This window comes from Macrobrachium nipponense, chromosome 19 (assembly GCF_015104395.2).
Source record: "Macrobrachium nipponense isolate FS-2020 chromosome 19, ASM1510439v2, whole genome shotgun sequence".
Classification (NCBI taxonomy): domain Eukaryota; kingdom Metazoa; phylum Arthropoda; class Malacostraca; order Decapoda; family Palaemonidae; genus Macrobrachium; species Macrobrachium nipponense.
The window spans coordinates 38,103,784-38,247,962 of NC_061088.1; the positions used below are offsets into that span (position 1 = coordinate 38,103,784).

General features: G+C 39.3%; 1 protein-coding gene across 1 annotated transcript; it reads left to right on the plus strand.

The window, feature by feature from the left end:
- The first annotated feature begins 13,600 nt into the window (after positions 1-13,600).
- Positions 13,601-112,705, plus strand: LOC135216329 (acetyl-CoA acetyltransferase, cytosolic-like). The gene is made up of 7 exons (XM_064251518.1): positions 13,601-13,666; positions 16,338-16,450; positions 40,959-41,158; positions 45,912-46,141; positions 72,278-72,469; positions 98,989-99,151; positions 107,876-112,705. Exons 1-7 carry the CDS (start codon positions 13,646-13,648, stop codon positions 107,992-107,994), a joined length of 1,038 nt encoding a protein of 345 aa, XP_064107588.1. The 5' UTR covers positions 13,601-13,645; the 3' UTR covers positions 107,995-112,705.
- The last annotated feature ends 31,474 nt before the right edge of the window (positions 112,706-144,179 follow it).

The following is a 144,179-nucleotide window of genomic DNA, read 5'->3' on the forward strand; positions in this document are numbered from 1 at the left end:
CTTCGGTTGAAGTGGACGATGAGAAACCTTTGGCGGCAGTCTCTTCCGACTACCAGGTTTTGACCCGCCTTCTTCAATCAGAGTTTGGAGAGACGTTTCACCCGGAAGCTCCTCGCTCTCCTCCTTCACAACTTTCTTCGTCCAAGATCAAACAAGGTCTCGGCATTCGTCAGGATGAAGAAGTCCCTTTCAACTAAGAGGGCTCTTCGTAAGGTCCATGACTGATGGAGAAAAGGAAGTCTCAGGGAAAGACTTCTTTTTGCCCTGCCACCTTCGAGACTTAGTGGGAAGGCTGGCATTTGGTATGAGACGGAGAAGATGTAGGTATTAGACTTCCCTCGTCAGCCCAAGGAGACTTCGCCAGCATTGTGGATGCCTCGAGGAGGTCTCACCTGTCCTCTTCGAAGTTTCATGGTCTACTACGGAAATGGACTACCACCTTAAAGGAAAAGGCCTCTTTCGGACGTTAGAGGTCTTCAACTTTCTAGATTGGTGTTTGGGAGTTCTGGATGCCAAGTCTAGGAGTTCCGACTCGATTAGTCTGGGGGAGCTGTCGAGCGTAATGTCGTGCATGGACAAGGCCGTCAGAGATGGTTCGGAGGGAGCTTACAGCTCACTTTTGCACAGGGCTCTTGAAGAAGAGATCCCTGTTTTGCAATTTTACAGCGAAATCTGTTTCTCCGTCACAGAAAGCAGACTTGCTCTTCGCTCCTTTTTCGGATCATCTCTTCCCCCAGGCTATGGTAAAAGACATTGCGACCAGTCTACAGGAGAAGGCCACGCAAGATCTCCTCGCACAATCTTCAAGGAGACCTGCGGTTCCTTGTCGTCCTCGGGAGTTTCGATTCTCAAGAAATCGAAGCCCTTTCGAGGTAGTTCTTCCTCGAGACCAGCCCCTCGAGGAAGAGGCACTTCCAGAGGCAGAGCCACGGCGCTGGCCAAGAACAAGAAGTGAAGCAGAAGTCCTTCAGTCACCGGTTTGGAGCCAGGCTTCAGCTTTTTGCGCAAGCCTGGGAAGAGAGAGGTGCGGACAAATGGTCCGTGGACATCTTAAAGAAGGGTTACCGGATCCCGTTCCTGAAACCACCCCCGCTGTCTACGACACCCAGGGACATGTCTCCTTCCTATCGGGGAAAAAAGCAACAAGTGCTTTACGATCTGTTAGATCAGATGATCGTGAAACACGCCGTAGAACAGGTCTCCGACTTGAATTCCCCCGGATTTTACAACAGACTGTTCCTGGTGCCAAAGCAGTCGGGGGAATGGCGACCGGTACTCGATGTCAGCAACCTGAACCTCTTTGTCATCAAGCAGAGGTTCAAGATGGAGACACCTCAGTCAGTGATGGGAGCCTTGAGACCGATTGGATGGCTTCACTAGATCTCCAGGACGCGTATTTCCACGTCCCCATCCACCCCCAGTTCAGGAAATACCTGCGGTTTGTCCTGAAAGGAAAAGTGTTTCAATTCAGGGCTCTCTGCTTTGGACTCAGCACTGCTCCCATGGTATTCACCCTACTGATGAAGAACATTGCGAGGTGGCTTCATCTTTCCAATGTCAGGATCTCTCTCTACCTGGACGACTGGCTCGTACGAGCCTCCTCGAAAGACCGGTGTCTGGAGGACCTTCACACGACTTTGTCGTTAACGAAGTCCCTGGGGCTTCTGGTGAACCTCGAAAAGTCACATCTGACCCCTTCTCAGTCTTTAGTCTATCTGGGGATTCAGATGGACTCAGTGGCTTTTCGGGCTTTTCCGTCCCAGGGGCGACAACTAGATTGCCTAAGCAAAGTGTCAACCTTTCTGGGGGGGGAAGGAATCATGCTCGGTGAGGGAATGGATGAGTCTGCTGGGGACCATTTCCTCACTGGAGAAGTTTGTTTCCCTAGGGAGGTTGCACCTCAGACCTCTTCAATTCTTCCTTGCCGACAATTGGAAGCACCAAAACACTTTGGATTCGATTCTGGTGTTATCAGAAGAGGTAAAGGAACACCTAAGATGGTGGACCGACCCTTTGAAGCTCGCAGAGGGTCTTTCCCTCAAGCTTCAGAACCCCGACCTAGTGTTGTTTTCCGACGCGTCTTCCACGAGGTGGGGAGCAACACTGGGGGGGAAGGAAGTGTCAGGCACCTGGAGAGGGGAACAGGTGTCCTGGCACATAAACCTCAAGGGAGCTGGCAGCAGTTCATCTGGTGCTCCAGTTCTTTCAGAACGAAGTCTCCGGCAATGTGGTGCAGATCAACTCGGACAACACCACAGCCCTGGCATACCTCAAGGAAACAGGGAGGAACCCACTCTCGATCCCTGTTCTCCTTGCAAAGGAGATCCTGTTTATGGGCGAAGGCACACGACGTCTCTATACTGATGAGATTCATATCAGGGGTAGAAAACGTCCGTGCAGATCTGCTCAGTCGACAAGGTCAACTTCTGCCGACGGAGTGGACCCTTCATCAGGAAATATGCCAGAGGTAGTGGAAGTTATGGGGATGTCCTCTCGTAGACATCTTCGCAACTTCCAGGACAACGAGACTCCCGCTGTACTGCTCACCAGTTCTAGACCCAGGAGCAGTAGCAGTAGACGCCCTTCTTTGGGACTGGACGGGACTAGACGTTATATGCCTTTCCCCGTTCAAGATCCTAGGGGAAGTAATAAGAAATTCGCGGCATCAGAGGAACGAGGATGACTCTCATCGCCCCCTTCTGGCCAGCGACCGACTGGTTCACAGAGGTCATGTCCTTTCTTGTAGACTTTCCGAGGACTCTGCCTCCAAGGATAGATCTACTCAAACAGCCCCACTTCGAGAGGTATCACAAAACCTCCCCGCTCTGAGTCTGACTGCGTTCAGACTATCCAGAAGTTGGCCAGAGCGAGGGGTTTTTTCAAGACCAGTGGCGAAAGCAATCGCAACGGCAAGAAGACCTTCTTCTATTGCCGTATACCAATCCAAGTGGGCTGTTTTTCCGGAGCTGGTGCAGGAAGAAAGACATTTCCTCCACCTCTACTACCTCTGTGAGCCAGATCGCAGACTTCCTTCTCTACTTGAGAAATGAAGTTCGCTTAGCGGTGCCTACGATAAAAGGCTACAGAAGTGTGCTTTCTGTAGTCTTTAGGCATAGAGGACTGGACTTAGCCAACAACAGAGACCTTCATGATCTTCTTAAGTCTTTCGAGACTTCGAAGGTACCTCAACCAAGAGTCCCTTCTTGGAATTTAGACATTGTTCTAAAGTTTTTGATGTCCAGTAATTTTGAACCTCTCAACTTAGCTTCGCTTAGAAACCTTACAAGGAAGACACTTTTTCTAACTGCTCTGGCGACGGCGAAGAGAGTTAGTGAGATCCAGGCTATAAGCAAGCATGTTGGGTTTAAGAACTCTGATGCGGTTTGTTCTTTAAGCCCTATGTTCTTAGCAAAGAACGAAAACCCGTCCAACCCTTGGCCCAAGACATTTGAAATCAAGGGTTTGACAGAGATCGTGGGTAATGAGCCAGAGAGAGTCCTGTGCCCTGTCAGGGCTCTCAAATTCTATTTAGACAGAACGAAGGACTGTAGAGGACCTTCGGGCAACTTGTGGTGCTCGGTTAAGAAGCCCGATCTTCCCATGTCAAAGAACGCGCTTTCTTTCTTCTTGAGAGACACCATTAAGGAAGCTCATTTCCACATGTAGTGATAGTGACATGAAGCTTTTGAAAGTGAATGCCCACGAGGTGAGGGCTATTTCGACCTCGATAGCCTTTCACAGAAATATGGCACTCAGTGACATTTTTGAGTGCCACATATTGCGGAGCAACTCGGTGTTCGCTTCACACTACCTGCGGGAGGTGAAAGCGACATACGAACATTGCTCGTCGCTTGGACCATACGTCGCTGCAGACACTGTTTTGGGGGCAGGAGGTAGCACTCATCCTTTCCTTTAGTGGTTAGATGAGCTTTTAATTGTGTGTGTTTTTTGGTTGTGGGGTTGACCGCCCGAGGCGGATCTCCCTTCTTTAGTCTAGTTTAGTGGTATACCTTTGGTAGACTAGGCCAGGTGGTTTTTTACTTCGTTGCCCTCATTGTATGGTCAATGGTCTAGTCACATCGTGGTCCCACGCCCCCCCGTTGACAGATCATCTTGAGTGGCAACCAACTATATAGGTCTCTACCTCGCTGGCAACTCTAATAGCACAAGCAGACTTACGCGGCAGTAACCACGAAGTCAGCTATGCTAACAGGTAAGGAATCAAGATATCATTTATCTGCATATATATGTTTCCTAAAATCTTCTATTCTGTCTACTCCCACCACCAAAGGTGGGATTCAGCTATATATATCTGACAGGTAAGTTTTCATGAACAAAATGATATTGTAATGATACAATTAAGTTTGTTCATACTTACCTGGCAGATATATATAATTAAGTACCCACCCACCTCCCCTCAGGAGACAGTGGAAATAAAAATTATGAATAGAAAATGGGAATGATTCCTGATACCCGCCTCCCAGCGGCGGGAATGGGTACTAACCACCTGACTCCCACTACGTGTGTCGTAAGTTTTTTAATTTCTGTCGGACTTCGGAAAATATATATATATATCTGCCAGGTAAGTATGAACAAACTTAATTGTATCATTACAATATCATGTTTATCATTGCCATCTTACAGAATGCAGTTGTACTGATGAATGACTTGAACCTTCTGTCAAATTTAATTTCCTATGAAATTTTAGGGGCTCCCCTGGAATAACATAATTTTCACTTTACCATTCCATTTTGAAGGTTAATAGTTGTCACTTGTCTCCCAGTATTCATGCTTGTAGGTGCTCTTAGTACCATATTGCAATATGCAGTTCAGTTTGTATATTAATTTAAGTACATAACAGTCATATTTTGGCTTTCCTGTTTCTCAAATACTGGTTTTGGTAGGGTACTACTACTAGATTTGTCAGGTTACTTTTTTCTGAGTAGGTTGTGTCAAGTTCCATAAATTGCTGAAGTTAGTTGCACCTATGATACTGGGTTTACATTATCTTGATATTATTGTTCTTTTCCTGTAGGAGAAATACAATTGAAAGCAATGGTAGCTAGCTTTATTTACACAAAGATAATTGCATTGTGTATGGAGGATACTGTTTTGAGACATGATGATTACAAAATTGGCTAATAATAATCCAGAGGTACCTCATTGTCATTGTTTTTCTCTGATGTAATGGAAAGAAATTTGTCTGTTCCCTTTTGTATGGATATTGTTTTTGCTGTGTCAAGTAGTCTGAAGTTTTAATATGAAAAGAATAAAAATTTTATATTGGAAATAATCATTATGCAGCATGCTAAAATTCAAATATAATGTATTAGTGCATTTATTCCTGGTACAGTCACGTTACAAAAGTATTGCATCAGTTGCCCTAATGTTTCAGATAATAGGTATAGTACTAAATGGAAGTATTCAGCCAGCGGTATCTGGCAACTATTTGCCTGGCTGCTCAGGCGCATGATTTACTATGGTGACAAGTTTCTGTATTGCAGTACACCACTTGAACACCTGAATTAGCCCTGGTCACTTGACCAGCCCAAACACCACCTCACAAAATTACACACATTTAGGTAAAATTTTAACTGCCACTATTACCAACACTGTAGGTTAACATTGTTTACCAAGTCAACTGTCCACGGTTGGCAACAATGCTGCCAGCAACCAGTCGACAGTTACTACATACGTCAGTCTCATTCTGTTCGCTCTTCTGTCAAGAGTCAAGACGTTTCTTGCAGCGTGCGAACCTTCTGGTCGCAGCCTGACCCCAACTGCGTTCTTGGAATAAGATTTGTCGGCGCCTTGAGCTTGTTTAGGATTTCGCCTTTGTTTTCTCTCTGCCTCTTTGATTTGAAGATAATGGACTTGGACTGCAAAATGGACTCAGCTTCAAAGGATCCTCCCCCGGCTAAGACACCTCCAGACCATCCCAGCGAAGATGCAGCAACTCATTGTTTCTGTACCGCCTGCAAACAGAGGATGAGTATGCTCAAATATGATTGACATTCCTTGTGTATTTCATGTAGAAAGATTCAATGCGATCTAGGATGTAGATGTGACGAGTGTAGGGATTGGTCTACAGACCAGATGCAAGCTTATGTTAAACACAGGAAAGCACTTGCTTCAAAGAATAAGGGTAGGCTAGCTTCAGGGGTTAAACCCAAGATAGAGGAAGCTAGTGATCTAGAGTCAATTCTTTTTAAGAAGTTAGAAGATAGGCTGACATTGAGTATGTCTGGTTTGTTTACTTCTTTGATGACAAAGTTGCAAGACGAGATGAAAGTTAGCAATAGGGAACAGTGTACTAACCGTTCTCTTCCAGCTCCCCTGCCTGTTCCAGAACCACCCCTGACAGGTGCCGGGGGTCATGGAGATCCCAAAACCGAAAGGATAGGAATTACTGAGACACACACACACACACACACACACCCCCGGCTAGGAGCAGGCAGTGTCTGCAGCAGAATTCCCCTATTAGAATGACCCAGACAGATAAGGGTGTTAGGGATCAGTTAGGCGAGGCACAGTTCCAAGGATAGTTGCTTCAGACCCTTTATTTAGTCCTGGTAGGTTAGGATCCCTGTTGGATCAAGATAATTGTTTGTTTCTGGCCAATACTGCGCCAAAAGTAAAATCTAGCCTTCCTCCTTCAGGGAGCTTGGACTCGGTTCCTTCGGCGGGAGGTACTTTAAATGCCCTACCTCTTCAAAGGTTCCATTTCCGTCTGAAAGTACTTAAGAACATTTGCCCTTTGATGGGTCCTTGAGCGTTGCTCAGTTCAATTTGGCGGATTTTAATGGAGATCTTTTAGGCCTTTCACAAGGGTATAGGTCTTTAGTTAGGCAGTTTTCTTTTGAGTTTCTGCAACATTCAGGACCATGTTCTCAAGAATTTCCCTGAATTCTGTAGTGATATGTATTTGGATTTTCAAGGTGGAAAGGAATCAATCTATTTTCTTTCCCTTAAAAGGATGACTTCTAATCCTTCTATATCCCCAGGTTCTTCAGTTTCGCTTCCCCTAGTTTTGGTGGGTTCTGTTTCAGTTTCAGAGCATTCATCAGCCCCTCCTCAGGGGTCAGGGTTTTCCAGCCTTCTCCTTTGATTTTCCCTCATGCGAATACTTTGCTTCTAACACAGCCTTGTCACGTTCTGGTGTTTTCCCTGCCTTCTCAGGTTACTTGTCTTGGTATTCCTTCGTCTTCCGCTGGTTTCAGTGTTGCTCTGGCAGGTGCCTCGGTTACCTGTCTCACTTCTGCGATCACAGGACCTAGGTTAGTTCCCAGTGTGTCTTCCTCTGTCTTCCTTTCTTCATCTGTCCTTCCTAAGGTAGGAGATATTCTGCTGGATTTAGGTACTAGTTTAGTTTGGTGTCGGGTTTGGTATCAGGTCATCCAGGTTTCTGGACTGTCAGGTCTGATGGTTGCTCAGGAAGGACGGTTATGTCCAGATGTTTCGAGTTCGTCAGCAGTAGACGTACGCACAGTGGATGCATCCTCTTTGCAGGTTCTTGGAAAATCTCCCTTGAATAGTTTTGATTCGGTTCAAGCCAAATTGTTGAATCTAGGTCATGAAGCGCTGGGTCTATGCAGTTCAGGCGGTGTTTTGCTACCACAAGAATCCTTTGGTTGTTTGGTAGTTACCACTTCTCTTGGTAGAGGTGTTGATTTTGCGCAACCCTTTGTGGTTGGCTCGAATATGGTTTTGATCTCTCCCGATGTTCAGTCATTAGGTGTAGGTCAGGGAAGGTTAGGTTCTCCGTCTCGTCAGGGTGGTATTCTGGAAGTCAGTCTTGCCTCTGCTTCTCCTTCTGCTCAGGTGTATTCAGAAGATGTAGAGAGAGAATTATCTGTAGAGGACGTAGGTTCTCCTCCTTCGGTAGTAGACTGTCCGCTTGCGGGAGACAGCGAGTATCGAAGAATGATAACCTCATTCACCATCTGTTTCCTCAGTCGAAAGTCGATTAGGAACCTTTTAAACCAAACTAAGCGATGTTTGAGGAACTTTTCTCTGCCAAACCGCTGGTTTCACATCCATCATGCAATTTGCCTTGGTTTGGTCTTGTTGTACAAGCCATGAGGGAGGCGGACTCTCTGTTAGCTGCAGTAGTGGGGGCGGGTAAGCAGGACTCGGCTCTTATTCCCAGTCGCAAGCCCTTGTATGGCGTAGCAGGCAACCCTTCTTCGGATTTCAGAGTACTTCTTAACGAGTCGGTGGAGGCTTTCCTTCCCAAGGTCCCTGCAGCAAGAGAGACAGACCAAATTACGATAGCCTAACTTTATCCCATCGTCTAATTAAATAAGTTAAAAAACAGCACAAGAGAATTATGAAAGATTTGTTTTAATGGTTTACTCTTTTGATAAATGTGTACAGTCGTGAACACCCAAACAAGAAACAACGTTTTGCTAAGTACAACCAAATTGGATAACAACATCCATTTGGCTTGTATTTCAACCATCGTACGATAATAAACAATAACCGCAGTTATGTTATAAATGACGTTATGCATAATAGAACTGATATATTTTTAGGTAATAACTTTGTTTGCTATGGATCAAAGATCAGCAAGGAAACATACTGTTAAGTTTAGACAGAGTTGTAGCTGAAGCTGAGAACACTTTTCGAACTGTTAATGACTTAGTGTGCATTAGTAACAAATATAAAACTCCCGTAAACTTATCCGATCAAACACAACCACAGATAAAGTTGAGAGAGAATCATTTTAATCAAAACTTTAGGTCTTGAAAGAATACAGTTTACTGCTGTTTTCACGTCGATAAAAGATAAATAATGTAACGGTGAAGCTCGTACTACGAAGAAATCAAGTGAAAACACCAAATGGAATTATGTAATTTTTCATACAGAATAAACATGCCCACAAAACAATATGTTAATGAAAAAAATAATTTAGTTCCCAACGAGACGTATTAAATTCATATTTCGAATTAAAATTAACACGTCTAATAACGAAAAGATGACCTTGTCTCATGTAAGTAAAGTATCTAGATATTCTTTTATGCTAACAAGAAGTATTAAATTCATATTTCGAATTAAAATTAACACGTCTAATAACGAAAAGATGACCTTGTCTCATGTAAGTAAAGTATCTAGATATTCTTTTATGCTAACAAGAAGAAAAACAATTCACTCTGAATTGAGTTAAATACGACAAGATAAACTCGAATTTGCCATCAGCTGATTTCCAAACCAAAACATTGACCGCTTTGTTAGTATTTTATGATACAATACGTAATATGAGAATACATGCAAGATAATAGGATAGAGTAATGTATAATTTTTAAAAGATTCACAGAAAAGATGCATATTTGTTATGTTTTTTATTGCATAATTATATGTAGGTGTCAGCAGCCTGATACTGTATTGCTCAATTATGCTGATATTGGTCCGAATCTGAGTCCAATTTACCATGGTATCTATCATCTTATATGTTAGGCTAACTTGTTAATGTTATTCAATTTAGTTTAGTACTGAATTATTTTGAGCCAATATGCATTGAACCTAGAGAATTAGCTGAATTTAATAATTACTATGCTGTATATGTATAAGTATACTGTGTAGTGTTGGGTAGCTACCCTATATGTAAAGATGGTACTGATTACCCAGGTGTAGGCTAGGCTATGTTCGAGATATGATTTTTTTGACATACGATGGATTTTTCGTAACCTAACCCCATCGTAAGTAGGAAAATACCTGTATATTCCTTTGGATCCCGTTTTATTTGATAACCTTTTCACGTTGGTATCAATGGGTTTATTTAGCTCATCAAGCGAACGTCTCGGTGGGTTGTACTACTTTTGTTGGCAAGAAGAGGGAGGGATCTTTACCTGAGCCATCTCCCTCCTCGTTTCCCAGATATTCGTAAGCAAGTTTTTTTTCAGGGCTCCTCTGACGCTCTGCAACAGTCTCTTCAAGGAGGAGGATGTATCATCCATGGTCAACTTTGTTTCCTCCACGTCCGTACTTGAGTCTCAGCAAGCCATTATTTGGGTGGCTGCTCAGAGTACTAGGTCCCCTAAAGGTGCGTGTGTATCTTCTCCAGGTAAGCGCTCTGGTTCACCTTCCCCGGCCAGGTCTCCCAAGAAAGTCAGGCTCTCATCCAGACCTTCTGCTTCCTCCAAACCCTCTTCTGGCAAAAAGGGTTTTCAGAGATGGGAGACACTGCCTTCGTCAACGCCAGTAGGAGGTTGTTTGTCCCCCTTTGTAACAACCTGGGAGAAGTGGGTTGTGGAGAGTTGGTTGGTGGAAGTCTAGAGTGGGGTACAAGATCCCTTTCCATTCTGCCCCTCCTCAATCCAATGCCCCGTTAGTTCTTTCAAGCTATTCCCTGTCATCCATCAGGGGGAATGCTTTGACGATGGAGCTTCGTTCTTTGTGGGACAAGGGGGCATTAGAATTAACTCCCCCCACTCCGGACTTTTACAGTTGAATCTTTGTAACCTCCAAGGTGGACAGTTCTTGGAGGCCCATCATAGATCCTTCGGGCCTGAACCGTTTCATCGTTTCCACTAAAGTTCACACGGAAACGATTCAGTCACTGCTGAGGTCAGTCCGAAAACACGACTGGATGGTGTCAGTGGACCTCAAGGATACATATCTCCAAGTTCCAATACATCTGGAATCTTGGAGATTCCTTCGTTTCTTGGGTCCACTGGGGACCTTCCAGTTCAAAGTCCTCTGTTTCGGACGACCACCACAGGGTGATGGCTCCTGTTTCTAGTATCATGCATCGTCAGGGCTTCTGCATAAGGAGTTACCTGGATGATTGGTTAATTCAAGCATCTTCCAGGGAGGAGGCTTTAAGAGCAAGGAAGTGAATGAACATTAGCGCAAGAGGTAGTCCAATCGCTGTAAAGAGGTGGCCAGCCACAGTGGATTTGTTTGCCACCAGGATGAACTACTGTCTCCCGGTATACTTCTCTACAGTAGAGGACCCTATGTCTTGCGGTACGGACACTATGCTCCACCCATGGGACAATCTCCATGTATATGCCTTCCCTCTGTTCGGCCTCATTCATCAGGTACTGACAAAGCAAAGAGGGTGCAGGAATACGGAGATGACTCTAATTGCTCCCTTTTGGCCTCAGAGACCTTGGTTCCTGGACCTCTTGAAATTGCTGTCTGAACCTCCAATCCTCCTGCCACAAAGGAAGGATCTTCTCAAACAGCCTCATTTTCATCATTATCACAAGAACCTTCCCACGCTCAACCTAGCTGCATGGAGATTGTGCAGCAAGCAGCCCGAGATTCTGGTCTTTCGAAAGGAGTGGCTTGACAACTTTCACATGTGCCTCAGGAAGTCGACAAGGAAGTTATACCAGGTAAGGTGGGCGATGTACTGTACATAGTGCAGGAGACGAGCGCAGTATTTCTTGCCGTACAATAGCATAGGTGGCGGATTTTCTTCTTTTCCTCAGGAAATCCAAGTTGCTCTCTTACTCTACTATCGCAGGCTACAGATACTATCGCAGGCTACAGATCCATGTTAGCTAGCACTTTTAGGTTTCATTTACTGGAGATTTCTAGTAGTAGAGTTCTTCATAATCATCTCAGATCTTTTAAGATCGAATGTCCGATCGTTCCGCTTCAGGCTCCTTCGTGGGATTTAGCAGAAGTTTTGAAATTGTTAAGTTCGCAAGTTTTTGAATCTCTTGAGAACTTGTGCTTACAAGAACTTACTAAGAAAGTGTTGTTCTTGATTTCACTGGCTACGGCTAAAAGAGTGGGGGAAATTCAGGCTGTCTCCAGATCAGTTTCATTTGTGGGGAAGGATTTGTATCTTTCGTATCTTCCAGAGTTTGTGGCTAAGTCAGAGTCAGAAACTAACCCTCTTCCGAGAAAGTTTAAGGTTTCGTCTCTCGAGGATTTCGTCGGAGGTGACGTTGCTGAGATGCGATTTTGTCCAGTGCGAGCACTTAAATATTGCCTGTCGCATACTTGCAAATTATTGCTGCGGCCGCGGTCCTTATTCATTTCGCCCAGGAATCCCTCAAGACTGCTATCGAAAAATGCGATCAGATTTTCTCTCAAGGGAAGTCATTTCCAAATCCCTTCCAGGAGAGACAATTTTGGATAAAAGTATTCCGCGTCCTAGAACACATAGTATCAGGAATATAGCGACGTCATCGGCCTTCCTGAGGAACTTCCCTGTAAGAAGGATTTTAGAAGCGGCATCTTGGAAGTCTGTATCTGTATTCACTTCTTTTTACTTGAGAGAAGTACAATTCGTCTCGGAGGGAGGTTACTCGCTAGGGCTGTTCGTAGCAGCTAATTCATTGTTGTGTTAGTTGGCAATTAGGTTGGGTTTGGTAGGGGAGGTATTAGTTTTTTGGTTTTCTCCCTTTTTGTAAATTTAGTCTGCCTACTTTTCATGGGTTATGTCTGGTTTTTGCGTACTATCCCTGGTAAGTACTTATGTTCTTTTGTAGCGGCACAGCTCCCTCATCGTGATTCTCTGGATTCATCGCTCGCCTTCAGTGGACGTCAGGAGAGATCTGTTCTTGGAACTTATTCTCCATACATGAGAGGCTAGCAGCCACATGGGAGATGTTCAGTTCCCCTTCATACATGAGAGGTATATGATACCACATGAGAGGCTTCAGGAAGGATGTGTCCTTGGAACTTATCCTCTATACATGGGAAGCTGTACAGCCACATGGGAGGTATTTAGTTCCCCTTCGCACATGAGAAGTTTATGATACTTCATGGGAAGTTAGACGGGACCAAGACAAGACTTAGACTGATTAGACTAATGTTGAGGTACTCGTTCCTTCCGTTTTCTCACCTGAGCATTAGTTGAAGGAGTAGAGTTGACATTATTAATTCAAGGTAAAAGTTTAATGAGTTGGTCGGGCTGAAAAAATGATTGAGCTCACATCCATTTAAATGTTTTAAATCAGGTTAGTTCAGGCATTCAGGTGGTGTATTGCAATAGGGAGTTTCATATTACGACTAAAATTGGAATACCTACCTGAACACCTAAATGACACCTCCCTCCTCCCCTTGTCAAATGATTAATGATGATTTAGCTATAGACATGTGTAGTCACTGTCAGCCGGTTGCTGGCGGCAGCGTTGCCAACCGTGGACAGGTGACTCGGTAAACAATGTTTACCAGCAGCGTTGGTAATACTGGCTGTTAAAATTTTACCTAATGTGGATAATTTTGTGGTCAGGTTATGAGGGCTAATTCAGGTGTTCAGGTAGGTATTACAATATTAGTTTTAATATGAAAACTCCATTTTTCTTGTAAATGCCTGTCATTTTTTTGGGTCTGAAGAGGGTTTTATTTTAGCACTCAAAATTGTAGGCCTTTATTTTTTTGCATATACAGCGTTAAAAAAACTATTTATATTTTGTTTATCATAATTAAAATATAAGGAAAATTTAAAATAAATATTTGGCTAGGCCTAATGGTCCTTGCCTGGTCTGTGAAAGGCGGAGAATTCTATAATATGAATTATGATTTTGTTTATAAGTATTTGTGTGGTATTCGATTTTTATAACCAATTATGTGTTCTTTTACAGCCAATATGCCAAATATATAATTGATCTTTTCAGTGATGAACGGCCTAATTCTGAAACCAAATGGCTGAGGACTGAATTAGTCACTCCTTGAGAGAAAAATGTTTACACTCCAAATGGAGGTAAAACAGAAAAACTAAAATGTATTTCCATATACATATTATTAATATCTGTAATAGTGAGCAAGAGGCTGAAATGTAACATTAAAAAAAATCATTAAGTAGAAAAATATAAACTAATAAAAGTTCAATAAATGCTTTAAAATATAGTTAAACAACGACAACATCTATAGATAAGTCAATATATTCTTTCGAACAAAGTTAAAAAACAACAGTAAATTATGTTTATCCTATATAGTTAGTAAGAGTGCAGTTTCCTGCCAGTTTCAGTTTATGAATATTATTCACAGCCTGATATTTAGTGTAACTCCCCAAAGCACCGTTATAACTGCGTTCACACTTGTCGTTACCAGTTTCGATCATTCTAGGCTATGTGACTCGCATTAAACCATTGAATTATTAATAAAAAAACTATTTCCAATTTCCTTCTCTGGTATATCTGAATTTTCCTTCATATTTATTCAAAATATTCTGTCAATTTGACTTTTTTGTATAATAATAAAAAGAAAATTGGCATATTCTATAAGTTATTGTACAGCTATGCTTAGAACTCATGCTACATGATTACATAGGATTTTGTTCAAAATTCACTAACTGGCAACCTAACATGCTCCATTTTTATCTGTTATTTCTATGGGAAAATATGATTCCTGCATAAAATAAGGATTTAATATGTTTCATTACTAAGCGTGAAATCTGTCATCTATTTCAAAACTAAGAAAATGTCACATGTAGTTAAATTTCAGTAAAAACAATTTACAAACCATTTTCAAAACTTTCATTCACATATCGCAGAAGCATTTGCCCAAAACGAAGTCGTCGTTAAACCTTAGTTCAAATATTAAATAAAAAACAAAAAAGATTGTCATAACATTAATATTGCTTCTAGAACAAGCATGAAATTTGAAATGCATAGTCCTATTTGATTGCTTTTACACCTCAATGCTGAAAAAATGTAAATATGTATATAGAAAAATAGAATGTGTCCACCGATAAATACTTAAAAAATGATGGCTTACTAGCAAATATTCGCCTGTGCAAAGGTGTGTTAGATTTCTTTACTTTACATGTAGCAATCACATCTCTATTAACAGTTTCTGGCCAGAAAGCAAATGAGGTTATCTACTCTTTCTTGCACTTCAAGTTACCGTATGAAAGAATAAATTATACACCATAAGTGAGCAGAAGGACTTAAGAAAATTATATTTTAAGCCAGTTGAAAAACAAGTGTTCCATATGCCCTGATATTAATTATGATATTTTGATTAATAGCCATCTTCTTCATATAATCAAAATCATCATCATTTATTCCTCAAATAACAGGTAATCTCTACAAATAAATTCATTAGTAAGAGTGATTACATCTCAGAAGGCTTAGATTATTTTGCTAGGCCTATAAATCATTTTGCAACATCCAGGCAGCTTGAACACAGCCTAAAACTTAAACATTCAAAGAAAACTTGTTGTAATTCCTATTCCTATTTTGAAAATGTTATGATGAGGACTGTTGAGCTTATTAGGTCTACTGTTATAATGCTGCAGAGGTAGTTGCGTTGACCAGCCTGAGGAGCATGTTAAGTGCGCTGTCATTGACGGCACCGCTAACCTTACCATGCCGTACTTAGCACTAAGCAATGTAAAAAAAATTTTCGTTCAAATTACACGGATTACAAATTATATCAATGCATAAAAAGGATAATTTAAATTACCATAAGGAAAATAGTGCTAGTTGTGAAAACGCAAACTTTTCAACATGTATGACACTAGAAATGAAAGAAAAAGAAAAAAGTTTAACACTACTTTGCAATGTCACGTTGAGTCTGAGAATCTGGACTATACAAAAAGAATCATGTTGCATGAGATTTGAGCATCACCTTATATCAACAGTCTCCTCAAAATTTAGTGTTCCAGGAGTGCCAACTGTGAACCGCACGCCTCAGTGTATTTCAGCACCCTACAGTCAAGCGAAATGCAATTTATGTTAATTTAAGGAAGTTATAAATGATAGAAGTTTTAATATATTTCATATGCTAACTTGAAACTTTTTTCTTTTATCTGAAAAATCTTTAAATAAATGACTACTTGATAACATTAGATAAGCCATACTCCACTCATTAATGCATTATTTGAATAAATAACAATCTTTATACGAAAGATACTCTTTTGACACAGTTGGTTTGACTGGTCATATCTAAACATAATGAAATATTTCATAATGATTCGGACAAAATACATAAAAACCTGTATAAAACAAGGTTTTCCATGCAGTTTTATTTTTTACCTGTGATAATAGATTCCAATTTCCATATAAAATTTTTTTTCTCAAACTGATTATTGTATGGAAAATGAAAAAGAGAAATGATCCGAACGATATATTTCGTATTTCATAAAGTGATGCAATATTTAATAGCGTAATTGTACATTGTTGATCTGGGTTTTATCATTTATTCTATTTTTCAAGGTAGCCAGTTGAGGTGAATGCTAAATTCTACTCTTGGTGAAATTTTTTTTTTTTTTTTTAGTTTTATTTAAATATTTATGAGTGTATTTGTGTACTACTTTATTACCATCCTAGCATGTAGGTTTTTATATTTTTTTTATAATACTTAAAATCTTATATGGAAATTCAATCATCCATTTTGCTTCTTGTTAATCTTTTTTGTTTGTATTGTAGGTGCTGACAGCAGGCCAGGGTCAGAATCCAGCACGTCAAGCTGCCATGGGAGCCGGGATTCCTTATGCTGTACCAGCATCGCTCATCAATATGCTCTGTGGCTCTGGGCTAAGGTGAAGTTCAATTAAGTTGGGTGTGACTGGTGAGGTATTGGATACTAGTCAGTTATTTAGGCAAGAATTTTGGTGTTTGGTGGCTACAACTAGTGTAAACTGTTATGCAGGAGAATGTCATCATTACTTAAAAACATTATCTGGTGTAGACAGCCCTCTTAGTGTAGCATAGTGTTATCAGAAGTTCTTGAAGGAAGCACAATATAGCAAAGAGCCTATTAAAACTATCTTTACTTTTTCTAAAAATATTGTGCCAGCTTTGGGATGTTATCCATATTCTGGTCTTCATTTGACAGGTCACTGATATTTTAATTACTTCAAACATTTCACTGGATAGCTCCCTCAGAGGAGCAGGCCAGCTCAGCTGTCATTTGTCCCTGATGGAAATGCTTTTGAGTTGCTGTTGAGTATCATTATTTTCAGCTTTACTGGCACTGCATGTGTTGCAAAATTCTTATTTTTTGTGTTCTCATTGATTTTCTGATTCAGTATTGTTCAAGTTGATTTCATGATTTTGAAATGTGAGTTTATTCACTCTCTTAGTAGTTTTGATAGTTTATATGTATTTGCTTAATGAGTGGATTCCAACTTTCCACCTCTAGGGCATGGATATAATTTTGTTTTACAATTTTTTTAATAATGACAGTTGTGAATGGCAAGTTATGTAAGTGAAAAAATGTTAATGTTGTTCCAAATAGCATTACTGACAGAATTATATACACAGTGTACAGTATATATAGCTTATATTATGGTGATTTTCATACTCAGTTTAAATTTTTATTATAGTTATTGTAGTCCTCTTTTATTGTTTAAAATAAAATCTTGAATGGAAATGTCTTGTTACAGTATACTCTGGTATGCCAGGAACACTAGAGCATTGTATTGTCTTTGTCTATAACTTGAGGGATTCCTAGGCCTTCTCCTTTCATAGTAGACTCATGAAAACCTGTTAATTTAGGATGAATCTTAGACTGCTAAAGGTAGCTTACACCTTTGTGCTGGTCAGATGCAGTTGGCATTAAAAAACCAAAGACTTGGCTGATCTGGATGAACAGTCTTTGATTCACCTGTTTTCCACAAGTTGGTCTCAAATGTTTCAGCTCTCGTCAGAATTCTTGCTGCCTTATTGATTGATGCTGTCAGGCACCATTCTATAAGATTTTAGCTGTTGTGCTGTTTCACAGTGCGTACAGACAGTCCCCGATTAAAGGGGGCGTTAGTTCTGTTCCTGGCTGAGCTCTGCTGTGATAACCAAAGATTAACAATGATTATGGCATTAACCCTTAAAACGCCCAAGCGATATTTTAAAAATCGTCTCCCGTATGCTGGTGGCGTTTGCGAGTGAGCGCCGAAGCGGAAAAAATGTTTTTTTCAAAAAATCACAGCACGCTTATTTTTCAAGATTAAGAGTTCATTTTTGGCTCATTTTTTTGTCATTGCCTGAAGTTTAGTATGCAACCATCAGAAATGAAAAAAAATATCATTATCATATATAAATATTGGGATGTATGACAGCGCGAAAAAAATTTCATATATAATTGTATACAAATCGTGCTATAAGCAAAAAGGTTAAAGCTAACGAGTGAATTTTTCCCGTTGTATTGTACACTAAATTGCGATCATTTTGGTATATAACACATTGTAAAACAATCAAGGCAACACAGAGAAAATATTATCACAAAATGATGCATGAATTCGTAACACGCGGACGTAAAAAAAAGCTGTTTTCAAAAATTCTCCATAAATCGAAATATTTTGCTAGAGACTTCCCGTTTGTTGCAAAATGAAGGTAATTGATTGAATATTACTAGACTGTAAGTGTTTTAGCTTACAATTGCAGTTTTCGACCATTTCGGTCGAGTTAAAGTTGATTGAAGGACAAATATTTTTCTATTTATCGATATTTATATGAAAATATTTCAAAACTGATAAAAGCTACAACCATGGGTTGTTTTTTGTTGCATTTTCATATATAAAACTTTATGTAACGGCTAATTTAAAATGGTGCAAACATTATGACAATCGGACGAAAAAATGTATGATTTTTTCGGAAGAGTTACCGCGCGGACGTAAGGAAAAAGTTTATTTCACAAATTCACCATAAATTGAAGTATTGTGCTAGAGACTTCCAATTTGTTCCAAAATAAAGGTAAATGATTGAATATTATTAGAATGTAATAGTTTTAGCTTACAATTGCGTTTTCTTACCATTTCGGTTGAGTCAAAGTTGACCGAAGGCTGAAATTTTGGCACTTATCGTTATCTATATGAAAATATTTCAAAACTGATAAAAGCCTACATGAAATTGTGCACATTTTTATATATAAAACTTTATGTAATGGCTAATTTAAAATGGTGCAAACATTACGACAATCGGACAAAAATATTTATGATTTTTTTTGGAAGAGTTACCGCGCGGACGTAAGGAAAATGTGTTTTTTTTTCATAAATTCGCCATAAATCGAAATATTGTGCTAGAGACTTCCAATTTGTTGCAAAATAAAGGAAAATGATTGAATATTACTAGAATGTAAGAGTTTTAGCTTACAATTGCGTTTTTTGACCATTTCGGTCGAGTCAAAGTTGACCGAAGGTTGATATTTTGGTACTTATCATTATTTATATGAAAATATTTCAAAACTGATAAAAGCTACAACCATGGGTTGCTTTTTGTTGTATTCTCCATGAAGTTGAGCATATTTCCACATATAAAACTTTATGTAACGGCTAATTAAAATGGTGCAAACATTACGACAATCGGATGAAAAAATTTATGATTTTTTTGGAAGAGTTACCGCGCTGACGTAAGGAAAATGTTTTTTCCATAAATTCACTATAAATCAAAATATTGTGCTAGAGACTTCCAATTTATATCAAAATGAAGGTAAATGATTGAATATTACTAGAATATAAGAGTTTTAGCTTACAGTTGTGTTTTTCGACCATTTCAGTAGAGTCAAAGTTGACCGAAGGTTGAAATTTTGGCACTTATCATTATTTATATGAAAATATTTCAAAACTGATAAAAGCTACAATCATGAGTTGTTTTTTGTTGTATTCTACATGAAATTGTGCACATTTTCATATATAATACTCTATGTAACGGCTAATATAAAATGGTGCAAAAATTATGTCAAAGTGACAAAATAATTTCTGAGATGTGTCACTGATGCTTTTTAGTGCGAGAAGAAAGAAATTTGCGCTTGCGCGCCTGGGTAACGATTGTAAACCAAAACAACGCCTTGATTCGTGAGCTCCCAGCATCCCCTAAGGCGCGTGATTCAAAAGTTTTAGGCTGGTAGGCCTATAACTATTTTTCCGCGAATTTAAAAAAAAAACTTTTATGTCGACATACTATCGTCCAATCGGCATACGACAGACAATTTTAGTCGACGTTTAATACGTCCAGTCGGCGTTAAAGGGTTAAATGGTATTTACAATGTCAAAAACTCCAATAAACTACATATCGGTACTGGGGTTGTAAATTGTCATTTTCAACTTCTTGTAGAAGGTAGGGAAAATTTGTTCAAATTTTTTTCCTACACCTTGTGCATTTGTATATCTTCCTTTTTCCATTGATGGGTGTTTTCTTAGACTGGCTGACATCAAAGATTACCCAGCCTGGAGTGCTGCATATTGATTTTTTTAGCCTGACTCTTAAGTGTTAAACCCATATAAAGTCAGTAACCAGCAACCTGTTGAAGTAGGAATTTCTATAGTATTTCCATGAGGTGAGCCGAGTTCTCAGACAGAGTAAAAACCGTGACTTTATATGGTACATGTTCATCTGACTCAATGAAAGTCTTTACTATAGGAGTTATGTACCTAATATTGAGAAACTAGTTGTAGTTGTATCTGGTTCATGTTGCCCATAATGACTGAAAACATTTCTGTATGTGTTGTGTGCCAAATACGGTCATATTTTAGATCGTGCATGTCGCTCAGAATGATCTCAGGAATTACCATAGGTGACATGTACGAGACATGTATTGTGCTAGCTGTGCCTGAAAATGGTACACACTGCCCAGAATAACATGTGTATGATATGTGTTCAATTGAAACATGTAGATTTTTGTAGATTTTAAATGAAGTTATTTTACAGACAGTTTATATACACACTTGCACACAAAATGTACATACGTACGTACAGTGGTACCTCGACGTATGAAAGTCCCAGTTTACGAAAAATTCAAGTTACAAAAGCAAATACGAAGATTTTATTTGGCTCTACATACGAAAATAATTCAGGTTACGAAACGTTGTTGCTGTAAAGTCCCAAGATTCACCTGGACCGCCGAGAACAATTTTAAAACCCGCGCGCCGCCAATTGATTAGACTCGCCACCATCCTCCCACTCTCCCATTGGTTCCTGATGCTAGTCACTGCCATAGGATCCTGTTCTATTGGTTAGCATCTCTCCCATCGTGCTCTACGTAAAGGGGTTCTTCTTTGGCCACTGCTTCGCACCAGCGTTATCGTACACATGCGGAATTCGTTCGTTCACAAATACGATTTCGTTTGTTAACGTAAATTCGTGTTAGTGATTTCGCTTGGTACTTTATCGTGTTGTGTGAGAACTTAAATAGTATACTTCATAACTTAATTACGTACAGTATAGTCATAGGTCCCAAGAAAGTTGCTGAAGTTCACAGAAAGAAGAGGATGCTTTCTATGGAAACAAAAATGGAGATTATCAAGAAGTATGAAGCTGGCATGTGGTTGAGTGTGATCGCTAAGGAATACGGCTGAAATCCGTCAACGATAGGCACCATCCTTAAGCAGAAGGAAGCCATCAAAGCAGCTACACCTTCCAAGGGCGTGACTTATTTTGTCCAACAAGAGGAGCCACGTGCATGACGAGATGGAGAGGCTGGTTCTTGTATGGATTGAGGACAAAGAAATTGCTGGCGATACGATAACCGAGACGGCAATCTGCCAGAAGGCCAGCGCTATTTTCAGTGATTTGATTGCCCAAGCCGAAGACGACGGAGGAGAAGGGACATCGACACCAACCCCAGACTTTAAGGCTTCTCGGGGGTGGTTTGATAAATTCAGTAAACGGACTGGCACTCATTCGGTGGTGAAGAAATTGAAATTTTGTAAAAAAAACAAAGTATGAATAAAAAAAATGTAAAAAAAAAAATAGAAATTTAATTTTAAGTTTTTTGTGAAGTTAAGTGTTGAAGTTTTCTGCCATTTGTTAATGTGTTTCGTAAAGTTTAGTGTTAATGTTTCCTGACATTTTTTAATGTGTTTCGTAAAGTCAAGTGTTCAAGTTTTCTGCCATTTGTCCACTTCCTCTGTCGCCACTTTCGGAGATCGCCTCACTCGAAAGGTAAGGTTCCACATTTTACTACATATGTACGTATGTACGTACTGTATTTCTTGTATACCATGTACACTAATACAGTTTATTTACAGGTATGTAGTACATATTAGTAGTATATGTAGTTTAAGTTGAGTATTGAATGGTCCAAATTGTTGTATTTCATTGTTTATTGGTCAATTTAACTTTATTATAAAATTTACTGGGGTGTTTTTTAGGGCTTGGAACGAATTAGGCAATTTACATGTAAAATGCGGTTCAAGATACGAAAAACTCTGGTTACGAAGGCCGCCTCAGAACGGATTAATTTCGTATCCTGAGGTACCACTGTATACATACATTGATATATACAGGCAGTCCCTGGTTCTCAGGGGGGGTTCCATTCTCAGCAGGGTGCTGATAAGTGAAAACCGCCATTAACTGAAACTCGCCGATTTATTGCGCTTATGGCACCAAGTCAGTTAATGGCGTCGATAGCCGGTTAATGGCACCTCTTGTTAGGTATGTTATGATGGCATAACGCTATTATTGGCACCTTATGGCGCCAATAACTGAAACTTGTCCCGTTGAGGCGTCATAATTTGCCAATTTTATTGCATTGTCTTACCGAACAATTATACAGCTGTAGGTCCCCTACAATGGCAGACAAAAGATTCAAACTTTCGCTGTGGTGTTGCCATTGCTGATGTAGGTGACGTCACCTCCTGCCACTCGAGGGAGGAACAGGTACAGCAGACCAGGTATCAACAGTTCATTCTCAACCAGCTTCTGGTTAACTTCAGTGGTTGGTGCAGACAATTTTTCTTCATCGCTGGATGGTTTTTTTACTATCATACAGTGGTACCTCGAGATACGAAATTAATCTGTTCCGAGACGGCCTTCGTATTATGAGTTTTTCGTATCTTGGAACACATTTTACATGTAAAATGGCTAATCCGTTCCAAGCCCTCCAAAAACACCCCAGTAAATTATATTTCCAGGCCTAAAACACATGTTCTAGGGTTACGACAGAAGAAATATGTCTCCAAAAAGGCAAAATACTGTACATACTTGAGTAATATTCAACTGCATGTAATGTTCAACCCCATTTTTACTGCATATATTAGGACTTTAGCATATGTCCCTTAGCAATAAGCCTAGCCTATGTTAGCGGTTGCTACTGTAGCCTAGTCTATGATTCTGACATCTAAACCTAAGAGCTAAAAGCTTAGAATATGCCAATAAAATGTATAAATAATCAGTATGTACTCATTTCAAATAATTATTAATTAATCATTAACTATAATACACAAACAAAGAAAAAACAAACCTTCCAATCGATTGTTTACATTCTTACGAGTATCGAACGAGCGCCAAGCAATCATTTTTCCTAGCACACAGTAAGCCATAAATTGTCATTAATATCTCTCTTCAACTAATGAAACCACCAAACAGTATAATAACCACTCATTTCTATTCTTTATTCTATCTTTACCTAATGGAGATACCGAGTTACTGACAGCTGTAATGAAACATGCGTAATACGTAACGTAATAATAAAACAGAAGAAGAATTCTAAAAAATACCTATTTGTTGGCAGACTGATTTATTTTATATTTTCTGATATCTAATTCACAATTTTTTATTAAATGTATTGCATGTACTCATTTCAAATAATTATTAAGTAACCATTAACTATAATAAACAAAAAAAAAAAAAGCTTCCAAACGTCTGTTTACATCCAGCACTTACTAGTATCGAACGATCGCCAAGCAATCACTTTTACACAGTAAGCCATAAATTTTCATTATCTCTCTTCAACTACTGAAACTACCAAACAGTATGATAACCATTCATTTCTATTCTTTATTCTATCTTTACCTAATGTTTTTTTCTTATTAAATGTATTGCATGAATAAGTTTTTCAATTTACAGCAACCTTTTACCAATAGAATACTTAAAGAACAAGGGGTAGATGCTGACCAATAGGAGAGCAGGACCTTATGGGGTGACTAGCATCAGGAACCAATGGGAGAGCGGGAGGATGGTGGCGAGTTTACTCAGTTGGCCGCGCGGGAGTTTTAAAATTGTTCTCGGTGGTCCGGGCGAATCTCGGGACTTTATAGCAACAACCTTTCGTATCTTGAAAACTTTTCGTATGTAGAGCAGTAAAATTTTTCGTATTGGCTTTCGTAACTTGGATTTTTCGTAAGTTGAGCCTTTCGTATCTCGAGGTACTACTGTATTTTGGTGAAGTACTCAACTTTGTGTTTTTGTTAGTTGTTTGCTTTCATTTTAGTTAGCTTTAACTGCAATTAGTTGTGGCATTTAAGCCGTCATGTCAGATTCTAGCCCTTCAGGTGTTAGGTTTTGTGCTCCAGGGTGCAAGGTGAGGTTGAAGATTAAGCCTATTTACGAACCGCACTTGAAGTGTATTAAATGCTGAGATCTGAGTGTAGTCGTGAATCAGCTTGTGATGTTTTTCTTGCACATTCTGATAAACTAGTGAAGGATAGGATGAGGAAGGCAGCTCTAAGAACTGAAAGTAAAGTTAATATAGCTTCTTCTGCATCTTCTGCAGATCCAGTTAGTCCTGTCTCTCCTTTTCTTTGTCCTCTAGCCATTTCTCCAATCTTGAGTCCTCCTTCTCCTGCTCCTTTAACAACTTTACCAGCTTCCTGTGTAGTTTCTTCTGATGCCATTGCCAACCTCGAAACTAGGTTCGAGAAAAAAGTTTGATGTTCTTGCCAGTACAGTTATGAAGTTCGGTTTTTCAGTTAAGTCTTTATTTAGAAAAGGCCAATTCTAATAGTGAAGCGCCAAGTGTTAGTGCAGTGCTTTCTGAGGGGGTGGCTGGTTGTCCCACCAGTTCTCCCATGAAGGTCCCTGTCCCGCTCCCACGCCTCGGGGAGAAGACATACCAGAGGTCCAAATGAGACTGGTGGGGTTTGCCCACTAGCAGTCACTTCCTCCATTGATCCTTGTAGTGTGCCAACAGGTTTTGACAGAACACCATTGGAAAGGTGTTTCATTCATTGCTCCGCTATCATCAGAGTTGAGTGATTCCTCTTCTGTGAGGTGTTGTAAGTGGTGTAGTTCGTCAATTTTGTGTCCATTGAAAAGATGTGCGACTGCAAGAGATGTCTCCCCTCCTGTTAAGAAGTCCAAGGAAGGAGATCTCAGTCCATGTACTTCTTGTAGTGTCACCACTTCTAAGTCTCCTTGAGATCATTTTTTACTTCAGACTTTTCGGACCCTCAAGGTGGTTGTTGTATTTTGACACCGATAAGTTTGACGCTTGTACATTCATCAAACGTGCCTTCAACTTCTTGTGCGACGTCTGCTTCGACGAGTATGGATCCTTCGTTGTCAAAAGTTTCGACACCTGCGACTTCTGCTGTTTCAACTCAGGCCAAATCGAATCCGTTCCCTCAGAAACAGTTGGAAGAGTTGATGGCTTATTTGATGGGCAAGCAGTTGGCCCCTAAGCCAGTAGAACCTTCTCTTTCTCCGGTTTTGTCAGAGGAAGATGAGCAGGAAGCAGACTCACTCCCATGTCGGCGTACTCGAGTCTTCTGTGGTATCCCTTGGATATGTACCCTGATTACTTTAGCGCAGCAGCTCCCAGATCTCCTGCTTTGATTTTTACGATAAGGAAGCATGTGGACCCTTTACATCCCAAAAGCTTCTTTTGCTTTTCCACCATCGAAGCTCATCAACAGGAGATAACGTTTTTATGTAACTGGAGAAGCTCCTTCCATGGGAGTTTCTGCCTCCTCCCAGGGCTATTTCTCCGGTCTTGTCAACGCTAATCGCAGAGCAGTGTTGTCAGCGATGAAGGTGTTCTTTTCTTCCTCCGAATTAGATAATTTGGTCTAGAACCTCTTTTAAGGTTCTGGAAATTATGAGTTTTCTGGACTGGATAGTCAGAGGTCTCGGTTTGAAGATTGAGGATTGCCCCTCCATTCTGAAAGATGTGATGTCATATTAGCTAGGGGTTCTTATGTGTGTTGACAAATCTGTCAGGGACGCTTCTGATGAGATCGCCTCTCTCATTGCCTTTGGGACTCTTAATAAGAGACGACTTTGGTGCTCCTTTATCACGAAAGAAGTTACTTCTTCCCAGAAGTCTGCCTTGCTTTTCTTGCCATTAGAAAAGCAACACTTATTTCCGGAAGAGACGGTTAATGCTATTCTTTCTGCTTTGGAGAAAAAGTCAACAAATAAACTGTTGGCCATGTCGACTAAGCAAGTGAAAGCCACCTCTGTGGCTTCTGTAAAATCTTCCACTCCTTTGCAGCAGCCTTTTCTTGGAGGCAGATCCAGGCCCTTTGTCAAACCTCGCTCGAACCTACGCCCCCCTTCCAAATCCATGATAAAACCTACTTTTAAGCTGTCACCTAAGTAATATGACTATCCTTCATGCTCCAGTAGGTGCCAGGAGTGGAATTTCAGAGGGGCAGATCCTTGGGTGGTCCAAGTTCTTCACCTCAGTTACTCCATTCCTTTCAAAGCTCCTCCCTCTCTCTCCAATGTGCCAGTCGTATTGTCAGCTTACTCTCCAGGCTCGGGTGGGAGCTCTCCTTCAGAACGCAGCAATAGAGTTAGTAATAGACAAGATGTCTCCGGGGCCCTGGAGACCCATGTTGGATGTGAGCCTTCTGAACTTGTTGCTCTGGAAAACAAAGTTCAATATGGAAACAACCCACTCGGTCCTAGCCTTGCTTCGCCAAGGAGACTGGATGGTCTCCTTGGGCATGCAAGATGCTTATTTCCATATTCCAAATTATCTGGAATCAAGGAAATTTCTTCTATTTGTTTTCATGGGCAAAGTATCCCAGTTTTGAGCGCTGTGTTTTGGTCTTTCGACAGCTCCTCAGGTGTTTACCCGAGTATTGACCCCTCTAGGGAAGTGGCTACATCTCCTGGGTATCAATGTGGCACTTTACCTGGACGACTGGCTTCTCCGCTCCTTCTCGGAAAGCTAGTGCATGAAGGATCTAGAGAGGAATCTTAGATTCACTCATTAGGAATTCTCGCCATTGAGAAGAAATCACAGCTGATTCCTCCTCAGAATATTCTATATTTGGGAATGACCCAGTAGTACTCAAGTTTTTCGGGCTTTTCTCTCCCTTAAAAGAGTTCAGTCATGCCCTCAGGTAGTTCAGGAGTTCCTGAACCATCGATTTTGTTCTGCTCTCCAGTGGATGAGTCTTCAAGGCACCTTATCATCGGTAGAGAAGTTTGTCAGACTCTGAAGGTTACATATGCAACCCCTTCAATTCTTCCTGAAGTTATTGTGGAGCAGGAAGTCTCAGCTGGACTTAAAGGTGTTCGACATCACGAAAGAGATCAAAGAGGATCTAGCATGGTGGCTCTTGGAACTGAGACTATAGGAAGGCATTTCTCTTCCTCTCCACCCAACCCTACAGTTCTTTTCTGAAGCATCCAACGTTGGGGAGTAGTTTTGGGAGAGATGAAAGTGTCAGGAATATGGTCGATGGAACGGAGTTCCCCTCACATCAGCGTAAAGGAGTTACTAGTGGTCCATCTGGGTCTGCAAGCCTTCGTTCACCAGATCACAGGGAAAGCGGTGACAGTGCATGCAGTCAACACTGCGTTGTCTTACATTCAAAAGCAAGGGGGAACACGCTCTTTCTCTCTTTATGAGAAAGTGAGGGACCTTCTTTTATGGGTGGAAAGGAAGCAAGTGTGTGTGATTCCTTGGTTCATCCAGGGGAGGATGAAAGTTTGGGTGGACGAATTGAGTCGAGGTCAACAGGTTTTTCTGTTGGAATGGACTCTTGATTCTAAGGTTTGCCTCAACCCTTGGAAGTTATGGGAAAAATGGCGATAGATCTGTTCGCCACTTCCAGCAACAATTGACTCACTCTATTTAGTTCTAGATCCTCTAGCATGGTCCATTGATGTGATGCCCTATCACTTCTGCCATTACAATGCTAGTTTCCTTAGGAGTCATGAAGGTTATCTAGCCATCCTTAAGGATATATGGGAAGCTGTCTGGTTGCTGTCTAGAGGCATCAGGCACATACTAAAGTTTTTCCTTGTTGTTGCTGAAGCTATGCTTTTTGTTGCTGTTGTTTTCCTTGCTTCTGCTACAGATCCTTCTGAGGTGTTTCTGCTGGTGCTTCTGTTGTTCATGCTACTACAACTCCCTGGATTTCTTTTGCAGTACTTGGCCTTTGTGACAATATGTTTTGCTTAGGAGAGAAAGCTGAAGGAAATGTGTAGCAGAAGCAAGACCAAGAATTGAGAGTATTAAGCTCAGCCTTTCCCTCTCCCACCTCCTTGCCCCTTTCTTCTGCTTCATGGTCTTCAGACCCTCAGCTCCATAAGGGGTTAGTGCCATCAGCACACCTCACTTGGAGCAATTTAGGCATTACATTGTTCCCCCCGTATTCGCGGGGGATGGGTACCAGATACCCCCGTGAATAGTTAGAACCCTCGAATAGTTAGAACCACCACTAAAAATGCTTATAACTGCCTATCTTGAAAGTTCAGATACCAAATGTATACCTTTAATAGCATTCTACTTCAAATATACCTAAAATTACTAACCTATTACTGTATTAATCTTTGAGGTTATATTATTAATATAATTTCAAAGTCATCTTAAACGTTTTACCATTAAAAATATATACCTACAGCCAATACAGAGAGAGAGAGAGAGAGAGAGAGAGAGAGAGAGAGAGAGAGAGAGAGAGAGACCATTGAATGGCAACATCATATATCTGACCATCAAGAGTGAAATTATGAATTATTTCTGAGACAGAGAGAATAATAATGAGAGAGAGAGAGAGAGAGAGAGAGAGAGAGAGAGAGAGAGAGAGAGAGAGAGAGAGAGAGAATAACTCCTAAACTCCGACTCCTTCCCTTCCGCCAATACGTATATCAAACTCATTTACTCCCCCGCCCACCTTCCTCCACGTGGATAAAAAGACTGGGAATTGCTATTTTTAATTAACCTTATTAATATTTGAAAATTAGTTATAAGGTAAATCATTTATTTATACTACAAAACAAATAAACATACGTAAGTAAGAAAGAGAGAGAGAGAGAGAGAGAGAGGTTATTGTTACTGTTTAATCTCATTAAACTTAATATTATTTATTTACTAGTACTGTATATTATTATTTTACGATAAAATGTAGTAATGTCCTTAAAGATACACTTATACATACATTTCCAGCCCAAACAGAGGGTGAGAGTTACCACTAGGACATACTACGTATCTCGTGTGCAAAAGAGAGAGAGAGAGAGAGAGAGAGAGAGAGAGGGTTATCCTTATATAAAAGTCTGAAATGGATAGATTATTGTAGTTCTATAAAATACTATCACATATGAATTTTGAAATTAGTTATATTACTATTATTATTATGCAAAAATATTAATAAACATACACATGTACCATAGAAATTCTCTCAGTAAAAGAGAGAGAGAGAGAGAGAGAGAGAGAGAGAGAGAGAGAGAGAGAGAGAAAATTTACGTGATCCTTAGAGGGCAACATACAATCCCCCTCCTGACACTTGATAAATTTGACAGTTGTTGGACCCCAGCCATCTCAGCTTGCTACATGGAGTTCAAAGAGAAAGATGCGGGGTAAAATGCATTTTCTTTCATTCTTTCATAATTTTTTTATTTATAAACTAAAATCTTCCTAATTCACTTTAGTATTTTCTTTAATGAATTGTTATTTACATTAATATATTGATATTTGAAAATCAATAAATCATTTATCATCCAAAAAACATACATCTCAGTAAGAGAGAGAGAGAGAGAGAGAGAGAGAGAGAGAGAGAGAGAGAGAGAGAGAGAGAGAGAGAGAGAGAGAGAGAGAGAGAGAGAGAGAGAGAGAGAGAGAGAGAGAGAGAGAGAGAGATATTTTCATAGCACAGTGGGCCCCCCGTATTCACGGACTCACACATTCGCGGATTTCTCTCGGGAACGTTTCCCCGCATTATACGCGGAAGATTCGCGCATTCGCAGTAATTTTCTGAGAAATATCCACAAATTCCTGGTTTTTTTTTTTTTATCAATTTCATCATAAAATGCACTTTTTGTGATAAAACTATTAAAAAAAACCAAGTATGAAAATTTTTAGTGGTTTTTCTTGAGTTTTGATTAACAAAATAGGCTGTTTTTAGTGTTTTTATAGGGGTTCCAAACATTTGCGGGTTGTAACTATTCACGGGCGGGTCTGGTACACATCCCCCGCGAATACGGTAGGACCACTGTGTTTGTAAAATACTTTCACATGTGATTTTTGTAATTACAGTTGTTATTATTTTATTATTATTATTTTTTTTTTGTGCTCTATCACAGTCCTCCAATTCGACTGGGTGGTATTTATAGTGTGGGGTTCTGGGTTGCATCCTGCCTCCTTAGGAGGTCATCACTTTTCTTACTATGTGCGCCGTTTCTAGGATCACACACTTCTGCATGAGTCCTGGAGCTACTTCAGCCTCTAGTTTTTCTAGATTCCTTTTCAAGGACCTTGGGATCGTGCCTAGTGTTCCTATGATTATGGGTACAATTTCCACTGGCATATCCCATATCCTTCTTATTTCTATTTTCAGATCTTGATACTTATCCATTTTTTCCCTCTCTTTCTCTTCAACTCTGGTGTCCCATGGTATTGCGACATCAATGAGTGATACTTTCTTCTTGATTTTGTCAATCAACGTCACGTCTGGTCTATTTGCACGTATCACCCTATCTGTTCTGATACCATAGTCCCAGAGGATCTTTGCCTGATCGTTTTCTATCACTCCTTCAGGTTGGTGCTCGTACCACTTTTATTACTGCCAAGGTAGCTGATGTTTCTTGCACCAGGCTCCAGTGGAGGGCTTTTGCCACTGAATCATGCCTCTTTTTTGTACTGGTTCTGTGCAAGTGCTGGACATTCGCTTGCCTTATTGGTTTATGGTTTCAGGTTTTCATTTTTCGTATTGCACTTCCTACGTATGGGAGAGATTTCATTTCTGTCTATCGTTCTTTGAACATATCTGGTTCTTAGGGCCTGATCTTGTGCCGCTGTTATCATTCCTTCAGTTTCCTTCTTTAGCTCTCGTAGTAGTAGCCATCTTGCTTGGTGAGACGTACCCGCGTGAAGTCACAATAATCAACAGATATCACAAGTTTAACATACGACTAGAATTTGAGAAATATCTAGAAGTGTTCGTGAACTAATCGGTGATAAGATTAGTGTGAAAATAGTAGGATAAAGCGTCTTCTAACAGTTAGTTTTATCAAGTGTAATACTATAAAATCAGAACAAGATGGCAGTAAGTTTCCAACTGCGGGAAAAGGTGGCGTAATTTGGCGTGTTTAGCAGATTCGCAATACGATGAGGTAGCAGGAAGGGAACTGGCATTTCTCATCTATGAAATCAGCAACAGTCCTAACCAAAAAGATACAAAAGCATTCATAGATATATTAGAAGGATATAATCCTTCAAACTGGAACAAATCTAATGAAAACATGTTGAAAATAATTGAAGAAGTTCCAAATAAAATCCAAGTGGTCAAGAGACTCATAAAGAAAATATACATAAACCAACATATTCCGACAAAGAAAATGAATAAGGTGAATCTTGTGAATATACTAATTGATGCATTAGGAAAAAGAATGCCAAAAGCATGCAAACTGTGTAATGGTTTGGTTATTAGCATAGTCAATCCACAAAACCTAATCAGAAAATGTGCTGCATGCAACATTCCGACCCATCCACAGTGTGCTGAGGTAATACAAGATTTGAGAAAAGATACAAGAATTTTTTGTTTCAACATGTCTATCATGGATAGACAATGTTATTAAATCAAGATTGAATGTACAAATAGTTGAGGATGAAGAAGAAGAGGAAGAGGAAGAAGAAGAAGAAAAAGAAGAAGAGGAAAACGGAAGAAAAGTAAACAAAAATGAAATGACAGAAAAAAATAAGGAAAACAAAGAACAAGATAAAAGTATGGATGCAGAGATACTCATTGATACTACATATGAGGCAATAAAGCAGCATACCTACGAAGAAATAAATTACGATATGACAACAGAAAAGCAAATCCCGAAGAGGCTCTACCCAGATCTATACAATGACGGGAAGAGGAAAAAAAATAGACAAGAAAGACAAAATCTGCAACCTTTTGAAAAGAGGGAATTGCAGATTTGGAGAAAGATGTTACTACAAACATCCTAAGATATGTCAAAACTATGAAATATATGGTAAATGTGCATACTTAGATGGATATGGGATGATTGCAGAGATCTGCATCCAAAAATATGTAAAACCTAAAAGAAGGAAAAGGATGTAAGTTCGACAAAAAATGCAAATATATGCACCCTGTAGCCATGAATCATAATCAAATAAATAAACCAACCAAGTAATAAAATCCAAAATAAGAAAGAAACAAATAAAGAGAGAAATCAAGAATATCAGGTAAAAGAGAAAAGCAAACCACCAATGAGATATGCAGAGGTGTCAGCAAAAAATTTCAAAGCATCAGCTCCGAAATTCTACTCAAGAGATAATCAACTGTATTTATTATGCAAGAGGATATTGCAGAAACGGAGAAAAGAAATTGCAGATTCATACACAAAATTAATAATTATTATGATGAAGGTAAAGATCAAATATTATTGGGAAAATAAGTTGCGATTTTTCTAATGTCAGAATTCTGGAAATGAAAAAAAGAAAACAACATACCAGAACAGGCGAAAGAGACCTGGGAAATGGGAAAATCCTTTATTACTATCAGTATTAAATGAAGGAGAAAACACGCAAACCATCATAGTGATGAATGCGCAGGGTTTAGTTACGAGTAACTCAAAAAGAAAAATAGAGTACTTAGAAGAACTACCCCCAAAATCCAAAAATGAAAAGAAAATAGATATAATGAATATAAGTGAAACCTGGTATTCCCAAGAGACTGGGGAATGATGATCAAATAAAAAGGGTTCCAAACTTATAGATCAGATAGAAAAAATAGGAATCAAGGGGGAACCGCAATATATGGGAAAGACAAAAAACAAGGAAAAATATATGAGAAATATAGTAACTCAGAATGTGAACTAATAGCGGTAGAATTTGAATCTGAAAAATTGATGAGCATAGTAATATATAGACCTCCTAATACTAAAGAGTTTGACTTAATAATTGAAAAAATTGGATGATATATGTAGAAATCACAAAGACTGGACTATTCTCCTATCTGGTGACTTCAACTTTCCTTTCGTAGAATGGAAAGAACGAATAGGAGATTGTGGTTGTACTTATACATATAAAAAAGAGAGTAATAGTAGTGCAGAAGATAAGAGGCAATTTGAAAAGCTATTAGATATGCTACTAGAATACAACATTCAACAAATAAATCACCTGCCAACAAGAAAGGAAAAATACTTTGTAGGACCTAGGTATTTGTGAATCGAGATGAATTATGTTAAAGAAATAATAGTTTATAATGCGAGTATTTCAGACCATAATGTCATAGAATTAACAGTTCATTCCAAAGCAAGTGAAAATAGAGATAAGCAAGAAATGAAAAAGTGGGAAGGATATGGAAAAAAATACAACTTCTACAGTAAAATATAAATGGTCAGAAATTAATGAAGAATTAAACAAAGATTGGGATAACATTTTCGTAAGTGATGACATAAGGGTAAATACGGAGATATTATATAAAATATTGGAGATAATAGTGGAAAAATATATACCGAAGAAGAAAAGTAAACATCATTCATGCATACCAAGAGACAGAAGATCTTGTTCCAGAAAATCAGAAAGTGGAAAAAAGGTCTTGCAAAAGAAAAAATGCATGGAAAGTTATAGAACTAAAAAGTAAGATAGAAAATGCGAACAAAAGATTATACAATCAAAAGAAAATGAAAAACGGGACTTGGAAGAAAAAACCCTATTAAATATCAAGCAAAAACCCCAAACTATTATACTCATATGCGAAGATGATGAATAAAAAGAAGAATAGAAATAGGCCCTCTGAGAATTGAAGGGAGATTAACGAATGAAAAAAAGGAAATTTGCAACATACTGGCAGAACGATATAAGAGAGAATTCACCCTAGAATAGATAATGAAGATAATGATATAGAAGTAAGGATGAAAATAGTGAATATTTAGCTGACATAGATATTAATGAAGCTGATATTGTGCAGGCTATTAATGAAATTAAAAAATGGAGCTGCTGCAGGGCCTGATGGAATTCCTGCTATTTTGTTAAAGAAAGTAGTTCATTCTATCGCAAAGCCACTTGCAATATTATTAAGACAAAGTGTAGATACAGGCAAGATATATGATGAGCACAAATTAGCATATATTACCCCTACTTTCAAAAGTGGATCAAGACTAGAGGCAAGTAATATTTCTAAAGGGGGGGGGCCTGGGGTTGGAGGGGGGGTCTAACATCACATATTATGAAAGTGTATGAAAGGGTAATGAAGAAAAATATTATGAAACATTTAATAAAAAATAATTTGTTTAACCCTCTTAGCCGGAAGCCCTAAAAATCAAAACGTCTCCCGTATGCCGGGCCTGGTTTGGAGTGAGCGCGGAGGAAGGTGGAAAAAATAATTTTTTCAAAAAATTACAGCGCCGGTAGACTTTTGAGATTAAGAGTTCATTTTTGGCTCCTTTTTTTGTCATTGCCTGAAGTTTAGAATGCAAACCATCAGAAATGAAAAATAATATCATTATCATATGTAAATAATGCGATATATGGTAGCGAAAAAAAAAAAATTCATACATAATTGTATTCAAATCACGCTGTGCAGAAAACGGTCAAAGCTAACCAGTTACTTTTTTTTGCGTTGTATTGTACACTAAATTGCGATCATTTTGATATATAATACATTGTAAAACAAAAATAAAGGTAACACCGGAAAAATATTATCACAAAATGATGTACGAATTCGTAACGCGCGGACGCAAAAAAATATTTTTTCAAAATTCACCGTAATTCTAAATAATGTTCTAGAGACTTCAATTTGTTTTCAAAATTAAGACAAATGATTGAATATTACGATACTGTAAGAGTTTTAGATTAGAATTGCAGATTTCGACCATTTCGGACGAGTTAAATTTGACCGAATGTCGAAATTTTAATATATATATTTTTTCATATGCACATATTTCGAAGATGGAAAAAGCTACAACCTTCAATATTTTTTTATTGTATTCTTCATGAATTTGCGCACATTTTGATATATGAAACTCTATAAAAAGGGGGGGCTAATATTGAAAAGGAGCAAAATATTAGGATAATGCCATGTACGTATTTCGGAGACTTACGGCCGCGAATCGGCGCGCGGAGTGAAGGAAATATATTTTTCAAAAATTCACCATAAATCACAATATTGTTTTAGAGACTTCAAATTTGTTTCAAAATGAAGAAAAAACACATGACGGAATATTACTAGTCCGTAAGAGTTTTAGCTTACAATTGCGTTTTTCAACTATTTCGGTAGAGTCAAATTTTGACCTGAACCGCTGGTTTTTTTTTCTATTATCGTGATTTATATGCAAATATTTCGAAAAAAGAGAAAAGCTACAACCTTCAATCATTTTTAGTTGTATTCTACATGAAATTGCGCACATTTTCATATATAAAACTTTATGAAACAGCTAATTTTAAATGGTGCAAACATTTCGACAATCGCACAAAAAAATTCTGATTTTTTTCGAAAGAGTTACCGCGCGAACGTAATTTTTTTTTTTTCATAAATTCACCATAAATCAAAATATTGTGCTAGAGACTTCCAAGTCGTTGCAAAATGAAGGTAAATGATTGATTATATTACTAGAATATAAGAGTTTTAGCTTACAATTGCGTTTTTCGACCATTTCGGTAGAGTCAAAGCTGACCGAAAGTTGAAATTTTTGCACTTAACGTTATTTATATGAAAATATTTCAAAACTGATAAAAGCTACAACCATGCGTTGTCTTTTGTTGTATTGTGCATGAAATTGCGCACATTTCCATATATAAAACTTTATGTAACGGCAAATTTAAAAGGGTGCAAACATTAGGACAATCGCACGAAAAAATTTATCGGAAGAGTTATCGCACGAACGTAAGGCAAAAAAGTTTTTTCATAAATTCACCATAAATCGAAATATTGTGCTAGAGACGTTCCAATTTGTTGCAAAATGAAGGCAAATGATTGAATATTACTATAATATAAGAATTTTAGCTTACAATTGCGTTTCTCTCGACCATTTTTTCTGTAGAGTCAAAGTTGACCGAAGGTTGAAATTTTTGCACTTATCGTTATTTATATGAAAATATTTCAAAATTGATAAAAGCTACAATCATGAGTATTTTTTAGTTGTATTGTGCATGAAATTGCGCACATTTTCATATATAATACTTCATGTAAAGGATAATTTAAAATGGTGCAATAATTATGTCAAAGTGACGAAATAATTTCCGAGATGTGTCACTGATACTTTTTGAGTGCGATAAGAAAGAAATTCGCGCTTGCGCGCTGCGTAGCGATTGTAAACAAAACAACGCCTTGATCCGTGAACTCCCAGCATCCCCCAAGGCGCGTGATACAAAAGTTTTCGGCTGCTAGGCCTATAAGTATTTTTCCGCGAATTTTTAAAAAAACTTTTTTGAGCCGACGTATGATACGTCCAATCGGCATACGGGAGACATTTTGACTCGACGTTTAATACGTCCAATCGGCGTAAGAGGGTTAATAAAGGACAACATGGTTTCGTACCCGGAAAAAGTACACAAACCCAACTGTTAGTCCACCGTGAAAACATATTCAAAAATATGAAAAGCGGAAATGAAACAGATGTGGTTTATTTGTAGACTTTGCAAAAGCTTTTGATAAAGTAGACCATAATATATTGGCGAAGAAAATTAGAAAACACAATATCGTGGATAAAGTAGGAAGATGGTTAAAAGAATTTTTACACAAACAGAAAACAGATAGTTATTGCAAACGACGAGAAATCGGATGAAGCCAAGGTAATATCCGGTGTGCCGCAAGGTACGGTGTTAGCTGCAATACTGTTTGTTATTATGATTGAAGACATAGACAATAATGTTAAGGATTCGGTAGTGAGTAGTTTCGCAGATGACACAAGAATAAGTAGAGAAATTACTTGTGATGAAGATAGGAAACGCTCTACAAAGAGACCTTAACAAAGTATATGATTGGGCAGAGGTAAATAGGATGTATTTAACTCTGATAAATTTGAATCAATAAATTATGGAGACAGAGAAAGAAAGCTATATGCATATAAGGGACCTAATAATGAGACCATCACAAATAAGGAAGCAGTTAAAGACCTTGGTGTGATGATGAATAGGAACATGTTATGCAATGATCAAATAGCAACTCTGTTGGCAAAATGTAAAGCAAAAATGGGAATGTTGTTACGGCACTTCAAAACAAGAAAAGCTGAACACATGATTATGCTTTATAAAACATATGTTCGTAGTCCACTTGAATATTGCAATATGATATGGTACCCACACTATCAAAAGGATATTGCACAAATAGAGAGTGTACAAAGGTCCTTTACAGCTAGAATAGAAGAAGTTAAGGACCTAGACTACTGGGAAAGACTACAATTCTTAAAATTATATAGTCTAGAAAGGAGAAGAGAACGCTACATGATAATTCAGGCATGGAAACAGATAGAAGGAATAGCAGAAAATATCATGGAACTAAAAATATCAGAAAGAGCAAGCAGAGGTAGATTAATAGTGCCCAAAACTATACCAGGAAAAATAAGGAAAGCACACAGGACATTAATCCACTACGCACCAGCATCGATAATGCAGTGTCTATTCAATGCGTTGCCAGCTCATCTGAGGAATATATCAGGAATGAGCGTAGATGTGTTTAAGAATAAGCTCGACAAATATCTAAACTGCATCCCAGACCATCCAAGATTGGAAGATGCAAAATATACCGGAAGATGTACTAGCAACTCTCTGGTAGACATTAGAGGTGCCTCACACTGAGGGACCTGGGGCAACCCGAACAAGATGTAAGGTCTGTAAGGTAAGGTCCCCTCTGTAGCCATTGCCACGTGTCATCGCGGGCTAGTTCCTTAGTCTGTCTCATGTATTGTCCGTGCATTGGTTTGTTGTGCCAGTCGTCTGTTCTGTTTGTCATTCTCCTGTGTCAGTATATTTCTGGATCTTCGTCTACTTTTATTAGTCCTTCTTCCTATGCACTCTTTAGCCACTCGTCTTCACTGGTTTTCAGATATTGCCCCAGAGCTCTGTTCTCGATGTTGACGCAGTCCTCTATACTTAGTAGTCCTCTCCCTCCTTCCTTTCGTGTTATGTATAGTCTGTCCGTATTTGCTCTTGGGTGTAGTGCTTTGTGTATTGTCATATGTTTCCTGGTTTTCTGATCTATGGTGCGGAGTTCTGCCTTCGTCCATTCCACTATTCCTGCGCTGTATCTGATTACTGGCACTGCCCATGTGTTTATGGCTTTTATCATATTTCTGCCGTTGAGTTTTGACTTGAGTATCGCCTTGAGTCTCTGCATATATTCTTTCCTGATCTTGTCCTTCATCTCTTGGTGTTTTATATCCCTCCTTCCATTATTCCCAGGTATTTGTATCCAGTCTCATCTATGTGTTTGATGTTGCTCCCATCTGGTAGCTTTATCCTTTCAGTTCTTGTTACTTTGCCCTTTTGTATGTTGACTAAGGCGCATTTTTCTATTCCAAACTCCTTCCTGATGTCCCCAGATACAATCCTTACAGTCTGGATTAGGGTATCTATTTCCATGATGCTCTTACCATACAGCTTCGTGTCGTCCATGAACATCAGATGGTTAATTCTGTTGCCTCTTTTCTTGAGTTGGTACCCGGCATCCATCTTCTGTAGTACTTTTGTCATGGGAATCATGGCTACTACGAAGAGTAGTGGGGACAGTGAGTCTCCCTGGAAGATCCCTCTCCTGATATTAACCTCTGCTAGTCTTATTCCAGAGCTTGTAAGTATTGTATTCCAGTTGCGCATTGTATTTTTGAGGAAGCTGATGGTGTTTTTCTCTGCCCCATATATTTTCAGGCATTCTATTAGCCATGTGTGTGGTATCATGTCGAAGGCTTTCTTATAGTCTATCCATGCCATGCTTAGGTTGGTTTTCCTTCTCCTACTGTTCTTCATTACTATTTTATTTATCAGGAGCTGGTCTTTTGTGCCCCTACACTTCCTTCTGCAGCCTTTCTGTTGGTGGGGGATGGTGTTTGTCTCCTCTAGGTAGTTGTATAGCCTTTCACTGATGATACCTGTTAGTAACTTCCACATTATTGGTAGGCAGGTGATAGGCCTGTAGTTACTGGCTAGATTTCCCTTACTCTTGTCTTTTTGTACTAAGGGTGTCCTTCCTGTGGTCATCCATTTGGGTGCATGGTGATTTGAGATACAATGCTGGAGTTGTTCTGCTATTTGTGGGTGTAGGGCCTTGAAGTATTTGAGCCAGTATCCATGGACTTCATCGGGACCTGGGGCTTTCCAGTTTGGCATTTTCTTTAGTTGGTGTCTGACTGTGTCTGTCGTGATCTCTGTGAATCTGTTTTATTCTCCCTGTTTCTTCTTCCTTATTATTATTATTATTATTATTATTATTATTATTATTATTATTATTATTATTATTATTATTATTATTATTATTATTATCATATGAAAATATTAATAAACATATTATACATAGTGTACCATAAAAATCTCTCATCTCAGTAGAGAGAGAGAGAGAGAGAGAGAGAGAGAGAGAGAGAGAGAGAGAGAGAGAGAGAGAGAGAGAGAGACCTGGAGTGTGAAAGAAAGATGCGTGAAGACTGGGATTTCCTTCATTCTTACATAATTTTTAAAATTTATAAACTAAAATCTTACTAATTCATTGAAGTGATTGCTCTTTACATTAATATTAATATTAGAAAATTAGTAAATCATTTATCACACAAAAAGCATACATCCCTGTAAGGGAGAGAGCGAGAATTATTAGTTATTTTGTGATATCATTTAATCTTACTAAACTTACTAATACAGTATTGATCAATATTAATATTTTAAAATTAGTAAATCATTTTTGTATCATAAAAATGTATTTAGGCATGAAAATATGATCAAAATACACTAGTTAGTGATTATTTATCGTCGGAAAATCCCACGAATAGGCGAATTCACCGCAAATAATGGGTAGATATGGTCTAGATAAAAATCCGCGAATCCAGAGAATGCGAATACGGGGGGCCCACTGTACTTAAGGTTCTTTGTAGTGACCTCTGTTCATATGTTGCTTACAATAATAGCAGATTATCCACTGACCTTGGTCTGTATACATATGAGAGACACAGGGTTCCCTTGAAATTTTCATTAAGTTAAATTCCTACGGATGGATCGAACTAGCACAGACTTGATCAACTTCTCATATTGAAGGATATAGGAGTTAATTGTTACTATGCCTTTGCATATGAGAGGGAAATTGGCAATTTCAGGTGACTAGCAGAATAACCTCAAGTTCCGTGAGACAGTACCTCCCATCTTTTTTCCTCTGCAGAAGATAAAGATTTATCTTCTCTTTGAATTTATACCAAATTTTAAAGGATAAATTGTATTTTTCATAGCTATACATGCCTGAAGTATTTTATTCCCACCTGTAATCATCACCTGTAGCTGTCCATATTAACAAGCTTCGATGACCAAACCAGCTTACACCAAGAATAGTCCTTTATAAGAGACTTTGGTTCTATATGTGTATCTATGAAAATACAGTTTATATAGTAGTGAACAGTTGCTAAAATAATTTCTGTAGTATTCATGGTAAAACTTAAATGAAGAATCTGACAGAGCAACATTCCCCTTATGTATTATTGTAACATTTATCCTGTAAAAAGCATTGGACATGTTGTTATCCAAACTGATGTCTGAAACTTCAAGACAATACTCTTACTGTGAAGTTTGTTGTCAAAAACCCATATTTGTTCCTTGAATAGAGATGATAGCATACATCACCATATTGGAACATACACTAGTTCTTAACTGCCAAAATTTCAGGTAGCAAGAAGGAAATGGGGCAGTTGCTGCAATTTACAACTGTTGTTCAGAATCTTTATCATAATCTTAAGATGTGATTGCTTGGCAAGTTTTTCCTGTTAGAACTAATTTTAATTAATCAGCTGTACTCTTTGTAGGTCCATCTCCTTAGGATATCAAGCTATCATGCTTGGTGATGCTTCGTTGGTTGTGTGTGGAGGGCAGGAGAGCATGAGTCAAGCCCCTCATTGTGTGAATATAAGAACACCAACCAAAATGGGTCATGCATCCATGATGGATTCAATGCTGACTGATGGGTTGACAGATGCCTTCCATAATTACCACATGGGTATAACAGGTAAGAGGGAAAAATGCATATTAACAGAATCTATTAATGGTTTGTATTAGTTACCAGATAATCTTAATATTCTCATGGTCATGCATTGTACTGAATTTCATTGATGAGGAGTGCTGAATTTTTAAACTTTTTCATATGTTGAGTTTTCCGTATTATAAGTGGTCTGTTTAAACTACCCTACGCACTGTTAGTGTAGTTCCTTATCATCTTTCTACTTCTACTTAGGAGATGAACAGTAATAAGTGACAAAAATAACTTTAGTCAAATTTGAGTAATTTTGGTTGGACTTTGCAGTGCCAAAATTAAGTTTATTCAGGTAATTTAGAAAGCAAAAAATAAGAGTTGTTGGAATAAAGTCCAAAGAATTCATAACACAAAGACTTTTATCTCTGTGTTACAGATCAGATCCATGTTTGGTCAGTCATTTAGGTAATTTGTTATACTTAGGTATTCTTGCATCATATTTTATGAGGTGTAAAGTTGGCCCCTGTTTATTGTAAATATAATAGTGTATGTAGTGTATTTTTTGTTTGAAAAATTTTAAATATTCAAAATAAGAAAACAGATATAAGGTAATTTTGATAACCATTAAAACCATTTTATCTTTGAAATTCTCTGCTCTCATGTAATTTTATTCTATCCACCTTACCACTTAAATTTTCTGCTTAAATCACCTTTCATCCCTCAATACTAGTGCATTCTAATTCTTTACACAGCACTTTACTTATTGTTTGGAATGTGGTCAATAGATATGATTATAAGAACATAAAACTACCAAAATTTTGAATTTTCAGAGTCTAGAAGTGCTTTAGACTCTTCAAAATATTTTCGTAAAAACCCCTATGTTCAGCAAGTTACGTTTTCAATTCACAAATTGTTTGAAGCTGAAATAACTGTCATATGTTGGGTCTTTACTCATTTAGGCTTTAAATGCATGAAGATTCTAATAAAGCAGCCCAAGCTACTGATAGTATGACAGGATCAAATGAAGTAGTAGTACTTTTTCTGTTTCTGTTAATGATTTGTCTTATTTAAAAGAAACATATTCATTTATACTGGCAGGCATTGTGGAATGATGAAATCAACAATAACAAATTCAAATAGGTTAAACCAACAGTTAAATGGTGGTAATCTTCATTTAAAAAAAAATCCAGCACCGAAGTACGTATGTGAGTAATCTATCTTCGAATTTATAAACAACACCTGATAATCAAATATAAAAAAAACAAGCCTTTGAAGGAAATTTTGTCGGAATGATAATTTTTATTTGATCTCATTGTTATATTTTTAAGAGGTTGCAATGTAATAAATAAGAATAAGATTAATTCATAAAATAATTAAGAACAAATCGTTAGCCATCCGCATGAGATTCAAGAATACGTACTTAACCAATATGTAAAAATATGGCTGCATCATGGGAGTTAATTTTTTAAGTCTTTTCAGTTCCTTATAATACTTTTCTCTTCTACTGAAATAGATATTTTGAGAAGCATCTAATGAAAGTTTCAGCAAATACTACACAAAAGTCAGGAGAGATGCTTTTAGAGTCGAGGAATTCACATGCCTCTTGGAAGGATGTTTCCACTGCTATATCAGGATGACAGCTACCAGATTCTCAAATTCTCTCTCCTACAATCTTCAAGAAGGGGCCATTTTCAATCACTGAGAAGACCAGAAAGAGCTGAGCTCATAAAGAACATAGAAATTACTGACCAAACAGCGGACCGATGATGTCTATGGTTTCATGAGGCACTGCATATATTAGAAAAAAAGCCAAGTATCAACACGGTGAAGGAAACAAAATTTCACACCAACATAGGAGAAATACAAGAAACCAACTGACGCCAAACACCACCACAAGAGAGAGAGTATGAGAGACGAAGAAGAGGAGAGAGAGAGTGTGCGCTGAAGCCAACGACATGTCACCTGGACAGCTTATTAATACTTAGTATCCTGTTCGTGGAAACCCGAACCAACACCCTACCTGAGCCAACAACACCGGATGGACGTAGGAGGTCTCAGCGCCTTAGGGACAGATTTTGTCATCAACCTACAACCAATTAAAATCCTTGGCTACTGATTAACCTACCAATTGTATACGCCCCACCTGCTATAAATATCTGTACATCATGTATCTTGATAATAATGGTAGTGGTCAATAAACGGGCCAAAGTTCATAATTCGGCAAAGACATATTAACAGCGTTTACAGCAGTTTTATTTTATATACAAGAGAAGGAAGTGAAATATGAGGGCATAAATTTGAATTTCCAGAAGACAGATTCTCGATGCATAAGGTACATTCCAACCAGCCCAATGATAATTCTCAAAGTGGGTGAGACAAGGGTGTGTGGGGTGGTGGGAATGTATATATAGAGAGGGCCAGCATTTTAGGTGAGAGCAGTGCTGAATTCTCATTGGTTGCTTGGTGATTATTGTTCTCGAGGGTAGCCTTCTCCCGCAGACCAGTGGTTGCACCCTTTCCCTTGTGCAAATGGTAGAGGATGTGGGGGTGTAGGTGGTGGTACTGGGAGGTTCACTGCCGGTGGATGTAGGCTTCTAATTGGTTCGCACACCAGAAATGCTGGCAGGCTATGCCCTTCGTTCCAACCTCTGGAGGAAATATGCACTAAAAAGGCTGCTTTCTTCATCAATACTACATGCCATTTGTACACCCAAGTAGATGGAGTAGTGGTAGGTTCTCCCTTTGGTGTTCTCTTTGCAAATTTCTATTTGGGAACGGTTGCGCAGAGAATATTTACCAGCATAGAAGAGCCACAGATTTATGTACTTTACAACAACACCTTCATCAGCACTAGTAATAAAGAAGAGATTGGGCACGTTCCACACTCACAGTTTTCTTGTTTTTATTGAATACAGCTGGAATCATCACTTCCCATTCCTTGATGCCCTTGTCAAGCAACAGGAGAGTTCAGCATGAGGGTGCACTTGAAACCCACAAACCTGGTTGTGTAATGGAGAGAGTGAGTGCCCAAGATTTATAATGATCCACCATCAGCAACTTTGTCAAAAGAGCTCTCTTGTACTGCGAACTTTTGGAAGGACATGCACATTGAGCTGGAGCATGTTGCCCAGGTCCTCATCAGTAATGAGCATGCAAACCATGACATGAACAGGTGCATTAGGAGAGTCATAGATAGATAATATTATCAGTAACTTTGCCCTGCTACCCCTGATGATGTAAAGCTCTTCTATAGGGTATATTTCATAATGAATTTAAAAAAGATGAGTATGCCATCAAATCCATCAGCCCATCCAACCCAGAGAAATAGATCAAGCTCATGATATAGTACAGAAATAGAAAGACTAGCAGCCTGGTGTGAAAAATAACTGCCTCCTTCTCACAGAATTCCTTGAAGAGAATCAACATGGTCTACCGATACAAATCACATATCCAAGAGTGCCTCGGTGCCTGCATTGGTATGACTACCGTGCTTCTCAAAGAGGAGGATCTACCATGCTAAAGAAGGTTCATTAAATAATCATGCCAGGACTTGACTTAACATCAAAATAAAAAGATGTGACATCATTACTAAAAAAAATTGAGAAAATTAATCTCACGACCGACCATTGCCACCTCTGCCTCTTTGAAGCCATACACATTGGGAGTGATAAGGTCAGTCTAAATACCACTCAGGAGACACTTTTCCTCCCAACCTAGGGACAAAAAGCATGGTCTGCTAGCATCCCTGGTGAGCAAATCAATCAGGAGCCTCCATCCATTGGCAGCAATACTTCCATTACCACCACCCCAACTCCCGTATCCTCTAACACTTGCACAAAGAAAGGGTGCATTCATCGGTGTGTGGAGAAGCCTTTGCTTGGGAACACCAATCACCTGGCAACCGATGAAAATTCAGCGCTGCTGTCACCTGCATAGCTGGTCACCTGTATACCACCACCAGATGATATTAAGAGGTCCTCACAACACCGCTATGAAAGGACTTGACCTTGCCACTGCACAAGATTCCACCTTAAATATGTCAACTGGTCTGACGATAATTTCAAAGGATAATCTCCTGGGTGGCTACGTCCTGGGACAGCATCCATTTGGAGAATTAGTGCTTCATGATGATTTGGTGAACCTTACAAGACTTTGAAGACATCAATGGTAAATTCACGATGATACATAATCTTGACTTACGTATAAGGTTGACAGATGTTAATTTCACTTCAAGTTGTATGTACAATGGAATCCGTGAACAAAAAAATACAATTATCACCATCTGAAAGAATTTCAGACTAATATAAAATAAAAAATGTTCGATAATTCACTCCTTCTTCAGCCATGGCAGAGGACAGTTGCCTCATCATGAGTGATGGACTGGGACTTGCCTGAACATTTCTCCAACAGGTGTGAAAAAACTTTTCAATTAGGTTTATAACTACATGATGGGCAATTAGCATGAGGACCTTCCCCGCAATAGTGCCACTGTTACTAAAAATGTCAAGTTTTTTCAATTTTACTACCTTTTTTGTGTAGAGAATAAAACTGGTAATATATTTCCCTTTACCAAAGTATGAACATCGGCCACTTACTGACCAAAACTAACTTAGAAGAGAAGAGAATAATAAGGAAAATTATTCAAAATTAATTTGAATAATGTATTGAATTAATTTGTTAAAATTGTACTTACAGGTATTTTGTATGAGTGGATTTGAAGTATTTTGCGCAAGTTCTGATGCATTATGGTACACTGTAGTTAATAATTGTTTTGTTTCTGTTTTTGCAGCAGAGAATGTGGCTCAACGATGGCATATAAACAGAGAACAGCAGGATGCATTTGCTCTTAAGTCACAGCAAAAGACAGAGTATGCTCAGAAGGAAGGCCATTTTGATCAAGAGATTGTCCCTGTCATTGTTCCTGGCCGCAGAACTCCCATTGAAGTGAAAGATGACGAATATCCACGTCATGGCTCCTCCGCTGAAGGTCTAGCCAGGTTAAAACCTTGTTTTGTCACAGTGAGTCTAGCTTACAATGCTTCTCTTAAATTAAGTAAAAATTTTAATTTTCATCTTTCTTTAGCCTTTTAACAGAAAAAAATTTTAACAGTTAGTAAAAGATTACAGTGCTACCACTTTTTAATGCTAAACATTGTCTCAGATTTTTGTGGAACAAATTTTTTATGTTTTCGCAGGATTTCACCAATTCGTGAATTTTTCTGTGGCCATATCTCTAAAATTATCAATAATAGGCAGTTATAAGCATTATAGTTTAAGGGGTATATGGTACTTGACAATTATATGTGTTTATAGAATGGTTTTGTAATTCTGCGGATTTTGCATTTCCATGGTGGATTCTGGAATCTATCCCTGCAAAAAGTCATCCTATTCAACCGGGTGGTATTTATAGTATGGAGTTTCAGGTTGCATCCTGCCTCCTTAGGAGTCCATTGCTTTTCTCACTATGTACGCTGTTTCCAATAACACAGTCTTCTGCATGAGTCCTGGAGCTTCTTTGGCATCTAGTTTTTGCAGGTTCCTTTTCAGGGATCTTGGGATTGTGCCTATTGTTCTTATGATTATGGGTACAATTTCCAATGGAACATCCCTTATCTTTCTTATTTCTAATTTTAGGTCCTGATACTATCAATTTTTTCTCTTTCTTATCTCCTATGATGTCCCATGGTACTGTGACATTAGTGAATGATACTTTCTTCTCAATTTTTTCAATTATAGTCAAGTCAGGTCTATTGGTACAAAGCATCCTATTTGTTCTTATACCATAGTCCCAAAAGATCTTTGCCTGATTGTTTTCTATCACTCCCTCAGGTTGGTGTTCGTACCACAGGCAGCCCACGGTTACCGTCGCCATCGGTTCACGGCGTTTAGGTTTTACGACGCTTGTTAAATATATTCATAAGTGGGTTTTACATTTCGTAGGGTTTATAGCGCCGTTGTCTGGTTATCGGTCTCTTAGGCTAGGTGCTGAGACTGCCTCATAAAATGGCAAACAACAAATATGCATCTTTTCCTCTGTTCTTTTAAAGTTATCCTTTACTTTGCTTTATTTAGTAATACTGTATGTATTATTGTACTATTACTATTTGTGTTATAAAATACAAACAAACTGATCATGTTTTGGTTTGGAAAATTAGCTAAGGGCAGAGGTAAGATATTTTGCCGTATTTAACTCGATTCAGAGCGATTTTCTTGCTTCTATTTAGCGTAAATTAGTTTTTAGAAACTATTCATATGTGACAAGGTAATTTTTCTTTTATATGAAGAGTGTATATAAGTTGAAAATTGATGTAAATAAGCGAACTAGACTTGGTTATTTTTTTCGTCAATAGATGGCGCTGTTGTCTGGTTATCGGTACATATTTCGGTACTTGCCGAAGCACCAAGAGACCCTCCTGAAATACAAACATAACGAATATGCATCTATTCCTTGGCTCTTTTAAAAAGTTCTGCTTTGCTTCACTGTATCCAATAATAGTGTATGTAGTCCCATATTACTACGTATACAGGTAGTTGTTGACGTACGACCACAATTGGTTACAACCAACCAGTCATAAATAGCTTTGGACTCAAGTCGGCCCATGTTAATTTACCATAAGAATATTATACTGGCGTAGCCTACACTAGGGTAAACAGTACCATCTTTACATATAGAGTAGCCTAGGGTACACTATACAGCATACTTTATACATATAATGGCAAAGTAATTATTAATTTCAGCTAATTCTCTAGGTTCAGTGCACATTGGCTTATGATAATTCAGTACAAAGAGAAATTGAATATCTTACGTATGGGTGGCCTTGAGAACCCAAATACATAAAGGAAAACTATTAGAGGGAATAAATGGAGACTAAAGTGCTTCTAACTTACCTTAAAAAGGATTGACTTGGTTAATTTTACTCTACATAGGTCGCCATGGAAACTCAGCTGATTAATCTACATTATTTATTTACAAGAGGCTGTGAATGGCCTGGGTTAAAGTAAAAGCAACTTGTCCGCATGTGGACCAATCCTATCTCTCACAATAGGGGAAAGCTGGCTAAAATCAGATTTACTTCAATGCTGGTTTCCAAAATTACTCGGTTATCTTGCGTTAAGGCAGCATTTGCGAGTGTGGAGACATGACATGTGACTTTGCAATATCTGGAAGAGTTCCCAGATTAGACACAATAAAACAAAGACTTCTTGCACAAAGTTACAGTTATTCAGTTTTATCTAACACATTTGGGGGAGGAACTCTAGTGTTCAAATGAAATATTAAATGGAGACTTAAGCTTGACAAAGGAATTGCAATATAGAAGTGATACAAGGAGATTTTTGAAAATGAAATTAGCAAGAGTCGTCTTGGAGAAACAGGGCTGGTTGGATTTTGCACTTTCTGAACGTACCTTTAATCCTTGAGGCTTGAACATGTGTCGTAATGTATGAAGGGGGTCCAACCAGTGTGGGACAACACAAAGGCTGACTTCAGTCAGAGGAAAGGACACATCTATCCTCCTGGAGTTACTAGCTTGGACTGAGAACGAGGCTGCGTGTTTTGGGATGGCTTGAGCTGTGCCTACAACCTCCGGCATTGTCTGAAAGATGAGAAAAACACAACCAGCAAATTTGGAGGGAAAAGAGGTCTTAGGCTAGGAATCCCTAAAGCCCACATCGAGGCCCATCTAATCCTGTGATCTGCCTTTCTTACTCTAAGCTCGAGCCTAAGTTAATGGCTTATTTTCTTCCCCCGCGCCTAAACGGAAATTCCTTTTTGCCTGTGTTCTCCCTCCTAAACTCAGCTGATGTTAGGGAAAAAATGGCTGCTCTTTTAGAACTAAAATAAAATGAATGCTACTGTGAAGACGAGGCGATCAAAATCAGTAAAAAATAACATTTAACAAGTTAGCCTCGTGTATGCGATGATGATGTTATCATGGTACATATATCGTATATACTATATGAATACAGTAGCCTAGCCTACAGTATACTACATATACGATATAATTTAGTCTTGAATATCGCCTTAAGTCTCTGCATATATTCTTTCCTGATCGTATCCTTGATCTCTTGGTGCCTTATATCTACTATTATTCCCAGGTATTTGTATCCTATCTCTTCTATGTGTTTGATATTATGTATTCCTGTTGGGTAGCTTTATTCCTTCAGTCCATGTCACTTTGCCTTTTACTATTACAGGCAGCCCTCGGTTAGCGGCAGGGGTTACGTTCCTGGTCGCCGATGCTAAGTGATTTTCGACGCTAAGCGATTTTAAAGCCTACGGCCACGGCACACCTTCTTTTGAAATTCTAGACCAGTTAACAGCGCCCTAGACCAGTCAAACGGCGCTGTAATCTTGTAATGGCGCAATAAGTAAAATGATATTTATGCCGTACCTATAGTACTATAGAATTTAATGTACAGTGATACTGTACAGTACATTATAGTATTATAAATACTGTAAAGTGAAAAAAGCCTAGCTTTAATCCTTTGGGTGTCTAGAGTATGTAAAGATATAAGATTTTATGCAGTGTACAGGTAGCTGTAGTGTTCAAGTTACGATAATTCGTCTTACGATAATCCGATTTTATGAGAGACCAAATTATGCAATAGCCTAACTTTATCCCATCTTCTAGTTACATATGTTCTAAAACAGCAAAAGAGAATGATGAAAGTATGTTTTGTTCATGACACTTACCTGCCAGATATATATATAGCTGTATTCTCTGACGACCGACAGAATTTCGAAACTCCCGGCAAACGCAGTGGTCGGCTAGGTGGTTAGTACCCATTCCCGCCGCTGGGAGGCGGATACCAGGAACCATTCCCATTTTCTATTCAGATTTTCTTCTGTCGCCGGTCGGTAAACAACTGTTTACAGACCTCCGCCTAGGATTTTGAAAACCCCATTTGTCACTTGAGTATTTGGATTGTCTTTTGGTTTCGGACTTGGCTTAGTGATTTGGCATACGCTATTGTGGTTTGGATTTTGATTTTGCTTTTGATTTTTCTTAGAATTGAGATGTCTGGATCTAGCTCTACTAGTTTCAGAGTGTGTGTTGTAGAAGAATGTAAGGTGAGGCTACCAAAAGCCTCGGTAGATCCTCACACGGTGTGTGTGAATTGTAGAGGGCATGTTTGCTTGTTGGATGATAGGTGCAAAGAATGTTAAGTGTTAACTAATGTCGAATGGAAGGCGTATGAATCTTACATTCGTAGACTTGAGCGTGACAGAATTAGGAGGTCTTCCTCCAGGAGTGCTTCTGTTAAAAGTCAAAGTGATAAAGTTGCTCAATCTAACATAACTGTAGAACATGTTACGCATAACCCTATAATTTCACCTTCAGATAAGGAAGTGATTGTTACCGAAGGGAATGCCCTTTCTACCATTTTGGAATCGATTCGGAACCTTGAATCGAAAATGAGAGTGCTACAATCTAATGTGCAAAAGTGTAGTGATAATGTTAGTGCCCCTAGTAATGTGGAGGGGGCGTCAGATCGGTCCTATAATGCCTCCAGGTTGAGACCTCTGTCGGACTCCCAGAACACAGGGAATGGACATGTCGAAGGCCGAAGGAGGGTTACGGGAATTAAACACCGGTCTGGCGTCCCTTCGGCAGATCCTGAAGACGCATCCCAGGCTGCCAAAGATCGTGCGCAAGCTCGAATCTTGAAGGAATGCTTCTCTTCCTCCGAGACGTCCTCACCTCACCGTGGGTGGGAATCTCGGAAGGCCTCTCCAATTGAGAGTGGTAAGGAAGACGTAAGACGTCGCACTGGCGGCCATCGTCTTTATCGCCCTCTTAGGAAAGGTCTTACGGAAGAGGACGCAGCCTCTCCAATTGAGAGTGGTAAGGAAGACGTAAGACGTCGCACTGGCGGCCGTCGTCTTTCTTGCCCTCTTAGGAAAGGTCTTACGGAAGAGGACGCTTCATCGGGAGATCGAGAGCATCCTCCGCCTCGATTTACGCTTCGGTCTTCTCCGGAAGACTTCGAAGACAGTATCCCACACAAGAGATTCAGGACGCTTTCTGAGCGTCCTGATTCGAGTCCGGAGAGAAGGAAGAAGGCGCCCCCTCGCCCATCTTCTTCTCAAAGGTTCATTCCATCATATGGTTCTTCACTATCAAAAAAGACCCTCGTAGCAATTCGTCAACAGTTGGGTGCGTTTTTCGCCAAGAAAGAAGAAAGATCGCGTAGTCGTAAAAAAGATCTATGGCTACCCGTCAAGAAATCTAGACGTTCTCCTGCGGCTTCTCTTCGTTCTTCGTCATCTTCTGATTCGTCGCCTTCTAGACCTCATCGACTCAATCAGGAACGCGCAAGCAGTCCTGCTGATAGAGTCTCTAGAAGTATTGGCGAAAGAGAAAGAGACAATAGGTGCCGCACAGGCGGCCGTCGTCTTTTCCAAGAGTCGAAGAACGTTCAGAAGGATCGCTCAGAAATAGAATTGGAAGGAATTGATCTTGGCTTACAGGAAGAGAGTATTCAACAGAAGAAACGCCTTGCTAATCAGGACGCTCGTAAGGACGCTTCTTGGGACGCTCGGTGTCGTAAACGTCGGCTGGATAGACTTCAAACTCACGATATTAGTTCAGAAGAAGGATATGAGGACGCTTTTGAGGACGCACGCGAGGCGTATTACAACTCAAGACCGTTTTAAAGGAGCGTTTACATGACGTCCATCACGTCAGGACGCAAATGAGGACGCTTTTGAGGACGCGAGGCGTAGTGCTAATAAGGACGCTCGTCATCCTTCATATCAGGACGCTTTCCAGGACGCAAATGAGGACGCTTTCCAGGACGCAAATGAAGACGCTTTTGAGGACGCTAGGCGTCCGATGCATAAAGTCACCTTGGGAAGAAAAGAACAGGTCGCTAGTCAGAAGGATAAGCGCCATATGCTTCAAGGTAGTAGAAACTACAATATGGGTGCTCGTCAAGAGAAATCGTATGACGTTAGTTTGGAAAATTCAGAGAGAAAGTCAAGGTTAGGAGAACATAGCCGGCTCTCCTCTTCGAAATTGATTTCAAGTGCAAGACCTACGTTTCGAAAGGGAGGTGAAACTTCGGTTTCTTCTCGTTCAATTCAGGATAAGCCTACGTCTCCATTAGAAGAGAAATCATCAAGCGAGCCTGTCTCAGAAGAGGAGGAGGATCCTACAACCTCATCCTCTGTGGATTATAAGACTTTAACTCGTCTTTTAAAAGATTTGTTTCCCGAGAAGTTTTGAGCTCCAGTTCCTCTTTCTCCACCTTCGCAACTAACCTCTTCGAAGGCAAGGAAGACTCCAAATTTTGTTAAAATGGCCACCTCACTCTCAACTAAAAGGGCTTTTAAAAGAATCCACGATTGGATGGAATCCAAAAAGACAAAGGGCAAGACTTCTTTTGCACTTCCCCCCACAAAGCTTAGTGGAAGATCAGGGAAGTGGTATGAGACAGAAGAGGAAGCAGGTTTAAGAATCCCTGCTTCCGCACAAGGGGATTTCGCCAACTTAGTGGAGGCACCTAGAAGATCTTACCTGGCATCAGCAAAAGTTTCTTGGACAATGTCAGAGATAGATCACCGTCTCAAAGGCCTTTACAAAACTAGAAGTTTTTAACTTTCTAGATTGGTGTTTGGGCGTCTTGGATGTGCAGTCTAGAAGCCCAGATTCTATTTCATTAGAGGACTTAGCGAGTATTTTGTCATGTATGGACAGAGCAGTAAGAGATGGCTCCGACGAACTGGCATCACATTTTGCGTCGGGAGTCCTGAAGAAACGCACACTTTTCTGTAGCTTCACAGCTAAGTCAGTGTCGCCTGCGCAAAAAGCAGAATTGTTGTTCGCTCCCTTTTCTGCTCATCTTTTTCCTCAATCGATGGTAAAGGATTTGTCAGTAAATCTCCAAGAACGAGCGACGCAGGACTTATTGTCTCGGTCTTCGAAACGTCCTACTGATCAGATATCTTCAAGAACCACGCAAGCTTCTAGGAAGAATTATAAGCCCTTTCGTGGAAGAGCCTCTTCGAGAGCTGCTGCTCGAGGGAGGAGTTTCCCTAGGGGCAGAGCCCCCTCAAAAACCAGGGGAAAGAAATGACTTTTCGGCCCTCCAGGCACCAGTCGGGGCGAGACTCGCTCTTTTTGCGGAAGCATAGAGGATAAGAGGGGCGAACTCTTGGTCACTCGAAGTGATCGAGAAAGGTTACAAGATCCTGTTTCTATCGAAACCTCCATTAAGCATAGAGCCAATAGACCTTTCGCCCTCTTATCAGGATTTGAAGCAACAGATCTTATTAGACCTTTTGGATCAAATGTTGGAAAAGAGAGCAGTAGAAAGAGTTGTATCACGGAACTCTCCAGGCTTCTACAACAGGCTTTTCCTTGTTCCGAAGCACTCGGGAGGATGGAGACCTGTCCTAGACGTAAGCAGGCTGAATCTTTTTGTAAGGAAAATAAAATTCAAGATGGAAACTGCACAGTCTGTTTTAGCTTCCCTGAGACCAGGAGATTGGATGGTGTCCTTGGATCTCCAAGACGCCTATTTCCATGTTCCGATCCACCCTCGGTCCAGGAAGTTCCTCAGATTCGTTCTGAAAGGACAGGTCTTCCAATTCAGAGCTCTCTGTTTCGGGCTGAGTACAGCCCCTATGATATTCACGCTTCTGATGCGAAATGTAGCAAGATGGCTCCATCTCTCGAAGATAAGAGTCTCACTCTACTTAGACGATTGGCTGGTCCGGTCCACGTCAAAGGAAAAGTGCCTGGAGGACCTACACACGACATTACAGCTGACGAAGGACTTAGGCCTTCTGGTCAACTTTGAGAAGTCCCATCTGATTCCCACACAGTCCATCGTGTATCTGGGGATTCAGATGGATTCAGTGGCTTTTCAAGCATTTCCATCCATAGAACGTCAGCTAAAATGCTTAGAGAAAGTATCGGTCTTCTTAGAGAAGGAAATATGCTCGGCGAGGGAATGGATGAGTCTGCTGGGGACCATTTCCTCGCTGGAGAAATTTGTTTCTCTGGGAAGGCTGCACCTCAGACAGCTTCAGTTTTTCCTAGCAGACAACTGGAAGAACAAGAAAGACCTAGACGAGATTTTGAGAATCCCTCAATCGATCAAAGAGCATTTGAAGTGGTGGTCCGATCCCGTCAAGCTATCGGAAGGGATGTCCCTCAAAGTTCTGAGCCCAGACCTAGTGTTGACCTAGTGTTGAGCAACACTGGGGGAGGAGGAGGTGTCAGGCCTCTGGAGAGGGGAACAGAGGTCCTGGCACATAAACCTCAAGGAGCTAGAAGCGATTCGTTTGGCACTTCAATGCTTCGAGTCAAGGATTGTGGGACGAATTGTACAAGTCAACTCGGACAACACCACGGCGCTCGCGTATATAAAAAAACAGGGAGGAACTCTATCTTGGTCCCTGTTCAGGATAACGAGGGAAATCTTACTTTGGGTGAAGCTAAGAAATATAACGATTCTAACTAGATTCGTTTCAGGACAGCAGAACGTTCGTGCGGATCTCCTAAGCCGTCAACATCAAATGCTTCCAAACGAATGGACTCTCCATCCAGAGATTTGCAAAGAGTTATGGAAACTTTGGGGACGTCCACTGGTAGACCTCTTTGCGACAGCGAAAACGAAGAGGCTTCCTATTTACTGCTCTCCGGTTCTGGACCCAGGAGCAATAGCAATAGACGCCATGCTTTGGAATTGGAAGGGGATGGATCTCTACGCCTTTCCTCCATTCAAACTCCTGGGAGAGGTAATAAGGAAGTTTGCGGCGTCAGAAGGAGCAAGAATGACGTTGATCGCCCCCTTTTGGCCTGCAAGCGACTGGTTCACAGAGGCCATGTCATTTCTGGTAGATTTCCCAAGGACACTTCCAGAAAAAATCGATCTACTCAGACAGCCCCACTTCGAGAGGTATCACGGAAACCTCTCCGCTCTGAGTCTGACTGCATTCAGACTATCCAAAAGTTGGCCAGAGCGAGAGGTTTTTCAAGATCGGTGGCAAGAGCTATTGCCAACGCTAGAAGAACATCTTCTCAAGCTGTCTACCAATCGAAGTGGGCTGTCTTTAGAAGTTGGTGTAGAAGGGAAAATATTTCCTCCTCCACGACCTCTGTGAGCCAGATTGGTGATTTCCTCCTACATCTTAGAAATATAGACAAACTTTCAGTGTCAACGATTAAAGGCTACAAAAGTATGCTGTCAACGGTCTTCCGACACAGAGGCTTGGATTTATCAAATGATAAGGATCTTCACGATCTATTGAGGTCCTTTGAAACCTCAAAAGTTCCACGAGACAAGATTCCCTCATGGAACTTGGATGTTGTCTTAAAGTTTTTAATTTCAGCCCCATTTGAGCCTATGCATGCTGCCTCTTTGAAAGATGTAACTAGGAAAGCTATTTTCCTAACCGCTCTGGCAACAGCTAAGAGGGTTAGCGAAATCCAAGCTATGAGTAAACATGTGGGTTTCAAAGAACACAATGCGGTGTGTTCGCTGTGCCCCTCGTTCTTAGCTAAGAACGAAAACCCATCCAACCCCTGGCCTAAAAGCTTTGATATCAAGGGGTTATCAGAGTTCGTCGGACGAGAGCCGGAGAGAGTTTTGTGCCCTGTCAGAGCTCTCAAATTTTATCTGGAAAAGACCAAACAATGTAGAGGCCCGTCAGACAACCTGTGGTGTTCGGTCAAGAGGCCGGAATTACCAATGTCTAAGAACGCACTGGCGTTCTTCTTGAGAAACACCATCAGGGAAGCTCATTCGTCCTGCACAGATGGTGATCTTAAACTGCTAAAAGTTAATGCTCACGAAGTTAGAGCGGTAGCTACTTCGGTGGCTTTTCAGAAAAATATGGCACTCAGTGATATCCTGGGTGCCACATTTTGGCGAAGCAACTCTGTGTTCGCTTCACACTACCTCAGAGATGTGAAGGCGACATATGAGAATTGCTACTCGCTTGGACCATACATTTCCGCGGATACAGTATTGGGGACAAGAAGCAATACGAACCCCATCCTTTAGAAAATGGATGTGTGTGATTTTAATTATGGGTTTGTTTTTTGTATGGTTGTAGGGTTGGCCGCTTGAGGCGGTCTTCCCTTTAATTAGCCTGAAAGTTATGGGACTAACTTTAGTTGGGCTAGGTTAGGTGGTATTTATTATGCTTCGTTGTCTTCAGTATGGTCAATATGGTCTAGTCACATTGTGGTCACGCTCCCGTTGACAGATCATCTAGAACTATCCAGCTATACCTTGCTGGAAATTCTAGTTAAGCAGAAGCAGGCTTGGGTGACAGTAATCATGAAGTCAGCTATGCTAACAGGTAAGGAACCAAGATGTCAATCATCTGCATGTGAAATGTTTCCAAAATCCTTCTATTCTGTCCCTTCCCACCTCCAATGGTCGGATTCAGCTATATATATATATCTGGCAGGTAAGTGTCATGAACAAAATGATATTGTCATGATACAATAAAGTTTGTTCATACTTACCTGACAGATATATATAATCAAGTACCCACCCACCTCCCCTCAGGGGACAGTGGTAGAGAAAATCTGAATAGAAAATGGGAATGGTTCCTGGTATCTGCCTCCCAGCGGCGGGAATGGGTACTAACCACCTAGCCGACCACTGCATTTGCCGGGAGTTTCGAAATTCTGTCGGTCGTCAGAGAATACAGCTATATATATATCTGTCAGGTAAGTATGAACAAACTTTATTGTATCATGACAATATCATTTTTAACGTTATACTCGTTGCGTAAACATGTACAGCCATGAACAACCGAAAGAGAAAACTTTTTTTTTTTTTTTTGCTAATACAACCGAATTGGATAACATCCTTTTAGCTTGTATTTCAATCATCGTACTATAGTACACTATTACCGTAGTTGTTATAAATGACGTTATGTAGAATAGAACTGAGATATCTTAATGTAATAACTTTATTCGCTATCGATCAAAGATCAATATAGATCAAAGATCAGTCGGGAAATATACTGTTAAATTTAAACCTAGTTATAACTGAAGCTGAGAAAACTGTTCAAGCTGCTAATGACTATTATCGTGCATCTGCAACAAGGATAAATCTTCAGTAAACATATGCCATCAAACACAACCGTAGATAAAATTGAGATAGAATAGTAATTTTAATCAAAACTACTGTGCTGGAAAGAACACATTTTGCTGTTGTTTTCACGCCGATATAAGATAAATAACGTAAAGTTCGTATTACGATGATATAAAGGAAAATTGCGAACGGAATCCCGTAACTTTTTTACGCTATAAACATGCCGCCAACGTAATCTGTTAATGAAAAAAAAATTAGTTTACAATCACAACGAGACCTATTCAAATAATATTTCCACCTCAAAACACGTCGCATAAAGAAGAAATAACCTTGGCTCACAAAGTCAGGAATCTAGATATTTGTTTATACTAACTAGAAGTAAGAGAATTTGCTCAGAATTGTGTTAAATATGGCGAAACAAACTCGTATTTGCCATCAGCTGATTTCAAACCAAAACATTGGCCACTCCGCGGAATACTGGCTTAGATTTGCCATGGTATTTTATAATACAATAGTATGAGAATACATACAATATTATTGGATACAGTGAATTAATGTATAACTTTTTAAAGGATTTATGGAAAAGATGCATAATTAATAAAATAAAACCATGCATTTTTCGGAATAGTGGCGGACAAGAACGAACATGTACAAAAATAGAAATACCCTATACGTAATATATTTTCATACACATTTTAAACTAAAAAGCATGAACATTTATAAAATCAACACATCGATCGCTAAAGAACATGAAAAAACATCGTATTTGATAACGTGAAGGGCAGTTTCTAAAGCTGCCTTTGTATCATATTTCTGCGCAGAAATAAAAATACCCTATATGTAATAATTTTCATACACATTTTAAACATAAAAGCATGAACATTTATAAAATCGACACATCGATTGCTAAATTTGCACTTTTTTAAACTATATTTTCGGAAGAGCGGCAGGTGGCGGCTCACAAGAAAGAACATGAAAAAACATCGTATTTGGTAACGTTAAGGGCAGTTTCAAAGGCTGCCTTAATTTGTATCATATTTCTGTGCAGAAATAAGAATACCCTATACGTAATACATTTTCATACACATTTTAAACATAAAAGCATGAACATTTATAAATCGACACATCCATAGATAAATTTGTACTTATGTAACTTGATATTTTCGGCATAGAACAATGTCGGAGGCATATATTTTACCCTAATACCTATGTAGTAACTCTCCATAAAATTTGTTAATATCATTTGCATAATCTTTATGGTCTGAAAGGCATTTCTACAAATGTATGAACTCATTAGACATAACGGTGCTAGCAACGCTGTTGACTGAAAATTGTGCTGTAAAATACCTTAAAATGCCCTATTTTTTTAATGAATATTTTTTATGACAGCCGTAAAACCGATTCGCCGCTAGGCAATTGCGCCGTTAACCGCGGGCCGCCTGTATTATAGTTATATTATTATGTTGAAAATAATAGCAGTTTTCAACGAATTAATTTTATACAGGGTCTTTTCAAATCTTTTTTAATTTAATTTGTTTTACTGACTCAGCTAGGTTGTTGAGTAGAATTCCAATACTTACTCATAATTGTCTTAATTAGGATATTTGTTGTAGTCTACATGTTTCGACCATCTTCATCAGGACATTGGTGAGGACAAACTTGATGAATACTGGATTCAGATTGGCTTTTATAGGTGGAGTGAGCGTTGTCGGAATTCAGTGCTTATTTATCATTGGCATGCAAGCGCCATTGTAGGGCTGAGTAGGGGCAGGAAAATTCTGCTCTACAGCAGCTAAATTTTGATTGGTGCTCATGCTGCATGGGGGGCTCTTTGCGAGTCTCCTGGTAGCTGTAGGGAGCAGAAAACTCTCGAGTAAAATTGATTGATAACATCTCTATTCATTGATGGTTTTTCTTTTCCTATATGCAAGGCTTCCAAGAGGCACAGTCAGCAATGATCCATGGCTTGATCAATAATTTCAATATTCGGGGTAATGTCTTGTTGTTATTCATTGGTTGTGGGCAATTTTAGCATGATTGAAGATCGCTCCCTCTTGAGAATGGCAGGAAATTCTTTTCGAAAAATGCATTGTGGTCATCCCGATGTAACTGCCAAGGCATCCTTGGACGTGGCATAAATAATGGTAAATCATGTTGCTTTTCTTGAGAGGGTCCTCCTGAGGGGCGGCTGGATTATGCTTCTTGTAATAAATTACTACAATGATCTTTTCAGGGTTGGTGGCGCTGATGTTTTCCTCGATGATTTTTTGGAGGGTGGTCTCGTTGTCTTTGTGGAAGAAACCTCTATAGAAGAGATCTATACGCTCATGGATGTTGGGGCACGGCTCCTACTGGTACCAGTTCTTGACATTCCTGGGGATAGATTCTTCTATGTTTTTATTAGTGTCCATTATCAATGAGGACCTGGGCAACACACTCAAAATCGTTGTGGGTGTTGTTCCAGGAGGAGCAGTGCAAGAGGACCCTCTTGACGTAGGCGCTGATGGTAGAGCACTGTTACCTCTCAGGGCACTCACTTTCTCCATTGAGACACATACCTAGGTTCATAGGTTTAGTGTAGACCTTGGTGAAGAAATGGGCCTCATTCTCTTCAACCAGGACGTCGAGAAAAGGGAGGCGATGGTCTTGGCTATGCTTGATCGCAAAGGTGAGGCTGCTGTCGGTGGAAGGTGTCTCAGGTATTCTATTTTTTTCTATGAATCAGCAGCGACGAAGGTATCGTCGATGTACCTCACGTACATTCTGGGTTGGCTGCTGCTCTCGAAGACCCTTTCTTCAACGGTTCCCATATAAAAGTTAGCAAAGAGAACCCCTAGAGGGGAGCCTAATGCCACACCATCAATCTGTGTGAACATTTGTCCATGGTGGTTGGAAAAGGGGGCTTTCGTGCAGATTTCCAGTAGGGAGCAGAGGGCATGTTCGGGGATGCTCAGTGTAGAGTGATGGAGTCCATATAAACTCTGTCTAGGATCATCTCGATGGTTTCCTCGACATGAACGTTTTGATAAAATATTTTTGACATATCTTAATCAAGACAATTATGAATATTGGAATTCTACTCAACAACCTAGCCGAGTCAGAAAAATGAATTATGAGAAGGATTGAAAAGACCCTGTATAAGATTAATTTGTTGAAAATTGCCATTTTGTTCCGACTAAGTACAAACCGTCGGTTGTCTAACAAAAGGATATCCGCGGGAATGCGCCGCCACTACCGCATACAAAGAGTTCAAACTTGAATAGCTGTTGCTGGGTCTGGGATAACTGCGTTGGATGAGCCCGGGCCAGCTTGGGTAGGTCGCGGTGATACCATTCTTTTCGCAGTAGCCGTCGAGTCAACATCTACTCCTTCTGCCTTGACCCGACTTGAGATAAACAACGCATGACCGCCGACTGTAGTCATTTTATATCATGAAATATCATTGACATCCTGTGCTTGAGTGCTTCCTCAGTGCCCTTTTCCTGTCCTTTTATTCATCCTTTATTATTACCTAGCATCCTAGCTTCCCTGTAAGTATGGAAGTTGGATCTATGGTGGGTTTTTCAGGAAGGATTTGTGTGTGTGTTTCTGATGGTGTGCGTTGCGGTGCATCTTTGCCTTCGCCAACCTCGGACCCTCATTTGTGGTGTATTGCATGTAGAGGTTTTGAATGTTCACCCAATACATCGTGCTCAACGTGTGCGCAGTGGAATAGTGATCAGTGGAGGCTCTATTATGAGGCTCATAAAAGCTTATTCAGTGACGATAGTGTTGGGTCCGATAAGGCTAGGCCTGGCCGACTGCTTTGGGGCCTAAGATCGTGTGTGGGGAGGATAGTGTCCAGATGGAGAACACTAGGCCTAGTAATCCTTCCACCTTAGTAACTGAGGACCCAGTTAGTGATCCTAGTGTCCATTCCAAGAAACGTAGGCTAAAGAAACCTTCTTCTTCGAGGGCTAGGAAAGCAGGTAAGAGGAAAGAAGCTTCCTTAGGGGCTGGGAACCATGTTCCTTCCTCAAAACGTAACAAGAAGTGTGCTTAACCGAGATCTTGTTCCCTACTGACCTAAAGGCTGAACTATTTCGTTCTGCCTGAAGCAGCACCGAGACACAGCCGGGTGCCAAGCTAACCCCGTTCCTCTCGTGCACAATCAGTCCAGCCGCAGGAGGGATCCAGTGACGCACCTGACTCCTCACCCTCCCATCCTGAGGATGGTACTAGTGAGCCCAGAACGGGACCGAACTCACAGGAGCCGGAGTCCCTCTCCCCTCCTGAAGTTGCGGCAACCCGACGCAAGAAGTCAGCCAGCCACAATTCTTGGAGGAGGAACATCAACAGAGACCTTTCGATGCCGCAAGGCCAAGGTCACACTGAGAGACCAGTGCCAGCGTTGATGCCCGAGAAATCTAGGCCTAGGTCTGAGCCTAGTACCTCTGCACCACCTCCACCAGTTAGCCCAGTTACAGTGAGTGACCATGTCCTCACACCCGCTCTGGACATTGCGAACCTGGTTAAACAGGCGGTGGAGGATTACCTAAGCTCCACCTCCTTAGGAGTCCATCACTTTTCTCACTGTGCTGTTTCTAGGAGCACACGCTTCTGCATGAGTCCTGGAGCTACTTGGGCATTTAGTTTTTCCAGGTTTCTTTTCAGGGATCTTGGGATTGTGCCAAGTGTTCTTATGATTATGGGTGCAATTTCCACTGGCATATATCATATCCTTCTTATTTCTATTTTCAGACCTTGATACTTATCAGTCTTTTCTCTCTCTTTCTCTTCTGGTGTTCCATGGTGTTGTGACATCAATGAGTGATACTTTCTTATTTATTTTGTCAATCAAAGTCACGTCTGGTCTAATGACATGCATCACCCTATCTGTTCTGATACCATAGTCCCAGAGGATCTTTGCTTGATCATTTTCTAGCACTCCTTCAGGTTGTTGTTCGTACCACTTATTACTGCAAGGTAGCTGATGTTTCTTGCACAGGCTCCAGTGGAGGGTTTTTGCTACTGTATCGTGCCTCTTTTTGTACTGGTTCTGTGCAAGTGCCGGGCATTGGCTTGCTATGTGGTTTATGATTCTCTCTCTCTCTCTCTCTCTCTCTCTCTCTCTCTCCTCTCTTCCTCTCTCTCTCGCCAATCTCTCTTCTCTCTCTCTCTCTGCCACACGAGATACTAGTATGTCCTAGTAAAATAATAATATACAGTACAGTGGACCCCCCGTATTCGCGTTCTCCAGATTCGCGGACTCACACATTTGCGGATTTCTCTGGGGAACGTTTCCCTGCATTATTCGCGGAAAATTCGCGCATTTGCGGTATTTTTCTATGATAAATATCCACAAATTCCTGGTTTTTTTGATGAATTTCATCATAAAATGCACTTTTTGTGATAAAACTATTAAAAAACCAAGTATGAAAATTTTTAGTGGGTTTTTCTTGAGTTTTAACTAACAAAATAGGCTGTTTTTAGCATTTTCATAGGGGTTCCAAACATTCGCGGATTCTAACTATTCACGGGGGGGTCTGGTACGCATCCCCCGCGAATACGGGGGGACCACTGTACTAGTTTACAAATAATATTAAGTTTAATGAAATTAAACAGTAACAATAACATTCTCTCTCTCTCTCTCTCTCTCTCTCTCTCTCTCTCTCTCTCTCTCTCTCTCTCTCTCTCTCTCTCTCTCTCTCTCTCTCTTACGTATGTTTATTTGTTTTGTAGTGTAAATAAATGATTAACCTTATAACTAATTTTCAAATATTAATAAGATTAATTAAAAATTGCAATTCCCAGTCTTTTTATCCACTTGGAGGAAGGTGGGCGGGGAGTAAATGACAGTTTGATATACGAATTGGCAGAGGGGCGGAAGGAGTCGGAGTCTAGGAGTTTATTCTCTCTCTCGTCTGCCTCGTCTCGGTCGGACTCATCTCTTACTTTCGTCCACTCTCTCTCTCTCTTCCCTCTCTCGTCTCTCTCTCTCTCTCTCTCCCCCATTATTATTCTCTCTGTCTCAGAAATAATTCATATTTCACTCTTGATGGGTCGATATATGATGTTGCCATTCATTGGTCCCCTCTCTCTCTCTCTCTCTAATCTCTCTCTCTCTCTCTCTCTCTCTCTCTCTCTCTCTCTCTCTCTCTCTCTCTCTGTGTTATTTGCTGTAGGTATATATTTTTAATGGTAAAATGTTTAAGATTACTTTGAAATGATATTAATAATATAACCTCAAAGATTAATGCAGTAATAGATTTGTAATTTTAGGTATATTTGAAGTAGGATGTTATTAAAGGTATACATTTGGTATCTGAACTTTCAAGATAGGCAGTTATAAGCATTTTTAGTGGTGGTTTTAACTATTTGCGGGTTTTAACTATTCATGGGGGTGTCTGGTACACATTCCCCGCAAATACGGGGGGAACACTGTACCTTAACTATGTAGAATCACATCTGAAAACAGTAAAGCTCTTAGTAGTAGGTATAGTCTTTTTCTGAACCAAAGAAAGAGCAGTCTTTTATTCTCTGTTTTAAATCCCAGCTTTTGATATTTTGAGGAGCATAAAGGTAGTACATATATTGTATATGAGTGTATTTGTACTACTATATCATAAAACTTATTTAATTTTGGATGACTGGTTTTTTGTGCTTTTGGATCGAGGCTCAGGGGTCCTCAAGACCATAATTCCCATAATGAATAATGTAAATACAATTAATGCATTCTAGACACCCTAAAATATTTAAAAAATACATTTTATAGGGAATAAACAGTTGTTCATACACGAACAAACCTTCGGTCTTAACAATAGGATAATTTTTTAGTGCCAGCTCGATCCGGTTAAATCGCAGATAAAAAGCAAGGAATCTTGCGAGATCTGGTAACGTGTGCATATATCGGGTGAAAAGTGGTCAAGGACCACGCACCCACGCTACAGCTTTCAGTCTTTTTCTTAACCGCCTAGGTGAGAGTCGTGTTTGACCTCTCTTGGCCTTTTACCTGGTTCGTGCCCGTTTTCGCTTGTGTTTCTGTGTATGTGCGTGCTTGTTTGTATTATGGCTTCTTCTGTTCCTTCTCGGCCTAAAAAACGTGTGTGCTCGGGTACTCAAGGTTTCCCGTGTTCTCGTTTTTTGGCTTCCTCAGCGACTGATCCTCACAGAACATGCACTTTATTTCTACCCTTCCTCGTGGGAGGGATTTATTTCTCCTCTTCCCGATGCTTCATCTCCTGCCACTGTCACACCCCATGCTAGTGTTGTGCCTTTGTCTCCTTCCTTTTCTTCCATCGATTCGTCGTTGGAAGTATCGGGAGGCCCTCAGGCTGATCTATGTTATGATGTAATGTCACCCCCTCTTCCTCGGGAGTTTCAATCCCGAGAGGGAGGAGGCTTTTTCATCAGTTTCTTTCATTTCAGAGTTGGAGGCATCCAAAATGGCGGCGCTCTGGGGGTTGCTTGGGCTACAGGGTCCACCCTCCTTGGAGGGTTTGTTGATGCACTTTTTGGATGCTCGCCTCCCCCCTCCTCCTGGCCTCATCTTTTTTGGTAGTTGAGGTCAGCCATATTGTATTCCTGCACCAGTGACAATTGCCACTTCTTTGAGTCAGAGGAAGCTGTGGTGTCAGTGCTGCTGGTGATGTCACGGGGTCAGCCATTTTGTATCCCATCACCAGTGGTGTCTGCTTCCTCTTTGGATCGAGGGGAAGCTGTGACATCAGAGCCGGTAGTGACGTCACATCCATCCATGGCATCACTCCCAGTTTCCTCCACTGCGCTACCTCGCTCATCTGCGTCATCATCGTTTTCTCCCTCGACGTCATCACTGCCATCCAGTTCGCTGCATCTCCCTTCCATGTTGTTCCATGCGAGAATTAGTGTTTCATTCCTTGTACGATCTGCAGTGGCTGCTTCCTCCTCTACATCGAGTCACGAGTGTGTTGCAACCTCCCACGTTCATGCACATGTTGCAAATTCTTCCCAGGGTTTGACTCCGAGGGATTCTTATTCTATTTCGAATGTTCGAGACACTTCACCTTCGCACATACGTGCGTCCACCCCACACGTGCACGTACCTGGCCATGTACGACAGTCATCTGTTGGGAGTGTGCATAGTGACGTTCCAGTGTTGTGGTTGGCTCAGCACAGGAGTTGGCGCTTGGATCCATCCCAGACAGGTTGATTGGCGTTTTGGGTTGTTTGACTGCTGGCTCTTCTGTTGGTTTACACGAGGAAGGTGCCTTGGATAAGCCTGCACATTCTCTCATCATCGGTCTCCGTTGCCGGAACAGGAGGAGGGAGACACACAAGAGTTTTTTTCTTCCTGTAGTACTGAAGTTGTCGATCTCATTTGCGGGTTCAACAATTTGGAGAGTAGGACTCTGGCTCAGTCGTTTTTCGCTCCTTCCTGCTTGGAAGCCTTGCTGGGAGCTATGCAAGATCCCAAGTCATTGTTTCAATTTCCCTTATTGGGGCATGTCCAGTCGGTCTTGCATAAGGTAAAAGCCTCTGTTTCAGACCGGGACAGGTTGCTTTGCTCAAGGGGTTATGCCAAGTTGCTTCCTCCACCTCTCACGAGGCATAGGAAGTACTATGCCACGAACTCTGCCGACTTGATGTCATGTCATCTTAACCCCGACGTCATTCATCTGAAGCTGGGGTTGACTTTGGAGCAGGTGAGGTCGGTGGCTCCATCCTTATCTCCGCAGGATGCCTCCGTTTTGGATTCTATGGCAGCCTCCATGTTGCAGATGGTTTCTTGGTTGGACTTCTGGTGGGCGGTCATTGCCAAATAACACCTGACAGGTCTCCAGAGGGGTTGGTGAGTGCTTCCTTTCTTGCCAGTTTGTTGCAGTATGGGGGCAAGGCATTGTCGTATCTTGCACACCTCAGCATCAATTTATGGGCTAATATTCTTCTGATTAGAAGAGACTCTGCTTTGTCCAGGATAGAAAGATCAGTTGACCCTGAGTCCTTGCAGGCATTGAGGAAATGGGGCCTTTTGGAATCTCAGTTTCTGTTCCCTCGGACTGAGCTGGAGGATGCGATAGACTGATGCTGGGCTGACACAGACAGTGCACCAGGCTGCGTCAAAGTCAGAGTCTTGTCCTCGGTGACGTCCAGCTCCTCCTCCTCCCCCTGCCCAGCAGCAGTCACGAAGATCGTCACCTGGTAGGCCATCAAGGAGTTCAGTTTCAGCAGGGCCTTCCCGTTCGTCCCAGTCTAGGTCAGAGGTCCAACATCTCTTTCGATCCCACTCTTTTAAGTCGAGAAGGGTCCTAGGGACAGAGGTAAAGGGGGTCATCGGTAGGTTAGGTGCCTCTCCTTCTCCTGTGCCACAGGTGGGGGGCTGCCTGGCAGGCCAGTGGGTCAAGTGGCAGAGTTATGGGGCGGAGAAGTTGGCAGTAGATGTCCGTCAAGTGGGGTATCTACTGCCATTCAACTTCTCTCCCCTGCTCTTGGACAGGCCTCTGCTCAGGAGGGTGTATCCCCCAGATTCTCGGAAGTTCTTGGCTCTCCAGGAGGAAGTGCAGAAGATGCTGGACGAGGATGTGATAGGTGATAGAGGAAGTGGTGCGTCCGTCTCCGGGGTTTTAGTTACATCTTGGTGCCCAAGGCGTCGGGAGGTTGGAGGCCTGTAATTGACTTATCCATCTTGAATCATTTCATCGGGAAAATGAGGTTCAAGATGGAGAACCTACAATCATTGTTGGTAGCTGTGAGTGAAAGCGGCTTCAGGCTGTCGATGGATTTGAAGGACGCATATTTCCAGATCCCTGTTTATCTGGCGTCCAGGAACTTCCTTTGCTTCTCTCTCAGAGACAAGATATTCGAGTTCAAAGTCCTGTGCTTCAGACTGACCACAGCCCCTCAGGTGTTCACAAGGCTATTCTCTCTTGTCTCAAGTTGGGCCCATGGTCAGGGGATCTGTTTGCTGAGGTACCTCGATGATTGGTTGGTCTTGGCAGGTTCCAGGGAGAAGCTGCTGCAGGACAGAGATTGTCTGTTTCAGTTTTGTCTGGAACTGGGCATCGTGGTGAACCAAGAGAAGTCAAACCTCGTACCAAGTCAAAGGATCCTCTATCTGGGCATGGTCATCAATACGGCAGTGTCAAGGGTTTTCCCGTCAGATTAGAAGTTGGAGAAGTTGCGTGTAGTGGCGTGCAACTTCCTGTCGCAACCACATCAGTCGGCGCATCAGTGGCAGGTTCTTCTGGGAATTTTGTCTTCTCTGGAGATTTGTTGGTCTCCAGCTGGGGACTCGCCCCTAATAAGGGTTTCTCTGTCTCTAGAAGCGAGAGAAAACCATCGTTGGTGGTTGGACGACCGAAATCTCTTGAAGAGTGTTCCTCTGCATTCTCTTCCCCTGGACTTCCTTCTGTTTTCAGATGCCTCTCTCGCAGGTTGGGGGCCTAATTTAGGCGGCCTCATTGCCTTGAGTGTTTGGAGTTTGGAGGACAAGCAGCAGCATATCAATGTCTTAGAGTTAAAGGCAGCCTTTCTGGGTCTGAAGGAATTTCGGGAGAAAGTAGAGGGTCATTCTGTTTTTCTCATGTCGGACAACACCACGGTGGTCGCTTACATGAACAAGCAGGGGGACCTGGTTTCACGTCAGCTTCAGGCCTTGAACGTCGAGGTTCATCAGTTGGCGGTCAGCAGTTCGGTAGAGCTCTCAGCCAGGTACTATATCCCAGGCAAACGGAATGTGGTTGCAGACAAGAAGCTCAGTCGTCAGTATCAGATCCTAGGCACAAAATGGTCCCTTCATCAGGTGGTAGCAGACAAGCTCTTCCAGGTTTGGGGGAGACCCATGCTTGGACCTTTTTGCGACTCAGTTCAACAGGAAACTGGAGATATTCTGTTTGGTGGTTCCGGATCCTCTGGCGTTAGCGGAGGACGTATTCCAACATCCCTGGGACAACCTCCCTTTTGTTAGATCCGTCAAGTCCTGAACAGGTTGATGAGTTCACAGAGTCTCAGGATGACTTTGGTACCCCTTCCAAGGCCGCAAGCGGAATGGTTTCTGGATCTGCTCTCATTGTTATCAGAGGTACCAAATGAAATTCCCCCGTGGCAGCATCTACTGTGTCAGCCACATGTAGAAAGTTTCTAACAGTCAGTAGAATCTCTGTCTCTTCACGGTTGGAGGCTATCAAGTATCTCCTCCGAGCAAGAGGCTTTTCTCAGATGACAGCAGGGCATATGTCCAGCAGTCTCAGAAGGTCGACCTCTGTAGTTTACCGAGGCAAATGGGGGATTTACTGTGATTGCCATCGTAAATGGGGTTTTTCTCCACTCGGAACCTCTATTCAGCACATAGCAGACTTTTTGACCCTCCTCAGAGATGAGAAAGGTTTGTCTGTTTCTGCCATTAGAGGCTACAGGGCGGCCCTGAGTTTAGTGTTACATCTTAAAGGTATCGACGTCTCCTCAACCTGGGAACTTTCCTTGCTAGTTAAAGGGTTTGAGCAATCGAGTTCTCCTAGAGAGCTCAAGCCCCTGACGTGGAATGTTTCCTTGGTCCTGAGAAGTTTCACTAAAGCTCCATATGAGCCTTTGTGTCATTTGTCAGACAGGGACTTGACACTCAGAACGGTTTTCCTCCTGGCCTTGGCGTCTATGAAGAGAGTGGGGAACTGCACGGTCTGAGCTATGATTTGAAGCACACCAGGGGTTGGGGGTCAGTGTCCTTCGAATTTGTCCCGGAATTTGTGGCTGACCCAGAATCCTTCGGTGCACAATGATAGGTTCACCTCCTTTTCCATTCTATCATTGAATGACTTTGTGGGCGGTGATTCTCAAGAGCTTTTGTTATGTCCTGTCAGGGTTAGGCATTGCTACCTTAAAAGGACACGCCACCTTAGGCCAGGCTGTTGTAGGCTTTTTGTTAGCATGGGGCATACGAGGAAAGAGGTGTCCAAGAATACAATCTCTTTATGGATGCAGGAAGCCATCAGACAGGCATACTTGACTCTTGATTCCGCCACCCTGTCTGTGCAGGCTAGAGCACATGACGTTAGGGGTATTGGTCCCTCTCTGGCTTTCAAGAAGAATTTGGCTGTTGATAGAATGCTGAGCGCTGGTACTTGGTTACGCCAGTCCACGTTCACCTATTTCTATCTTAGGGATGTTGCCCACAGATCTATGGACACGTTTTCCCTGGGTCCTGTGGTGGCTGCCCAACAGATTGTGTAACGCATCATTGCCCTTAACAGGGCACATTTGTATCTTACCTAAGATAATTGTGTAGATGAGAAAATGAGTGAGTTTGCTGGTCTCTTTCTTTTTCTTGTACCTTTCCTTCTTCCTTCGGGCGGGTTGAGGAATAGACACGTCATTCACTGGACTGGTCTGATGCAGGTAAGTAAGGTAGTCATACTGATAGTTTGGTCACTTGGTATGCAAATAACCAACCCTCTATTCGGTAGCATATAATCCACTCCTTGGCAAGGGGGAGTAGGGAGTGGTAACGAACCCTGGTGCTTTGGTTTGTTATTGGACAGTCAAAGTTTCTCTTTAGTTCCCTATACATACAATGATTCATCCCATATATCATTGTACGTCGCTCAGTGACTGAGTCGTTGGATATCAATGTATCTAGCTTCTCACGGGCATCAGTCCCTCTCCGGTAGATATTTCTATTGGAGCTGGACTGGTGGTTAGGCCCCCAGCCAGTTTAGGATGTCTGTACCTCCCTCCAAGTATGTCTATCCTATTGTTTAGACCGAAGGTTTGTTCATGTATGAACAAATGACAAATTTTATAAGACAATTTGTACTTTTCATAGCTACAAACCTTGAGGTCTTAATGTTGTACTGCCCACCTCTAGCACCTCTAGCCACACCTCTGTTTCCTAAAGACATCCTGGGTTGGGAAAGACTGAATGCTGTGGCATGGGTGCGTGGTCCTTGACCACTTTTTACCCGTTACACGCACATGTTGCCAGATCTCGCAAGATTCCTTGCTTTTCATCTGCGATTTAACCTGATCTAGCTGGTGCTAGAAAATTATCCAATTGTTAAGACCTCAGGTTTGTAGCTATGAAAACTACAAATTGTCTTCAAAAATTTGTCATTTTTTAAATACGGAAAACAGTGAGAAATGAATATAAATGACTAATGAAATGAACATTGTGGAAAACACATGTTAGCGTATGGAAGACAGGGAGAAGGAGGAGAGGTTATTGTTTGGAAGGGGAATCTCTTTCCAGAAGGACTTCAGGTATCAAGGACCTAGCTGGGGTTACTTCTCTTCATTTTTTACTGGCACTATCTGAGGTTACTTCCCTTCTTCATTTTTTACTGGCATTAGGACCAGCTTGAGAGTTACTGAACCCAATTGCACAACAAAACTGTCCAGAGACATTTGTTTCTGGCATCTCTTTAAGATTTTCCTAAAGTTGAACACGGCATTGTCATTAAACATGTTGGAGATACGGATTACAACTTCACTGTTGGAATGATAATTCTCTACAAAATTTCTTACATCACTCTACTTTGCAAACATGCCCTTAATCCCTGAAGTAGGCACATTATGTATGCCCATTTGTTTTCTGAATTTTTCAAACCAGCCACTACTGGCCCTAAATTCACTAACAGCATTGCTTGTAGGTATTTTCGCACTGAGATTGACATGCAACATCCTGCAACACTTTGCTACGAGTTCTTTTTTAAATTCTATTGTATATCTCGTCTTTTTTTACAGAAGGGCTAGCACTTGCAACTTTCTTTGGCCCCATGATGGCTTATTTAGGAGTTGCCCTTGAATAAAAAAAAGCATAAAAAGCATAAAACAATGAACACTAAAGTAGAATAGGTCAAGAGACCACACAGGATACTTTGATAGGGTACACGGTACATGGCCTGGCCATGCGGTGGGTCCTTGAAGGAGCGTTTCCGAGTGTACGAAATACAAGGATACGTACAAAACCTGAGACAAAATTTCATCAGAAAAAGTGTATAAAAACCGAATCGTATGAAAACCAGGGCGTACAAAAACTGAGGTTCCATTTTTATGTTGCAGTGATGTTTCCAGGTCAGTCTTGTTGGTACACTGGCACCACATTAAAAATAATTTTTGAGATGCCAATTTCTTTGCCTATTGATGTCATAGACCTTCTGCTTATCCATAATGTAACAGTCCTATTCTCTTCACAACAAGGATTCCTTAGTCATGTTGAATCATTAAGTGTGCAGGAGTGCAAAACATAGCGTACAAAAATTATGAGGACGAAGCAGGAGCGAATGCACAAACATCCAACTTCTCTGACTGCTTATTCAACATTTTTTGTCAAGAAGAGAAGACTCATGCTTTTCTAGAACCCACAGTGATGCAAGATGTATTAAAGAATGAAGAGATGCAGTAACTGCTTTTTGAATTGTTCATCATTGTAGATAGTATTGAAGGCTCTTTTTCAATGTCTCCTTTATTTTCGATTGCATTGCTTTGGCTTTCATCATTTTCTTTATTTTTCCCAGTTAGTTGTCCTTTTCATGGATGTCCAAATCCACCAGACAAACTGTGGGAGTTTAGAAATACAGTCCATTAGCATTAAACTGCTCAGTAATAAATTATATGGTAAAAGAAGTTCTTAAATTGGGAAATAGTGTTGCTCATCTTTAATACAATTTCCATCATTTCCTTGGTTCTTGCAAAATCATTGTCAGGTATTAGTTGTTTCATATTTTCTACAGATTTAGTTCACTGTTTTATAACTACCTAAGGTTGGAAAATAGAGCTTAAGGCAGCTGTATAGATATTTTTAGCCTTGGATTTACTGTTGAGTATTTAACATTTGTAATTTTTAACAGTGTTGTAGATCAGTAGAGTAGCTTTTTTATTGTGTATGGCATGTTAACTAATTACTGTATATTCCAATCTTCTTATTTAAATACTTGTTAACCTTTAGTGTTGATCATCATTAGTACCTTTTGAAGCTTGCTTCATTCTTTAACAAACTCAATAATTTTATGAAAAGTTTTGCTTTCAACTGGGATATCTTTCATTGAAAACTTATGCCAATAGTTTCAAAATATTTTCCTCATGGTAAAATTCCTTTCCTGACTTTTGTACCTGTCATTTAAATTGAATTTTGTGTTTCAGGATGGAACTGGCACCGTGACAGCTGGAAATGCATCTGGTATCAACGATGGAGCAGCTGCATTACTGCTTGCCAGCGAAATGGAGGCCAAACGCAGGGAAATTCAGCCACTAGCTACTGTAGTTACATGGGCTCAGTCAGGTGTTGAGCCTTCTGTCATGGGAACTGGGCCTATACCTGCTGTTAGGTTAGCAGTAAGTATACTTTGATGCTCTGGAAGTAAAGTACCTACATTTTAAGCTATCTTATTACAATGTTTTAATCTTTGAGATTATTAATATTATTTCAAAGTCATCTTAAACATTAGTACCCTTAAAGATATATATGTACATACATATGTACTTCTAACACTTCCAGCTAAGAGAGAGAGAGAGTTACCACTGTGACATGAGAGAGAGAGAGAGAGAGAGAGAGAGAGAGAGAGAGAGAGAGAGAGCGAGAGAGAGTCAACTGTCCCTTATTTAAAAGAGTGAAATGGAAAGATGATTGAATTTTTTTAATACTATCACATACATTTTTTAATGAAATGGAAAGATTATTGTATTTTTTTAATACTATCACATAAATTTTGCAATTACAATTATATTATGATTTGAAAATATTAATAAACTTGTTACATACATAAGAAATTGGATAAAAATCATTAAAATCATAGACCAATCAGGCGGCAACACTCCCCTACTGTTACATTACTTGACATATTTGGCAGCTCTGGACTTTGTGAGCTTCTCTGGAGGTAGAAAGAAAGATGAGGAAAACAATTTTTATTTGTAATTACAGTTATCTTATTATTTTTATTTTATTATTATTATTATTATTATTATATTATTATTACTACAGTGGTCCCCCCATATTCGCGGGGGATGCGTACCAGTCCCCCCGTAAATAGTTAAAACCCACGAATAGTTGGAACCCCTATAAAAATGCTTTAAACCTCCTTTGTTCCGATACGTAATACAAACCATCGGTCCTTTAACAATATGAATGTAACTTACGGCAGCTGGAACCGGTCGTAAGCTTCGAACAAGGGAGTTCGGTAGTTAACTGCTTGTCTGGGAAGTGAAGATTCGCTTTGCTTTCGGCCGCGTGGGGTGACAGACGTGTTCTCCACTTCTCTCTGCCCGCCTTTCGTCGTATGCTTTGTTTCTTCAATCTTGGTTTGCTATTCTTGTGTGAATGTGTAAAATACTGTAAGTACTTGTGCTTTTGTATTTTATTACCAGTATTATGGATTCTTGTGAGCTGGAGAGTTCCCCACGCCCCCTCATCAGCCGCAGGATTTGCCCTGGTGTGGAGGGCCGTAAGTGTGGGGGCTTCCGCTCCTTCTTGGAGGTTGATCCTCATGAATTGTGTGTTCGGTGTCAGGGGCACGAATGCTCTCGCGCCGAGCCCTGTGATATTTGTGTTTTGTGGTCGGAGGAGCTGTGGGCGCGCTTTGAGGGGAGGAGAAAGTGACGTAAGCCTGCCAGGGAGTCATCGGAAAGTTCTCCGGCTACTCCCCTGGTCACGGACACGTCGTCTTCTTTCCTCCCTCCATCTCAGCTCCCGCGTATGGCTCCTTCCCCTTTGGGGGGTTTCTCGCTCCTCCTCTTCACCCGATCCGTTGAGCGTGGAGGAGGAAGCGAGGTACCCCGACATCCAATTGTACTCGGGGTCTCCCGTTCGCTCGGGGTGGGACTTGTCCCCCCCGGGTGAGGGGGAACCCCTCCTACTAACCCGACTTTTGCCTCCTCAGGTGCGACTGCAGCGGGTGACGACCTCGGCCAGGTGTGGTGCTCGCTGGGTCTCCAGGGGACACCGAGTATCCGGGGGCCTGTTGCATCACCTGGCGAGTGGCTCTGCTCCGGTTACGCATGGTCCGGTAACCACCACCACCACCACCGTATCGACCCCAGGGTATGCCGCCCCTCCTCACCTGGTTTATATGCAGCATATTACAACAGTGACCCCTTCAGCTGCAGTGCAGACCCCGTTTCCTAGCGTTCCGAGGAGGGTCGTAACACCGCCGCCTGGGTTCGTCGCTCTCGCCTCAGCCCCCGACTTCCGGTGCCCCAAGAGCTTGCCCCTGGACCTGCCACCAGTACCCAGGAGGTCGCTGGCCGCTGCCCCGCCTCCTGCTGTACCTGCCGTTCCTGCCGTACCTGATGTACCTGCCGTACCTGGACCAGCCCCTGCCGACGTCGTTCCTGCCTGTGGTGTTGCTGCTCCAGTCGCAGGTCCTTCCAGACAGGTGCAGTGGGGCTGTGTTGCTTCGGCAATTGCCCCGGCTCTGTCCTGGATGGAGGACCTGACGACTGTCCTGAGGAAGCTGATGAAGAAGAAGAGGAAGAGGAGGAAGGTGTCGTCGTCTTCATCATCTTCTTCGTCGTCGTCTGTTGCCGCTCTTCCCCTTCGGCTTCCAAGGCTTCACGGCCGAAGAAGAAGGCTGTCTCCTCCCCCCCTAAGAAGTCTCCTTCGGGAACTTCTAAGGGCCCGTCTCACTCCGGTGGGACGGGGGGTCTTCTGCTGGTCCTCCTGCTCCTTCGGGAGCGGGGCCCGTCTCTTCTTCCACAAGGAAGAAGAAACGGGGACCAGAGGGGTACCGGCTAACACCGGTACTTCCTCACCTGGTGCCTGGGGGCTCTGCCGCTGCATCAGGTTCCGTCTCGGCCTCTCGTTCGCGAGAGGTACCGAGTGTGCGGTCGCCCGCGGGTGACCATGCAGCCAAAGTCCAGGCTTCCGAGTTCGCTCGGTGCTAGGACCGAGGCACGGAGCGGAAGACAGGTGAGAGTTGCTCAGGTGACTCCCGCCAGGCCAGCGATCGCTCTCGTAGCGATACGTGGGTTCCCAGAGTTGACGCGACGGTCCCAGACCAGCCGCAGGTTGAGACAAGGAAGAGGTCCCCTAGGTCGCCGGAACTGGCCAGCGGCTCAACGTGCCGTGAGGACAGGCCCCGCTCCCACTGCCACAGCGGACTCTGCCAGTCCCCTGACCGCTGCTTCCACCGGGACCGGGCGGGTAGGGGGACCAGCAGCAGTTCCTCTGACACTCGGGACCGGAGCCATGACGGGGGGAGCATCAGGTCTTCCTCTCCGATCCACCACTTTCCCCAACAAGGGGGGGGGGGTGAGTGGAAGCCAACAAGAGACAAACCCATGACTTCATATTGCCTTTTGCAATAGGAACAAGTTCTTGCTTGCTAGTTTTAAGAGGTACGCTGGCCTCCCTCTTATTACTTGGGTCCAGAGGTCTGACCATTGATCCTGCGGTACATACCCCGATCATTGGGCAGAGGCTAGGATCCCTCCCTCTGCTCTTATGACCAGGGAGGGAACCAGGTTGGACGAACACCAGTCTGTTCATTGACTCAGATTCCACCCACCAAGAAGTGAGTCTTCCTATTGTTAAAGGACCGATGGTTTGTATTACGTATCGGAACAAATAACAATTTGTCAAAAATTGTATTTTTCCTAACTATACAAACCTGAGGTCCTTTACACATAGTCACACCTCATGCCACCCCTCACTCTGTTTTTCTGGGCCTAAAGCAAAGTGAATCTTCACCTCCCAGTCGCGCGGTGCGCTGACTGTCGGACAAGCAGTTAACGTCCAAACTCCCTTGTTCGAAGCTTATGACTGGTTCCAGCTGCCGTAAGTTACATTCCTATTGTTAAAGGACCTCAGGTTTGTATAGTTAGGAAAAATTCAATTTTCAACAAATTGTTATATTTTGTTAGTTAAAACTCAAGAAAAACACACTAAAAATTTGTATACCTGGTTTTTATGCATGACACTTACCTGGCAGGTATATATATAGCTTATCCTCTTGACGCACTGGCAGAATTTCAAAACTCGCGGCAACCGCTAGTACACTGGTAGTTCAGGTGATGGCCACCCCGTTCCCGTGGCGCTGGTACTTGGAACTATTCCCGTTTTCCTCAGATTTTCTCTGCCAGCCGAACCGGCAACATCGTTGTTGGTTCTCTGATAGAATTTCCTGCTCGTTGACTGACTTTTTGGATATTGGTATCGTATTCACGAAGTTAGCGTGGCAATCGCATTTGGTTTGGATTTTGATTTAGTATGTCTGATTCAGGAAGTATGTTTAGAGTTTGTGTGAAAGAAGGGTGTAAGGTGAGACTGCCGAAATCATCGGTAGATCCACATACTATTTGTAAGAAGTGGTCCGGGAGTTTTGTATGTACGTGGGACAATAGGTGCAATGAATGTCAGTGTCTGAATGAGAAAGAGTGGAAGGCTCTTATGAAGTATGTTGAGAGATTAGAAAAAGATCGGGTTAGAAGATCTGTCTCTAGGAGTGAGAGATCGGGGTCTTCGAGTAAGCCTTTGAATGAATCTTTGCATGTGTCTTCTCCAGCTCATTCACATGTAGACGTAGCACCTTCCCCTCAGGTTTCTCCTGCGCCCGTTGCTGTATCTGAGGATACTACTGATCCACAAATTGTGAAAGTGTTCGCTGCCCTTGCGTCCACGGGAGATCAAATTAAATGATTAACAGACAAAGTGGAAGTGTTTAGTGACAGTGTTGTGGAGGGGGCGCCTGATCGTCCCTCTCGTGCTCCTAGACCGAGACCTCTGTCAAGCTCCCAGACCCAAGGGAGAAGGCATGTCGACAGTCGAAGGGAGGCGAGAGGGGTTTACTAGTGATCAGTCGTCCCTTCAGGCAGTCCTGTTGCTTCCCAGGCTGCAGCAGCACGCCATGGAAAAGGCGATACTGGGAAGTGCCGTTATTCATCGGATAGTTCGGCGTCAGGAAGGAGTATCACGTCCTCTCAAGAGGTCATACTTTCCGTCCTCATCACAGGATGAAAGGGCTGTTGATCAAGAAGGGTGGAGTAGCCCTGAGATTTTTTCATCGGAGGATGAAGAAGTTATCCCTATCAAAAGGAAGAGGATTTCTCGTCAGTTGGAAGTAACTAGCGGTGCGGTGAGAGGTGTTTCTCCGGTTAGAGGAACTCCACTGTGTAGACCGCAGGTTCGCTTGCCTCTCCGTGTTAGCCCGGTGCGTCCTCGATCTCCTCATCATCAGGAGTCTCGTAAGGAAGCGGAGACGAAGGAAGTTCTGCGGGACATGCAGGAGAGATTAGCAGTGATTGTCCAATCGTGGGAGAAGCCCGAACAACCTTCGGTTAGACGTAAGGACTCGTCTCTCCCGGTTAAGTCCTCCAAGAGGACGCAGGACGTGCAGCGCAAGCCAGGACGCAGTGCATCCCTTAAGAAGGACGAGGCAGTGCAGGACGCAGGACGCAAGAGGAAGAGTGATGGACGCATGGTGGACGCATATGTTCAGGAGGACGCAGGACGCAGGCGGCAGCAAGTGGAAACTTTTTCTCGACAAGGAAGAGAGGAGTTTTACAAGGAGACAGCTCTGCATTCGCTCTCTAAGCAGGCTCTGCATAAGGATCCCGCTTTGGAGAGTCATCAGGATCTTGGTTTTCAAGATATTTCTTCGCAGGAGGAAGAATTTGTGGAGAGTGCGGAAGAGGACAAGAATGTGGAAGCTCCTTCCTCGGACTACAAGAGACTAACAGAGTGCCTTCTTTCTTTGTTTGAAGGAGATTTTCAACCTTCAGGCCCGCCATCGCCTTTGTCTCAATTTTTGAGACGAAAGACAAACCAGAAATCGTCTTTTTTGAAAATGACTTTGTCTAATTTCGGCCTAGAAAGAAATCCCTTCAAACGCGTTAAATGGTCGGTTGAAGGATAGAAGAGGAGAGTCGGGGAAGACTTCTTTTGCTTTTCCTCCGGCCAAGTTGGCTTCTAAGTCTGGCGTTTGGTATGCTACGGGGGAAAGTCTTGGCCTGGGAGTTCCTGCCTCCTCCCAGGGAGACTTTTCCAACATAGTGGACAGCTCCCGTAGACATGCTTTACATTCAGCCAGTGTGGTGGACTTCGTCAGAGTTCGACCATTTACTCAAAGGTATCTATCGGACTTTTGAGGTTTTTAATTTTCTTGACTGGTCGTTGGGGGCCCTGGCGCGGACTTCGGAGATGGAAGATTCGTCAGAATCCGAGTTACCGAGAAGTATCATGTCCTGTATGGATAAAGCCTTGAGAGATGGAGCTAATGAATTGGCTTCACTTTTTACAGCAGGCGTTTTGAAGAAAAGACATCTTTTGTGCTCGTTCGCTGCTAAAGGAGTCTCGAACGCGCAAAAGTCGGAGTTGATGTTCTCTCCTCTTTCAGGACAGCTCTTCCCTCAGGATATCATTAATGACATCTCGCTCTCCCTCACTCAGAAGGCTACTCAGGATCTACTAACGTCTTCTGTAAGGAAGTATTTACCTTCTAATGTAATGAAGAAGACTCCGAAGGATACAAGAACATCACAGCAGCCCTTTCGGGGTAGGACTTTTTCCCGACCAGCATTTAGAGGGAAAAGAGTTCCAGCCAAAAGAGGTTCGAAAACCTCAACCAAGCAATGAGTCAGAAGTCCTCCAGACTTGTGTGGGGGCCAGACTTTTAGACTTCTGGGAAGTCTGGCAAAGCAAAGGAGCGGATCCTTGGTCTGTAAAGGTAGCGAAGGAAGGATACAAGATCCCCTTTCTCAAGAAACCACCTCTCGCTACAGCTCCGAGAGCCCTAGGGGCTCATTACATCGATTTAGAGAAGAGAGAGGCTCTTTGGCATCAAGTTGTCAGCATGTTAGAAAAGGGGGCCATAGAACCGGTTCTGGATCACGAATCCCCAGGTTTACAAACCGTCTGTTTCTAGTACCGAAGTCATCAGGAGGTTGGAGGCCAGTACTGGACGTAAGTCAGCTAAACTTGTTCGTAGAAAAGACTAAGTTTACGATGGAGACGAACGATTCAGTGCTGGCAGCGGTACGACCAGAGGACTGGATGGTAACGCTGGACCTTCAGGATGCGTACTTCCATATTCCGATTCATCCCAGGTCCAGGAAATATTTGAGATTCGTGATCCAGGACAGGATTTATCAATTCAAAGCCCTTTGCTTCGGTCTGTGCACGGCTCCTCAAATTTTTACAAGAATGATGTCGAATGCGGCGAAGTGGCTTCATTTGTTAGGAGTCAGAGTCTCTCTCTACCTCAACGATTGGCTCATAAGAGCACAATCAAAACAGCAATGTCTGGAGGATACGAACATCACATTGGAGTTAACTCAGCAGCTGGGTCTGATGGTAAACCTGAAAAAGTCACGGTTGATCCCCTCTCAGGAGCTAGTTTATTTGGGGATTCTGATATCCTCAGTGACTTTTCGGGCTTTTCCGTCACCCGAAAGGCAGAACATGTGCCTGCGGAAAGTGCAAGAATTCCTATTGAAAGACCAATGCTCGGCGAGAGAGTGGATGAGCCTGCTGGGGACACACTCTTCGTTAGAGCGGTTCATTTCCCTAGGGAGACTTCACATGAGGCCCTTACAGTTCTTTTTGAACGAAGTCTGGCCAAGAAGATCGCAACCAGATTCCTTCCGGTTTCCAATTCCTTCAAAGATAAAGGAGGAATTAAAGTGGTGGCTAGTTCCGGGGAGGTTGTCAGAGGGTACGTCACTCCAGCAGAGGAACCCAGACCGGATATTATTTTCCGACGCGTCAGACGCAGGCTGGGGAGCGACGCTGGGCCCTCGGGAGGAGTCAGGCCTTTGGAAAGAAGAAGAGAAGGCATGGCACATAAACAGGAAGGAACTGATGGCGATCTTCTTGGCTCTGAAAGCGTTCAGACCGTGGATCAGCGGCAAAGTGGTGCAGATCAACGCGGACAATACCACAGCTCTGGCATATATACGAAAACAAGGAGGAACCCACTCGTTGTCCCTTTGCAACTTGGCGAAGGAGATTCTTCTGTGGTCGCAGAGAGAAAATGTCACCCTGCTCACCAGGTTCATTCAAGGAGAGAAGAACGTCAGAGCGGACCTGTTGAGCAGGGAAGGACAAGTGCTTTCCACGGAGTGGATGTTGCATCTTCAAGTATGCCAGAGACTGTGGAAGTTCTGGGGTACACCAGTAGTGGATCTTTTCGCTACCGCAGTGACGAAGAGGTTACCGAACTATTGTTCTCCAATCCCGGACCCTCTTGCAGTCGCAGTCGATGCCTTCCTACTAGATTGGACGGGTCTAGATGCGTACGCATTTCCCCCGTTCAAGATTTTAGGAAGGGTAATGAAAAAATTCAGAGAAAGTCGAGGAACAAGGCTGACTCTGATAGCCCCATACTGGCCGGCCCAAACGTGGTTCACAGAGGTACTGGAATGGACAGTGGATTCTCCGAGAAGTCTACCCCACGAGAGTAGATCTTCTCAAACAACCCCACTTCGACAAGTTCCACAAGAACACCCTCGCTCTGGGTCTGACTGCGTTCAGACTATCGAAAGACTTGTCAGAGCGAGGGGTTTTCTAGAGAAGCAGCGAAGGCAGTTGCAAGAGCACGAAGGCCATCAACTATCAAAGTGTACCAGTCGAAGTGGGATAACTTCCGTAAATGGTGTAAGAATCGGAAGATTTCTTCATCCAGTACCTCTGTGACGCAAATTGCAGATTTCCTTCTGTATCTGAAGAAGGAACTGGGTTTGGCTAATCAGACAATTAAAGGTTATAAGTGTATGTTGTCCGCAGTGTTTAGACACAGAGGTTTAGATCTGTCCAACGACGCAGATCTTAGAGATCTTCTCAGATCTTTTAATACAAAGAAGGATCGACTTTGCAGAACTCCTTCTTGGAATTTGGATGTCGTTCTCAAGTTCTTGGGAACGGATAGGTTTGAACCTATGGGCAGTTCGTCTTTGCGAGAGCTAACGAAGAAGACTATTTTCTTAGTAGCCTTAGCTACAGCTAAAAGGATTAGCGAGCTGCAAGCTATTGACAAGCAAGTAGGTTGGAAGCACAACAAAGCAGTTTGTTCTTTTCAACAGGAGTTCTTAGCAAAGAATGAGAATCCTTCGCATCTGTGGCCAAGATCATTTGAGATTGAAGGACTGGCTGATCTAGTAGGTCAAGAACAAGAAAGGGTTCTTTGCCCAGTAAGAGCCTTACGGTTTTACGTAGAAAGGACAAGAAGCATTAGGGGGACTTCATGTTCTCTGTGGTGCTCTGTTAAAGATCCTACTAGACCTATGTCTAAAAATGCGATGGCTTTCTTTGTAAGAGAAGTCATTAAAGAAGCTCATTTACTTTGTCAGGAAGAATGCTTCGGCTTGATTAAGGTTAAAGCTCATGAGGTGAGAGCAGTAGCTACGTCCTTAGCATTCAGGAAAAATTTAGCCCTCAAGGACATTATAGATTCGACGTTTTGGAGGACAAACTCTGTGTTTGCCTCTCATTACCTTAGAGACGTGAAGACAACTTTTGATAATTGTCAAACGTTAGGCCCGTACGTATCCTCAGGTACAGTACTGGGCAAAGGAGTTTCCACCCCATAACCTAATAACATGCTAGGTTTTTATTTTAATTAGGTTATAGTGTTTTTTATGGTTGTCTGAGAAGGTTAATACCAGCTCAGTTTTTTCGTGTAGTGTTTATTATTGTATGTGTGTGTGGTTCAGGTGACTAACTTTCCTAGCATGAATGCCCGTGGTAAATGAGGGCTAGGGTTCTCTGTCAGCAGATTGGTCATGTCCAGTTGTCAGACCCTTGTTGTTAGCTTTCTCAACAAACAGGTCACATCCTAGTTGAGAGCTACTAAGGTTTAGCAGGCTAAGAGGCAGGACCTACGAAGTCAGCTACCTTAGCAGGTAAGGAACTTAATAAATAATTTTAAAAATTAGTTAATTTTTGAATTATGACGATGTTGCTGTTTGTGACCCACCTCCAAATGTGTCAATCAGCTATATATATACCTGCCAGGTAAGTGTCATGCATAAAAATGATATTGTTATGATACAATAAAGTTTTATGCATACTTACCTGGCAGGTATATATAATTAAATTCCCACCCTCCTCCCCTCAGGAGACAGGGTTCAGAGAAAATCTGAGGAAAACGGGAATAGTTCCAAGTACCAGCGCCACGGGAATAGTTCCAAGTACCAGCGCCACGGGAACGGGGTGGCCATCACCTGAACTACCAGTGTACTAGCGGTTGCCGCGAGTTTTGAAATTCTGCCAGTGCGTGAAGAGGATAAGCTATATATATACCTGCCAGGTAAGTATGCATAAAACTTTATTGTATCATAACAATATCATTTTTTATAAGTTTTATCACAAAAAGTTCACTTAATGATAAAATTGATAAAAAAAAAGGAATTTGTGGATATTTTTCATAGAATAGGCAAATTTTCCACAAATAATGCGGGGAAATGTTCCAGAGAGATCTGCAAATGCGTGAGTCCGCGAATACGGGGAGTCCACTGTATTTGAAAATATTAATAAACATATACATCTACCATAAAATTCTCTCATCTCAGTAAGAGAGAGGAGTTATCTTTACTTAAAAGTGAATTAAAAGGTTATTTTTATTTATTTAAAATACTATTCTACAAATTTTGTTATTATAGTTTTATTATTTTTATAATATTTTTATTATTATTAATTGATAATATCAATAAACATATTACATACATGCACCAGAAATATTAACGTATTTCTCTTTACTAGACACTGACAACAACAAAATTTATGTTTGTATTTTTTGTCTTCCAAAGATGTAGTATTACCTTTACTAGCATTTTTAAAACACTATAAACACACACACTGTGCATATGCACTAATACCAAGAGAGAGAGAGAGAGTATTATTATTTTTAATATTTAATATCACTCATTCTTATTAAACTTAATACTATAGCATTAATCAATATTAATATTAAAAAATTAGTAAAATACACTAATTAGTGAATATCAACGGAAAAACACGCAAAGAGGCGAGTTCTCTGTGAGTAATTTTTAGATAGGTTCCACAGAAAAATCCACGAATAGGTGAGTCTGCGAATCTGGAGACCGTGAATATGGGGGATCCACTGTATACAGCATACTATATAAGTTTTTTAATATTTTAAAAAATTGCTGTCCAATGGTTTGCAGTACTGCGCAGCCTCACAAAAATGAAGTAAAACAGTTTACACTCAGACATAGAAAGGGTTTTGGCAGGTGGAAAAGGCCTGGAGAAGTTTACAAGGGTGAGGGGGGGCACACCTCAGATGGCTGGGTACCATGGGAGGAGAGGGCCAGTGTGGGGAGAGGGAGAGAGAACAGTAACTGAGGTATGTTAACATTGAAACCTAAGTACACTAACACACACTTCTTCATCTTCTTTACTTTCTAATTTATATTTTAAGCTACAGTATTCTTGTTTATATTTTTACTGTATTTTATAATTTTTTATTTATTCAATCCATAAAATAACATAATCCTGTCTACACATCATTCAATGGCGTCAGTGAACTTGCTACTGTCTGTTTGGTGTTGTCTTGCCTGAATATAAAATTTGCATTTTAAATATTTTTACTGTGATTAGATGTAAAATAACAACAGTGATACAATGTTCTCTTCCATACTGTTATGATATGGGTGATAATCAACTAAACTTGTAATGAAATAGTACAGTACAGTAAATCAAGCAAAGCTAAAAAATTAGCAACATGTACCTATGCTTGCATGCACTCTTAAGATGGCATCAGTGAACTTCCTGAAGCTAGTTTGGTTACATGTTTGATAGAATAGCAATTACTGTATGTTACAGTAACACACACACACTCCACTATTTTATTTATATTTTATGCTACAATAGCTTCATGCACACTGTTTTACTGGATTTTATTGCAGTGTCTTACCGAACAATTATAAAGCTGTAGGTTCCCTACGAATGGCAGACAATAGATTCAAAACTTCCGTGGTGGCACCACCATTGCTGATGTAGGTGACGTCATCTCCCTTCCCTCGAGGGAGCTACAGTTGCAACTGACCAGGTAACATCAATTCATTCTCTGCCGGCTTCTGGTGAACATCGGTGGTCGTTGCAGACATTTTTTTCATTTGGTGGGAATTATTTCTTACCAATATCGGTGAAGTATTCAACTTTGTGTTTTGTGGGATTGAAGCTAGTTAGCTGAATTTCTTTTTTGCAATTTTGTGGTCTTACCACCATGTCGGACTCTAGTCCATCAGTAGTTAGGTTTTGTGCCGGAGGGTGCAAAACTAGGTTAGTTAAACCAATAGTATATGATTCGCACAATAAGTGCATTAAGTGTAGGGGTTGAGTCCTCTAGAGAGTCTACTTGTGATGAATGCAAGGATCAGAGTGAACAACAGCGAAAGTTTTTGTTTCTCACCCGGGGAAGGTAATTAAGGATAGGAAGAGGAAAGCAGCTTTAGAGCTGAAAGTAAGACTAGTATATATAGCTTCTTCTGCTTCTTCTATCGAAGCACCTGCTCCTATCCCTTCTTCTTCTCCTCTTATTATGCCTCGAGTCTAAATTTGAAAAGAAATTTGATGTATTAGTCAATACTGTTATGCATTTAGGTTTATCTGTAGTCTTTCTTGGAAAAGACTTCTAGTGAAGTGAAAAGTGTCATTGCAATGCAATCGGAGGGGGTGGCTGTTTGTCCCGACAGTTGTCCTACTGAAGGTCCCTGTCCCCCTCCCCCGCCTCGGGGAAGACATACCAGAGGTCCAAGGGAGACTGTTGGGGTTTGCCCACAGACAGTTGCTTCCTCCATCACTCCTGTGGTGAGCCAGCAGGATTCGGCTAAACACCATTGGAAAGGTGTGTCGTTTGGTAATAAGTTGTTGTCAGAGTCAAGTGATTTGTCGCCGGTTAGACGTTGCAAGCGGCCCGATTCTTCAGCCTCACGTCTGTTGAAGTGACGTTCAACTGAAGAGGTGTTCTCTCCACCCCCTATTAAGAGGAACAGAGAGGTAGACAATCCTCACCTGTCGTTTAGCGTAGCTACATGGACTTCGCCTTGGGGTTCTCACGTCAGCAACAACCGACTTCAAACTCAGTTGTGGAACAGCCAATTCTAAGTCCGTCAAGATCTTTGACTCGTCAGGCTGTTGAAAGTTTGCCTTCGACTTTGCGTGTGACAGATACTTTGACTGGCGCGAGACCTCTGGTGTAGATCATGTCGAAGTTCACAAACCCAGTTGCTATGACTTCAACTCAGGAAGATGAGAATTTCGTTCCTCTCCGTCGACAATTGCAGGAGCTGATGACCTGGATGAAAGAAATTAAACAATGGCCGAAGAACAATGAGTCGAATTCAGAACCCTCCCTGTCACCTATCTATTCGGATGACAAGGAAGATTTAGAAGCGGACTCTATTCCGCTTTTGTGCTATTCTAAGCTTTTACGCTATCTTCTGGACAAGTACCCAGATTACTTCATAGCAGCCACTTCCAGGTTGCCTACTTCCATCTTCCTGATGAGAAGAAGAATTTCGATCCCCTTCCCCTGAGGCTCGTACTTTTTAAGGCAGCTAAACGATCACGTCATGATGTAGAAGACTGGTTAAAGATCAAGAGAGAGCTCGGGAAAGTGACTCACCTATTCTCTGTCTAAACTGATTAAGAAGAGGTATAGGTTTACGTAACAGGAGAAGCTCCCTCCCAGGGGACTTCTCTTGCCTAGTAGACGCAAATAGAAGGTCTGCGTTTCCAGCAGGAAAAATTATATTTACGTCACCCGAATTGGATCATTTGGTAAAGAATGTTTTCAAGATTTTGGAGATTATGAGCTTCTTGGACTGGACGATCGGAGCCCTCGCTACGAAAATAGAGGACTGCCATACTCTCCAGGAAGACCTGGCATCGGACTGGCTTGGGGTTTTGTTGTGTGCAGACAAATCAGTTCGGGATGGTTGCAACGAGCTGGCCTCTCATTTTGCATTCAGTACTCTCAAGAAAAGGAAGCTCTGGTGTTCTTTTGTTTTGAGAGGAGTCGCTTCACCTTAGAAGTCCGCCATTTTGGTTTCGTCTCTCGACAAGAATCATCTGTTCCCCGAAGAGACAGTAGCCAAGTTGCTTTCCACATTAGAAAAGAAGTCAACTAATGACTTGCTCGCTCAGTCTTCTAAGCGAGTTAAACCTTTGACTGTGACTCCTACCACCTCGGAATCGCCCTTGCAGAAGAAACCCTTTCGAGGGGTCAAGTCTAGACCATTCGTCAGGCCTCGATCGAACTTGCGACACCCGACCAAGTCCTTGACCAAACCCGACACCAAATCATCCAAGTGATCCTTCAGTCCTTCATGCTCTGGTAGGGGGTAGACTGAGCCTCTTCTGGGAGGAATGGAGTTGCAGAGGGGCAGAGCCCTGGGTGATCCAAGTTCTCCAGTTCGGTTACTCCATTCCTCTCAAAGACACTTCGCCTCTATCCAATGTTCCCATTGCATTACCCGCCTACTCTCCAGGCTTGGAGAAATTTGTAGCTTTAACTTGAGAAATAGAGGCTCTCATGCAGAAGGCAGTCATAGAGGCGATAAGCGACAGACCATCCCTGGGGTTTTACAACTGTGTTTGTAGTCCCCAAGTCATCAGGGGGCTGGAGGCCCATACTGGATGTAAGCACACTGAACATGTTTGTTCAGAAGACCAAATTTAATATGGAAACGACTCATTCGGTGTTGAAATCCCTTCACCAAGGGGATTAGATGGTATCCCTGGATATGCAGGACACATACTTCCACATCTTAATTCACCAGGACTCCAAGAAATACCTTCGGGTTGTATTCATGGGGAAGATCTACTAGTTTCGAGCTCTTTGCTTCGGCCTCTTGACGGCACTGTAAGTATTTATGTGAGTGCTGACTCCCCTGAGGAAGTGGTTACACCTCCTAAGCATCAGTGTCACTCTGCCTAGACGACTGGCTTCTCCGCTCCTCTTCGGAAAGTCAGTGTATGAAGGATCTGAAGAGGACTCTTTCATTAACTCACTCGTTAGGTCTTCTTAAAAACGAGGAGAAATCTCAGCTAATACAGACTCAAAGCATTCTCTATCTGAGGATGACTGAACTCTTAAGTTTTTTGGGCTTTTCTATCACCGAAGAGAGTCCAGCCATTATTGGAAGTAGTCCAGGGCTTCATGGGCCGTAAGTCCTTTTCCGGCAACAGTTTGACCAGTCTGTCAGGCACACTAGCTTCGGTAGAACAGTTCGTCAAACTCAGTATGCTGCACGAGGCCCCCTACAATTCTTCCTGAAGGCTTCATGGTGCAGGAAGACTCAACCGGACTCCACAGTATTCTTGATTACAGATGAAATCAAGGAGGACCTAGCGTGGTGGCTTTCAAAACCAAACCAAGACTTGTAGAGGGTCTTTTGCTTCGTCCGCTCCACCCAACCCTTCAGTTCTTTTCAGACGCATCCGATGCAGGTTGGGGAGCCCTGTTGGGGAAGAATGAAACTTGAGGGAAGTGGTCGGAAATTCAGCGCTCTTTTCATATCAATGTGAAGAAACTGTTGGCAGTGTACCTGGGACTTCATGTGTTCACTCATCTCATGACAGGACAGGTGGTAGCAGTTCATGGAGACAATTCCACACCGCTTTCCTACATCAGGAAACAAGGGGGAACACGTTCCTTCACCCTCTACAACCTTGCAAAAGATCTGCTTCTGTGAGCAGAAAAAATCAGGTTTCGTTGATCCCTCGATGTTTTCAAGGGAAAATGAACGTGTTGGCGGACAATCTAAGTCGAATTCACCAAGTACTGCCGTTGGAATGGACTCTCAATGCCAAGGTCTGCCTAGACCTATAGAAGCTTTGGGGAAAGCTGATGATGGACCTCTTTGCAACTTCGAGGAACAACCGCCTTCCGCTGTTCTGCTCTCCAGTCCCTATTGCATGTCAGTTGATGCAATGCTACTAGACTGGTCGGGCCTGGAAGCATACGCATTTCCCCGGTTCAGCCTGATAAGACAGGTGCTAACAAAGTGTCATTTCACGAAAAAGTTTCACTGACACTAGTCACTTCATTCTGGCCAAGGAAGGAATGGTTCCCAGATCTCATCGACTTGCTCATAGATTTCCCCAGGCTGCTTCCGTTGGAGAGATGTCTACCAAGGATTATCCGCTCTGGCACTAACAGGATTCAGACTGTCAGGAGTCTTGTCAGAGCAAAAGGTTTTTCGAAACGGGCTGCAGAAGCTATCGCGAACTGCAGAAGAAATTCTTCTAACAGACTATACAAGTCTAAATGGGGAGTTTTTTGAAGATGGTGTAAACAAACTAAAGTCTCTTTTTCTGAGACATCTGTGAACGAAATAGCGGAATTCCTTCTCTTCTTAAGGGATGTTAAGCACTTAACGCCTCCAACAATTAAGGGATACAAAGCGATGCTGGCTTCAGTTTTTAAACACAGAGGATTAGACCTCTAACCATATAGTGATCTTTCTGATTTAAATCATTTGAGACTTCCAAATCGTCAAAGGACTCAATAGCATGAAATCTCGATATAGTACATAAATGGCTTTCGGGCCCTCCCTTTGAGCCATTACTTTCTTTGTCCATGAGGAACCTCACCAAGTAGACTCTATTTTTAGTTGTATTAGCATCAACTAGACAAGTTAGCGAGCTACACACGATAGACTAAAAGGTGGGATTTTCTCAAGGCGACGCAGTTTGCTCCGTGGAGCTCAATTTTCTAGCCAAAAACGAGAACCCTTCTAATCCTTGGCCACAACTTCGTCCTCGAGAACCTGACAGATTTGATAGGCCAGGAAGAAAAAGAAAGACTTATGTTCCGTGTGGGCATTAACCCTTAAACGCCAATTGGACGTATTTTATGTCGAGATAAATTGTCTTTTGGGTGCCGATCGGACGTAATTTACGTCTACATACATAAAAAAGTTTTTTTTTTTAAATTTGCGGAAAAATACTTATAGGCCTACCAGCCGAAAACTTTTGAATCACGGGCCTTGGGGGATGCTGGGAGTTCACCAATCATGGTGTTTTGTTTACAATCGTTACGCAGGCGCGCAAGCGCGAATTTCTTTCTTATCGCACTAAAAAGTATCAGTGACACATCTCAGAAATTATTTCGTCACTTTGACATAATTTTTGCACCATTTTAAATTAGCCGTTACATGGAGTATTATATATGAAAATGTGCGCATTTTCATGTAGAATACAACTAAAAAATACTCATGATTGTAGCTTTTATCAGTTTTGAAATATTTTTATATAAATAACGATAAGTGCCAAAATTTCAACCTTCGGTCAACTTTGACTCTACCGAAATGGTAGAAAAACGCAATTGTAAGCTAAAACTCTTATATTTTAGTAATATTCAATCATTTACCTTCATTTTGCAATAAATTTGAAGTCTCTAGCACAATATTTTGATTTATGGTGAATTTATGAAAAAAAACTTTTTCCTTATGTCCGCGCGGTAACTTCCGAAAAAATCATACGTGCGATTGTCGTGATGTTTGCACCGTTTTAAATTAGCCGTTACATAAAGTTTTATATATGGAAATGTGTGCAATTTCATGCACAATACAACTAAAAACAATCCATGGTTGTAGCTTTTATCAGTTTTGAAATATTTTCATATAAATAACAATAAGTGCCAAAATTTCAACCTTTGGTCAACTTTGACTCTACCGAAATGGTCGAAAAACGCAATTGTAAGCTAAAACTCTTATATTCTAGTAATATTCAATCATTTACCTTCATTTTGCAACAAATTGGAAGTCTCTAGCACAATATTTCGATTTATGGTGAATTTATGAAAAAAAAAACATTTTCCTTACGTCCGCGCGGTAACTCTTCCGAAAAAATCATACATGCGATTGTCGTAATGTTTGCACCATTTTAAATTAGCCATTACATAAAGTTTTATATATGGAAATGTGCGCAATTCCATGTAGAATACAACTAAAAATAATTGAAGGTTGTAGCTTTTCTTATTTTCGAAATATTTGCATATAAATCACGATAAATAGAAAAAAAACCACGTTCGGTCAACTTTGACTCTACCGAAATGGTTGAAAAACGCAATTGTAAGCTAAAACTCTTACAGTTTAGTAATATTCAGTCATTTATCTTCATTTTGAAACAAATTTGAAGTCTCTAGCACAATATTTATATTTATGATGAATTTAAAAAAAAAACTTTCCTTCCCTCCGCGCACGGATTCTCCGCCGTAAATCTCCAAAATGCGTACGTTGCATTTTCGGAATATTTGCTCCGTTTCATATTAGGCGTTTCTTACAGTTTTATATATGAAAATGTACGCAATTTCATGTAGAATACAACAAAAAATAACTGAAATATTTGCATATAAAAAAAATATATAAAAAAAAATTGGACATTCAGTCAACTTTAACTCGCCCGAAATGCTAAAAAACTGCAATTGTAAGCTAAAACTCTTACAGTATAGTAATATTCAATCATTTATCTTCATTTTGAAACAAATTGGAAGTCTCTAGAAAAATATTTAGATTTATGGTGAATTTTTGAAAACAAAAATTCTTTTACATCCGCGCGTTACAAATTCATGCATCATTTGGTGATAATATTTTCTCTGTGTTGCTTTGATCGTTTTACAATGTGTTATATACCAAAATGATTGCAATTTAGTGTACAATACAACGAAAACAAATTTAACTCGTTAGCTTTAACCGTTTGCTCACAGCGTGATTCGAATACAATTTGAATACAATTATATATGAAATTTTGTTTTCGTGCTATCATATATTGCATTATTTATATATGATAATGATATTTTTTTCATTTCTGATGGTTGCATACTAAACTTCAGGCAATGACAAAAAAAGGAGCCAAAAATGAACTCTTTAATCTTGAAAACTAAGCGCGCTGTGATTTTTTGAAAAAAAAATTTTTTCCACTTCAGCGCTCACTCAGAGACCCCCTAGGCATACGGGAGACGATTTTTATTATACCCCTTAGGCGTTCAAGGGTTAAGATATTACCTCCGCAGAATGGAGAAAATTAGAGGTCAGTCACCCTCTCTCAAAAAATGCTATCTCCTTTTTTCTGAAAGAATTAATTGTCGAAGCACACTCTCAAGCTAACGATCCATTGTTTCCTTTACTGAGAGTGAAAGCGCATGAAGTTGTTGTGTTTTCGTGTTAGATATTTCTGGTCTTAGCCCAGGGCAAGGGCAATATTCTGTATCTTCGTTGAGTCAGCGGTGAACGCCAAGACTACGAAGATATTCCACTCCATGTAAAGGCACTCATTGGTCATACTCCAAGCCTTCTAATACCTAAGATGAGTACTGGCCAGAGGCAGTATTCTCCTGCAGTAGCTCCCTTGTAAGGTAAGGTAAAACAGGCACTAACAGTGCTTTTGGATCTTTTTTCAGGAATCTTATTATATTTTTTAATTAAGCTCACATCTACAGCCCCCATCCTTGCAGTGGGTAATCAGCTGTATAATTGTTCGGTAAGGCTGCAATAAAAATGGAATTTTTATAATAAAATGAAAATTTATGGCATACTTACCGAACAATTATTAATTAAAGCCCTCCCTCCTCCCCACAGGTGGATGGCTGGGCAGAACGAATTGATGTTACCTGGACAGTTGTACCTGTAGCTTCCTAGAGCGGAGGGAGATGACATCACCTACATCAGTGATGGTGGGGCCACCGCAGAAGTTTTGAATCTATTGTCTTACATTCGTATGCAATAAAATTTCTTTTTATTATTAAAATTCCATTTTTTTCATTCTCTATTTTTACAAACTTAAAGATACGTAAATGCAATCGTGTGCATACGGTACATACGTACACATGCACTCATTCCGTGATATCAGTGAACTTCCTTGAATTTGTTTGATGAGAGAGAGAGAGAGAGAGAGAGAGAGAGGAGAGAGAGAGAGAGAGAGAGAGAGAGAGAGAGAGTTTTTAAAATGTCCAGTCTTGTACACACAGATAAGTGAGAGCATGAAAGTATTTTTATAGTGTTATTAGAATTTTTATTTTGATGAGATTTTGTAAATTATCATATTGTGTTGCATATGAGAAAAATGTTTTTTTTTTTTGTGGACAATATGATATATTGTACAGTAAATGACAAACATGTAGCCCTCCTGAAGTAAGTGTGGTGTATGAGGGAAAAAGGTGTTGCTTTTTTTGTTTGTAAGTGTACAGTGGAACCTGGGATTTTGTACATCATCCATTCTAGAATGTCTGACAAAGTCTGAGAGAGAAACAATAACCGAGGTATGTGTACATCAAAGCCTAAATTTTTTAAATGTCCTGCCTTTATAAGCAAGATAGGCAGCGCTCACCGGTAAGTGAGAGCATAAAGTATTTTTATAGTGTTTTTCGAATTTTCATTTTAATAAAATATTGTAAATTATCATATTGTTTTGCATACAAGAAAAATTGGGTTTACTATTTTGTGAACAATATATGTTACAGTAAAGGAAAAACGTGTAGTCTCCCAAACTAAGTGTCGTGTACAAGAGAAAAAGAAAGGGTTGCTGTTTTTGTTTTTAAGCTTACAGTGGAACCTTAGATTTTGTACATCATCCGTTCTAGAATGTCTGATGAAGTCCAAAACATACAAACTCCGAAACAATAATTCCCATAAGTAATAATGTAAATCCAATTAGTGCGTTCCAGACACCCAAGAATAATTTTTTTAAATACGTTTTTTAGAGAATAAATATAGTTTTACATATAGACAACAATGAGAAATAAATGTAAATGACTAATGAAATGGGTAAATGAACATTTAATATCACTCTTATCTTATGGAAGACTTGTTAGGATATGGAAGGTGGAGAGGAGGAGGAGGAGGGGAGAGGGTGGAGGAGGAAAGGTTATTATTTGGAAGGGAAATCCCCCTCCAGAAGGACTTCAGGTATCAAAGACCTATCTGGGGTGACTTCTCTTTGTTTTTACTGGTATCTGGGGTTACTTCTCTTTGTTTTTTCCCTGGCACTAGGACCAGCTTGAAAGTCATTGGACCCCTGTCACACAACAAAACTGTCCAGACACATTTGTTTCTGGCATCTCATTAAGATTTGCATAAGATGGAACAAGGCATTGTCTGGAAACATAGATTATGTCTTTCTTAGGATAATTCTCCACAAAATGTTTTATGTCACTCCACTTTGCAAAATGTCCTTAACCACTAAAGTAGACAAATTAATCCCTCTCTCTTCCTCCTCTGATTAATCATCTGTTGTCTGTTGCCGTTCCTGCTGAAGGTCTTGCAGCTGTTAAGTGGTTAGCTCTTCCCTGTGGGGGTCCTCTAACTCTTCCACATCCTCATCACTCACATCCAAGCCCATGGACTTCCCTAAAGACACTATAGATTCCACAACAGGCATAGGGTCATCAGGGTCAGCCACAAATCCTTCAAAATCCTTCTCGAGGTAACATTCTGGCCACACTTTTCTTCGATGAGAGTTCACTGTCCAGCAAGTCATTCCTTGCCAAGCCTTCTATAAGGCTTAAGCAGTTAAAGGTATTGAAGTGATCCTTCCAGAACTCTCTTATTAGAGTCAATTCAGTGTCCAGGGTCACTTCAAAGCACCTTTGAAACAGTGCTTTGGTGTAGTTTCCGGATGATTGAAATTATCTGTTAGTTCAAGGGTTTGATGAAAGGAGTGGCAAGAACTTCACTGTGATAAATTTAAACTCTTCTAACAATTGGTCTTCCAAGCCTGGAGGATGAGCAGGAGCACTGTCCAATACCAGGAGCACTGTCCAATACCAGGAGGCACTTGGATGGCAAGTTATTTTCCAGGAGGTATTTCTTCACCATGGGACCATTGGGCCAAACACTTCATTGACCCACTTAATGAAAACGTACCTTTTTGTTAGCCTTCCACATCACAGGCACTTTATTCTTGATGACATTGTTTTTCTTGAACACTTGGAGAGTTTCACTTTGAAATCGCTACTGGTGTTCCCACAGAACAAGAGAGTTATTTATAGGTTTGTGTCCAGGCATTGCTCCTTTCTCCTCTGTGATGTAGGCCTTCTTTGGCATTTTTTTTCCAAAAGAGGCATGTTTTGTTATAGTCGAAGACTTGCTGGGGGAGGAATCCTTCAGCCTCCACATGCTTTATGACTGTATGCCCTTTTGCTTTTTTAATTTTTTGAACCATACTCTGCTGGCCTTAAATTTACTAACAGTAGTCAGTAAAACATCCTTGCTTTTTCACAAATTATCACTTCTGACATACTATCTCCCAGTAACTGTTTTTCATTAATCCACGCCAAGAACAACAACTCAACATCTTCGACTAGTTGCAATCTCAGTTTTGTTGATGAAACTACCCGTTACGCAATATCAACTAACGTGATTTCTTTTTTCTTCGCTAGGGTGGAAGTGATTGTTGATATTGTAAAGAACGGCACTCGGCCCTGCAGGATTTTGAAAACAAAAAGGAAATGGGACTGGAATGACTGACAGCAGAAGGGACAAACAAAGGAGGAATTAGCAGAACAAAACCACAAAAATTACTTTAATATTAATTTATTATTTACAGATACATACACGTAAGTCATTTACAAAATTTGCAAGTGAGTCGGGATTTGGTGAAAATAAATATAAATCATAAATTACACAAGTCAGTGAATTTAATATAAAAACAAAAGATTTAGCGCAACCAAGTTACTTTACAATAAAACTTTGTAAAATAACAAATGGACAAACAGCTACATCAAAAAGCATAAGCCATCCATAACACACCCAAGATGCATAACCCAAAGAAATTAACATATTACAAGCAGCACACATCACAGCAATAAATTACTTAATAGCATAAATAATAAAAATAAAAATCACGCAACACCACTAACGTAAATAATAAAAATCAAAATAACGCAACACTACTAACACATAATCACTAAACAAACAGCGTAAATAACAATCATAATTGCAATCCAGAGGTAATATACATTCTAAAGGCACCGCCACAAAAAAAAAAAAAAAAAAAAAAAAGACAATCTCCGCAGACACGTCGAGACAGACCCAGCTGTCAAATTGGAGGCACATAGACAATCAACGTAGTCATTGAAACAGCCTATGACTTCTAAGAGGGACACATCCCAAAAACACAGATGACGAAAGGCAAAGTCGAAGAGACAACAGGTTGGTTGTTTCACTGGAAACAAACTGCTCCACCAACAGCTGCATCTTCCCACTGCCGTAGACAACAGGTAACTGTTACGAACCGAGAGAGGTCCACTCCAAGTTCGATATTATTATAAACAAAAAGAATTCAACACCAACAATTGAAACTGGGGATATGAATATAGAAAGATACACAAACACAACAAAGGTTTATTTACAAACTTACTAACAAAGATAAATGCAGAACAGGCACCTCCAACACATGCGCGAATGCCTTTTTGCTGCAGACCTACTTGAAGAAAATGCATTTTCATTTCCTTTAACTTATCATTCGTTGTTATGAAGCCATTACCATGACAGTAACCAATACCTGCTGTTCAAGTCAAGTACCCATGCTGCTTTGCTTTCGGGGATCTAACTTGCTGCTATACTAAACCAGACTGTCGTTGTGAAAGACGTTAACTTGCCCCACAGAAAAACATGAACAAGTAAGGAGGCAACAACCCACCATGGGCAAATGATTGTTTCCATTTAAACAACCTCCTAACCTCACACCACCTTATCGAGCAGAATTTTTTTTTTTTTTTCCTACACATTCACAAAACTTTCTCTTTGATGCTGTCACAACCCTGCCAGCCAAAAAAGAACCAAATCCTGTCACAGTCGCCAATGTAATGGACGGCACTCGGTCCAGCAGGATCTTAAAAACAAAAAGGAAATGGAACTGGAATGACTGACAGCAGATGGGACAAGCAAAGACATCGAAAAGCATAAGCCATAACACACAGAAGATGCATAACCCAAAGAAATTAAAATATTACAAGCAGCACACATCGCAGCAACAAATTACTAAGCAGCATAAATAATCAAAATCAAAATCATGCAACACCAGTAATACATAAATCACTAAACAGACAGCAGAAATAACAATCAGAATTGTAACCCAGCGGTAATATACATTCTAAAGGCAGCGCCATACACACACACACACACACTGCAGAGACGTTGAGACAGACCCAGCTGTCAAAGAGGATGCACCGCCATAGGGGGTAGGGCCATCAGTGCACCTCATTCGGTGCAATGTAGGCATTACTTAAGGTTCTTTGTAGCATCCCCTCGGCCCCTGCCTGCAACTACTTTCATTCGTATTACTGTACCTCCTTGCATATTATCCTTCCTCCATTTTACTGTCCACCCTCTCCTAACACCTTTCAAACTTTTTACTGTCAATTTCCGATTCTGCGCTGCATGGCCTTAGTTTCTCCAGTGCTTGGCATAATGCCAAAAATCTATATAAATCAAATGAAGGAGGATGCGCACAATCAATCAACGTAGTCATCGAAACAGCCCATGACTGTGAAGAGTAACACATCCCAACAAACACTGATGACAAAAGGCGAAGTCAAAGAGACAACATGTTAGTTGTCTCACCAGAAACAAACTGCTCCACTAACGACTACATCCTTCCACTGCCGTAGATAACAGGTAACCTAATACCTGCTTTTCAAATCAAGTACCCATGCTGCTTTGGTGTCTGAAACCTGACACGCTACTATACCAAACCCGACTGTTGTGAAAGGCAAGACGACAGACATCAACTTCCTCCCCAGAAAAATATGGACAAGTAAGGAGGCAACAATTGTTTCAATTTAAACATCCTTCTAACCTCACAATATGGACTTAATGTAGTTAATCCTAGTGAGATTGGACAGCTTGCTATGATTTCTTTCTTGAAGTCTATCATGTTTCTCACATTTTTTTGACTGAAGGGCTGGTAATCAGAACTTTCTTTGGCCCCATGATGGCTAGTTTAGCAGTTGCACTCAATAAAAAAAAAACACAATAAACAACGAATGTGGAATAAAGTGTGAGATGATGCTCATTCAGCAGGAAACAAAGGCAGATTGGATCACGAGAGCATGTGGGATACTTTGTTTGGGCATTTGATATAGGGCTTAGTCACACTATGCCCCACCAGAAGGAGTATATCCATGTGTATGATCTCTGAGCGGATGTGTAGAACCAGAGTCAAAAGTTTGATGAAAAATGTCGAAGTTTGAAAAGTACAAAATCCCAGGTTTGACTGTAATTTATGAAGTTGATTTTGATACAAATATTTGTAGATAATTGCTTTTTGTATAAATTTTTTAGCTTAAAGTGTGATGGTTGTTGTTTATAAGCATGTTTAGTGTTTATGGCTGAAAATAAAAATGTGTGTGAGAGAAAAAAAATGGGGTTACTTTTTTGTTTTTTTAGTGCATTTATGAAGTTTAATTTGTTACTAATATGGGAAAATAAGGTAGATAGTGACTTTTTTGCGTACAGTTCTCAGTTTTAAAATTTAATGGAGGTTGCTTATAAGTATATTTATTGTTTGCAGCTGTAAATGATGAATGTGTAGCCTACTGAACTAAGTGTCATGTACAAGAGAAAAAGAAAGTGGTTGTTTTTTTGTTTTTAAGTGTATACTACAGTGAACCCCGTATTTGCGGACTCACGTATTCGCAGATTTCTCTCTGGAACATATATCCCATTATTTGCAGAAAATTCACCTATTAGTGGTATTTTTCTTTGCGAAATATCCACAAATTCCTGTCTTTCATTTATCAATTTCATCATAAAATGCACTTTTTGTGATGAACGTATTAAAAAGACGAGGTGTGAATATTTTTAGTGGGTTTTTCTTGAGTTTTAAGTAAAAAAAATAGGCAGTTTTAAGTTTTTTACAGGGGATTCAGCTATTATTGTGTTCTAGCTATTTTTTGGGGGGGTGGGGGTCTGGTACCCATCTCCTGCGAATACATGGGGAACACTATAAAATTTATTTTGTTACAAATATTTGAAAATTAGATAGATAATTAGGAATATTAAGTGTTTACCACTATGCAGTACAGTCATCACCTTACTTACAAACACTCAAGTTATGAACATTCATAGATACAAACAGGTGGGTTACAAGTTCAGAGTATGCTCTGCAAGCCAATTCTTCTTGTAAGAATATTAGGAACATGAAGAAGAAGAAGAACCTGTGTGTTCAACCCCTTCCCTCATTATCCCGAGTACTACTCTTGTGATTAACTACCATGTATTCTTCATACAGTCAGGCAAATACTCGCTCATACTCATAAAATATTCATACTTATTTCAGGTTAAGTGATTTAACTCATTTTTTATGAATTCCCATTTTCTACATTCCCTCTCCCCATAGAAAATGTTTAGTAAACATTTTTGTCAATAGATGGTGCCATCATGGTGGTGTGCAGTGTATACCTTGTACTTCTAATGCGGATGCTGCTCCTGTGAAATTCTTTCAAAGTTCATAACTTTCAAAGCATGGAAAAAATACTAAATTTTGAATGTTACATGAATCTAAATTTTATTTTCTTCTTTACTTTTCTAGCATTCAAAGCAATTCTTTATAATATTGTATGATTTAAAAATACAGTGAAAATATGTAATCTATGACTCCCGAGTTAATTTGACAATGTAAACACCAACAAAAATTATGCCTTACATATTAAAAACCAATTTACGAACAACTCGACATACAAATGATGATCCGGAACATAACTCGTTTGTTAGTAGGAAACTTGCCCTTGCACACTATATATTTTACTCACCATTATCCAGATTTTAACATTATCTGGTGGGCCCTTGGTCCTATTAATCAAGATAATTGAGGGATTACTATCTGAGGATGTAACTGAGACAAAGTACATATGAGGTAAAGTGCATCAATTTCTAGTAAACCTAACATTGTTTTTCAGCTCCAGAAGGCTGGTTGGAGTATAAATGATGTTGATCTCTGGGAGTTGAATGAAGCTTTTGCAGCTCAGAGTCTGGCGGTTATTGCAGAACTTGGTCTTGATGTTTCAAAAGTCAATGTGAATGGAGGTGCTATAGCACTCGGACACCCCATTGGAGCTTCTGGTAAGGGTTTGTTGTTTCTGTGGTCTTTGGTAATTTTAATTTTCAATAAAATGTATTACTTTTTGGGATGAATCTTACCTACTGTTAAAGATAGCTTATATTCCCACTCCAATACACAAGTCAGCTTCCAAACAAAAGATTGAATGGCACCCTATATGACTGTCTAGTACACCTGTTCTTCACCAGGTGTGTTTCAACTGTTTTAGCTCTTGTCGGAATTCTCCTTGCCACCATTATGTAGGTGCTTGTTGGTATTTCATGGCTGTTTGCTACTATCTTGGTACTGTACATTAATTTTATTTAGGTTGCCTTCCACTGTAACCAAGGCTAAGAACATCAGGTTCTATATGAATGGTTATTGTGTTAGCAGGATGTTGGTTTTTTGGAGATACACACTGTTTGTGCTGGTTGCAATGGTATAAATTGTGATCTTGAGAACAGATGTTAGCAGGATATTGTTTTTTTAGGACATACACTATTTGTACTGGATGCAATGGTACAGTAGTGCCTCAGGGTACGAAATTAATCCATTCCGAAGCAGCCTTCGTAACCTGATTTTTTGGTATCTAGAACTACGTTTTACATGTGAATTGCCTAATTCATTCCAAGCCCTACAAAAACACCACTGTAAATTTTATAATAAAGCTAAATTGACCAATAAACAATGAAATACATACAACAATTTGGACCATTCAGTACTTAACCTAACCATTACTGTACCTGTAAATAAAGTGTATTAGTGTAGAGGGTACAAGAAATACTGTGTGTACATGTGTAGGGGCTCGGCCTTTGTCTAACAAGGTTATAAAGACCTGCAATGTTATATGCAAGTATCTGTTGGTATACTTCCCATCCTCGTGGAGTATCATCGATTGCAATGATAATTCTTAAGTTTCTTCAGTATCTTCTTTGGGTATGAAGGCGAAGATGTTTAAAACTCATGTTGGTAAACTTAACAATGTATTTGTGAAACTACATCTCTTGAGTAGGTGCAAGAAGTTGTTAAGAGAACTTGATTCCAGGAGAGGAAGTAGAAGTCTGAGATACAATGCAATTACAAAATCATAGGAGAGCAAACCTTAGCTCAGCATACGAACATACATACAGATGAACATATGAGACAAAAGTCATGTAGCACGGTTTGTGGGTTATAGGTCAACATGGTTTCTCAAGCGAAAGCATTGTTGATGATTCACACAACAATAGATTTGATGACTACAGGTGTCCACAAATTAGGACGCTGATACAACACATCAAGGCTTAGTCAACATTACATTATCAATGCCTATCACACTCCTGCAAGTTCAATATGACCCCTAGGGTCATTGGTTTAATTAACAACATAGTTTTTATTTTTTATATATGGAATGTCACATACATTCCTCATATATGTAAACACTTACACATGTACGTACGTATGTAGTAAAATGTGGAACTTTACCTTTCGAGTGAGGTGATGTCCGAAAGTGGCGACAGAGGGGGAGGACAAACAGCAGAAAACATGAACACTTAACTTTACGAAACACTTTAAAAAATGGCAGAAAACGTTAACACTGAACTTTATGAAACACATTAACAAATGGCAGAAAACATTAACACTTCTTGATTATCTCCATCTTCGCTCTCCGTGAAACCATCCTCTTCTTTCCGTGAACTTCAGCAACGTTCTTGGGACCCATGGCTATTAATGTAAGTAATTAAGTTCACACACAACACGATAAAGTAACTTACAGTGTAACGAAAGGGAAATCACTAACACGAATTTATGTCAACTAACGAAATATATGTGAAGGAATTAATTCCAGGTGTTTACGACAACGCTGCCGCAAAAAATGGTCAAGGAGTGCCTTTACATAGAAGCATGATGGGACAGATGCTGACCAATAGGAGAGCAGGATCTTACGACGGTGACTAGTCTCGGGAACCAATGGGAGAGCGGGAGGATGGTGGCGATTCTACCGAGTTGGCGCCGCGCCAGTTTTAAAATTGTTTTTGGCGGCCCGGGCGAATCTCAGAATTTACCCTTTTGCAACCTGAATTATTTTCGTACACAGAAGCAAAAAAATCTTCGTCTTTGCTTTCGTAACCTGAATTTTTTGTACGTAGGGACTTTCGTATGTAGAGGTTCCACTGTATAAAGTGTGATATTGAGAATATATGTGAGGGTGTAGGGATTTGCAAAGGATTTGCTGCTTAAGTTCTTTAGTATAAAGGGAAACAGATGGATTGCTAAAGCAACTACTAGTTAGATCAGTTCACCAACCTGTCATTTCTCCTCAATCTCCATGTCCTGCATCTGTAGTTATTCATACCCAGTCTAGGTTTTTCCCTTGCTAATGCTTTAGTTAGTACTGAGATTTCCTCATTAGCTACTACTTCTGCTCCCCTTTCGATTCAGGAAAGTGTATTGAGAAGTTAGAACAGTACATAAATCTTATTTTGGTCAGTACAGGGTTTATCAGAATTGGTTAGAGAACCAATCCAGGTCCCCCTCATGTTGCCAGTTGTCATCTCCTGTCACCTGCTGTCTCCCTCTTGTGGAAAGTTGAAGAAAAAGGCCAGATAAAGAATTGGTCTTGGTTTTGGTTGTCTTTGAGTATTTTGGAGTCCTTTAAATATTTGGAGAAAGAGAACCCAAGCTTTCTCCTTCAATTAGAGCGAGTTTTGTAACGTACTCTGGTACACATTAAGTCTACTGGAGTTTGTCTTCTGGTTTTTAATGAAGTCATGGAACATCTCCTCTTATGATACAGGCACTTAATTTGCACTTAAACCATCTTTGGTCGTAGATTCACTTTTCTCTATCTTGTTCCTTTGAAAGAGGATCTTGAGACTGACAAGTGCTTTGGACATACTGAAACAAAGTCTCTGTTTAGATTGTTGAAGTATTTTTTATGTTATTGAACCTTTGCTCTATATAATTGCCTCTTCTGTCAGCTTAGAAAGGTTTAGGCACCAGCTTAGTGTGTGTGTGTAGCCTGGTTTAAGTGTAGGAGTTTTGTTAGGAAAAGTGTTAGTTTTTTAACTTGTGCTGTTTCTGATACTGCAGGTAAATGTTTTCATGTTTATACAGGCAGTCTCTGGGTTATGTCATTCTGGACTTACAGCGGTTGCCTCATGGCGCTGTTAACCACAATTTTTCAGTGTCATAAGTTGATTTAAGGCTCCATTACCTGCCTTACGGCACTTTAACCTGGACTTATGGTGCTGTAACAGCACTGTAAGTACTATTTATTCCCATAATTATGATGATTTGGGTTAAGGTGATTTTCAGCTTACAATGCCCTGCCAGGAACGGAACCCCCATTGTATCCAGGGGACTGCCTCCATGGAGGAATAAGATGGTAGTTTAAATTTGACGTCTTCGATGGTTGCTTGAGAGAGAGAGAGAGAGAGAGAGAGAGAGAGAGAGAGAGAGAGAGAGAGAGAGAGAGAGAGAGAGAGAGAGGGATAAATGCGAGTGGTTTGATGGCAAGCGTAAGTATGTGGGTATTGTCTGTTGTGGCGATCGCCGAGTATATCAGTGGCAAATGTCTGTTACGAGAGTCGTAGAGAGTCAGCAAGTCAAAAAAAGACGGTCAGCCAGATTCGGAAGTAGCCAGTGTTACTTGGTGTGATTTGATTGATTTTGGTGTTGTTCGTGTGGTTGTGGTGAGTTTGGTTGTGCATTTTGGTGCCAGTGATTTGGTGGTTGGGGTTGGTGGTTTGTGTGCTGGGTTTGAGTTGTTGTATGGTTGTTGTGTTGTTTCGAGCTGTTGGCGTTCGTCTGCTCAGTGATTTGTCAGGTTGTTAAGTTGTTGTATGGTTTTAGTTCTCAGTTGGTTGTGTTGTGTTGTGATTCTCGGCGGTGGTGGTGTCTCGCCTAGCCATATATACGTACAGCAGACAGCACAGTGCCTGGCCCTGAGTATCTGGAGTCCTATGTGAGTACGTACATGTGTTTGTGTTTCAGTAAGCCAATTGTCCTGCATGTAAAAAGTAACGTATAGGGGAAAGTGTGAGTGTGGGAAAATTTGTCTGTTATGATTAAAGTAACTTTGGAGACCTTGCTTGCTTTGTTGCTCTGCGTGTGATCCCGCCACACCTCTACTAATCCAGTTTGGAAGAAGTGAAAACACTTCAGCTCCTATTTGTAGTAAAGGCTTATGCTGCACAGGATACAGCAACTGTTTTGGTTTCTTATGTTGGTCACCCTCTAAGCCTGGCTCTCTTTAAGGTGATAAGGGAGGATATATTGGTAAGTCATATCTTGTAACTTTTGGGGATCAGTTCAGCCCCAGGTTCTGGTAGATGGCCAATTTCAGGCCTCCTGGCTTACTGGGAGAGACAGATGAGCAGAACCTCAAAGTGATGGAGGCACTGAAGGAGAGTTATGATTCTTTTTAGGTTCCCCTCCATTTGTTAAGTCCCTTATAGCTCTTCCTTTCTGTCTTCTCCAGCAGAAGTATCTTATTCTTTAGTAGGGGGGTTGTAAATTAGAGAGAATGAAGTGGAGCTGGTGTCAGTAATTCGCTTGGATTTTACCTCCGACTTTTTCCCAGCTCCATAAGCAACCGGAGATTGGCAGACAGTGTAGGACATATCAAGATTGTACAACTTTGTCTCTGTCCCAGGGCTTTTTGGTTTTTCCAGAATGTTTTTAGTAACTTTCCAAAAGAACAATCGGATGTTTTGCTGGTTGTTTAGGTGACATTTATCCCATACCAGTACATCTTCAGTCACCCTAGTTCCTTTGAGGTGTATTTACAGAGAAGGTATTGCTGCTTAGGGCATTTTGTTTTAGTTCATGTACAGCGCCTCTATAAGTATTCATAGGGAATGTGGTGCCCGTAGGCATATGTTGTCAACTTTTAGGAGGCAAGAATTCTTTTTTACTGAGTCAACTGGTTCAAGTTGGCCAACTCTGTCAACAGTATTCCAAAGGCCAAGAATCTGTTGCTTCACCTGGCTCAGGCTCTGTGCATTATAATTTTCAGTTGACTTCTCTAGCTCCCCTGGTGATGTAGGGATACTTGCAATTTGCAGGCTTATCTGTCAGAAGATAAATAGCCACTTCTTGAAGAATTTCAGCCCATACGGAAGCATTAATTACAGTTAACTTTAATTACAGTAATTTGTTAGTAATCCAGGACCATAATTTTTGCCAGGTTCTGTAGGAGGGGTGATGAAGCTAAGAGTTGACTATTTTCTTCTTAAACCAGCAATTGGTTTTTTCCCTGTCTGATAACACAAAACAAAGAATTTTGACAAGTGTCAGTAGTATGGTGACTTCCAATACACCATAGAATGATCAGCACTACACCTGGTAGAGCCTACAGGATATCAAGTTGGTGGAAAGACCATCGAAGATTCCTAGTAGATTTATCCCTGTTCAGAAACAGTTATTGGTGCCAATAAACGCCGATTTTTGGTTATCGGCGACTTTCACTCATCATCAAGCCATTGGAATCGAACCCCCACTGATAACCGGGGATTGCCTGTATTGCTTTGATAGTTTATTCTGCAGAAAGGCAATTTTTTTGGTATTTGATGATTCAGGAAGAACAAAACTAACTACTGAGTGGGAGTTACATCCGCAGGTTCAACATTGTTGTGGGATTAGAGGAGCGCTCAGATGTGGACTTATTACTACTCCATTGATGGCTCTCAGGCTTGAGCGGTAGATGCATTTCTTTTAGTTTGGCCTGATTCAGACTAATAGGCCTTTCCTCTTTATCTACTCTAAGAAAGTACATATTGAGCAAGTTTCAAATACAAGAATTGATCAATGACTTCTGTTGAGCTATAGTAGCTTTAGAGGCGGTGATTTTTTTTTACTTTCTAGCTCTCTCAGGAGATCTCTTATTATTCTGTTAAGGAGAAATCAACTTAAACTAATGACACTTTTACATCTCCGACTTAACCGCTTGAAGATGCCTAATTGTCTCCTCCTAATAAGGGGATTTTCAAAGGTATCGTGGGTTCTGTCCTTAAGTGGAAAACAACCATGACCTTGTATCAGAAGCAGTGGTTTAAGTATTGCTCAGTGTGCCATTCTAGTGGAATATTCAGCACCTGTAACCCTATAGGCATCAAATGTTTTCTGCTTTCTTAGATGTAGTAAAATATTTGTCCTATCTACTTCAAAGCTTAACGTACCATGTTTTCCTTGGTATTACGTCATGTGCAATAAGATGTGGCCGATCAGCACCTTAGTGTGTCAAGATTTGTTGAGATTGAAGCTCCTGCAACTCAGTAGCAATCTTGCTCTGGAATGTAGGTGAAGGCCTAAATTTTATCAGCAAATCCTTTTTGAGCCTCTGGAATGAGCTCACTTAAATTATTTATTATGAAACTTTTATAGGACAATGACAGTTAAAGAGTAAATATATTGGAAGCACTCTCCTTAAGGCTGCTGTAAAGTGGAATGCTATTTTATTTTTTTGCTTGAGAGCAGAGAATGATGCTAAGGGTAAGTTTTTCAGAGAACTGTAAGAATTTCAATTCAAGTTCTTTGGTTGGGAAGAGGAAATACTTCTCTTTCCTGCTTGGCAGTTAAAACTTACTTAGGTTAAGTCTGGTAAAGCCAAGGTTATCCTTTTGTTTAGAGATTTTAGAAAACCTAGAACTGGAATAGGCAAAGTTGACCTTTTGTTTTGTGGTTTTAGAAAACCTAGTGTTGTTCTCAAAGGTTAAGCCTGGAAGAGTCAAAATTAACACATTTTGTTTTGTGGTTTTAGAAACCTAGAATATCTTTGTCAAAGAACACAAGGTTCTTTGTGACTTACGAAAATTTATATTATTTGATTCTTTCTGATAATGAGCTTCCTGTCCTTGGATAGGAGTAGCAGAAATTGTGTTTTAAAGGTATGAATCGTATCCAAACAATTTGTTTAAAAAGATTTCAAAGCTTGCTTAGGGTGTTTGCTTAAAAGGTGTCAGTCCTTTGGTTATTGACTTGCTAAGCTCTGAAAATTATGAAGACCTTGATACATAAAGCAAGTGATATTAATGGTGCTTGCAAATATAATCAGTGTTAAGTAACAGAATACATGAAAAAGAGGGTAGGACATATTACATGGAACATAAGAACTGAGAGCATTTTTGTATATTGAAATATAGTGTGCAATATTAAGATTACTATTACTATTATTGTCACTATAGAGTTATAACACAATCACCGGACAGGTAGATTTCAAGTTATGTTAATTTGTATCACGATAATCCGATTGTACGATGGGGTTAGCAATTAATACTGATACCACAATATTTTGAAAATATTTTTAAATTTCGCTCGTAACGGGTGCAAGCAGCAGCGTACAAAAAGAATGATGAAAATATTGTTTTAACATTATACTCGTTGCGTAAATGTGTACAGCCATGAACTACCGAACGAGAAACAATGTTTGCCAAGTACAACCGAGTTGGATAACAACATCCATTTGGCTTGTATTTAAACCATCGTACTATAGTACAGAATTACCGTAGTTATGTTATAAATGACGCTATGTAGGATAGAACTGATATATTTTTAGGTAATAACTTTGTTTGCTATAGATAAAAGATCAAAGAGGAAACATACTGTTAAATTCAAACCAAGTTGTAGCTGAATCTTAGAACACTTTTCGACCTGCTAATGACTATTATCATGCATTGGCATCAAAGATAAAACCCTCATAAACTTATGCCATCAAACACAACCGTTGATAAAATTGAGAGAGAATCATTTTAATCAAAACTTCTGGTCTTAAAGAACATATTACTGTTGTTTTCACGCTGATAAAAGATAAATAATGTAATGGTAATTAACCCTTAAACACCGATTGGATGTATTATATGTCGACAAAAATTGTCTGTTGGGTGCCAATTGGACGTATGATACGTCGATATAAAAAGTTTTTTTAAAAATTTGCGGAAAAATACTTATAGGCCTACCAGGCGAAAACTTTTGAATCACGTGCCTTGGGGGATGCTGGGAGCTCACGGATTAAGGCGTTGTTTTGTTTACAATCGTTACCCAGGCGCGCAAGCGTGAATTTCTTTCTTCTCGCACTAAAAACATCAGCGACACATCTCAGAAATTATTTCGTCACTTTGACATAATTTTTGCACCATTTTATATTAGCCGTTACTTGGAGTATTATATATGAAAATGTGCGCAATTTTATGTAGAATACAACTAAAAACAACTCATGGTTGTAGCTTTCATCAGTTTTGAAATCTTTTTATATAAATAACAATAAGTGCCAAAATTTCAACCTTCAGTCAACTTTGACTCTACCGAAATGGTCGAAAAACGCAATTGTAAGCTAAAACTCTTACATTCTAGTAATATTCAATCATTTACCTTTATTTTGGAAGTCTCTAGCACAATATTTTGATTTATGGTGAATTTATGAAAAAAATTTTTTCCCATTTAGATAAACTTTTATGCTTCAATTTTCAAATCATTTGAAAGCGGATCCTATGGAGGAACCCTGTGATTATCAGACTTTGACTTGCAGTCCCAATAAACTCATTTTCAATGACCAAATGAATAAAAAATCCTTATGAAAGAGTATAAATATGGTTTGGGAATATTTATACATATAATCATTATTTTTATAAGGTATTTAAAAAGACCATAATTTATAATTCCAAAACTGGTAGCAGGCCTGTCCTAGAAGATTATTTTGTAAATGAGCTTAAAATTAGTTTGATGAAACTGATTCAATGGAGTAACATATTTTCTCCTTCTGACAACAGGTGCAAGAATTTTGGTGACCTTAATACATGCAATGATTAGGCTCGGCAAGAAACGTGGAGTAGCAGCTCTCTGTGTTGGAGGTGGTATGGGTATTGCAGTGTGTGTTGAGAGGAGTTAAAATCTGAATTAATTTGATTGGTTTTAAAAAAATATGTTATACAGTTATTACATTTTAGGTGATGGATATTTTATATTATATTCGTTATGTTTTTAAGGTGAACAAATATGTGTCACACTCTTATAGTTTATTTAGGTTGTTACCATGACATATACTGCCAACACTTGCTTTTATGCTAAAATAATTTGGTTTTCCACTACTGTTATGTAATGTAACAATGAGGTTAGTGCAGAGGATTTGTCCTACAATTGTGATCTCCCTTAACCCTTGCTTCTACTTAAAATCATTTCAGTGTTTATTTTACCTTGGTGCTCCAAAAAGAATTTTTTTAAAACTCTGGTGTTCCAAATTATTTGTCCTATTGAACAAAATTTCTTGGATCCTCCATGCTTGTAGTTGGCAGTTGTTATTATTATTGAATTTTAGGTAATGGATTTTTTATGCTTTGTTAAGTTTGATAGAGTAACAAACAAATGTTGTTCTTTTAATCTCAATTATTGTACATGTATTTAATTTGTAACCATGAAATGCTACCAATATTTGCTTGTAAGGTACTTTGAAATGATGATGCTAGTTCGTAATCTTAGTAAACCTGCTGTGCTTAGCACAAGAGAAATCTCCATGGTTGTGGTCTTCCAAGACCTTTGATATGTGCTATAACAGGACCTCTTGCCTCACCTGTTACCCAGTGTTCTTGTGTTATTAGACAAGATTGCATTTTCTGGATCTCCAAGTTCTAGTAGGTAATGTCAAGTGTCTTCTCTACTCATAATTTATTAAATCCTAAATGTTTTGAAAGTAGAACATTTGGACAGACACCAGGTGCCATTGTCTGGCTCAAGCCCAAAGAAAAAAAGAAAAAACAAAGGAACTACCAAAAAAGGGAAGATGAATGGAGATGGTAGGAAAATAGGAAGAATTTTAGACCTCGGCAGGAGTGAAAAGGAAACAAGTTCCCTATCACTTCAAGTCAGTGACTCCTAGCCATTGTGTTAGCCCAAAAATATGGTGGTTGAAAAGGTTAGATATATGTATATAGAAATCATTTATCAGTTACCCAAGCCTGTCGGGAGCTGCAGTACTCCCTTTTCATACTGTCATTAGCTGATACATAAACTTTCCATGGTTAGAGTTTATATTGAGAACATAAAATGCAATGTACTGGCTTTGTATGTTTAAAAATGCAGCTCTGTCAAAAGTTATTTTTAGTGGTTGATTATGCTTTGTGTACTCTAGGTTTTAGTGAAAATATAATATTATATGACATAACTTTGATAAATTATAGGAAGTTCAATTTCCTAAGTGTAAGATATTGTCTCATGCTTTGTCATTTCCTTAAAATTGTATACAGTCACTACCCTACTTAAGGACATTCATGTCACAAACATTCAGATATGAACAGAGGGGGTTGCAAGCTAAAATTGTTTGGAGCACTTCCCTTTGCCACCCGTTAGTTCAAATGTTGCTCTGGCACCTACTCTGCATGTAATATTTTTTGCCAAGAACAAAACGACATGAGGAAGAAGACAACCTTGTTCCTTTAACCACTTCCCTGATTATCCTAAGGATTCTTGTGATTAATACCATGTATTCTTACAATTATGAGAATGTTCTTTCGTACTCGAATCCTAATTATTTTTGTCATCCCAATTTAACTTGTTCTTTGATGAATTCCCATTTTCTAAATTTCCTCTCCCCATAGGAAATATTTGGTTTATATTTTTGCAAATTGATGGTGGTATGCATTGTTTACTTTGTGAACTTTCGATATCTCAGATGCTGCTGTGAATTTTATTTTCTTGTGTTTACCGTTTTAACACCAAAACTTTATAATACATTACTGCATGCCTTAAAAATGCAGTGAGTATAATATAATGTATGAGTCCTGAGTCAATTTGTGAATGTAAACAGCAACAAAAATTATGGACATCCTAATAACCAACTTAACAAAAAATTCAGGATACCAACAGCTGTCTGGAACGTAATTTTTTCGTAAGTCGGGTAGTGACTGTAATCTTGTTTCTATGCATTGAAAGGGATTTTTCTATTGATAAAGATTTCTAAATATACAGATCAAAACAGATGATCTCTGTAGTTCCTTTGTAAAGATAAAAATTCTTAATGCAAGTTGTAGGCATGAGATCCATGGAAATTATTTTGAGCTTAAAAGGGTTCCCGTTACTAACTTGATGCTATATTTCATTTCATAAGGGAGAATGATATTTTTAAATATATTATTTGTACAGTGCATAGAAATTTTTTGTAAACTTAAGCTCATGGCATGTAGCATTCCTTTTGATTTTAACTCCAAAATTCATACACAGATAGAATGACTGGAGAATAGAGGTACATGAAACACTTACTCTAGAATCATCTATGATGCTGTTTTTTAATTATTATATGGCTGTATGCTTTTTGTTATCAAAGATGCAGTGGTTGCCATGGCTTGAAATTTTCTATGATAGTGTTTAAAAGTTTTTTTCAGCTTATTGTGCTGTAGTCTCACCCATACAATCTCATCAATATCTCATGACATAGCTTTATAGTGTTTTGAATGCTGCTTCTGTGCTACAAAATGTTATGTTATTTCTGCATTGTTTGACATTTTTTAGAAATGCTCAAATGTGAATGGTGCCTTTTCAAAAACATAGATATATCTACCTATATAATGAATAATTCAGAAAGGTGTATATAACTGGGAATTATAGTAATTGTTGACAAGTTTAGATTTTTATTAAATAATATTTTTGTAGATGTTTATTGTGACTACACTTTTAAAGTGGCACTTTAGATAAGATTTTTTTCTGATAAGTAACTTTGACAACATAAGGACATGTTCTATAGCATAATTGCTATGATATAATATACGTAAGGTATTTTTAAAATCTTCCTTTTTCTCAACTATGTGTGAAATTGGGACGTAAAGAATGTTGTACTATATTAGTTTTATGTAGTGGATGTAAGGCTGCACTAAAAGTTAGGCTAACACAAGGTAATTTATTGAGGACAGTAGTACCTCGTTTGTCGAGTGTTTCTTATGCCAAAATTCCGTTTTTTAAACAAAATTTTAGAAGAAATTTTTTGGTGTTTGTGGAACAAATACTCGGACTTTGACCTGAATGATAATCTTGTCTAAGCTTGTAGTCGATGTCCTATCACGTCTTACATGAAAAAGAAAGGCAATAACCCACATGATAACCACAGTCAACAAAATAAATAAAAGAATAAAGCATTTCAAAATAAGATATAGCATTAAAGATCAACAAAATTATGTCACTGTGGTGACGCATAGCTGACTTGATATAGGTAGAGAAAGCGAGCATTTATACTGTGTAGGAGAGAAAGAGAAGAGAGTAAAAACATTACTATTTGTACTTAAAAGCAGTAACAATTCACATAAAAAATAAAAAGCAATTTCACAATAAATTTAACATAATGATACAATATAAAAAGATCAAATGCAATACAATAACAATAAAAAATCAAGAGTCTTACTTGAGCAAGTGTTTGGGACTGCAACGAGTCAGATGGTAGAGAGGAGAGGGGGGAGAGATGTGGTTCGCCCGACTTCCCAGCTATACCAACCACTGGAACTAGGCTGGATGATTTTTCTTTTTCACTGTGTTTCACCCATTTGCTTTCACTTAATTCGATTTGCTAGAATCACTTCTGTTTGTTACAGGTAAATACCCATCGAGCGACACTTGCTTTTTACGAAATTTTAGCATTGTAAAAGTAACTCGTCCCCAAATCATGAAATACACTGTCGCATTCAGCTGCTTTACATCATCAATTTCTTGTTTAAACAACTTCCATGTGAAAAGTTTTTTATTTTTCTTAACTTTTCTTACTTGCATTCTTTACTTATTTGTTTGCAAAGTCCCCGTGTTTATTGGCTTATAATGTTAAATTCTGCAGTTTACCAACATTAAGTTAGTGTGTAGTGGCATACTTAATCCCCTCTTTGCACTTAAGATCCAAGTGTTCAAAACATGTCAAAAATGATACATGCCTCAGTTGTTTTCATATCTGCCAGAAGTTGATTACTTTCTCTCTTATTGATTTCTTTGATTATCCTTGAAAAATTTGAATAAAATTGATTTTGATATCAACCTTTGCCTATTGCAGCCATTTTTTCCTTGAGGGGATCCTGTCTCTCCTACCTCAATCCTGGCTAGCCATGCACCATTTTTACCAAACAGTTTGTAAAGTGATTTTTTGGCTTATACATAAAGTTTTCAAAAATTTTACTCAATAAATATACTGTTTTATTACTTGACACTTGTAATATAACTTTTGAACACATTAATAATAGAAAAATGTTTAAAAAGGAGGACTTTTTTGGGTGGGCTAGGACAAGTTATCCTGATTCCCTTTATTTCTTATGGGAAAGTTTGTTTCATATTTCGAGCAAATCATTTCGACCAGCCTTCTGGAATGGATTAAGTTTGAAGTCTGAGGTACTACTGTATATACATATATGTGTTTGTTCAAACTTTAATTATTATATAATTAATCTTCCTATTTCCATGACTTGTTGATCAAAGTGTACAGTATGGTACATTAGATTTTATTCTCAACCCCATTACCACTTTACTAAATGCTCAAAGTTTACTATAATTTAATATGAAAATTGAACTTTTCCTTTATCCCGCATTTTTAAGGTTGTTAAATTCATTTAATTTCAAGTAAATATGTATAATACCTTACTCTTATTTTTTTCATTGCAATTTCTTTTTACCACTTGACCCAAAATAGGCTCAATTAAATAAAAGACATTGTCCTTGCTTATTGGTGGCATTGGACCTTAAAGTATTACATGTTGATGACCATATTAGTTACAACAGCAGTGGGCATAAATCAGTCAGGCTATATTCCATTCCTGTACCATTCCAAACTTTGCTACTGTATTCAGATTATTATGCTTGCATATAGTGGACCTAAAAGCCAAAACACTTTATTGCCAGAATAGTTAAGAAATACACTATATTTCTGTAAATTAATACTTTCATACATAGATTTTAAGTTTTTTAGATTAGCTCTGCACTTTTGTCTTCTCTCTCACTTACATTTTGCAGTGTTTCGGAATATGTAGTTAAGCAAAAATGTACAAATTCTGTTCTCAAAACAAGTAAGTGTGCAAGACCAGGTTGTGTATATGAGTTTATTGTACTAGCTAGTTTTCTGTATAAAAAATATTTCATTTTTATAGATTAAATTTTGCTCATTTCAATATAGTTTAGTGGTGACACACTTTCAAAAAGAAACATCTTGCAGGTTAAAAATATTCTGTGGTGTTGTAATTGGATTGTAGTAATTATAGTATTTAGGCTAGGTTTTCAGGGTTGTATTTTGTGCGACTTGAAAAAAAGTGCATACGTAGCGTAATGTGCAGATGAAAAGTCAGTGGACATGGACAGTTAACACTGAAATGCAGTGATGTGCTAGGTTTTTCTAAGAACAATGCAATAATGTGATGGGTACTAATGTAATACTGGTAACATGACAAGATTAACTTAATCATCATCTTGAATGTTCATAGGTACTCCTCGTTTAACGACGGCGTTCCATTCCAGTGACCATGTCGTAAACAAATTTGTTATTAAATTCATTATTCTCTTTATTTCGACTATTAGCATTAATTTTCAGTCATATATTATACACAGAACTAGTTTCCGACGTAGCCTACTATACTTGGCAAAGTTCTGACAACTTTATCATTTTATTACTCATATATTTTAACTTCATCATTTTATAAATTCATAATGTATAATTTTCTTTAAAATAGTGTACTACTTTAACACATTTAGCCTACAATACCAAGTTAGCCTACTAGTAAGTCAATACAGTACTAAACTTTATCTCAGAATCTGCACATTACTTAGCAGTGACTTTCATGTTCTAAATTTGGTATTTCATAATTATCGCTATTACTTTCTTCATCATTTATTTTTGTTGTAGAGGGTAGTGAGATGAAAATATAATGAATGAATTTCGGCGATCATGAGGCATTTGAATGTCACCGTCAAAAAGTAAACAAAGCTCAACACCATCTGTTGAGGAAAGTTAACACTAAACTATTCGCTAATGGGATAAGCATTTTCTAGCATTGATAAGATTTACACTTGCACATCTTGCCTCTAGTATCTTCTGATCTCATGGGTGACATCGAATACTATGTAAATACACAGTTGTATAAAAAATTATAAAAACCAGTGGAGTTCCTAGACCATACAATGTCGACTTTAAGAGTTTCAACTGTATAGCTTTTCTTTACAAAGTATGTTAAAGGGATTTTGACGAAGGAAAAATCTATTTCTGGGCAAGGGCCCGTGTCGCCCAGTGAAATCCTTTTCATTAGCAATAATTTACCTTAGAAATGTGTGCTAAAGGGACGTTTCACGTAGCGACACGGGCTGAGCCCAGAAAAGCTGTATTTATTGTTTTAGCCATAGATTTCAAGGTTTTCAAAATTTAGGCTAGGCTAGATTATTGGCACTGAATAGCCTTTCTCTTGGCCACCATTGGCAATGTTTTTATTTTAATTTTATGGGTTTTTTTCTCTTGATGTTGTCATCGTAACTAAGTTGTCGTAAAACGAGTATATGTCGTTAAATGAGGAGTACTTGTATTTAAGATATTTGTTGAAGTTGCATACAGATATGCATGGGGATGGTTTAAAAAGTCTTCCTAAAATTATGAAAGGCAAAATATTTACTTTTCATTTGCTTGTTTGGTGTATTCAACCAGATGCGTGTTAAATATTCTGGTTTTAGTATCAAAGATATCCAGTGAGGATTTTTGTGGAGGTTGTTAAAGAAAATACTCATTGCAGTGTAATTTTACTTTCTTAATTTATTCTGATTAGGTTGTGAAGGGCTCCATCATGATGCTGGGCCCATTATTGTGTGCGAATCTCTCATTCAGTGTTATTTACATATTTCAGAGGTAAGAATGTCAGTACTATACAGGTTTTTAATTGTTTATATTTATTCTTCATATGATCAGCAGGTGTAAGGTTGTGCCCCTCAAATGCTGGAAGCCTTGTTTTGGATTTCAGAGAGACATTTTGAGAAGAGCATTTTGATCCTTATTTGTTTTTGGAAATTAATATGCTTGACTAGTACCTCCAGAGGTCCTAAAATGGTAATATCAGCACCTTGGGCTCTCAGTAAGGTTAAGATGACAAACAACCATAGGGCTTAAATTTTGCTTCATATGAAAGCTTGGACTCTCTTAACCCAATTCTCTCTTCTCAGGATTTTGCACTTCAGAGTTATCTTGTCCTAATGGAATGGCCATGTTCTTTTGAACAGTTTATTTAATTACACTTCTGGAAATAATGAAGCACTCATTGCATTTTTCCTAGTTTTTTGTACTTTTAAGTAAATGCCTTTCCTGTGTAAACAAAACGTGTCGTGTAATTTGGTATTTCCACTTCACAAAAGGTTGATAGATATTCTTGGACCTGTACATGATTTAGAAGTAGGGATTTATTCTTTTGCAGTAGGTCCTCCTCCTCTGCACATTTTCTCTGGTTTGGACATTTAGTTCTTGGTTTAGGTATGATCACTAGCAATTAGCTAAGTGTCTCCCACTTGATAAATTTTTGAGGTATTTTAAAAGCCTTTGGTTACTGTATGGTTGCACTCCAAGGATGAGTCTAAACTTACAGTATACACATTTTATAAAATATTACAGGATAAAAACCCCCTCATTTTGGGACCACCTTGACGTGGTGAGGGGGCTCTCGAACCTCAGGAATCTCTTCCCAGGTTCGAACCCAAGAGTCCCATATGACATTATATATTTTCGAGTAAAACTTATGTGGACCTTTCCATTTTTTGCCAAAATTTTTGAAAGCAATAAATGAGAAAACATATCAGGGCTTAACGTGGAGTTAAATCCGAAGCTAAATAGTGAGAACTGTGGTAGATCCATCATCTACCCGACAATGTTCGGACCTGTTTTTCAGGCGGAACTATTCTGTGGAGCTGGACCACGGATTCCAGGGGGGGCCTGGTTCTAGGAATAGAACTCTCGGCATTCTATCCAGTTTGCCCATAATGTGATTAGGATGGGGATAATTGTATTAACATAATACTCTTAGTCCTAGCAAGCGGGTTCTGCTTACACTTGGGCCATACTAATCATGTTATGCCATCCCCTTTTGGGGTAGGGTAGGGATGCGGACATTTGGGAGTCCTTTCTCACTTGTGCCTTTGGCAGAAAATTTAACTTCGCGAAGGGCCAATGATATCTTTTCAAGAATTTTTTTTTTTTTTTTTTTTTTTTTTTTGTGTGTAAAAACTCAAAATTTATGAACTGTGAAATAAATGATTTGAGTACCCCTGGGCCCCATGATGGAAAAAACTACGGCACAGTTGATGACCATTGCACGTCACTCCCGAATTTCCTAGGTACTGCCACAAGTAGTGAAAGTATACTATAAAAGATACAAAGGAACACCCTGTTCCAAGTAAAGCAGCAGAGCCAGAAAACCAAATAGAGTGCATAAATACAAAAGAAACAAACAAAAATAAATTGGTAAACTCCAATATCGTAACAATGGAACCATATATGATGAACAATAATTCTGAATTAGAGACAAATAATCCTCTCGCAATACAGAAAAATATAAAAATCATAATAGACAAGCAACATACATAAAACAAGGACCAAAAAGAAACAAAAATTACCGACTTAATCCCACATTGGTACATTTTGATGACCTCTTTGGACCAGATAATTGGTCAAGATTTCTAGTCCTCAAAAGCTGACAACAAAATCTCAGCAGCGATGCTAGAAAACAAATTACTTAACATATATCCAACACAAGACATGGAATGCAGACACATCAAGGACAATGAATGGCTTATCCAAGTAACCAATAAAAAGCAGTCCACTGCCTTTTTAAGTATAACAGAAATAAATAATATAAAGGTAATAATTACAAGCCATGAAACATTGAATTATGTACAGGGTACAGTCATCCTACCCAATAGCGAGCAGGAGCTTCCTTCAAAACAACTATTGCTAGACTCCCTAAAATTGAGATATAACAATATCCACGATTTAGAAATATACTCTATTTCAAGTAGGAAAGATAAAAGTAAAAATATCAACATTGCCAAAATAAAATTTACAGGCCAAGACTTACCATTTAAAATAAAAATTCTTGGACAAAATAGAGAAGTTCGTCCTTTTGTTCCTAAACCACTACAATGTACACAGTGCTCAAGGTATGGACACACATACAAAAGATGCCGTAATAAGGCTATATGTGCAGTCTCTGTGCATCAGATGACCATACCACTAATTGGAACTATAATCAATCAAAATGTATTAATTGTGGACTAGCCCATCACGCAAAATCTAAGGAGTGTTCATTTTACCAATATAACACAGAACTTCGGTTGTTAATAAATAGGACAGGAATGTCAGTCATGGAAGCCAGACTTGAGCTAAAAGTAAGAGGCGTTAACAATCCATCCAAAACCCCCACCATTTCAAATGTGACTAAAAATCAAGACATCAAACAGCACAATGACAAACAAGATAGTATAAACATGGAAACTGGATTTCATACCAATAATACTGAAACCCAAAATAAAAGTGATATTACAACAACCAATACCACCACCAACATAGATGATTCAGTTATCCATGGAAAAGAACTTCCAATAGAAGAAGAATTAAATAATGATGATAATCGAACTGGCAAAAAGAAAAGAATTCTAGAAAGAACCCCACCTAAGGGAAAAAAAGTAAATATTGAAAATTACAATCAATCCAGAGAGACTCCAACTACACCAGGAGAACATTTTAAAAAAGATATTAAACTAACCTCATCACAAGTGGAAATACACAATTACCCTCAATCTCAATCAAACAGCCAACATCTGGACAGTAAAGATCACTCTTTACAATTTCCATCAAATAATACTAATGAAAATCATACCATTAAACCAAACCAAAATATAACTATCACCCCCCAACCATCCACAAGACCGAAATATCCCATTAACAACAACAAAACAAATAACCCCTCAAACCAACAGTCCTTATCACTACAGAAAAGGAACAATAGAATTACAAAACCAGAAACTTCTAAGCTAGACCAAAAACTTCTGAACCAATAATTAACATTACCAAACATGCTTCATCTTGTGGTTGTAATGAATGCTTTGTAAGTACATATAACCAACTAACTACCAAGACAGAGGACACAGTACGAAATTGTATTGATAATTTTACCAAATTAAGGAGGTGCCCTTTAACACACCAACATGAGAACGAATTATGTTCTGAATCCTTAAAATACAAAAAGGAAATTATAAAATCAAAAATAGACTTATTAATATTCAACTATGAAAAACAAACAACTGCAGAATCTAATAACCAACATACAAATACAACGATTAAAAAACCACAAATAGATTCAAATGCATATAAACTACGAGATAAAGTAAAATCAGCAATCAATTTACAGAATTTAACACCAATTCCTCCCAATAATGGAATATAAAATCATTCAATGGAATATAAATGGTCTCTTAACCCGACTACGTCTGGGTGAATTACAAAGAATCATACGAGATCACAACCCAATGTGCATATGTCTACAACATATAGGAAGTAACCCTACAAATATCCAACACTATAAAATTGCCTGTTATTCACCAACTGACGGTGGAAAATTAGGCACAGCCATATACGTTCATAATAGCATACATATGAACCTGTTGACATACCATCTATGCCATATCAAATAACATCAATTAAACTGTATATGCCTGATAAAAGTAAAATTACTATTTGTAATTATATAACCAACCAAATTTCAATGCAAATTTCAGTGATTTTTCTGAACTTATTAGCAAAAGTATACAGGAACCACTACTTATAGTAGGAGATTTTAATGCACATAATCCATTATGGGATATTAATAACCCCACTGACACATCCGGAATCAACATAGAGAATACTATAATGAAACACAATATGTATTGTCTCAATGAAAGCGAAGTTCCAACATATTTTTCAATACACACCTAACCTTTTCTTCAATTGACATTTCATTATGTTCAAATGATGTAGCGGAGAAATTTGAATGGAACGTCCTAGACGATTCATACACAAGTGACCATTTCCCAATCATTCTGAACTACTTAAGTAATGTCAAAATATTGCCACCTACAAGATATAATATCCAAAAAGCTAACTGGGATAAATATTTCCTATACACACGAAACATACCACCATTCCCACATAATGAAGATCACAATACTACATGTGAATCCTTCTCAAACTTCATAATAAATGCTGCAGATAAAAGTATTCCAAAAACCAAAACACATTCCACAAAATCCCCTGTCCCATGGTGGAATCCAACATTAACAACATTAAGTAAAATAAAACATATATGAGTCGCAATCTAAACAGACTCAAAACTCGCCTTAAATCACTCAACAAAATGCCCTATAGTATAAACATATTAAACAAAATAGTTATAACAAACATAACAATTAACCACATTAAACCACTATATAACAAATATGCAGCCAAATTTAGAAAAACGGTAATAGCTGAAAAAATCGCATCATGGAAGGAATATGTCTCAAACATATCTTCAAACACATCCACAAGGGATGTCTGGCAAAAGATAAGGAAAATCAATGGAAAACATATAAGACCTCCAAGAAGTGCAATACATTTAAATGGAAAAATATACCATGATACTTATGAAATATCAAACATAATTGGGAATCATTTTGAAAAACATCAGTGCTTACTCCAGCCTAGATACACATTTTCAAAGTATCAGAAAACAAAAAGAAAATATAATACTCAATTTTGAAACTCTTGAAGACCTGGAATATAACTATATTTTTAACATGGATGAACTAGATAATGCCATCAACTCTTGTCATCCCTCTGCACCAGGATATGATAAAATATCATTTGAAATGATAGAAAAATTAGCTCCTATAGCTAAATCATATTATTTAAAATTTTACAATAGTATCTGGCTAAAACGTGTCTTTCCTGATAAATGGAAACATGCCATAATTATTCCAATAAACAAACCAGGAAAGGATGCAAGTAATCCATCCAATTATAGACCGATATCTCTAACAAGTTGCCTATGCAAAATCTTAGAAAAAATGGTTAATGCACGATTAACGTATGTAATAACCAAAGAATCCATTTTAACACCAACACAATCTGGTTCAATAGCTGGCAGATCAACCCTAGATCCCTTAACACATTTAGAAGATCATATCAAAAAAGGCTTTGAACAAAAGAAATTAACAGTAGCTATATTTTTTTTATATAGAAAAAGCATACGATACAACATGGAAACATAACATCATGCAAAAACTCCACTCCAAGGGACTAAGAGGCCACTTACCAATATTTATTAAGAACTTCTTAACAAACAGAACTTTTCAAGTAAGAGTAGAAAATTCCTACTCAGTAACCTATAAACTGGAAGAAGGAATCCCTCAAGGTAGTGTCTTGAGCTGTACATTGTTTGCTTTAGCAATCAATGACATTACTATAAATTTACCAAGTGGTGTAAAAAACAGTTTATATGTTGATGACTTTGTCATTTACTATACGAGTAGTAATCTGAGACATGCTCAGAGAGTTCTCAGTACTGCCATTTCAAATATATGTAGTTGGGCAAATTCAGTTGGATTTAAATTTTCAACTGATAAAACAAAAGCAATCGTCTTCTACAAAGACAAAAGGTGGATGAAGAACCAAACAATCAAACTGCATCTTTATAGCACTGAAATACAATTTTGTACAAAAATCAAGTATCTAGGAGTAATATTTGATCAACATTTAAATTGGAAAGAGCACATCAAATACATTAAAGCCAAGGGCATCAAAGCCCTTGCCATATTAAAAAAGTTATCACACACTAATTGGGGAGCAAAGCGAGACATTTTATTAATGATATATAAGGCAACAGTCTTATCCATAATAGGTTACTGCTGTCCAATATATTCATCCGCCTCAGAATCTGCATTAAAATCTCTCATGCAGTGCACCATGAAGGCGTGCGATTGTGCACAGGAGCTTTCCGATCGTCCCCAACAAACTCACTTTTGGTGGAGGCAGGTGTTTTGCCCTTAAAACATCACCGTAATTTAATAAACAATACAAAGAGGTCTTTCAATGCAAGCAGGATCGCTCCTGCAACTTACTGCTTCCAAAACTGTAATCAAGTAACAGCAGTTAATAGTACTAGCTCTTTCCCAAAAAGAGCTAGATACATAATGAACATACATAATATGAATCCAATTTTTCACCCACCAATGGAATTGCCACCACCATGGATTTTAAATAGAGTAAAGATATGTACCTCCCTGTCTTACCTACTCAAAAAACAAATGACAAGTACGGAAATGTACCGCCAACATGCTTTGGAGCACATTAGAAGAAAAGGCGACAAATTTATGATATATACAGACGGCTCCAAAAATAATGTTGGAGTAGGAGCATCTGCATATTCGAAAAATATGTTAAGTAAAAAAAGCCTACCTTCAATATCATCAGTATTTACTGCTGAAGTCACAGCCATACAGATGGCTCTAGATATGATATCTGAGGCAAAAGCAAGTGTCTCTGTTATTTTCAGTGACTCACGTAGCGCTATAGATGCAATAAGACAGTATAAACCAGGAAACCAAATAGTACAGGAAATTCAAATAAAAATTCATCAACTCCTCCAATCAGGAATATCAATGGAAATATGTTGGATCCCAGCACACGTGGGAATAAAAGGAAATGAATATGCAGACTCTGCTGCCAAATTAGCCTGCACTATCCCTCCAACAATTTCATATGCCCCAGTGTCAGACTGGGTAAAATCAGTTAAAACATTAATTTACCAGGATTGGAAAGAAGAATGGGCCTCTGTGCCAACAACAAATAAACTTAAAAATATAAAACTGAAGTCTATGCATGGAGGACATCCTCACAGGAGGAACAAGCAAAAGAGGTGATCCTAGCAAGGCTACGTATAGGACACGCAAGATTCTCACATGGTCACTTGATGTCAACACCACATGCTGACCCAGTGAAATGTAACAGATGTCAAACACCCATGACAGTACAGCATTGCTTGTTGAGTGCCCAAATTGGACCCAGCAAAGATCTATTTATCTGCGGAGTTCGGAAATGAAAAATATTCTTGCGGAAAGCAGGGATTTTTCAATTAATAAAATCATAAATTTTTTAAATAAGACGGGTTTCTCAAATAAAGTAATTTTTTTTTTTTTTTTTTTTTTTTTTTTTCTCAGGATTGATCCCTGAGAACCAGCCCGAGAAGAGTCTACTTGAGACTCAGAGGTCTGGAAAAACTAACACCTATTAATAATAATAATACAGGATAGAATAGGATAAAATATTAGTTTAATGATAGTACCACTGAGCCTAACAGCAAAGTAGACTTTATTAAAAAAAAAACTTACTTTACTTAGGAACATAATTTTGTTAAGTGAGAAATCCCTGCCCTCGGCAAGAATTCCTGACATTGCTGTATCTCGAAAAAAAATGTGCCTCTGCTGAATCCAGTTTGGGCATTCAACGAGTAACTGCTGGACAGTCATGGTAACTTGGCATCCATTACATTTTATTGGGTCAGAATGTGGGGTTGTCATTAGATGACCATGAGAAAATCTAGTATGCCCTATGTGGAGTCTTGCTAATATTTCTTCTTTAGATCTTGCTTTTTGTGACGATGAAACCCATGGGTATACCTCAGATTTGATCTTTTTCAGCTTGTTTGATACTGGTACCAAAGACCAATCTGTTTGCCAATCTTGATATATTAGAGATTTGAAAGATGGTATCCAGTCTGATACAGGGGTATATGAAATTGTTGGGGTAATAGTGCATGCTAGTTTAGCTGCTGATCTGCATTTTCATTCCCTTCAATTCCTACATGTGCCAGAATCCAACAGATTTTTATTGACAATCCAGATTGGTGAAGTAGGTAGACCTTTATTTGGATTTCTTTGACACGTTGATTTGAAAATTTGTACGTACTTGTTTATAGCATCTGTAGCACTATGTGAGTCGCTGAAAATTATTGAAGAGATTGCTTGCCTTTCAGATATTATGTCAAGTTCTGCTCGTATGGCCAAGAATTCTGCAGTAAACACTGTTGATATTAAAGGAAGGCCTTCTTTGATTAATTTATTATTCGAGAAAGCTGAACCTCCTACTCCAGAATTGTTTTTTGAGCCATCTGTATATATCATGAACTGGTTTCCCTTTTTTCGGATGTGCTCTAGGGCATGTTGGCAGTACATCTCTGTATTAGTCATATTTCATTCAAGAAGATAAGACAAAGTGGTGCATATTTTTATGTTTGAGAGTCCAAGGGGGTGGGTCTTCTATTGTTGGAGGGAAAATTGGTGTTATATGAGTTCATCAAGTATTTGGCTCCTTCTTCTAGCACCAAGATGTTCAATCCTAGGATAACAATTCAGGTAGCTACAGGAGATGATCCTGCTTGAAGGGAGAGGCCTCTATACATATAGTGTTATCAAGTTACTGCGATGTCTCAAAGGTAGTATGCCTGCCTCTGCTAAAAGGGAATTTGTTGGAATGATCTAAATTCCTTCGTAATGCAATGCATGGAGTTTATAATGTTGCTTTAGATGCTGAAGAATAATTAGGACAGCAGTAGTCTATTATAGATAAAACTGATGTCCTATATACAGTTAGCATGATGTCACATCCTGCTCCCCATGTAGTGAGGTAGTTTCTACAATAGGGCAGGGGCTTTTATGCCATTAGCTTTGCTCTCCCTGATGTGTGCTTTGCAGTTTAAATGTTAATCAAACATTATTCCCAAGTACTTAAGATTTCCACAGAACTCAATTTCAGTGTTATATAGATGGAGTTTGATTTCTTGGTCTTTTAGCTACCTTTCGTCTTTATAGAAAACAAAGGCTTTTGTTTTATCGGTTGAAAAACGAAATCCAACTGAATTTGCCCATTTACTTTATATTTGTGATGGCAGTATTGATGACTCTTTGGGCATGTCTCGGGGAGCTACTCGTGTAGTATATGGCAAAATCATCAACGAAGAAGCTATTTTTAACTCCATTTGGTAATAGTGCAGTGATGTCATTAATTGCCAAGGCAAATAAAGTACAACTCTGGATACTGCCCTAAGGAATTCCTTCTTCTAAATTAAAGTATTCTGAATATGAATTTTCTACACGTCTGGAAAGTTTTATCCGTAAGAAAATTTTTAATGAAAATTAGCAGGTGACCCCGCAACCCTACTGAGTGAAGTTTTTGTATGATGTTAAATCTCCATGTTGAGTCATATGCTACTGTCAATTTTTTCTGATCAAAACCCTTCCTGATATGGTTCTCTAGACATGTTAGGGGATCTAGGGTTGACCAATCACCTATTGAACCTGATTGTGTTGGAGTTAGTATGGATTCCTTGATGATAACGTATGTTAGTCGTACATTGACCATTTTTTCTAAAATTTTACATATTTAGCTTGTGAGAGATATCGGTCTGTAGTTAGATGGATTACTTGCATCTTTTCCTGGTTTATTTATAGGAATAATAATAGTTTTCACTTCTCAAGGAAAACACGCTGCAGCCAAATGCTGTTATAAAATTTCAGTAAATATGATTTGGCTATAGGGGCCAGTTTTTGTATCATCTCAAATGAAATTCTGTCATGACCTGGGGCCAAAGGATGACATGAATTGAGAGCATTGTTTAGTTCATCCATATTAAAGGTATGATTGTACTCCAAGTCTTCAACAGTGTCAAAATTAAGTATGACATCTTTCTGTTTTCTTATGGCTTGAAAATGTGGGTCCAGATTAGAGTAAGCACTTATGTTCTCAAGATGTTTTCCTATTATATTTGATATTTCATATGGGTCATGATATGTTTTCCCATCTTGGTATATTGCATTTCTAGGAGGTCTTACATATTTACCATTAATTTTCTTTATCTTTTGCCAAATATCCTTCACAGATATATTTGAAGATAAGCTTGACACATAATTCTTCCATGATAAAATTTTTCCCGCTATTACAGCTTTGCAAAGTTTGGCAGTGTATTTATTATACAATGGTTTGATGTAATTGATTGTTATATTTATTGACACCATCTTGTTTAGAATATTTACACTGTAAGGCATCTTGCCGAGGGATTTCAAGCGGGTTTTAAGTCTGCTAAGATTATGACTTAATGTGTGCTTGCAAAGGTGAAATGGGGATTCTCTTGCAGTTTATGGAATACTTCAGGGTTTATTTGCTCTCTTTTCTTCCAAAGGCAACTGGAACTATGTTTATTTGTTTTTTCTTGTTGTCAGTCTCCTCCAGGAGATTGATGGGTCTCTGCCTGGGGTCTTTCTTTCCTCTTTACAGCCAGCCTTCAAAATACAGATCAGGCTCTGCCTAGTGCTTACTTCTTCCAATAGACAGAAGGCTCTGACTGCAGTCTCTCTGGCTCTAATAGCCACCTTAGACTACCCTTTCAGTCTTTTCTTCCTCCCTGGCTTGGGCTACTCCTGCCATACTGTCTAGAAGAATCAGCTGGGGTTCTAACTGAAGCATTTAGTTCCATTGTGAAGGGCTCCCTAAGGAATCTGCTAGCAAAATTTCTTGAAGGGCAAGATGAGAATCTATCATTTTTCTGTTGCTTCTCTTCTCTAGGGTTGGCAGTGCTCAAAACTTTCTCAGCTTGATACCTATTGCCCCATGTTGGCCACCTTTTAGACAATTGTCTCCCTGAAGACATCTTCCATAATGAACTGTATCCTTGCAAGTAGTGAACTGGCTGCTATCCACACTTGTCCCTTCAATGCTCACTGCTCAGCCCTCCCAAGGGTGGGCTTCAAAGGGTACCTGGGGTAACATCCTCTTGATTGTTACCTGGGGTAACATTCTCTTGATTGGCATAGTTTCTGGCCCCCACTAAAGTTTCCTCTGTCTTTGTCCTCACCACTCAAAACTTTTCAGTGGTCTTTCGTAATTTTAAAAATTGAACAAAAATCTACCCTCATGATATTGTTGGCCAAATGGCTTTCACTTCTTTATTGTTTCTTTTAATGATGAACCAAGAACTTGCAGCCCAACAAGCAAGCTTTGTTGCTGGGATCTCTCTTCATCTCTTATGCTGGGTAGAAAAATGTAATTCTGGTCTAAAATATTAAATGTTACTGTTGAGGTGAAAAATCCAAAACAATCTAAATAAATTGTTTTTACCTAAGAAAGCAGGGGAACTATGCTAAAAGATTTTCCAAGGATATAAAAGTATCAGGCAATGAATCTCCTCTTTCATTCATGCAGTATTTCAGCATCTGGTTTGTTGCACTGAAAACTCCTTATCCAGTTTCTTTTTGTACTGTAAAGATGGCGATAAAGTTAATTTTTAGCAAAGTTTGGTGGTTAAGAATTCAGAAAGTATCAGGGGGAAGAGATAGTAATTGCATCTTATGTGGGGCACATGAAATCTCACTTTTCCTCAGTAATTAGTAGTGCAGATTTAAAATTATTACACAATGCTATTTTTATGCTAACATAAAAAACTATAAAGCTTGTACCACAATAGCTATTATATATAATAATTTAAAAGATACTCCCCATCTACCCACAAATTCTTGTTAATGATGTGTTAGCTGTTAATGTTTAATGAAAAATGCTGTTTAGAATCAGGAAAGCAAGAATGTAATTTAATTGTTTGTAAAAAATTTTCTTTGCATATATTTTTAACAGATGATGGATAGGTGCTGATTGCTGTTAATTTTTATATATTTGTTACAAAATAAATTGACTAAAAGCTTTTAGTTTTTCCCTACCTTATTAATTTGTTCATATACAGAACTAACCCATGGTCGTAAACATAAGGATTTTCTCCATGCCTAAGCTGGAGTCCACTTATTAATAGCACAAGGTTATGGTGGCAACAGGAGATAGCCAATGGGGAAAGAGGTAGGCAGAGCCTAACCTGATTTTCCCCTAAAGGATGCTGTGATGCTTCAGTTTCTCTTTTAACTTAAGGCAAGGCAAGATTCTCTTTTAACTTTAGGCAAGATGATCGCTGTCTTTCTCTCAGAACTCGGTTGTTTTTAACACTTCCTTGCCCACTCTACGCCTTGGCGAATCATCTAAGCAATCCAGGCCTCAGATGCCCGGGTATTGCTAACAACCCATGCACTCATCATTTGCCCTCATTGGATACAGACCCACATACCACTTGTAGCAGGTGCAGATCTAATGATTGTAAATAATCCCTATTCTGAATGTCATAATTGGTCTCTATAGCATTTGAAGAATTTTGGTAATTAGAGGAAATGAGTAGCTATATCTTGGGAAGGTTTCACACCCCCAATGGCAGCAAACATCTCCATTCCTTCTTGTTATCTTTCATGCCAAAATCTTTTCTCATTGCATCTTCTCAGGAAAATTTTACTCCTCTTCGTTCTTCTATTGCCTTGTCTTTAGGTGATTCGAGGAAGGGTTTGGGAGATCATGTAAATGATGTAGCTGCTTCTGTTCTTTTGAGTGGGGGGACTCCCCTTGTACAATCTTTAAAGGTATGGATACCAGAAACACTCCAAGTGTTGAGAATCTTAAGGCCTTCCAAGGGTACTGTCCTTTTGGGGGCCTATGCCTTACTGCATGTCTACCTGCAACCCAGAATCTACTACCATGACAGTTTCCAAAGCCACAGTTTTTGTGACATCTTCCCAATTTTCCACAGCTGATTCCCTTCAGCCTACCCCATGCTGTCATCTACTGTCCCACCTCCATCGGCTTCCATTCTTGGGCCTTCTATGTTTGCTGCTTCCAACTCTCTTGCTCAAGCTCTGTTTGATAGAGTCAAAGGTGCTCTTGGCCTAAGTTGATGAAATTGAAGAGACGTAGATCTCCCTCTTCTTCATATACCTCCTTCTCCTTCTCTTCTTCCTCATTGTCTGTTCATTCCATCCCTGTCAGACATACGAAGAAGAAAGCCTTCATAGCACCTCCACGCAAGAAGAATTGCAGGCTCTCTCCAGATTCATGCTCCACTACTCCTGCATCTGATCATCGTTCTGCTAGACATTTCCATGTTGAGGCTGTTCCTGCATCACCTTTAGCTGCCACGGACTTCCTTGCTACACATGGATGTGCTTCTATCAGTCACACACCCGTGTATCTTCTACTTTAGCTGACAAACGTCACCAAGTTACTGATTGCCACATGGCTGCATGGACATAGAGAAAAGTCTCCTCTAAAAACAATGAATTGCGGATTGTTCTTCTCCGCAAGAAGTCACAATTATCTCATCATCTAATGCTCCTCCTCAAGGAAGGAGTGTTCTTGCCACTGCTATGAAGGATGATGAAAAGCCTCCCTTTAACCCTTAATGGACGGATTGATCCTCGAGAGTAGTAATAACAGGTTTGGGGTGGTGGACGGATTAATCCTGTAGATAAACAATATTAAGCGTCATTGATTTAGAAAGAATCGGGCAGATAAGAGATGCCAATACTTGTATACAGCCCATAAATTCACTAGTGGGAACTTTTACACTGGCTAAAACCACAAATTGGGCTCTCAGGACTTCAGTTCTCCTTCTAACTTCAAGGGGGGGAGTGTATTACATCTCTGTCTCACACGCCGTCTTTTTGTAAATTTGCTTGTAAATATACCAAGGGGATACTGTTGGTTTTTTTTATTGTCTTTAGCGATAGTATGTTGATTGTAAATGTAATTTTACAAAGAAAAGTGCAAAGAAATATTAGAAAAAACATGTTAAAGTTCAAAAAAGTTACCGAATCGATGTTTTACGTACATATTTTTCAACAAATAGGCTAAGAATTTGTTACCGATTTTATTTCTTATCTGTTTTGATATTGCGTGAGCAGTAATTATAATTTTACATAATAAAATTATTAGAAGAAACATATAAGTTGGTAAAATTTACGATTGTTTTGTAAAAACCCCTCTTTTTTGGGTAAGGGGGTTCTCGAACCTCAGAAATTTTTTCCTATGTTCGATCCCACAATGTTCGGACCTGTTTTTTCAGGCGGAACTTTTCTGTGGCGCTGGACCACGGATTCGAGGGGGGCCTGGTTTTAGAATTAGAACTCTCAGCATTCTGTCCGGTTTGCCCATAATGTGATTAGGATGGGGATAATTGTATTATTGTAATACTCTTAGTCCTAGCAAGCTGGTTCTACTTACACTTAGGCCATACTAATCATGTTATGCCATCTCCTTTTGGAGTAGGGTAGGGATGCGGACATTTGGAAGTCAATTCTCACTTGTGCCATTGGTGGAAGATTTCACGTCATAAGAAACTAGTGATATCTTTTCAAAATTTTTAAAAATTTGTTTATTCCCCCTCATTATGGGACCACCTTGACGTGGTGAGGGGGGCTCTCGAACCTCAGGAATCTCTTCCCAGGTTCGAACCCAAGAGTCCCATATGACATCATATATTTTTGAGTTAACTTATGTGGACTTTTCCATTTTTGCCAAAATTTTTGAAAGCAAATAAATGAGAAAACATATCATGGCTTAACGTGGAGTTAAATCCGAAGCTAATTAGTGAGAACTGTGGTAGATCCATCATCTACCCGACAATGTTCGGACCTCGTTTTTCAGGCGGAACTATTCTGTGGAGCTGGACCACGGATTCCAGGGGGGCCTGGTTCTAGGAATAGAACTCTCGGCATTCTATCCAGTTTGCCCAAAATGTGATTAGGATGGGGATAATTGTATTAACATAATACTCTAGTCCTAGCAAGCGGGTTCTGCTTACACTTGGGCCATACTAATCATGTTATGCCATCCCCTTTTGGGGTAGGGTAGGGATGCGGACATTTGGGAGTCCTTTCTCACTTGGGCCATTGGTGGAAGATTTAACTTCACGAAGGGCCAATGATATCTTTTCAAGATTTTTTTTTTCTTTTTAGTAAAAACTCAAAATTTATGAACATTGAAATAAATGATTTGAGTACCCCTGGGCCCCATGATGGAGAAACTACGGCGCAGTTGATGACCATTGGCACGTCACTCCCGAATTTCCTAGGTACTGCCACAAGTAGTGAAGGTACTATGGGGGATACAGGGGAGTACCCTGTTCCAAGTAAAGCAGCAGAGCCAGAAAACCAAGTGGAGTGCGTAAATGGAAGGGAAGCAAACAAAAATAAATTGGTAAACTCCAATATCGTAACAATGGAACCATATATGATGAATAATAATTCTGAATTAGAGACAAATGATCCTCCCAACAATACAGAAAAATATAAAAATCATAATAGACAAGCAACATATATAAAACAAGGACCAAAAAGAAACAAAAATTACCGACTTAATCCCACATTGGTACATTTTGATGACCTCTTTGGACCAGATGATTGGTCGAGATTTCTAGTCCTCGGAGCTGACAACAGGATCTCGGCGGCGATGCTAGAAAACAAATTACTTAACGTATATCCAACACAAGACATGGAATGCAGACACATCAAGGACAATGAATGGCTTATCCAAGTAACCAATAAAAAGCAGTCCACTGCCTTTTTAAGTATAACAGAAATAAATAATATAAAGGTAATAATTACAAGCCACGAAACATTGAATTATGTACGGGGTACAGTCATCCTACCCAATAGCGAGCAGGAGCTTCCTTCAAAACAACTATTGCTGGACTCCCTAAAATTGAGATATATAACAATATCCACGATTTAGAAATATACTCTATTTCAAGTAGGAAAGATAAAAATAAAAATATCAACATTGCCAAAATAAAATTTACAGGCCAAGACTTACCATTTAAAATAAAAATTCTTGGACAAAATAGAGAAGTTCGTCCTTTTGTTCCTAAACCACTACAATGTACACAGTGCTCAAGGTATGGACACACATACAAAAGATGCCGTAATAAGGCTATATGTGCAGTCTGTGCATCAGATGACCATACCACTAATTGGAACTATAATCAATCAAAATGTATTAATTGTGAACTAGCCCATCACGCAAAATCTAAGGAGTGTTCATTTTACCAATATAACACAGAACTTCGGTTGTTAATAAATAGGACAGGAATGTCAGTCATGGAAGCCAGACTTGAGCTGAAAGTAAGAGGCATTAATAATCCATCCAAAACCCCCACCTTTTCAAATGTGACTAAAAATCAAGACATCAAGCAGCACACTAACAAACAAGATAATATAAACATAAAAACTAAATTACATACCAATAATACTGAAACCCAAAATAAAAATGATATTACAACAACCAATACCACCACTAACATAGATGATTCAGTTATCCATGGAAAAGAACTTCCAATAGAAGAAGAATTAAATAATGATGATAATCGAACTGGCAAAAAGAAAAGAATTCTAGAAAGAACCCCACCTAAGGGAAAAAAAGTAAATATTGAAAATTACAATCAATCCAGAGAAACTCCAACTACACCAGGAGAACATTTTAAAAAAGATATTAAACTAGCCTCATCACAAGTGGAAATACACAATTACCCTCAATCTCAATCAAACAGCCAACATCTGGATAGTAAAGATCACTATTTACAATTTCCATCAAATAATACTAATGAAAATCATACCATTAAACCAAACCAAAATATAACTATCACCCCCCAACCATCCACAAGACCCAAATATCCCATTAACAACAACAAAACAAATAACCCCTCAAACCAACAGTCCTTATCACTACAGAAAAGGAACAATAGAATTACAAAACCAGAAATTTCTAAAGCTAGACCAAAAACTTCTGAACCAATAATTAACATTACCAAACATGCTTTATCTTGTGGTTGTAATGAATGCTTTGTAAGTACATATAGACAATTTTACCAAATTAAGGAGGTGCCCTTTAACACACCAACATGAGAACGAATTATGTTCTGAATCCTTAAAATACAATAAGGAAATTATAAAATAAAAAATAGACTTGTTAAAATTCAACTATGAACAACAAACAACTGCAGAATCTAATAACCAACATACAAATGCAACGATTAAAAAACCACAAATAAATTCAAATGCATATAAACTACGAGATAAAGTAAAATCAGCTATCAATTTACAGAATTTAACACCAATTCCTCCCAATAATGGAATATAAAATCATTCAATGGAATATAAATGGTCTCTTAACCCGACTACGTCTGGGTGAATTACAAAGAATCATACGAGACCACAACCCAATGTGCATGTCTACAACATATAGGAAGTAACCCTACAAATATCCAACACTATAAAATTGCCTGTTATTCACCAACTGAAGGTGGAAAATTAGGCACAGCCATATACGTTCATAATAGCATTACGTACATATGAACCTTTTGACATACCATCTATGCCATATCAAATAACATCAATTAAACTGTATATGCCTGACAAAAGTAAAATCACTATTTGTAATTTATATAACCAACCAAATTTCAATGCAAATTTCAGTGATTTTTCTGAACTTATTAGCAAAAGTATACAGGAACCCCTACTTATAGTAGGAGATTTTAATGCACATAATTCATTATGGGATATTAATAACCCCACTGACACATCCGGAATCAACATAGAGAATACTATAATGAAACACAACCTGTATTGTCTCAATGAAAGTGAAGTTCCAACATATTTTTCAAATACACACCTAACCTTTTCTTCAATTGACATTTCATTATGTTCAAATGATGTAGCCGAGAAATTTGAATGGAACGTCCTAGACCATTCATACACAAGTGACCATTTCCCAATCATTCTGAACTACTTAAGTAATGTCAAAATATTGCCACCTACAATATATAATATCCAAAAAGCTAAGTGGGATAAATATTTCCTATACACACGAAACATACCACCATTCCCACATAATGAAGATCACAATACTACATGTGAATCCTTCACTTCATAATAAATGCTGCAGATAAAAGTATTCCAAAAACCAAATCATATTCCACAAAATCCCCTGTCCCATGTTGGAATCCAACCTTAACAACATTAAGTAAAATAAAACATATATTGGGTCGCAATCTAAACAGACTCAAAACTCGCCTTAAATCACTCAACAAAATGCCCTATAATATAAACATATTAAACAAAATAGTTATAACAAACATAACAATTAACCACATTAAACCACTATATAACAAATATACAGCCAAATTTAGAAAAACGGTAATAGCTGAAAAAATCGCATCATGGAAGGAATATGTCTCAAATATATTTTCAAACACATCCACAAGGGATATCTGGCAAAAGATAAGGAAAATCAATGGAAAACATATAAGACCTCCAAGAAGTGCAATACATTTAAATGGAAAAATATACCATGATACTTATGAAATATCAAACATAATTGGGAAAAAATTTTGAAAACATCAGTGCTTACTCCAGCCTAGATACACATTTTCAAAATATCAGAAAACAAAAAGAAAATATAATACTCAATTTTGAAACTCTTGAAGACCTGGAATATAACTATATTTTTAACATGGATGAACTGGATAATGCCATCAACTCATGTCATCCCTCCGCACCAGGATATGATAAAATATCATTTGAAATGATAGAAAAATTAGTTGCTATAACTAAATCATACTTATTAAAATTTTATAATAGTATCTAGGTAAAACGTCTTCCCTGATAAATGGAAACATGCCATAATAATTCCAATAAATAAACCAGGAAAGGATGCAAGCAATCCAGCCAATTACAGACCGATATCCCTAACAAGCTGCCTATACAAAATCTTAGAAAAATTGGTTAATGCACGATTAACGTATGTAATAACCAAAGAATCCATTTTAACGCCAACACAATCAGGTTCAATAGCTGGCAAATCAACCCTAGATCCCTTAACACATTTAGATCATATCAAAAAAGGCTTTGAACAAAAAAAAATTCAGAAAATATAACTAGCTATATTTTCTGATATAGAAAAAGCAAATGACACAACATGGAAACATAACATCATGCAAAAACTCCACTCCAAGCGATTAAGAGGCCACTTACCAATATTTATTAAGAACTTTTTAACAAACAGAACTTTTAAAGTAACCTATAAACTTGAAGGAATCCCTCAAGGTAGTATCTTGAGCTGTACATTGTTTTCTCTAGCAATTAATGACATTACTATAAATTTACCAAGTGGTGTAAAAAAGAGTTTATATGTTGTTGACTTTGCTATTTACTATACGAGTAGCAATTGAGACATGCTCAGAGAGTTCTCAATACTGCCATTTCAAATACATGTAGTTGGACAAATTCAGTTGGATTTCCATTTTCAACTGATAAAACCAAAGCAATCATCTTCTACAAAGACAAAAGACGGCTGAAAAACCAAACAATCAAACTTCACCTATATAGTACTGAAATACAATTTTGTACAAAAATAAAATATCTAGGAGTGATATTTGATCAACGTTTAAATTGGAAAGAGCAGATCAAATACATTAAAGCCATATTGAAAAAGTTATCACACACTAATTGAGGAACAAAGCGAGACATTTTATTAATGATATATAAGGCAACAGTCTTATCCATAATAGATTACTGCTGTCCAATATACTCATCCACCTCAGAATCTGCATTAAAAACTCTCGATGCAGTGCACCATGAAGGCGTGCTATTTTGCACAGGAGCATTCCGATCGTCCCCCAACAAGCTCGCTTCTGGTAGAGGCAGGTGTGTTGCCCTTGAAACATCACCGTAATTTAATAACATTACGAAGAGGCCTTTCACTACAAGCAGGATCATCTCCTGCAGCTGACTGCTTTCAAAATTATAATCCAGAAACATTCGTTATAGTACTAGCTCTTTCCCAAAAAGAGCTAAATACCTAATGAACTTGCATAACATAAATCCAATTTTTCAGCCACCAATAGAATTGTCACCACCATGGATGTTAAAACGAATAATATGTACCTTCCTCTCTTACCTACTTAAAAGACAAGGACTAGTACAGAAATATACCGCCAACATGCTTTGGACCACATTAGAAGAAAAGAGACAAATTTATGGTATATACAGACGGCTCCAAAAATAATATTGGAGTAGGAGCATCTGCATATTCGAAAAATATATTAATCAAAAGAAGCCTACCTTTAATATCATCAGTATTTACTGCCGAACTCACGGCCATACAAATGGCTCTTGATATAATACCGGAGAAAAAAGCAAGTGTCTACTATTTTTCAGTGACTCACGTAGTGCTATAGATGCTACAAGTCAGTATAAACCAGTAAACCAAATAGTACAAGAAATACAAATAAAAATTCATCAACTCCTCCAATCAGGATTATCAATGGAAATATGTTGGATTCCAACACACGTGGGAATAAAAGGAAATGAAAATGCACTCTGCTGCCAAATTAGCCTGCACTATCCCTCCAACAATTACACATGCCCCAGTGTCGGACTGGATGGCATCTGTCAAACCATTGATATGCCAAGATTGGAAAGGAGAATGGTCCTTGGTGCCAACCACAAATAAGCTTAAAAGTATAAAAACTGAAGTGTATGCATGGAGGACATCTTCACAAAAAGAAAGATCAAAAGAGGTAATCCTAACAAGACTACGTATAGGACACACAAGATTCTCGCATGGTCACTTCGTGTCGACACCACATACGGAAGTGAAGTGTAATAGATGTCAAGCACCCATGACAATGCAACATTTACTTGTTGAATGCACAAATTGGACCCAACAAAGATCAATTTATCTACAGAATTTAAAAACGAAAAATATCCTTGCTGAAAGCAAAGATGTTTCAGTTAACAACATCATAAACTTTTTAAATAAAACTGGTTTCTTAGAAGTCTAATTTTTGTTCTCAGGATTAATCCCAGAGAACCAGCCCAAGAGTCTACTTAAGACTCAGAGGTCTGGAAAAACTAAGCCCTATTAATAATAAGGTTTTGTAAAACGTCATTTTCGACTCGTGGAAGGTAGAGAAAATCTTTTAGAATTTTTTCCTTTCATTATGTAGGGTGAGTTGGGTGAATACCGACCTATTAGTAGAAAAATTGCCTTAAAAATCCATGTTATACCTGAGTGTGTGCATACTGTGCCCAAAACAAACTGCACAACATGGCCACCTATGGTATACTCAGAAATCTTTAACTCGGTGAATAAGTGTCATATTTTGCACTTTAAAAATTTTGGGAAATGGTCAGCGCTCCAAAAACCTGGGGAAACACCGACGGGGTAGGGGGGGAACCCTCCAAAAACCAAATTTCCTGATTTTAGTATAATGACACTGATAATCAATCTTCCAAGAAGGCAGTAGGCTAGATCAGAAAGACTTAATAACATTAGATATATGAATAGGTAGAGTTGAAGCCATCCAATAAAAATTTCCTGTTTTTAGCATAATGACACCGATATTGCATCATAATTCACTAAATATCACCTTCAACTTTACACAAAAACACTGTTCCACTTTTTGTTATGAATTTTGAAAATATTCAACATTTCAAAATATTCCAAACTTCAAAAATATTTCAAAATATATTGATAAGTTCATGCATCTGTGTTGTGGGTTGATGTTTCTCAGAATGTTTAGGTACATATCTTTATTCGTTTTAACATCCATGGTGGTGACAACTTCACAGGTGGGTGAAAAATTGAATTTATGTTATGTAGTTCATTAGGTATTTAGCTCTTTTTGGGAAAGCAGTCAGCTGCAGGAGATGATCCTGCTTGCAGTGAAAGACCTCTTCTTATTGATATCAAATTACGGTGATGTTTCAAGGGCAACACACCTGCCTCTACCAGAAGCGAGCTTGTTGGGGGACGATCGGAATGCTCCTGTGCAAAATAGCACGCCTTCATGGTGCACTGCATCGAGAGTTTTTAATGCAGATTCTGAGGTGGATGAGTATATTGGACAGCAGTAATCTATTATGGATAAGACTGTTGCCTTATATATCATTAATAAAATGTCTAGCTTTGCTCCCCAATTAGTGTGTGATAACTTTTTCAATATGGCAAGGGCTTTGATGCCCTTGGCTTTAATGTGTTTGATGTGCTCTTTCCAATTTAAAAGTTAATCAGATATCACTCCTAGATATTTGATTTTTGTACAAAATTGTATTTCTGTGCTATAAAGGTGAAGTTTGATTGTTTGGCTTTTCAGCCATCTTTTGTCTTTGCAGAAGATGATTGCTTTGGTTTTATCAGTTGAAAATGGAAATCCAACTGAATTTGTCCAACTACATATATTTGAAATGGCAGTATTGAGAACTCTCTGAGCATATCTTAAATTGCTACTCGTATAGTAAATAACAAAGTCGTCAATATAGAAAGTATTTTTTACACAGCTTGGTAAATTTAAAGTAATGTCATTGATTGCTAAAGCAAACAATGTACAGCTCAAGACACTACCTTGAGGGATTCCTTCTTCCAGTTTATAGGTTACGGAGTAGGAATTTTCTACTCTTACTTGAAAAGTTCTGTTTGTTAAAAAGTGGCCTCTTAATCGCTTGGAGTGGAGTTTTTGCATGATTGTATGCATCCATGTTGTGTCATATGCTTTTTCTATATCAGAAAATATAGCTAGTTATATTTTCTGAATCTTTTTTTGTTCAAAGCCTTTTTTGATATGATCTTCTAAATGTGTTAAGGGATCTAGGGTTGATTTGCCAGCTATTGAACCTGATTGTGTTGGTGTTAAAATGGATTCTTTGGTTATTACATACGTTAATCGTGCATTAACCAATTTTTCTAAGATTTTGTATAGGCAGCTTGTTAGGGATATCGGTCTGTAATTGGCTGGATTGCTTGCAACTTTTCCTGGTTTATTTATTGGAATTATTATGGCATGTTTCCATTTATCAGGGAAGACGTTTTACCTAGATACTATTATAAAATTTTAATTAGTATGATTTAGTTATAACAGCTAATTTTTCTATCATTTCAAATGATATTTTATCATATCCTGGTGCGGAGGGATGACATGAGTTGATGGCATTATCCAGTTCATCCATGTTGAAAATATAATTATATTCCAGGTCTTCAAGAGTTTCAAAATTGAGCATTACATTTCCTTTTTGTTTTTTGATATTTTGAAAATGTATATCTAGGCTAGAGTAAGCACTGATGATCTCAAAATGCTTTCCAATTATATTTGATATTTCATAAGTATCGTGGTATATTTTTCCATTTAAATGTATTGCACCTCTTGGAGGTCCTATATGTTTTCCATTGATTTTCCTTATCTTTTGCCAGATATCCCTTGTGGATGTGTTCGAAAATATGTTTGAGACATATTCCTTCCATGATGCGATTTTTTCAGCTATTACAGTTTTTCTAAATTTGGCTGTATATTTGTTATATAGTGGTTTAATGTGGTTAATTGTTATGTTTGTTATAACTATTTTGTTTAATATGTTTATATTGTAGGGCATTTTGTTGAGAGATTTAAAGCTAGTTTTGAGTGTTAAGATTGCGACCCAATATATGTTTTATTTTACTTAAGGTTGGATTCCACCATGGGACAGGGGATTTTGTGGAATGTGATTTGGTTTTTGGAATACTTTTATCTGCAGCATTTATTACGAAATTTGAGAAGGACTCACATGTAGTATTGTGATCTTCGTTATGTGGGAATGGTGGTATGTTTCGAGTGCATAGGAAATATTTATCTCAATTAGCTTTTTGTATATTATATCTTGGTGGTGGAAGTATTTTCATATTACTTAAGTAGTTCAGAATGATTGGGAAATGGTCACTTGTGTATGAATCGTCTAGGACGTTCCATTCAAATTTCTCGGCTACATCATTTGAACGCAATGAAATGTCAATTGAGGAAAAGGTTAGGTGTGTATTTGAAAAATATGTTGGAACTTCATTTTCATTGAGACAATACAGGTTGTGTTTCATTATAGCTTTTTCTATGTTGATTCCGGATATTTCAGTGGGGTTATTAGTATCCCATAATGGATTATGTGCATTAAAATCTCCTACTATAAGTAGGGGTTCCTGAATACTTTTGCTAAAAAGTTCAGAAAAATCACTAAAATTTGCTTTGAAATTTGATTGGTTATATAAATTACAAATAGTGATTTTACTTTTAACAGGCATATACAGTTTAATTGATGTTGTTTGGTATGGCATAGATGGTATGTCGAAAGGTTCAAATATTATGCTATTATGAACGTATATAGCTGTGCCTAATTTTCCACCTTCAGTTGGTGAATAACAGGCAATTTTATAGTGTTGGATATTTGTAGGGTTGCTTCCTATATGTTGTAGACATATGCACATTGGGTTGTGGTCTCGTATGATTCTTTGTAATTCACCCAGACGTAGTCGGGTTAAGAGGTCATTTATATGCCATTGAATAATTTTATATTCCATTATTGGGAGGAATTGGTGTTAAATTCTGTAAATTGATTGCTGATTTTACTTTGCCTCGTAGTTTATATGCATTTGAATTTATTTGTGGTTTTTAATCGTTGTATTTGTATGTTGGTTATTAGATTCTGCAGTTGTTTGTTTTTCATAATTGAATATTAATGTCTATTTTTTATTTTATAATTTCCTTTTTGTATTTTAAGGATTCAAAACATAAATCGTTCTCATGTTGGCGTGTTAAAGGGCACATCCTTAATTTAGTAAAATTGTCTATACAATTTCGTACCGTGTCCTCTGTCTTGGTATTGAATTGAATATAGGATTTAGGCATTAAGCCAAGCACTGGGGCATCAAAGGCCATTCAGCGCTATATAACAAAATTCATTCAATCATAATATCTGTATACTCACACCATTTAGTACCATTTTAACCTTTAATATCAATCGCAACACTTTCATACAATAAAATCTAGATGTGAATAAATAAGATTAAAAGGGTCAAATAAATAAATAAATTAATAAAAATCAATTATAGCTCGTATATAACCCAATACTTTGTATAAATTTTCTCAAGTTCAGGGTATTACAGTTTTCCCCCAGTATATCTCTCAAAGGTTTGTCCTGGAGTAAATGTGTTCCTCCTCTGAAGATTAAAAACAGGACAATCAACTAAAATATGCTTAACATCCATTGTCACTTGACAGGTATTACAGTGAGGGGCCTGTCTCCCTTCCCCACTCTTCATTAAATAATTGTGCGTTGCATGTGTATGGCCAATACGCAGCCTAGTTAAAATAATGGTATCCCTCCTACTTGTAGCATTACAAGATGACCATTTATCCACCATGGGTGGGGGATGTGTTTCAATTTTGTATTGGTGGTCAGTTTCAGACCATCGAGCCTGCCACTTATTTTTACAGTAAAGATGAATCTCACTTTTAAGATCTTTGTAAGGAATACTAAAGGGGGATGGATTACTTAGCCCTGAAGCTTCCTTTGCTGCCTTATCTACTTGTTCATTTCCATCCACCCCAACATGGGCAGGGACCCAACAGAAGTGAACACTGATACTCTTCCTAGATTGCAGAAGTACTAACCAGTCCTGCACCTCTTGTACTAGATGATGGCCTGGCATAATTTGTTTTAATGAGAGTAAAACACTATTGGAATCCGTAAAAAATTGTATAAAAAACTATTTTGGTGGCCATTTTTAAAAATATGTTGGACTGCGAGAATTATTGCGTACAGCTCAGCAGTAAATACTGAACAAGAGGATGGGAGTTTCCTTCTAATAACAGTATCCCCCACCACAGCTGCACTTCCAACTCCTGCAGCCGATTTGGAGCCATCTGTAAAACATGTTTCCCATGATGTTGAGCAGCATGATTTTTAACTCACTTTTCATTACCCTACTAGGTAAGGTATTTTTTCCCTCCTGCCGTAAAACTACTTTAACAGGTGGATTACACCAAGGGGAGACTTGGGATATCCCACCTCTGCTATCTGTGCTGTTAACAAGCCTACTTCTCTAGCATCATTTTTCAGCTGTACTTCCAAAGGCTTGGGCACTCTGGGCTCTGTTAGGAGCCCGATCTAAAGGCGCCCTAACATATTTATAGTTAGGATTGTTTCTCACCGCAAGGGACCTAGCTAAATATCCTCAAACTCAACTCCTCTCTGCGAATGGAAAGGGGAGGTATGCCAGAATCCACATAGAGACTGTCAATGGGAGATGTTCTGTAAGCACCTGTGCAGATGCGAAGCCCAGCATTGTGAACAATATCAAGTTTTCCAAGTAAAGTCTTTGCAGCTGACCCATATATTTGGCATGCATAGTCTAACTTGCTCAGACACAAAGATGTATAAATTCTCAAGCAAAGTTGTTCTATCAGCCCCACCCCAATCATAATGCGATACAACTTTCAGAATGTTCAGTGACTTCTTAACCCTGATAGATAGGTCATTTATATGGGGACCAAATGTCATTTTCTTGTCGAAAATGACTCCAAGAAACTTGATATTATCCTCATAAGGCAAAATACAATCAATCATTTAAGAAAATGGTGGGGATCTCTTCCCTTTTACGAGTACGAGTAAAGCGAATGGCTTTGGTCTTCTGAGGTGAAAACATGAATCCCACGAGAATTTTGCCCATGCGGATGCAGCATTTATTGCAATTTGAAGATTTTGGCATGCTTGTAGTGCAGATGATCCACTACAGTAAATTGCAAAGTCATCGACAAATAGTGATCCTTGTATGCCAGGAGGTATGTGACTCATGAGACTATTAATAGCACAGCAAATAAGGTCACACTCAATACGCTGCCTTGGGGGACACCTTCTTCTTGCATGTAGGATGAAGATAGTTCTGACCCTACTTCACTTTAAGTTGAGCGGTTTGATAAAAAATTCTTCAATAAAGAGAACATATCTCCTCCTATACCCCACGAGGCCAATTTGCTTTAAAATACCACCCCTCCAGGTCGTGTCATATGCTTTTTCGAGGTCAAAAAAGACACCCACCACCTGGTTTTGGTTAGAAAAGCATTTTGAAACTTTCCTTGATAACATCAGCAAAGGGTCTAGAGTACTTCGGTCTTCCTAAAACCAACTGCCTCCCTGTTAGATAAAAGATTTTTTGATTCTAGATACCACACAAGTCTGTTGTTGATCATTCTCTCAAATAATTTGCATATGCCAACTGGTCAAGGATATGGGCCTATAACTAGATGGCAGTTCTGGGTCTTTACCAGACTTGTGGCCTGGAATTACAATTGATGTATGCCAGGAATCAGGAGATGTATGGGAAGCCATAGTCCATTAAAGGTTTCTAATAAAATTCCTTGGTATCCACTGGAAGATGTGATATCATTTCATACCGGATGCCATCCTCACTGGGGCAGTTAAAGAAGAGCTAGAGATAGCATTTTGCATCTCCTCCATACTAAAAGGCAGGTTAAAAGCTTCAGTATTTGAAGAAGCAGGAGGAACAACAGATGTTGATGCTCTAATTTGTTGAAATGCTGGGGAATAGTTGTCAGCACTTGATACATGGGCAAAGTGCTTTGCAAGAACCTCTGCTACATCTTTGGGGTCAGATATATATCTATTATTTTCCCTTAATATGGTAGAGGCTTAGGCGACCGAATTTGCCTTGAAGTTTTCTAATCTTGTCCCATATTTCCTTTGAGGAGTTTTGGTATTAATATTAGATATATATTTCTTCCAAGATGCTCTCTTTGCTTTTTTAAAAGTTCTTTTTTGTTTGGCACAGGCTCTGAGGTACGCTATTCTATCTGCTACATAGTTTGTTCTCAAGTATCTTCTGAAGCAAGTTCGGTCACTTTTCTTGCGTTGGCACATTCTTTACTCCACCAAGGAACTACAGGGCGATGAGGTAAACCGCATGTTTTAGGTAGTAAACTTTGATAGCATTATCATCAATAATATTTTCAAAGATGTTTGATAAGGCATGCAACTGGAGATGTAAATTCATCATACTCTTTATCAGGTGTGTGAACACTTTTCATAAGCTGCCCAGTCACTGCCTCGTTCCTATCTTCCATTTTGGTGGACACTGAGAAGGAAGATTTATGGACATATTTTAACATTATTGGCCAATGGTCACTGCCATGTAGGTGTCATTTACTGACCAAAGGTAGTCCAATCGAATGGATGAGGAACAGATTGACAAATCAAGGCTGATGTAGAGTTGTGGAATACATCATACCTAGTTGGAGAACCATCATTCATTAGTATTACATCATTGTTGTCGATTAATTCTTCAACAAGATTACCCCATCTATCGCAATACATTTCCACCCCATAAAGTATGCTTTGCATTAAAATCACCCATCAAAATAAAAGGGGCAGGAAGCTGATTGATCAGGTCTTGGAGGTCAGAAAGGCTAAGCCTTCTTGGATTCCCAGCATGATCTAAGAGGAAAAGTTCTAAACAGATGGTTCAATATATAGCGAGCATAAAGTAATTTTTTTTCCGATATGAGTTCTAACTGCACATGCCTGTAGTGGTGTATTGAGTGGGATTGTTTCAAATTTTACAGATTTGTGAATAATAAAACCTGTACCACCTTGAGCTCTTGCACCTTGCAAAGGAGGGGATCTACAAAAATGATAATTGAGTCCAGGATTAAATGGTTTGTCACTGATCTTGGTTTCCTGTAGACAAATTATCTTCGTGTCCAAGTCCCTGGTTAAAGTTTTTATTTGCTCAATGCTAGTACTTAGACCTCTGCAATTCCACTGGATAATAGGACATTATCTTTTGTTTATTATTTTTCTTTGTCTCATTTGTCTTTTGGGACTTTTCAGATGAAGCCATGTAAGGCCTGGAGATGGAAGGCTTTACTAGGCCACCGCTCTTCTTTCTTTCTTTCTGTGATCTTTATACAAGTCAACCTTGGGATCATGAGCAGTAGGGACTTACCTGATTTGGATGAAGGTGAGGGAGGATGGGGACCTTTTCCTCTTTGGAAGATCTTGTTTTCTAATCTCCATCAAATCAGGTAGAGATTCTGCCTGAGACAATACATTTGAGGTGGTGGAAGCCACATTGGCTTCCTTGGAGGATTGTGCTAGAACTTCAACAGTTCGAGCACTTGGCCAGAAGGCTGGGCTACTACCTCTAGGAGAGGTGCTCCTATCAGTGACTAACTACTTTTGTGGTGGTTGGAAACCATTCTTGACCTCTCTGGAGGTTTGTGCTCTGGCTTTTATAAAGCTGAGCACTGACCCAGATGGCTGGGCTACTACCACTAAGGGAGATGCACCTGACGGGCC

Excerpts from the sequence above, each read along its gene's own strand:
- LOC135216329 (XM_064251518.1), top strand. The coding sequence starts at position 13,646 with ATGTTTACACTCCAAATGGAG. Across the intron at positions 46,142-72,277 it reads TAAAACCTTGTTTTGTCACA|GATGGAACTGGCACCGTGAC; the intron begins GTGAGTCTAGCT and ends TTTGTGTTTCAG. Across the intron at positions 99,152-107,875 it reads ACACCCCATTGGAGCTTCTG|GTGCAAGAATTTTGGTGACC; the intron begins GTAAGGGTTTGT and ends TTCTGACAACAG.